The sequence below is a fragment of the Neopsephotus bourkii genome, unplaced genomic scaffold (genome assembly GCF_033783945.1).
Source record: "Neopsephotus bourkii isolate Nb327-2 ecotype Australia unplaced genomic scaffold, CSIRO-AGI_Nbou_v1 NB_234, whole genome shotgun sequence".
Classification (NCBI taxonomy): Eukaryota; Metazoa; Chordata; class Aves; order Psittaciformes; family Psittacidae; genus Neopsephotus; species Neopsephotus bourkii.
The window spans coordinates 17,069,825-17,191,720 of NW_026900744.1; the positions used below are offsets into that span (position 1 = coordinate 17,069,825).

The window sequence follows — 121,896 nt, forward strand, 5'->3', positions numbered from 1 at the left end:
CGATTTATACCGTTTTTCAGCTTCATCTGTGAACAGTTTGGGAAGGGTAAGAAATACCTTCAGGAAATACATGTGAAGGCCAGAACATAGCCAAATAAAGAGAAATAAGATGCTAATCAAACACACAAAAGAAATGGAATATTTATGATGCTTTTAGTCATTCAAGAGCAAGACCAGGGTGACAGCCATAACTGTGCCACTATCTGCCGGAACTGGCATTTCACTACATTTCATACACCATTTTTCTTAGCAATGTAACTTCAAGAAAACTTGTTAGCTCTGTTCTATAACAGGTATGGCTAAACTGAGTAATTGGTCTTTTCTCCTTTGACCTAACACTTCTATTGTCTTTGAAGAGTCTAGAAAGCATAAGATTAATTTTCTAATTACCCTTCCAACATATGAATTTATAAACACTAAAACTGCTATGTTTTTATAAGGATGTGTTCCAGGAATACAAATATTTAATTGCTAGAGAACAACACATTCTTTACTTTTTTCCTTCAAATACTTACAATTTCTTACTAGTAAATCTCTAGCAGTCAACTTCCCGCATAGTGTTGACACTAGAAATACAATATACAGAACTGAGCTTATGGGATATTAAGAAAGAGTAAGATTTATTTAAGCCTTCCCTTTCCCCATTTTGTTTTTTCTATAGTCATAAGAATGCTCTTCAATGTTTACATCAAAATGGGAAGGAGAAAAGCAAGCACCTTTCTAATAATGTAAGCTCTTCATTCATGTGGCCTAGACCATGACTTGGATTACCCCTTTCAAACTCTACCCCTTATCTATCTAGAGACATATCAAAATAAAATTAAATCCATTTTGAAGAAGTCTGAGCTACTTCTGATAAAAGCTGAAGAAGCCCAAGCTACCAAGTAAGTACCTCTGCATTTTTCCTAAGAAGCTATTCAAATACAAACACCTCACCTTCCTACCTCACCCCCCAGCTAAAGCAATTCAAGCCACAACTATTTTACACTGACCAGAAGAACTAACTTCTGCTGAAATGCAATGACTGTAAGGAATGTTACCCCCTTGGAACATCAAGGACACAGTATGTGAGTCTGCCACTGTGGTACACTCAGCACTGAAAGAAAGGAATTGGTCTTCAAGTTAATAATAAGGCACTGACAAAAGTCCTCCTTAAAAATCAAGCACTCGCCCTCTTGTCACATTATAAATAAGAATGATGATTAAAAAAAAAAAAAGGATAACTGCTACAAACAAAAACCCTAACCCTAATTTCATGTCCACTCATACAGAATCTTTCCCAAAACGGATCACCTAACGTGCATGCCACTTTTAGAGAAAACTTAAAAAAAGGACAACACTTAAATAATAACAAAACTTTTGTAACTTTTCCTTGGAGGGCAAATAAGCAATTATCTGATGCAATTTAGTAACAGCCCTGGTGTCTTGATGCTTGCAACAGGCAGCATACTACAGCTGCCCATGGAAAAGACTGGAACTACTAACGCTGGTACGTTAGCATATCAAGGAAAGGACAGAGACTAAAGAAAAATGCCACTGACAGAGCCAGAAGAAACAAGATCCCATGATTTACCTTATCTTGATTTGAACAAGATTTGCAACAGTTAACCAAAGCCACAGTATCAATTGCCTTTTATCAAAACTAATGAAACCTGGTTGTTTTTTTTTTAAATGCTTTCTTTTTCTCCCAATATGTTTTCAAATGCATATGCATAACTTCTGTTAATGCTTTTCTTGGTAAAAGTTCAAGTGCTCTGCAGTTGCATTTTGAGGAGGAAAGTTAATCAGCTGATTCCTCAAAAGAGACACTGATACCTCAGGCAGGAGGCTAAAATATCTGCATAAATAGGGTGCTGCTTGATACACTACCTGCAGAGTTGACAAATAGTCTTTGTCATTAACAGTATCTTCTTTTACCGATCTTTCTTCAGTATGATTTCACAGTAACCTAAAAGAGCTAACAGTAACACAGTTTTAAAGCTGGGTGCTAAAGCTCATTCATTAAGTATTTAGGTGCGCTCATTTAGTATTTGTAACGTCTATAACTTGCACCTAAATACTTAATGAATCATTATAGCCTGAGTTAATACTCCTCTGGCATGAAATGTCTGCAAAATCAAATACTTGTTTGGGATGAGGTATGTTAACTCAAATTATCAGAATTTTTCAAAAAGAGACTTCCTTATCTGCTTTCTAAGAACACTGGAATAGAAGTCAGGTTTGAAAAACCTAGCCAGAAGTAGTATGGATTAAGTTAGAAGGATAAAAGTATTCAACAACCACTGCAATTTCTAACACACTGCACCAGAGTCATGAACCAGACATTCCCTGTTGTTCAGTCTTCCCCAAGACTGTTAGTTCAGCTAACAGCGGTCAGCAATCAACAGATGATTAACATTTACATGCAAAATCTTCCTAAAAAGATCTATACTGAATACTTTTTGCTCATGTGTCTCCAAAACAAAGAAGAGGCATCTTTAGTTTCAAAATCAAAACATTAAGAAATAAAGTGACAAATACTAGCTGAAATATTTCAGCAGTTAACAAAATAATCAATTAGAGCAATACATTAAAAATAAAAGTCAAAGAGAAAGTACCAACTACCTGAAGTAGTCTGGCTGACAGTCTTACCTGAATACCATGAGCTTGTTGCTGTCCTTATTTTCTCAGCACTGATTTTAATTATATTTTTAATCCCTTTTTTAAAAAGGGTGTTACTACATTCTTTACAGTGTATTTGACTGGCCTGAATCTTTCCAAAGCTTAGCTGAGGCAGCTCTTCCTCAGGGAACACTACCACCTCCTGAGCACCATTTATCTCAAAATTTGTAACACTTCACTATTTCCATGTTGCCCTGTAGGACTACTTGGCTAAATACAAGATAAACTATAGGAAAGTACTGAATCACTCATTGTAACAAGTGCCAATAATGTTTTCCATGTTGTCATTATTCACTCCAGTTACTCTGGCTACATATTTTAAGTAACTACTCCTACAATATTCAATATCTCCCACAAAACCGAGCATATCTGAGGGTAGACAAGCACGGAAGGGTAGGAGGGTCAAGAACAGTGGAAGTTGGTAACAGCAACAAATCACTAAATAATGATTTGTGAATCTTCTTGTCATAAAACTCTAACTCAAAACAGCTGGAAAAATAAAAAAATAATTAAAAAAATTAAACAACACATTCTGAACTGGCTCCGTCTTTAGCAAAGCTGTGTGATGTCAGGCTGTGGCTCCCAGCTCCCTCTCACTAACAGAAGAACAGATACAGTTATACAGCAATGAACCTATAATAGCTTATTTAAAAATTCAAAATCCACAGGCTATTTTCCACAATGCTTAAAGAAGTACACACATTGTTAAAGGAACAGTTGTTGAGAAGGACACACGGTAAGTATTTTTAAAAAAACGAAAAAAACCCCCAAATTAAGGTTGTGCAAAGTCTACTACTGTAACAACACTGTCTATGAAGGTGATGTCTTTACTATACACCCAACATGGGTAAGCCTGGGAGATGTGTGAATTACAGAGGGATTCAGCACCCTTCCGAAAATGAATGACTTCAGGATCAGAACAGACTATTCATTCTCCATCAGAACAACAACAATGAATTACAAAGGTACTCAAATTCCCATGGTGCTTGTGGTGGTGTAATTCTGACAGAAGCATCCTTCCTACCAACAGCCAATTCACAAGAACAATTATTGGAAACAAACCAGCCAATTACTTTTTATTCTAGGTCACTAAGTAGCTGAAGTTTGTTGTGGTTTTATTTGTTTTACAATGAGATTTAATTATCCTTTTTTGTCCCACTTCCCCCTCCTCCCCTCTTCCCCCCCAAAAGCAGTAATTTCCATTAAGAGATTAATCTAACTCTGGAAAGAAACCCAAAAAGTTAATTTATAGGCTTCTACTCAAATGCAATAAACAAACTGTACATTTTCAAAATAATAACTACTAGTAGAAACCTTTATTAGATAGTTAGAGAACTCTGCCACAGACTAGTAGGTAGCTTATTTCTTTTTAAAAAGGAGTATTCATGGTGGAATCTGCAGGCATATTTACGGCCACTAAACCACAATGTCAATGGAACAGTTACTACTTTTTCACAGACTTCAGAGTTCTGACATCAGAGTCATATTTTGGACAACATCTCCTTGCTTTACAAAGATTGCATTTTTGAAGATTAAAGAAAGACTAATCATTCAGGAAACTATATCTAGGTGACGTCAAGGAAATCCAAATAAAGCAAGAATCAAAGTCTTAAGCATAAAACACACATAAAGCATAGCTCCCTTTTTACAACCATAATGTTTTTCTCCGAGAGTAATTTCAGTGACCAACAATTATGCCTGTCAAGGGTGGAATTTTCAGTCCCACATCTTTTCTCTCCTTAGGTCACCCTACCTTCTAATATATTATTTGTCTGGAGATCAGAAGAGTTTCTGTATGTAAGGTCTGCTTTAGGTCATGTTATCAGCACCACACAATGTCAACTGTTTTGACCAAGACAGATACTAAAAACCAGTTATTGCCAAATGAGAACATGAAAGCTTGAAATTGTGCCTCTATATTTTTAAAATTGAGATCTTAAGTGATACTATGAAACACCATATGCTAACAGTGGTCCCTAACCGATAATTAACAGATACCCAGAGAAGTAAAATGTCTCAGTGAGCTATACCCAGGTGTTTGGTTCTTTTGTCATTCAACCTTTACACATAGAGGAGTGATAGGTATAGTAACAAATGGGAAGAAAACACTCAGTTCTGACCCCACAGTGCTTCCAGGTTTGTCTCTTCCACACACACACACACCTTGACCACCCAAAACAAGTGAACTACATTTTTAACACAGAATTAGGTAACAATGTACCAAAAAAATTTTGGTGTGTAAGTGCTCAGCCTTTGTGCCACTTGTAGGGAATATGGCCCCCATACAGTACTAAGGTTTGCAAGCTTACTGCTACTTCAGCTTGCAGTGTTTAACATTTCTTATACTTGTAGGTCTGAGAGAAATAACATTGCTCCAGGCTAAATGTGCCTGGGACAAGCTCCCATCGACAACTCCTGACATAAACAGCATATCTAGAACATGTAGTACCTCTTTTACCCGGTTCATACATAGCTTTTGATACAAGTCTTAAATACCAGTTTACTTGTTTTCTTAAGAATGCCTAAAAAGGTGAGTTATTTTCAAAATTAGTATAAAGTTAAAAGAAACTCAAACTAGCTACAATCTATTATCTATTTAACTCAAGCACAGCACCGCCAGAAGTTTCACACACACTATTTGGTGTTTCATGTTGTTCCTCCTTTCACTCTTTAAGGCAGTGGTTTCCACAGGTCAGTTCAGAGAACATAATGAAGCATGGTCCATGGCAATTCTTGTTGTAACTCCATTTTTTAATTCGGGGGACTCTACTCCCCAACCATCAGTGGCTTTGTTCAGGGCTCCAGAGTTCAGAGATCGAGTTGACAGGCTCTGTTCTGGCACAGAATACAGCTGGCACATTTGTCATCAGGACCTCGTTCTCAATTATGAGATGGTTTAAATTGTTCTTTTTTTTGTTTTGAATTAAGCTATTATTCAAAGGTCATCAAGTTGGCAGGAACCTTAAAACAAAAATACAGCAGATTTAGTTTGTGTAGCAGCTAACTACACCGCACCATTTCACAGACTAGTCACGTGTTTAAATGCACATCATTAATGCTTGTACTGTCTTCAAACAATGGGAGGAAGAACACACCTATCATTCAGCAGTGCAAATATACTTAGAGCTGAAGAAAACCAAGGTATAACCAAAATATTCAGCTGCTGTGTGGTTTATAATTTTATATATATTGCCACAGATCTTAATAATTTTGATGACATTTAAGATTTAAGTTGTCAGCAAAACAACCTTAGCATGATAAATCTCAGCACCAAGCAGAAGCTTCTCACTTGAGTCCCACCTACAGAATTCTTGGCACACAGGTCAGTGATTGATGTAGGCCTTCTAGTATTTTTAAGACTAATTTTTAAAAAAAAACAAGGCATAAACACTTGCCTGGGCTTTTCCCATAGGAAACCTGAATGCCTGCTGTAGACATCACCCCCTTTCATGAAGATTAAAGCTAGTTTGCATTACATTAGTTTACATCCCTATCTTCTTCCCATGAGGAATTTGCCTGACAGCAACATCTCTTGTTTACTCAGGTTATTAAAGAGCCACCAAATTCCAGATGACTTTCAATAAATACCCAGTTTGGTCACATTTGAGGCATGAGTTTCTTATTTTGCATGTATTTTTCTTGAGTACCTCCCGTATGAAGACAGGCTGAGAAAGTTGGGGCTGTTCAGCCTGGAGAAGAGAAGGCTGCGTGGAGACCTCATAGCAGCCTTCCAGTATCTGAAGGGGGCCTATAGGGATGCTGGGGAGGGAATCTTCATCAGGGACTGTAGTGATAGGACAAGGGGGAATGGGTTTAAAATTAAACAGCGGAAGTTCAGGTTGGATATAAGGAAGAAGTTCTTTACTCTGAGGGTGGTGAGGCACTGGAACAGGTTTCCCAAAGAAGTGGTGAATGCTCCATCAAGGCCAGGCTGGACAGAGCCTTTGGCAACACGGTCTAGTGTGAGGCATCCCTGTTCATGGCAGGGGGCTGGAACTAAATGATCTTAAGATCCTTTCCAATCCTAACCATTCTATGATTCACCAATTACCTGTAGAACCAAGAATGATCAACTGGGCTAAAGTTACATCATTAAAATTAAAAATAGTATCTATTAAAATAGTTCCCAATATTGTTCAAAACTGGGTAGGTTTCTATACTCTATCAAAAGCACACTTAACCATCTAAACTTTCTTCGGCAGTCATACTGTTAACAAGCAAACAAGATCTTTCATTGTAAATAGTACCATAAGGCATCTCTCTAGGGAAAGCACTGCTCAGGAGTCAAATCACAATCAAGAGAAAAATCTTTTACAGGATTTCCAACCCCCTTCCCCTGTTTGGTAAACCAGCCTTTACACCCTAATGTCTGTGGAGCACTGCTTCTTCTATGGGAGCAACTATGCTGCAGGAACCCATATAGTACAACTACACACAACATGCCAGGAAACAGAAAATATGCAATGAATTATGGTAGCACGGTTCTTGCCTTTCAGTGGAATTGTGTTTTTTTTTTTTGTTGTGTTTTTTTTTGTTTGTTTGTTTGGTTTTTTTTCCCTGTAACTAATCCTCCCCTGCTTTTTTTCTTTTAAAATCTCCTTCACTTACCTTCACTTTGCTGTCATATTTTCCACAGGAAGCTCCATGAAGACCCTTAAGCCTGCTGTGTTTGCACAAGCTAAGGGCTGAATGCTTTAAACAAGTTTGCATTAAATAGTATTGTTAAGCCTTACTGAATAAAAGCTGTCCTCAGAGGGCAGTTTTCAGGCTTGCCTGGAAGTCACCGCTTGCTTCCAAATTCTTTGCCACTATTCCCACATTCCCCAGCCAGGAACACAGGAAAACAGAGGAACTTCCTCTCCTTCACACTGTCTCTTATACTTTTGAATGCTAAGGTTTACTGTTTTTTACAAAACTGCACAATAGCCTTTTTAAAATAGGCAATGACAAAGATATTGCTGCTCAGACAGGTATTTTTGAGCATTCCTTCCATTCCCCCACTTGCTTTAAAGTAGCCTCAAGATAGCCCCAAATCTTTCTTCATTACCACAGAAACTCTTGAGGACTTGTTTGCAAAAGGACAAACAGGAAAGCTAAGGCAAATCAACAGGCATGTGAAATTGATGTACATGCTGCTCAGAGTAGATTGCTCTTCACACAATGCTATCAGTTACGGTTTCATCATCTTGAAGACTTATTTGTTCTGAGGTCTTCATAGCTCATATTCTTTTTCAACACCTTGCTCTCACCTGTTGTCTGTTGCTTTGGCAAGCAGCACTCAGGTGTTTAAACCAGAGCATTGCATTCATTCTGTTTCCAGCTTGAAATTTGTACGAATTTCCTAAATGAAAAAGGTACAGAAAAAAGCTGATAAAGAAACAAACAATGCTATATATTTAAAATCCTACCCCTATTCAAATACCTATGAACTAAAACATTATGTAAAGACTTCATAGCAGAAGGGTCACATAAGTTCACACTTTGTCTGGCACAGGTGCAACTTAATTGTTTGGCCTAGTGTGAAAGAAGTTTCAGCTCACCTGCCTTCTTTTCCAACATTATAAATTTCAACTATCATCAGTGAGAATGAGGAAAGAACAAAACATTCTCAGAGCCCTACAACAAAAATGTTTTTATTCAATACCATTATTGCAATTTGCTAATAAAATGATTTCATAATTTTTTAAGAAGTGCAAGATAGGACTGAAATACACTCTACAAAGTTGGACTTGAAAATATTTGAAGACTCTTCCTAAAATGTCAATACATTTCAGACTATTATTTTCAATGTCTGGTGTTACATAGTGCTTGCTTAGGCTCAGAAAGACTACATATGACAAAAACATTTCATGTTGTTATTACTGAGCTTAAGCGGACCAGTATTCATAATTTACACCACATATCAGTAGTACTAGAATAAATGCTTGGAAAAAATACACTAATTCTTGAAGTAGACAAGGCAGTCAACAACATTAAGCAAATTATTTTCTTTCTGCATAGCTTTAAGGGCCATGGTCAAGGTCTGTAGTGCCAGGACAAGGGGTAACGGGTTCAAACTTTAAAAGGGGAGATTTAGGTTAGATATAAGGAAGTTCTTTACTGTGAGAGTGGTGAGGCACTGGAATGGGTTGCCCAGGAAAGTTGTGAATGCTCCATCTGGCAGTGTTCAAGACCAGGTTAGACAGGGCCTTGAGAAATCTGGTCTGGTGGAAGGTGTCCCTGCCAACGGGAGGGGATTGGAACTGGATGATCTTAAGGTCTTTCCCAATCCAAACCATTCTATGAGTCACTGGTTAAACTGAAACTAGGATGCTACATTGGAGTAATGGAAATCAAGGCTTCTCTGCAAAACTGTCAATATCTCCTAGGAGTTTTCCTCCTGGTAAGAGCAGTACATTTAATCAGATGGTTTGGGTTTTATTTTTCATTTGGAGAGGTGAGGGGACTGGTCAAGTACCTAGCGTTAGCTAAATATTGAATTTCTTGCTTTCATTGTTACTTACATTTTCACATATGTGAAAATGCCTCTGAGTGGTCTAAACATAGCTTAAAAGAATGCAGATGAATACCTGCAGCAGAAGCGCAACTGGAGTTATTAGTTTGGAGAGTTCTTAGAACTCAATGTAGACTCTAAGGAGTCTCCACAGACAATTGTTCCCATAGCATTCTAAAGGCACACATGACATGTTTCAGAGCAGCCGAATAGATGCAAAATAACATCTTTTCAATTTCTTTTAGCTGCTTATGAATGCCTCAGAAAAGCAAATGTTTATTCTGAGGATCCCTGCACTCTTGGTGCTAGCATTGCTTACCCTTCTCAGAATCAGTCAATAAGAAGAGATCTGGATGCTCAGGGTCATCTGCCATCATCACCATCCAGCCCACCACTGACACATTCTTACTTGGTGTGGATTTGAACTGCAAATACAAGCAGAGACCAACTGAAGTAAAACAAGAAGCTTTGAGCCAGACAGACCACACTACACAGAACAAGCACACGAAAGGGCAGTTCTTCTCAGTGCAACTCTTTCAAGACACAAAATAACTTCAAAGGAAGCACAGCACTTCATAAAATTAAGAATGTTATGAATTTGATATGGAATTGGTGAAAACAGAGCTTAGTACAATTAATAATATTCAAAACAAATGAAAAGCAGTAACAAAATCCCCCGAAATGTAGCAACAGACATCTAAACTGTACTGTATGAAAACAATAGCATTCTTGACGTTATTGTACGTGTGTAGTACACTGTAGTGCAAAAAAAGGGCATTAACAAATCAAAGCTAATCCCTCTGCTGTTAACAAACAGCAGAATTAAACTTGTCTGTGCCATAATTATTCAAAGTTAACATGCGTTAAGTATTTTAATAGACTGTAATTAGACGAGTCCTGTGAACAAGATAACACAACTGTGCAATTAAATATTATGACCTGATGAATGAAATGGATCAAATGGGGGTGTAGATTCAGTAAACAAGTGCACAGAATACAATGTGCTCATTTATCAACAAGATGTTCAAAATGCCGGGTTTTTCCTGTTCTAAGTGCTACTCACACACTTACAACTTAGGCCTCTTGCAAGTACAATACCTGTCTCTGCTACACTGGCCTCTCTTAGTCCCACTCTCCTTTTCACTCACCTGGTCAGTATTATTTTCCAGTTGTCAGGCTTCTCTCAGTTACAGGCTCCTTGCCCATTAAATCCAGCCCATTTCCAAACCACACGGTTCCTTCTCCCTGGTCTCCTTGTTTATCTATTAGTAGACCCACACAAATCACCTCTCAGCACTTGCTCAGCTGCTCCCATTCACTCCCCAATCCCTCATTCATTCAGTTTCTCCCAACTCTCTGGCTGCCAGATCTGATCTCTTCTTCTTACATTCACGGATCTATCATATTTTTCATCAGTCCTAGCACTCTTACCCTCTGCAGTGCTTTACCTCACTTCTCTGCCTAGGAGGTCCAACTCTGCTATAGGTCCTCATCAGATGTGTCTTCCTCCTGTCTTGTGAAATCTCTATTCTAACCTCTTTCTTAGTACAGTAATTTTGACATCTCTTTAATTACATTATTAGAAATGATAAAGCTAAAACAATCACAGGAACCTTTAAAGTCATTAAAATAAATGTATACTTGTAGAATACTTTAATTCTCCATATTAACACCACATAGCAGATTTACAACATTAAATATAAAATGTCTTGTTTCATTTTAGAGATATTGCTTTACTATTACAAATCTAGAACAGAAAAAAACCCATTACTGCTAATAAGCTTGAGAGCACAACAAGTAATGTGAGAGTTTATATGAATATTCTCTATGCAGGAATATAATCACTTTATAAGTAAAATTCCACTGTGAGTCTAATGTCAGTTATTCTAATCTATGCCACAGATTAACTGGAGACCTTGAATATCCAGATGAGTTTATGAATGGGGCTTGTGCAACAAGCTACATTAGAACTTTAAATGAACAAATATTAGAACCAACATCTGAAACAAAAAATATTTTAAGCAATTTAAGAGTCCAGTGTCTCTATGATATAAACATCTGAATGCATCATCTCTGTACTGCCCTCTTTTTGTTGCTATAATTACACCCGGAGGAACCATTCCATCACAAGTTCCTACCAGCCAAGTTCAGCTGACCTTTATCTAATGTTAGTGGAAATATAAAAGCTTGGAAACTTTGAAGGGATGCTTGTACAGATAGCTTAAGCATGACAGTGATGATGACTGTTCTTAGGAAAGACCTGCCTGACAAACTTCAAAATGGATGCCTTTTTTTTGCTATAACAAAGGCTAAAACTGTGGGAAAAGACTAATCCTCATAAAACACACAGAACTATATATATTAAAGTTAAGTAACTCTACTGCCTTTGGAAGGTAGACAGATTTGTTAACACCTCATAAGAAAAGTAAATTGTAAAGCTCTATCAGACAATATCACATCTTTCCAAATGGAAAGTAAAATTCCTTTGAAAATTCCAGTCAGTGACAAAAAACATTAAGGAATTTTACCTGAAAGACGGAATAAAGACAGGGAAAGGGAATAATAATAATAATAATAATAAAAATGATACAGCTTATGAGTTATTAAAGGACTTGCCATGGACCCACTGAAGATACTGCCTCGAAAAATAAAGATGGCACAGCTTACAGTTACAAGGGATCTGCAAAATGCAAACTTCCAAGTAGTCCTACAAAGCGTTAATAGATCATTTTCCCAGAGGTTGAAATTTGATTCATAAGTGGTTTTAACAGGCTACAGATCAACAATGTGCCTCTTAAACTGCACTCCTTTCTAGAATTTCATGAAAACATTTGCACTTTCCTATGTTAGCTATATATCATAACAGTAGGCATACAATATATAAAAGTGCCAAGCAATCAAAATTGCTAGAGCTTGCTTGTTTTTGCACTTTATTCAAAACAATTAGCTAATCACGGTACTTCTCCAAAAAGTAAAAAGCTCCACACAAGGAAAAGTGTTTCCCGCCAGCATCAATCCATCGTCACTTAAAACACATGTCAGTTTTCCATCCCTGTGCAAGGCTGAATTTGCATGCCATGTTTACATAGTCCCCCAAGGCAGTTCATTCCCTACTGACGCGCAGAGCCTTGCTAACAGCAAGTCTGCTTTGTTAACATGAAGGGAATGAAAGCTTCATTGTAATTTAATGTTCCTCGTTCCTCTTCACTTCTTTTTTTTTATATAGGTCACTGGAATGACCTCTTATAATACACATATAAAACTACACAGCTCTACTGCTAGGCTTCACATAATTCATTTCTTGTTGTTGTTCTGAGCTCAAAGGCTTTTATACATCTTTGAATCAAAACCTCTGAATTAATCTGTGAACAGACTTTTCACTCCAACCTTTTGGCACCTACAGATCCCTTCTCTTCTCCTGCTGAGATTTTACAGCTTTCTAATATTTAAATCCTTTCCTTGGTGGCTGAACATACTTCCTAGGATGACAGCATTCTTTATCAGGGTATTTCAGTGAAAGTGCCTAAACAACAACTACCAAGTCATCTAGAGTGCCAATAAATGGGTCTAATTCTGAATGCAGTGGAAGGCTTGGAATGAACAAGGGTTCATGCCCAAGCATGAAGCCTCAAAAAACCTCTGTTACTTTTCCAAGTACTTACAAACATGGAAAAATCTCTCATGCATGCTATGCTGTCACAGAAACTAGTGAGATTCTTCCAGCTCAATTGCTATAAACAGATGGATTTTTTTATGGGCATATTCACATTTTCCAGGGTGAATTCTTTATGTGAGACTAATTCTAAGTTGGCTATTTTTTACTATTGTCCTTTTCTGAAGGTGCACAAGTGATACAGTTCTATCACAGAAGCTCATTTGTGGCTACCGTTTCAGCATATGAGAGAAAACCTTAAGCATTTGAGACACGCTCCTGCCCCGGTTCTGCTGTACCACATCTCTGAGCTCTCAAGTTCACATGCTCATTACAGACAATTTTACAGTACTGTAGTAAAAACCGAAACCTCTTCAAGACTTAAAATGCAAAGCTCATTATAGTCAGTAGTATTTCTCAGTAGACACAGCACAGGAAAGCTTGTCACATCCAGGTATCTACAGCACCCTCTTCCTCTTGACTAGATTCACATCTAGAACACACACTATACTGGATGCACTCCTTTGTCTTCGATCATAGTCATGAGAAGAGCTGACTTGCCCATGTCTATAAGGGAGGGAAGGGAGGGGATTTCTTGCATTTTCTTGCTGGATTACACTGAGATTTTTATGAAGTAATTTTCCAAAGAGGTTGGCTATTATAAGCTTGGAAGAGCTTTTAGTGTCAGTGCATTCCAAGTTCTCAGTCTCAGCTGCTTTAAGCAATAGCAGCAGCAGAAGAGTCAAAAGCATGCCTGTAATCAAGACACATTCACCATGAGAGTTCTAAGCCAGGAAACTTTATACAGCAGACTGACTTCTTTGTTGCCAGCGTTCCTTTCCATGTCACAGAGGCCTTGAGAAAGGAAGCTGAAAAGACAGATGTTTTACACGGCTCCAGAAGATGCTTGGGATATTTTACCTGAGTAAATCTCAAATGTATCAATCTGAAAAAACAAACATGATTCAAAGTAGACAGCATCATCCTTTTTATCCATTTAACCTGGACAGTAACAAAACAAAGAGATCTAGCCTCAAATACATATATATTTTTTCTTTGCAGAATGTACCTCTTGGGAATACCAGTGGATCTGTACAGTGACCATATACCCATGCACTAGCTAGCTATGGATGGTTGATCCCCTACAGTTTATTCCCTCTTGATCAACTTTTTGAAAATGCAACCAAATGTGAATTGAAGCAGGACATTTGACGAGCCATCTTCACAGACTGCAGAACAAAAGCTGAGGTGCTGGGCTATAACTCTGTAGTGGAATGTATGGAAAAACAAGCCATCAATACCTAGGCTAAAATAAAAACACGCATAGACTACCTGAACAAAGTTACTGCCACCTATTACTAGGCTGTCTATTAAACTGGAGCCTCTCTCCCTAATCCACCAACCTCAGTCTCTCACAGCAGTTACCAGGTTATTTTCCACCTTAACTTCAGCCTAAAGATCATACTCTGTGTTATAATAATCTTTGGAGCAGAAGTACGTGTGCATGCACTGTAAACTATTTATTTCAATGAAAGACAATCCAAACTGTAGCTAAGAGGTATTACATTATTTTAACCGTGACTGTACTTCAGAAAACACACAGAAGATCCGAGCTTCATAACATCCTTTGAAAACACAAACAGAACAAAATATGTTTGCTGCCCTAAAAAGCTAAAAGCAAGTCTTCAGCTTTGTACAGACAATGCCCAGGTTGCACTGGATAGTTCAGTACAGTCTCACAGAGCCCACATCTGCTGTAGCCATGGTTGCTTTTTAATCCTGCTCCTCCATCTCCCTTTCCTGGGAAATGCATTGCTCAAACTCAGCTCTGTATTTGTAAGCCATAAGGCTGGCACACTTCTAACTCTGCCAGCATTATGGACTTGAATGTCTCCTAGCCTCTATCTGCAAACTTCATTGGTCTGGCACATTCTTGGACAAACAAACATTAGAACGCAAGGATGAGAGACAGATTACAGCTTCCTAGGGACTAGTCTCTATTCACTAGTAGTTTGGTTGTAAGTATCACCACGCATCAGTGACTTGGGGAATATTAAAAGTTAGTTCCATCAGTTCAGAAAATAATTTTTGAAAGAGCGTTCTAAATGGGTATGACTGCATTTCACAACAAAAGCTTCTGTTTCAAGACAAAGGCTTTTGCAGTCAGAGACTCAAGAGGATCAGATACCAGTCTTGAATGCTTACATTTATTACTTTTTCACTTCATTCACTTTTCCTAAAGGAATGGCAGGACCATTTAAATTAATAAAATGTTATTGTGAAGGAAACATGTATGCAAACAGACCACAAAAATTCAATATACTTAATTTCCAAACAATAAAATTACCAGCTATGCAATTTTTCCAAGTTCTCTAAACCCATATGTTACTTAGATAGTTCTAAAACATTTATGCACAATACTGAAAAAGCTTATGATTTAATAGGTACAACTATGATAAAGTCTGCCATCATACAGTACTTTGACAGGCAGTAAAACAGAGAGACTTACAAGTACATATTCTATTCTTAAAAGAAAACAAAACACAATTTTGGCATAAAGCCTAAAGGCATCACATCATAACAGGACCATGAATTCTGACATTACAAAAAAAAAAACCAATTTCTCAACATTTCCAGAAAAAACAAGCAACCAACTGCCAGAGAGATAATGCCAGCACAAGTTCCCTCTTGGTTCTTTCTTCTTTATTTGCTTTAATACTTTGTATTTCTGCTCACGATAGTTTACAAGTCTGCTCTTTCCAACTACCTTTACTTCTAATGAGACAGACTCCTTCCATAAAGTTTTCACTGATAACAGAGACAAATACACCCAAACACATACAGTTCTCTAAAGACACCCAGGAGACAGGATGCTTGGCTAACAGGCCTCTGGTCTGTGCTAGTATTGTCTTAATTTGGAAGACAAATTGAGTAGGATCAGTTTTGATCTCACCTAAGACATCAAAGCCAGTAGGAGTGGGACTACTGAAGAGGATGATGGCAAAGAAACTATGTAAATATTTCTAAAAGTAATTAGCTATTAAACTTCTTTGAGTATCAGGATACTGTTTCCTAATGAGCTACTTTCAATAAAAGTGGAAAATACTCTAGGGTTTTTGTAGATTAAGACAACATTACACACAAGCTTTCCACACAGAAAATTCAAATACCAAGGAATATACTAGCCAGAAATCTTAGGTTTCAGATCTCTACCCTCTCACCATAAAAATGTTAAGACAAAAAAAACAGTATTTTGTAGAGAAAAAAAAAAAAAGAGAAAAAAAAGGCCACTTACAAGGATTCTAGAAGCACATCTCAGTTTATAAAATTACACAGGCTTTATGCAAAACATTTTTCAGTGAGCACTGCCATAAATTAATCTGAAACATTGGCCAAGGCAACTGTAAGCAGTGGTTCCGATTAATGAATAAACTTGGAAAAAAGATAAAAGCATCTCAGATTTTACAAACTTTCTTAATAGAATCTCTGGTGGTATCCCCTTTCATTGTAATTAACCAGCAAAACAAGGAACTATGCACATTGTAACATCCCTGGAACATCTACAGAAAATCTTTTTACTATTTCCCCATATAAGCAAAGTCTTATTAGCTTCTTTCAAATAAAGCTGCAGCAAATAAACAGAAAGCCAGCATCATATGATATGCTAGCTTTCTGCTTAACATGAAGTGTTCTGTACTCTGTTGTAGTTAATAGATTACAGGATTACACAGAAAAAAAAAAGCAGTCTAATTTTACCACAGATATGAAATAAGTACATGCTTAATGTCACATGTAGTGACTTCTCAGTCTTTCCACATCGATGTTTGTTTGGATTTCAAGTAGCAACAAACTGTGGCAAGACTCAGAGATAATCAAGATATGACTTCTATCTTAGAAAAGCAGACAGACCCAATGATATAGTTCCTTCCCTTATAGAACAACAAATTCAAAGAGACACATGGCATATGCAAAGCAGATGTTCTTGGTGTAGCAGATAAACCAAGCATGATATTTCCATTACGGCATATCCATAGGAGGTGACTGATTGGAAGACAAGACAGTACAGACTAGAAATCATGCAAGTCCCAAACTACTTTCAGTGTTTACATCAGGAAATAACATTTTAATTTTGGCAGATGATACTGGAATATATCTGGTTTACATACATGTTTTCTCTCTGTAGCCTTCAGAGATTTTGCAGCGTAGTAGAAGAGCTGGGTTCCACACAGTGCTACCCAATATTTTGTCCAAGATGCTACCTAGAGAGAAAAGAGTAAAAACCAAAAGTCCACTAGATTAGTGAAATATTTCATAATATTGAGCTGTAAAATATCAGGCATCATCATGCAAGAACTTGGCAGCACTAACTGCCCAGCCAAACTGTCAGCCATGTTTCCAAAGCTGCTGTTTCTAGTTATTTGTGTAGGCCTCTGAATGCATTAAGAATCTAGAAAGCAGAAAGAATGTGTTTTTCTCACTAATCTGAAAAGATTTCTGCATCTCACTCTATAGTTTCTGCAACCCTTATTGAACGTATTATTGAATTACAGCACATCTGTCCCTTTTTCATTTTGTATACTGTCATAAGGCACCTCCCATTGTCATGAATATGTATTTTTACTTATAATTCATAATCAAGCATTTGTAATGGAAATGCTAAAAGTTATTGTATATTGATAAATTGTTAGGATCCACCTATCATTCAGGAAGACAAAACATGCTCCTCTCTTTTAAAGTTACCAGTAATTTTACAAAATTTTATGTAGCATTACACTTCTACTCCCTTGATTATGGCTATAGCCTTATAAAATGAATAATCCACCACAGAAGCCCAAACCTTCATTAGCAAGGCAGAGATGATCTCAGACACTGGAACTAGTTGCACACTGGCCATTTTACTGTATTTATAACTGGGCAAATAAATAAGGTGTGAAAATGAAATAAAAAAATCTTACTGTAGGTTTTTTGCCTTCTTTCAACAAAGTCTTCCTCCTGAGAACACCCTGAATAGTAACTGCTCCTGGATACAAATGAACAGCCAAATCTTCAGATTCTAGGGAGCTGAAAGGAGCATGTGAAGATTTGTGTGAAAAAGCATTCTTCCTTAAGTAGTTTTCCAATCTTTACCACAAACTAATGCAAGTACCTGTGTTTTAATTTAGAAATGACAACTACTTATTGGACTTCATTGTGGAAAAAGACTTTTGCTGTTACAATGAACTGATGTTGTGGAATTTACACTAACAAGCAAAAGTGATCAAAAAAATTAATTAGTGAAGCTGGTAATCCTGAATTAAAAAAAGGAAAACTGAAGACAACTGAAATAGAAGAACAATTAAATTTAAAAAGCAAACCTTTAAAGTACATTCACACAGTTGCCATATGTGTTAAAACCTCTCCTTCAGCCCTTGCAAGAAAGATTGAGTATTTTTTTGTTAGAAACACTGGAATCATCAGCACATTGAAACCAAAGAGTAGCTCAAACATGCACAATCTTTAAAATATCTGAAAGCAAGAAGAGTGGGCAGGAGCAGTAATAAAGAGTAGAAACCCAAACCACAGCTTTAAGGTGTTTTAACGCATCTGGTGCTCTACTGAACATATACCCTGCAGAGGATCTAAGAGCAATAGGCCAAAACAAATGCCAGGTACAGCACTCTGAAAATAAAACTCAGCTTTATTAAAATTATGAAGCTGACTGACTTACAAAACATTTTCAGTCAAAAGAAAAAAAATTACAACATGAAATGTCAGTCAGAGTATAGAACTAAACTGCTAAACCCACCAGCTTTCTAGAAAAGCCAAGAAATTGAGTAGTGCCTGAAATTCATTTTGAAGTAAGCCAGGATTTGCTGTTTCATCGATCGTGATATTCATGAACATTCACAGTAAACTGGAAGTTTAGCAAACATTTTCACTGCAGTACCTACTGAGGAGGATGATATGGAGATGTTTTTGGACATTGATATATATGCACATGAGTTTAATTCATTGAGAGACAATGCTGGCTTCTTAACATGAAAAATGCTTCATAGGTAATGGCTATCTCTTTCCCAGCTAAAGTGCCACACAGCTGGAGACAGAATTTGTATTTTAACTAACCAGAATGATTAGTTATATTATTTTATCAGCTTGCAATTAATGCAGTATATAACAAATCTCTGATTTCAGGGAAGAGGGGAAAAGAAATTCAATACAGAACTGCCAGCAAAGAAAACATCTTGAATGCCATCTGTTAGCCCAGGAATCAGCTTTGTTGTCCATGTCAGAACTACCGACACTGCTATGCAGTGGCATGCAGCGGCATGCAGATAGAAAGCTACCTCTGGTAAAACATCTTTAAGCCTCCATATAAAGATCCAATGGTTCATAATTTGGATCTGCAGACTGGAATGAACAAAAGCCCATATGGTGATATAGATTAAGTCACAGAAGAGAAAAGTTTCAAGTCTGAAGAAGGTCTCTACCTTTATTTTGACATGTAAGTTAGAAACATAACACCAAAAAACACCCACTTAATTATTAAAACCAAACCAAATCATCAACACCAGAGGGAAAGTTTGACACCTCTGTGTGCAGTGGAGATTGTACCTGCTGGCCTTCATGCGGCCTCGATAGCCATTTCGTGACACTCTTGTCCCCGGACCGAGAGAATGGTACAACCTCTTCCTGTTGGATTCCATTATAAATTGTACGTATTACATATACTTTCATTCACACAAACAGCACGACTGCTAAAACAGCATAGTATTTTTGTGTGTGCACATCACAAAGCCACATCATCCATTTAAGAAACAGGATAATTTTATTTAGAAAAATGCATGCAGATGTAGATACTATGTTGTTTTTTTATTTCATCAGATGTTCTCTTTGTCAGAACTCATAATATTGAACTGTTTTACTGGCAGAGAGAATTTTGAAAGCAAAGTGTGTATCTAGTTTGTAGAGATTAACTCCATATAAAGTAACCATTCTGACTTCGGATGTTGCTACAAAAAAAAAAAGTTTCAACTTCTATTAGTATGCACAGACACAAGATGTTGGGCTGAAAGGAATCAAAAGCACTGCTAAAATATGCCTGTTTAAAATACTGTTGTATTAAGTAACACTGAAATAAGCTAAGCAACATTTCAATTCTCCAATTCATACAAGCTTTAAACTTTACCTATGAGATTCACATTTTCATCCTTATCCTGATCTATACTGTTATCCCTAGCCAAGAATTGTGCTCTAGACCTGCATTTTGAATTCCACTTCACTTTACTGAACCCTATTATTCGGGATCAGACCCCTTTGACAACTGAGTTTAATTTAACAGAAGCACAAGCACTTTGTCCTGACCTATTTATTCTGTTTTTCCAGTTGTTTGTATTATGCTGGAAGATTTAAAATCAGCTCTAAATCTGCAGAAGCAGGCATGTGAAGTACAAGTTAAGGCAATTATGTACAAGCCTAAGAGATTTTTTCGGGCAAAATCTCCTACATAGTATAGATCTAACAATCTGTCACCTGTAAGAGGGGTTTTGCATTAGTTGGAAATAGGGCAGTATTTCTCAGAATGGGAAACTTAAACAAGTAGAATTTTCATGTTTCAGTCTGAACTCAGAATAGCATACAACAGGCCAAATAGGCTTAAAGAAGGGATACAGTAAAGGTCAGCAGCATTAAACAAGAATGAGGGGTATTTCTGTTTGGTTTTGTCACTTTTTATTTTATTTTTTTTAAAACCAGCTCAAACTATTGCCTTTGTTGCAGGAAGAATTATCTAGAAGATACTAATGAATTATGATCTTCAAATCTAGGCCAGAATTTGCCATCATTTGTTTTTCAACATAACTATACCTCCAAATTTATCAGTACTTTTAAGAATACATTCAAGATGTAGACAAATAAAGCAGTAATTCAGTTGAAGGAAAAAAGGTAATATGAGCTGTATATTTGTGTGTGGATATATATTTCTTACCTTTAAGGGTTGAGTTTTTTCGTGTGTTTTTTGTTTGGTTTGTTTTGTTTTGTTTGCATAACAAGAAGGCTATCACTCTTGCATTCAGGCTATTTCAGGGAAATCTATTCAGGGACACACAGGATGACAACCAATGAAACTGAAGTGCCGCTTAGTATACTGCCCTTAACACAATATAACTGTCAAGACTTGGAATTAAAAGTCCTTTAAGTAACTTTGATTAGCTTAAAGGGACACCCCAATGCTGAAAACTCTTCAAGTTTCAAACAGAGTTTCTGTTGCACTGAAAGAATCAGTGACCCTGCTTCTCACCCCTTCTGCACTTCTCAGTTACAAACAAGAACAGGGCCAGAAAAACTAAAAAATATTTGTTAAAATTCCTTCTGTTACATGGGGAATTTGTGTGTGGAGTATCTTATTTCTTCCCCTTAAGTCTTCCTACCCAAAGATCCTGTTCCTAAATCACTGGGAAATATTGAATTCCCACTGACACCACAAAGGAAGTAACCATTAGTAATACTGGACATATCCCAATTTTGACAGTAGCTGTTCATTCCAGATAACGAATCCTTTTCCCTCACTTAGACTCTTTTACAACAATGGAAATCCACTGTATAGATCAAGACTAGAAACCCTCTTGAGTTAACTTGAATTTTAACATTTGCATGTCAGTGTATTACCTATGAAATTCCAAAATGTGCTTCATCAAGGAACAGATACAAGGTTCCTTTGTCTAGGAATTTCACACATGATGTTTTCAATGTCTGTGAGGAACCCAAACCCTCTCCCTGGAAGCAGGCAAGAAAACTCACCTTGAAAAACATACAACTTCAAACTCAGTTCTCAAATCTCTCAGAAGAAAGTACTGAAGGTTAAGTGGATTTGGAGGAGTCTTCTGACATAATTGTCTGATATAGAGCAAACCTTTTAACTAGGGAGAGTCTGGGCCAGCCAGTTCTCATTAGGACAGGGATGAAAACCTCTGCTTTGTTTCAGAAATCCACTCAAAAATTCTGGAGCTGAAGCCTAAGGCTTACTGAGATTTATAAGTTTCTTATGCTACTGAGGTAAAAGCACGTCAGTTCACCATTTTGTCTAAGGTTTTTCCACGTAACTTCTTGGCTTTGAGAAATGACTGAACTTGATTAATTTCATAAGGCAGCAGGGAAGTAAAAAGCAAGAAAACCTTCTGCATGCTACAGGTTGCATCACAGAAGACAGAAATTTTCTTTCTGATCCAATTTTCTTTCTATGCCCATATGGAACGTTTGTATTGCTTACCTAATGGAATCATAAGGGCATTCTTCATGTATGTAATCATATTTATGTCATGAAATATCAAAGAGTGCACCTTTGGCACAGGGAGATTTCAAAGATTTTTTCCAAAAAGTAACACAGAACTTCAACTGCTTCAATGAACTCAAGCAGAACAGCTTTGTGGTAACAGTTCCCAACCATAAAGAGAAAGTTCTTTGACAAAAATTTCTACAAAATATGTCATCAAAGCACAGTAGAAAAAATTCATCCATGGCAACTCTGAAGCTGATGGATTACCTGAAATTGAATTATACAGGGAAACTACACACTGTATTGTGCATCTTAACTCAGGTATGGGAAGATGAAATTTCCAACTGTTACTATATAAAACTACAGCTGTTAGTCTTTTTCCACTTTCTCAAATTCAGCATGGGAAAGGATTGAAGCAGTCAGTGTCACCTGAGCATTTGCAGGTATTGGATAAGGAGCAAAATGTTAATTCTAGACCACAAAACCAGACATTAGCAAGGGTCATTTTTGTGTTTTCCCATGTAACACAAGGGTAAGTAACAATGAAGTGAAGAGCAGGTGACAGACAGAAAACAGGTGACAGCGTCAATGGCAAGAACGAAAGGACAAAGAACAGATGAAGTAATTTGGGGAAAGTGAAAATGAAAAACAGATAGCTCATATGAATAACACACAAGATACACAAATATATAAAACCAGAAAAATCATTTGGGGGTTAACGGTACTCTGGTTGAGCTTTTTAGAAGAATGTGTGCAATGAGTAAGCACCCAATTAGACAAAAATCCCTATTAACAACTAGTGAGCAAAAGGTACATGTCTACTGCTTTACCAGATCCAGTGACGTTACTACAGTTACTAATATTCTTACATACAGAAAATATCTAGATCACTAAAATAAAACATCATTTTCAGGACTGAGTGAAAGACTGTAAGTAAGGCCTAACTACAGAATGCAGGGTTTGAGTGGCAGTTTTTCTTACCTTTCAAAAGCAGGCCAGGAGGTCTCTTCACTGAGTTCAGAACCATCACTACTACCTTGAAAAAGAGAAGAATGAATGATAGTTTATTTCAACATCTACAATCCATCTATTTCACTTCTGTCTGTTTCTACTCATTTTATTTAAGATCAAATGTATAAAAAACACTTCACCAAAATAGTTCAATGAAAATATTTTGTGATTTGCTTCAGGAATTTCACATAAACTGAGGCAGAGATTTGAAGGGACAGATGCACGTTAGGAAGTTGAAGAAAAGGAGTGCTAATAAATGGGAAAGGCACTTTCAAAATTTAAAGAACATCCTAAATGCACATTTGCCTGATTAATACAAAAAGCATTGAAAAAGAGAGGTCACGTATTTTAATAATTCTTTAGGAAGACAAACATTGTCATGACAGAAGTGCAAATTCACAGTAATGCAAACTCACTGCTGACTCTTCAATACATTAGAAGGCTTTCCTGTTTTAGAAGCCCTGAACAATTTTTTTAAAGCTATCTCCCACTTACTCTAGCAGATCACAACAGTATTTTTTTCCTTCTGTGCTTCACAAAGTAATTCAATGTTTCTGCAAGTATTTTTTATTTTAAAAAAGTAGATAAAACCCACAAAATCCAAGTATCTGACGTAGCCACTCATGGCAGGCCCATAAATAACATGCTAACTTTACAAGTATAGTAAATTCTAACAGCCTGAAAATTAGTATTTAAATACAGACACAAGGCAGTTATCTGTAAGTGTTCTTACTCCACAGACTGTCTAAATTTATCAGCAGCCATTCTAGCTCAACAAGGCAGGCGAGTAAAAACTGACTATAAAAATAATCACAAGTTCTGTTCAGCACAGTTTACATCTGACCAGCAACATGGTCTCTTCAAACAATTAACATCATTTGGGGATGAAAAGACAGAATCATATGTGAGAGAATCCAGGCACAACTTTAAGCAGGTATTTTGGATAAGACCTCTGAGCTGACTGTTTCTGAGGAAGACTGTTTGAAAGAGTATCTTCTAATCTGTGATACTTTCAAGAGGTTGAATGACAATTAGGAAGGTAAGTTTCAAGTATGATGATTTCTTAAGAAAGAGAATCCGGCACCCTGATCTGTTGTAAAGACACAAATGAGTTTCTTGAGCCATCTGAACACCAAGGAGTAGAAATAAGAGAATGGCGTGATCAGGAAGTGAGAAACCGATGCTACTATCTCGTGCACTTGCATCATACTAAGGCACAGACTGCATTATTCTAAGCAAATGTAGTACTCCAGTACAGCATGGCCTTGACTGTTTCTAAGAAGGCCTGATCCACACCTGCTGAAATGGAGAGTTTGTTTCTACACTGTCTTAGTTGTTTCTGTACTATACTTGCCTACTGTCATAGTTTAACCCCAGCTGGCAACTACACACCACACAGCTGCTTGCTTACTTCCCCAAACAAGAGTAAAGGAAAAGACTCCTGGGTAGAGATAAAGACAGTTTAATAGGTAAAGCAAAAGCCATGTGTTCAAGTGAAACAAGGAATTCATCTACTGCTTCCCTTCAGCTGGCAGGTGTTCAGCCATCCCCAGGAAAGCAGGTTACATCACATACAACGGTTAGCTGGGAATGCTATCACTCTGAACATGCCCCGATTTCTCTTTCTTCCCCCAGCTTTATACTGAGCATAGCATCATATGGTGTGAGATACCCCTTGGGTCAGCCAGGGTCAGCTGTCCCACTGTGTCCCCTCCCACCTCCTTGTGCACCCCCAGCCAACTCACTAGGTGGGGCTGTGTGAGAAGCAGAAAAGGCCTTGACTCTATGTAAGCACTACTCAGCAATGCTAAACCCACGCTGCTCTCAGCACAGATCCAAAACATAATCCCATACTAGCTACTACTAAGAAAATTAGCTCTATCCCAGGGAAAACCAGCACAGCTACTCATGTATTTTGTAATAATTCTGGCTCAAAGAGACCTTGAGAGGTCATCTGATCCAACATTCTGGTGCAAACCAACCTATATATTGATCATATCACTGAGGGCCTCATCTAGTGATGTTCTTCAGGGAGGGAGAGTCTACAGTTTCTCTGAGTAACCTGTTACTGAGTTTCACAACCTGGCTGTAAAAAAGGTTTTCCTTACAGGTAATGAAATTTTCCTTGTTGATACTTGGAGCAGTCAATACTGCAAAATGATGCGGTAATTCCCATTTCCCTAGTCATCCACCTGACGCTGAAGTTATTAGGGACACTCAGAATCTTATTTCCTTAACACTGCATAGGCTTAGTTTTATATTAACAGGGATACAACGCTGTACAAAGTACTCTAAATGGGAAGATTTAAAAGCCTGTGTTCCTTTCTAAAACTGCAAAACAATCTAGAGCAAAAGAGCCGACACCATTTTTCAGAAAGTGATAATCCTTGTTAGAATATCAGTATACTTATAAAAGTTAAACATAAAAAAAAAGTTTCATTTCAAAAAGTTTAATATATACAGAATTTGCCAATTACACTTTAAAAAACAATGTTAATTTGGAAAAAAGTGGGCCAAACAACAGTTGTTGATTTAATATTTGTTGATGCTTAAACAGGTTTTAAAAAATTGTAATGCAGACGTAGAAAATGTTAAATTTTACAGTTTGACTAGTCCTCTAACATCTATATAGACCACCTTTAGCAGGAGATTTTAGATGCTAAAAAACTCTAGAGGATTTTTTTCCACAACAAAAGTTCTCATACTAAAAAAATCCCTTTCCCCAAAAGAATATACATTGCATCCCTCCCTTCAAAACCAAACAGAGGTGAAAAGAGCTGTTTTTAACTTAGTAAAAGTTAGATGTCTAGCCAAATTCTGTTTAAACATTAAGTGCACTATTAGACTATCATTTCATCTGGAAATATTTCATTCATTTAGTGCTTTTAAAATATATCACCTTCTTAAATTCTTCTCAAGTATGTACTCAATATTTGAGTTCTTCCAACAACCTCAAGTTGGTCTTCAGGTTAAACTTTCTAACAAATCCTTTGTAGCCTAAGTCCCTTGTATTAAAAAATGTCCTACACAAATGTTGGCTTTATGCAAGAAGCCATGTGACAAACCATTACCTTGCTAGTTTTCTCTATTGCTAATAAAATTTTAGATTTCTTGTTCAGGATTTTAAAAAGTGTATCAGTGTGGTGCTTATTACTTAACATGAAGGCTTTTTCCTACCTTAGGAATAACAAAAATGATGATATCTGAGAAGTTTCAGGATTGTTTACACAGAGCCCTTGGACCGCAGCTGAACACAGACATGAATTTTCTGTTTGCACTGTAGATGCATATAAATGTATCTATGCTACAGCCACAAAAACAGCGTGCTACTAGGTTCCTAGTTATGTGATAGGGAATGCCTGTATCATTGCATACCCCTGGTCATGGTATCCATGGAAAGTCTGAGGATGCTGAACATTTAACACAGGCTTCCTTTATCCAGAAGTTAGTCCCCAAAGTTAAACAGGTGTTAATATAAATAAACCAACCCAAAGAATTTAAAAATTATTCAGACTAAAAATTCTTTCCCTCTTCTCAAATCTGTAACTGACACTCGCTTGCCTACAGTTACACAGTGTTTCCAAACCACTAGTAACAATAACTGGTGACTGACCTGGTAAAGCTTGACATTTAAATGTGTAATCACAAAAAAGTGGCCAAGAGATCTGAACATGAATTGCTGTAGCACAATATAGCCAAGCTAACATCATAGAGATGGACTCCATGACCTAAAAGTTATGTTCTGCCTTGTTGAGTCTATGACCATACCAAAAATCCTCATTATATTCTATTAGTTACCTACCATTTAGCTATTGTACAGTAAAGTTTAAACAGCTCAACTTGGGCTTGCTAGTTAACTAAGAATAGTGTGAAGACCTGCAAACGACCCAAGCAAGATAATGTTAGAGAATCAACACAAACTTTTAATACCATCACTGATAATGAGTTTCATTGTGAAAAACAAACAAGAGCAAATAACCAAATGGATAAAGATGGGGCAGAAACAGAGCACATGCCTTGGACCAAACAACACTAATAAGGATTGGGGAAGCAACAGGGTGCTAGAATTGTATATCCCTCTTCTTCTCTCAAACCCAAGCACTTACATGTGCAGTTTTAACCTAAAGTATTATCCAGTTTTTATATTTACCCTATCATTAATAGGGCAGTAGTACACAATAATAAAGCAGGGTATCTGCATTTATGCCAAGAGGCAGATACCTATATACTCATTTAAATGAATGTAAAAACTTCAAACATTTCTTATGCCTGAAACCCTACCCAAACTTTGATCTTCTGACTCAGACTGCTGGTGAATCAGTCCTACACACCTGAACAGTACACTACAGGGTAAGGAATCAAACAAACATTGGCTGTGTAGAGCTCTTCCTTACTGTATAGGCTGCCAAAAACCTGAAAGTAAATGCAAATAGTGTATACCTACACCTATACTTTGTTTATTTAAAGAGAAATATAATCCCTTGTAGAATTCAAGTGCTTCAAGATGGTGAGTTAATAGAGGAATTCATTAGAATGCTGATATTCTTGTACACATTTTATGCCAGCTTAAGTTTGAAAATGTTTGGACAAAGGTACTTTCTTACATTAACTCACACCAATTTAAAATACCTTTCTTTGACTCTGCAGCATTAATTTCTTTGCATTAGAATAAAGACTGAAGTTATTCTTAAGTGGCTGGAACACACAAATGAAAGCAAATGTTCAAGAGCCTTAGTTTCTCCAGTTTTTAATCCATATCACTGTAGATTAGGAAAAATAAGTGGTAGACAAGAAACAGTTTGAATAAGAAAACACTCCAAAGTCAGAACACCCTTTAAAAAAGCCCAACACCTTCTAAACAAAATTTCTTTGCAACCCATACATTAGGTGCTGTAAGAGGAGAAAAGTCACACAGAAGCAACATATGAAAAGAGGGGTCTATTTTACATTGCCCCTTTATCTCTACAGCTTTATTTGGACGAGTAGCCATTGTAAACAAATTCATGTTCAGAAAAGAAATTCAGTAACACGGCTAAGCCACAGTGTTAGAAATGGTGGAAATACAAAATTTCCGAGAACAATAATTGACCTGAACATTGCTGCAAATATACTTCAGAGTACACTTAAACAAGAACACTTAAAAAGTGTAAGAAAAACCAGGGGGCATTACAAAACCATGTATTCTGACGAAAAACATGAATAAAAGAAAGTTTCAAACTATTTCTGAGTGGAACCACAATCTTAATTTATCCTACTTTTAGGCGAGAAGGTGACTGCAGACTAATACATCCAGGAGAATGCATGTGTAGGTGATTCCCTCAATCCAGCCAAGAGCAATGCTAAGACCTGAGAAAGGCAAGCTCGCTTTTTTGAAAGAGTGTATATAGTGACCTCACCAACATGAAGGGATCATAAAACAGAGCTATCTTGTAGGCTTAAGACTTACTGATAGCAAGTAGGGGGGAGTCTCCATGAATTTTCATTGCAAAGTAAAAGCATCCATCCCAATTTACTAAAAGCATTCTGAATTGTCAGCACAAAACCAGATATATTTTCAGCAGTATTCATCTGTATGTATTTTCATGTGTTATCTGTCAAAAGCCTCTTCTGAGACAAAAAGAGCGGGCATTTAAGATCCAAGTCATATAACCTCTTTTTAGCCACCCACCTAAGAATGAGATGAATCATATCTTTGAAGATATCAAAATCTCTATGTGATTATAGAGAGCTCAATTACAGCTGTCTAAATTATGGAAGTTAAAACTTAGAAGAGACTATTTCCTCCTATTACATTCCTGAATTAAAGAGAACATTTCCCATCTGATATTGTATATACAACTGGTCAAGTGTTTCTTCCCTCTAATTAGGATAGCTTTGGCACTGCTGGAAGATTTCTCACTTGTGCTTAGATAACAAGCACCTATGTTATAAAGTAAAATGGCAACAGAATCAGGTGTACATCTTCCTCGCTCTAGCATAATAAATGACCATCTGTTGAACACTTTCTCATTGTTTTAGGAACAAGAACTGTTTTGACCCAAGCACAAAAAATTAATATAACAGAGACAATATATTTATTTTGAGTTCTATGTTTTTGCAGAATGTGTTGGATGCACACAATCAGGCTCCAGACCCTGAAATTAAGAAAATAATCTGGTACAGATCTCTGATCATGGCTGCTGTGTTACAGATAGGCCTGTTTTCAGGAAATCCCATACCTGGCTTTCGGCACCGCTGCTGCTGTAGGAATCAATCGTAAAAAAACCCCACACTTAGCATACACTTCACATCTGAAAAATTAATTACACAGGTGTAAAAAATCTGCATGCTATGCACCATTCCCAGAATGGATCACCAGTCTTTCCCAGAATAAAATCAAGATTGTCCATCATCACTTGAATTTAAGAGTCACAGAACAAAACTTCATCCAGCCATGAATCTCAAACCTAAGCTCTGACTGATCTCTATCACAGACTGAAAGCTTGTATCACAGGAATAACTGAAGAAATCCAAGTGGAAGAGTCCTGATGTATCTAAAGAATTTGGTGTGTTCACCAGTGGAAAAGAAACGATAATTAATCTTCATAACATGCCTATAAATTGTTTTACTGAACTGTCTTTAAGGTCACATTCAAGGTGCTGTGCTGACATATCAGAAACACTGTCTGGGTTTTGAAAAGGGACCATTTATCCAAAATGTTAAGTCCCATGTAGGCTCATATCTAAGAAAAGGTAGTCCTGTTTCTAGAGCAACAGCTTTAAATTTACATTTATGGGCAAGGTGAGGAATAACACTCTTTTCAGTACACACATTCAGAAGAAGTTTTCTTGACTGTCTTTTGAAGCTGTGCTGTAGAATACTGTAAACCTCCTCTCTGATGCAGTGACTGTACTATTTCCAAGTACTGATTAAATAGACTACTTCAAACATGGTGGAGGAGCTTAGCAGCTTCAGTCAACTTCCTTAAATCCTGCTGAAGCAGCGGTACAGTATGCCAGACAACTTACACTTCCATGAATTCATCAGCAGTATATACTACAAGCCTCCAGAATTTACTCTCTTTCTCCATATGTATTTCTAGCACCTCAGCTAATCTTCTGTGTCACTGAAATTTTCATCATCAAGAAGCAGCAAAAATAACTATGATGATAAACTGTCAAAAGAGTGATAAAACTGAAGTATCTAAGTATGCGGAGGCTGGAGGTGGACGAGAATGAAAGTTCAAGTTCTAACCACAAATGCTGATCTTACACAAAATACATCAGGTAGCTGCTTCACAGATGATTTATAAAAGTCTTCTCTCTGAAAGACTTCCAACCACCAAAAGTGACTACATCAAGTCTACAGGGTCATGCCTGAGCAAGAGAAGAGACTTGAAAAAATCAGAGATGAGACAAAGTAGGAAAATACCGTATTGTCCAAAATGTCTAGATGACAACTGGTTCTTAATTGTACTTCACAAAAAAACTGCTTGTGAGCTCTGCAAACCTTCCCTGCTAGGCTCTAATGGAGGTAAACAATTTACCCTGGAAACAAAGGATCAACTGGAGACCAGTTGCTTAGATTTTTAGACAGAAAACCTCAGTAAAAAACTGCACTGAGAAAAGGACTTTGCTGCACCTCCATAAGGGTGACAAAAGTTTGGTTCTCCTGTACTGTGTAACCTCTGAGAATGCAAGCTGTCAGTACGCCAACAAGAACTACCGTATCTGCTGGTTGATTCTGAAACGGCAAACTTTGCCATAACAGAAAGCCTGTATAAAGCAGAGACTGGCACCGCACATTTAATAGTGAAAGCTGCCTGATGTGAACAGACACTCTGACCCTATCAAACTAATAATTTTGAGAAAAAGGGCTCTGATAGCTCCATTTCTCAACCCTGGCAGAATTAGGTGGCTCTGAGAAGCACTTGCCCTGCTCTCTGTCCACTTTGAGGATCTGTGCAGAACAGGAAAAAAGAGCAACTGCCATCACATAAGAAACCCAGGAAGCAGAATTTCTCAAAATAATAATATTCTAAATATTTGAAAATAACATACCAAAATGAAGTAGATTCTAACATTTTTAAGTATTTGAAAGTTACACTGCTATCTACTCCTGATAAAAGTCAGGAGTATTTAGAAATCATGCTCTTGAAGATTGTTAGCATTTTACAATTCTCACTGTCAATTAGGTATGGCATCTTAAATAGAAGTTATACCACGAGACATTTTTAACTTGCATTGACTGGGGGAGGGGGAAGGAGGAAAGACAGACACAAAGAGAGAATAGGTGACCTGCACTTCCCTCCACCTACATCAAGGAAGAGGAGTATCAGAAATTGTATCATTAAGGAGGATACAAAAACAAATATGAGAAAAAAATCTGCTTCTTTGTAATTTGTCAGTTCATGCGGTATAAATTGTGTTGCCTTTCAGCTACATTTCTCAAATTTGTTCTATAACAGAACTGGTATTCTATAATAGTACTTCTCTTGTACAATCACCAACTACTTATGCTAAAGCTTTTTAAAAGACTATGTACTGCGCAGGTATGTTTACAGGTCCTACCTATTGAAATTCCACTAGAAAGCGTGGAGCTTTCTGCCTGTCCTCGGGATGGGACATGAGGCTCCATGACACTGTCATCCAGTAGATGCCTTGGTCCTGCGTTGGGGAATGTTGCGCTTTTAAATTCAGCTGTATTCATTTTGTGTATGAAACTAGAAATGAAAAGGAATAAAACTGTTACAGCGTTATCTTTGATACATTTCACAAGTTGTTGTTTTAAGATCCTGAAGGGTTCCATGCAGTGTGTTCCAAATACCAATCTAAATCATCACTGAAGTCATAGATAAATGTGCATAAATTACATTATCTATAGGAATTGCTAAGCTTAAAATTGCACAGTGCTCTTGGAGATAAGAGAAAGTCAGGAGTACTTTAAAAATTACTTTCAACATCCTAAGATATTGTTGTCCTTATATAATACACACATAATTGGAATTTAGAAATGCATTCTAGCTCATTAAAGGTAAACTTACACAGTACAGTGTATGTTAAGACATAAATTACTAAATAGCTACAACCTTGTATTTTGTAAAGAGGATGAGTGAATTAATGATTTAATGATCAAGGTATCAATTAGATGTATACCTATATAGAAAAAAACCCTGAAGTTATTGCTGTACAAAGTTATATTAAGTATACAAGAGAGGTCTCACCTTAAAAATACTATTAAAGCAATTATTTCAGTTTGAATTTGAAAGAATTATACTGGAATTGAGTTGCTATAAGTGACAGTTTTAGCATTCATAAAAAGCCTATTTTGGCTAACTCATTGGCTATTCTTATCATCATAACAGCTGCACAGTCTTATTTTGACGAATTCTCTTTGGCTGGGATACTGCCATTATAGTTCTGAGCTTGCTCTCTTGCTGAAAATTGGTCTTTAAGTGAAGTATTGTGTACAAATCATGCTACTTTTTAGAAGTGCTGCTTTTGTATTGATGTGCTAAATCACAAAACTTAGGGTTTTCAGGTTAAATGAAATGCTGACTTGTATCCCAAACTATGACATTTCCTGTGTCCATGCGGTATCAGGTTCCTGGGTGAGGGGGGTGTTGGTGGTATCAAAGCTCCTTCAGCTGCAACATTTTTCCGTCTACTTTGTGGAGACACACCAGCTTCAGAGCCTGGGAACAAAAGAAGACATTACTCCGAAGTAACTTGAGAACTGCTGTCAGGTTTACTTCTCAGAACATTGTGGAACAGAAAAACTTCCTAAACTCAATTGGTAAGAGCCTGTAATAACACTTATTGGCATATTGATAATTAAAAGCCCTGTACTTCACATTTTTTGCACAGGATTAAAAATAAACACACTTATTTCAAATAGACCATCTAGGTACAAGTATTTTGTAAGTCCTAAAGGTTGCTGCTTTAGCTATGCTGACATTAAACAGGTCCCACTGATTCTATGTTTTGAAACTCCTGCCTTCAACCACTTTCAGTATTGATAAAAAATAATGTACATTTTTGGAAGCATATTATACCATGAGAGGTTTAGATGAAGGCCTTTCTGTCTAGATACAATGAAGAATGGCTATTAAACAGCTCTTTGCTCCAAATGACACTAACAAGTTAGTGCCACAATATATACAAGAATCTAAAAAACTGACTCAGTTCCTTGAAAGAATTTCTTGACGCATCACTTTTAGGCTTTTTATTACAAATATAGAGTGTTTATACGTCACACTTCTTTATTAGCCTCAGGCAAATACTTTCCACATTCGTAACTCAAATAATGCATTCGACAACCTCAAGTCTTCTCACGTTTATTAAGTATTTACCTACTAAATCTTCTCTGGAAGCAGCAGAGTGTGGGGTGCTGGTCCCTGGTTCTATCTTTAATGAAAGTCTGCATTAAAGAAGCATTAAAAATTACTTTATCAGGAAATAAAAGCAAATAAAAGTAAGTTTTTGAGAAATTAGGGGTTTTAATTTACAATTGAAAGCTGCCTTTCTGTAATTGCAAGAAACATTATAAAGTTAATACAAACTTTGCATGGCTATCTTTAACAAACACTATTTCCAAATACTCTTTATTTTGGTAGAAAACAAAACAAAACAAAACAAAACAAAACAGACATGCAAGGGCATAATGTAGTAAATATTTTTATTACTTTGGTTCATATAGACTAGGACAGGCTTGTAATATTATGCTGAATGAGGACTGGACTCAAGAACAAAATGTTGGCTACAGCACAGCCCTTGCAACATCTTCTGCATCAAGGAGCCTGGCACAACCAGCCAAAGCAGCCAAACAGCCACCAGTTGCCACCTTCACCCTCTGTGTACAAAAGCCCTATCTGAGCTGTTAAAAAGGCATGGCAAAGTCACACTGTGGGAAGAGCAGGGGAAGAGGCCATTGCATTGGTGCCAGCCTCCAAGGGAAACCCAGACACACAAGCTAGGACCCACATAGCCCTGCAACCTCTAGCTGACACATGAAAATCAGTGATTATACCACTACTCCAGCATAAGAGCTGGAAAGAATACAGAGTATACAACTGCTCCACACACCTGACCGCAGTATTTATTTAGTTAATAGGAAAAAATCAAATACAAAGTGCAGTAAGTGCTCTAGAGTGCTCGGCCAAGCCTTTTGTCTTTACTGGTCTAAAAGCCAAAATTTTTTTTTTTGCATTTTGGAAAATCCATTAACTTGACTGCATCCATAATTCAGGCTTTTTCTTAAAAGGGCACTTTTAATGCCATTTCCAACAGCACCACAAAGAGGACAGAGTCCAGGAGCAGGGAACTCCCAGAAGATCAAGTATATCTTGTCCACACAGTTCACACAACTAGAAACTTTGAAATTAGTGAGTTGGGAAAACCACCTACTTAATTTTGGGGAGAAAAAGTTTGAAATCAGACAGCTCCTCTCCCTCCCCAGAATCAGGGTACAGAACATTTTAGCAAAAAGGTAAAGCTGGATGCTTGCATATGTACATGCAGAGAAAAATTTACAAACCTTAGAAGGGAAGCTAAGCGTCTGAACCCTTGTTAACTTTCTTTGATAGAAACTAAAAGGTCCCCATTTGCTGCCTTTTTATAAATTCAAGGTAGGGCTATTAAATGGTAAAGCATATCTGTTCCTCTAGTGTGCGTAGCCCTCCCACCATTTAAACGTAGCTACACAAGCAACCAATTCAACACAAGTGAGGTGACAAACTTCCCAGGCAGGCAGGATGGGAATGGGTGGGGAACCTCCTCAAGCAGATCAGCCAATGAACAAAAACTTTCTTCATATGCAACAGATTTTTTAGGTTTTTTCCTATCCTCAGGGCTTGTTCCTGTCTCTTGCCAGAAATTTACATCTCCCAGTTTTGCTGGATGCCAAATCACTTAATGCAGTAATAATTTTCTAATTAAGGAAGTAGAAACCTCTTTTTTGGGTGGTATGCTGGAAGGAATGGGGTGGGGACACAGATGGACAGTAATTCGCCTCTCAAAAATCAAGCACTTACATTTTACTAACACTGTATAACCCAATCAAGGAGAAAAAACATAAAATGGAAGTGAAATACGTATGAAAGTGAAAGCCTTAAGTCACCCTCAGTAACAACTTGGGACTGGAACACACAGATGACTTATGATGAGAAATGACCCAAGCTATCTCCAACCATGAGATCCATCTTACTGACTTAAAAGTGTTACATGTGAGCTGGAAGTATGCAGTCTTCCTTAGTGAACACTGAAAGAGATCTGCAGATCAAATCAACAGAGCAAACATATCTGAAAGCCAGGGCTTGATACAGCCAGGCATAGAAAAGGAAGGAGATAAGACATCCAGCATGCTGAAAACTGTCTTGAGCACAGGACCCTGCTGTAACCTCCCTACTTGCAACTGGTGTATCTGAGACACATAATCCCCTGGTACAAGTGCAATCTTAAAAAAATTACAGCCTTTGTGTTATAAAAGTTACTTTATGATGAGCTACAGTCAGTTACAGCATTTCATACTTACTTGTAATTGTCATCTTCTACAAACTTTTGTAGTTCTTCTATGTACTGAACTGAGTTCAAGTATTTTTGGACATGAGGCAACAGAGGAATATCTGGAGAACATACGACATTCATTATCACTGTTCCATTCATTGGTAAGCACATTTTCCAGAAACTCTTTAAACAGAATCAGATCTCTTGCCTTTTTATGCGAGATGGAGATACAAACTACAGTCCCCACTGATGTTGCAATTCTCATGCATTGAGCTGACATCCATAAAGCCAGGTACGTACCTCCCTTGAGCTGCTCTACTTAAGATAGCATGTGTAAGGGAAAAGTGAGAGCGTGCCTTTGGCCAAACTAAAGGCCCAAACCTGGAACCCGAAGGGTTGTATCTGAGGACTCTTTCACGGACCGCATTACCATTATACTGAGCTTTTAGTGAATCCACAGTCCTGTGCTAATTCACATTCCACCATCACAAATACAGGCTTACTAAAAAACAATTGTGACAAGACCACCTTTGAAGGAAAAATACATTATCTGATCTATGAACAGAACTATAAATGTCCAAAAACAAGCTGAACATATTTTATTATCTCCAGTAAAAGTACTACTCCAAAAGCAATCCTACTATTTTTAGAATTCAGTCATAAAATCATGAAACACAGGGATACAAGTTACTGACGTACTTGCAGAACTACTGTCAAGAACAACATATTCCACATTTTCATCAGAAAATACGTACTGCAAGAATGTGTGTGATGTAACAGAAGGGTAATTTTATTCTGTTCCCTTACACTGATGCTCTGTTGTAACCAGCAATACCAGAACAAACTTAAGACTTTTGGGCTGAGAGAGTGAGGGAGAGCATTAATGGCATTCAAATCAGTTGGGCCTTACTTACACTGAATTACAGAAAACAAATATTAAAGCTTTTGAAGTTGTTCTCTTTAATACTGCGATATTTACACACTAACTTACCATATTCACACGACTGCTGTAAGTCTGAGATAATTCGAAGAATGTTGTTCATTAAATTTGTTCTTTGTTCGCTTTCCAGAATGCTCCCTGTTGATGGGTAGGCAGAGTCAATATATGTCAAGTCTGACAGGTAAATACCTGAATAAGAACAAAAAGCTTTAGTGTCTCACATTTAGCAGAAAAAAGCATCACAAGCAATATTTTGAAGAACTGTTGCTTTCACTGATGAATGCTCATGCAGGTTGACAACAGCACTGCTTCAGAACAGTGTTCGTTATTTACCTGAAAAATCATTTTGAGAAGATCTCCAACAGCCTTCAGACCTCAAACAGTAATAATGCTTCGACCTACAGGAAAGTGCATCACCTTGTCACCCATGTCTGGGATTGAATGTGCATTCTCCCCAGTCACTCAGTCCTTAGTTTTTTCAGACTTGTCTCAGCTGTATTTGCAAATACTGAGGGTGTAAAGGACAGCTAGGTTTCTGTATGCAAGCTTTCATTCTCTGCATGAATAATCACAGTGGGAGGCAGAGAGGATCCTTTCTTCCTGCATCACACTCGGCATGTACTAGCTGACTTTGTCTCTAGCAGTGTAATTATTTCTAAATCTAACAGTAATTGCAAGGCCATGATCAACTAACTATTCATGAAACAGATCTGCTATATAACCAAATAATTATTACTTTGCCAATGAAGCATACTAAACACACAATGCTAAAATACGTCATCAGAATTGCTAAAGATTTTAGGAACTCTACTATTTCATTCCTCCAATTCAATTAATAACAGCAGGAAAATTCATATTATTGATAATCCTTCAAGATGAATAGAAACTTAAACTCAACTTGCAGCAACATGCGAAAAATTAACTAGGCAAAAAGAGCACTCATCGAGATGCAGTGCAAAATCCTGCAGCTCTAAAGATCCAACAGCCTTATAGATAAGCCTCTTCAAGTCTTCTATCTGCTTTCTTCCCTACCACCACTGTAACCATACTACTCTTTCAATGCTTTGATCATGTCAAAAGGAAACTCCTCCTTACATACTAATGCTGTAGTCAAATTGTTTATTTCAAATCCAAATGCAACTCAATTTCTTGAAATTCACCAAAAGACCAATCGTTTTTGTCTCAGCTAAATGAAGCATATCCTGACTAACTGCTATTAAAAGGAATTGCTCTTCATCCCCTGCATCTTCTACAAGGTATTAAAAAAATAATTAAAAAAACCCAACAACAAAGCAATCTTTAAGATTTTTAAGAAACTTATTTCAATAACAGGGAATTTCTAAAATTATATTCTGCTTCACCTCTCAGCCTTGTATAACCAAAGTCGTAACAAGAAATTTAGCTTTACAGGTGGAAGGCTATTAATACAACCTCACAAGAACTGCAGTTGTGTTTGTATAGCACCTAACCAGTACAGTTCTCAAATGTGAGCTGGGAAACTCTGGGCATCACTCCAAAATCAACACATACACACGCGTGTGCACACACACAGAAACAAATTAAAATACTTGTGGTTGAAAGGTGACATACAAAAAAGTGAACAAAAACGTATTACACATGATCTGATATGGAACTGCATTTCTCATTTTTCTGTTCTCCTAGAATCAGTTTACTTAAAAAAACAGAAAGAATAATCAGAAACATCAGATAGTCACACTCAATTGCTACACTACCTAGACTGCTTAAGCTGTTCCAAACTTAATTTTCATGTCCAAACAGACCTTAAAAAACCCCAACCTGCTCAAGTTTTCCACAGAAAGTAAATCATACCTACTAATTGTAATTAAGGAAATTCACTGTGAGGAGGCACCTGCAATATTACGCAGGATTATAAGCCAATGTATTTGTAGGGTTATCTTTCTGAATAACTTGCTCAATTAAGCACTGATTTTTGTTCTTTTAGCTACACCAAGAACTCTTCTGTATAAAGCTGTTTTCTGTATTTATTTTATGCATTTCTGTGAAGTCCAAAGTAATTTTGAAAGCATATTAGGATAATTCTCTTCCAAATGTAATTTTTACATCCTTTGTAAAGAAAGCAAAAATATCAGTCAAACCAAACAAAAAGACACTTAAGTGCTGGCTGACTATTGACAGAACTCAGTATTCCTCACAGAGCCTAATCTCTGTGGCTTTTGCTACTTCTAACACCAGTCAGATGTTATCAAATATTCCGATACCTACCCAAAATCATCACACACAGTTTTAACATTTTCCACATGTATGGAGACTTCATGCATTTAACAACTGGAACTGTTTCTTATTAAGTGAACATCAAGAATTGAATGCGACATTCTGTTGAACATTCTTCTACACTATAAATGGTTCATTTTTCCTGTTGTATCCAGCCAGGCTGCCCCTTTTATTCCCAGCAACACAAATAGAGTTTCATCAACCTGAAAGAATCTTTCTTCTAAATGAAGCCCAGTACTGTAATAACTTGAAAGGCATCTTTAGGCAGTGTAGTAAAAATGTTTGATTTGTAATTGCCTGCTGAACTCTAGCACAGTCTGTTGCCATATGGTACCCTCCCTTCTACCGGCAAACAATCTTTCCTTGTTCAGAGCTTCTCAGCCTCCCTACCCCCTCCTCTTCTGGAGGGTATGGATAGGAAATCCGAAGGAGGAGTTTCTCCTGCTCTCAGTGTGTTGGCGGTGACATCATATGTGGGCTGAACATCTAAGTTGAGTGTGTGCTTGTTTAAAAAAAACACTGTCCAGAAGTGATGTATATGGAATCTGGGTCAGCTGTAGCTGGTTAGTGCACTCCTGCATGTGAGAGTAAAACACTGCCGTTTCAAAAGTCATTTCTTTCTCTCATCTGGAATAACACATACTGGAACATTACTTTTTCCTTTCTTTTTCTTTTTTTTTTATTTTCTTTTTAATGATTAGTTAGCTTGGTTACTGTATGGAGAAACTCAATTCCTCAGTACAGCTTGGAACTAACAGAGGAAGACAAAAGCAGTTTTCAACTCCAACTGCAAATTAACAATCCACAGCATCGGGTAATATAGGAAGAAAAAGCAACTTGGCCTCTGGATTTTCCATCTACCACAGAAGCAAAACAGCTGGAAGCCTTTTTTTCTTGGTAAGTTTTAAAGTTATTCTTACTTGCAAGTTTAATTTTGAGCTGTTTGTGAATTCTACCTCCGTCTCCTTCAACATACAACTATGTGAAGAAACAAATCTCTCTCGGCCTGAGAAAAGTCTGACAACTAAAATACAAAACCCACTTTCGTGGCATTTGGTAGATTTTGGAAACTTGGAAAGAATTAAAAAGGACTCTGCATGACAGCAGAGACTAAATCACTCCAGTTGTAAGAATGAACAAATTGCAGTTGTTTAGCTGAACCCTTCCACAGATTTTGATATGTAATGTTACAGAAAATGAATACTACCATATTCTTTTGCTAAGCATGTAATCTGAGTATTGTGAACATATTAATGTGAAATTCTAATCCTACCAGAAAGTAAAGCCAAAAATCCTATCGATTTCAGGGAATCTGGATTTCACCCAACACCAGAGCACAGACCTAGCATTACTAGAACTAGAAAATGGATACCTCAATAAAACCACTGTAAAAAGTCTCAAGTAAATCAATGCACATCTGTAAGTAGCAATCGTTGCATATCATTTCCACTAAATTTTTATTTATGATAGTTCTGAGCAACAGAAGTAGTCTGAATTGTACAACCAATCGAGAAAGTAGTCATATGTTGATTCAGAATATAATCAAGTTTGTAGCAGAAACAATCATGCAGCTGAAAATCAAAAATCATTGCCTGCAACAGGCATAGGCACTAATCTCCCCCTTTAACATTTTGTGGAACTATGGTGAAGTTAATTATACCTCACTTGAACAGCAGTTTGTTTCTAAATAAAGATTCATTTCTTAAACATGAAATGCAACATAAAAGGCAACACTGTATTATGTGGAAAACAGAGGGTTTTGTTACAGTTCTTTAGGGTGTGGGGGGAGAAAAGGGAAAGGATGCAGTGGCTCCAACAAGGGTTAAAACAAAAATATTGTTTACAGACAGAAGACAAAAGTACAGACAAAAAAACCCCCCCAGAACTGCTAATACTTAATCTCCTACTTTTTGCCTTTATTCATGCTGACTTGGAAATTAAAACATGGTAAATAAGGGTTAATAGAACAATAGAAAAGAATTAAAGTTACAAATTTGTATTAACTCTCAGAAATGTCTGATATATTAAGCGAGAATGAAGGGGTGGTACTAAAAGAAGAGACAAAGTGTTACAGAAAGCAGACTTAATTAAGATTTAGTAGCTAAGTCTGAAACAGTCTTGACAAACAAGAAAGATGTATCTTTGCCAAGTTCTTGAGCACTTTTTCTTAGTATCTGTTTGTGCTTCTTTACACATTAAAAAGAACAATCTAAACAACAACAACAACAAAATCCCATTTGAAGCCTACACAGTATGCCTTGGACACCAGCCTCTACTCATTCATGATTAGCCAAGCTTTTGATTTATGCTGCTCAGAACAATTCCCAAGTCTTTCACAAATGAAAACAGCTGAGTCAATTTTAAAGCAATAAACTGTGTGCAAAGTTCTAACTCTCCTTCCCTGTCTTCTGTCTTTAGAGTTTGAATTTTGAAATGCTTATCTAAAAACAAGTAACACAATACTAATATTATGCTGTTGCCATAAGAATGACCTGAAGTATGATGCAAAAATATGCCATTTTTTAAGCCAAGTTTTACAGGAATTTACTTCAAAGAATGGAACTTCTGAACTTTTAAACTTTTGCCAGTAACTACATTGCTTTATCAGGTCTTAATTATTCTTTTAGTGGGCTTATTTGTTTTTCGTAACATGCCAAAATAGTCTGGGTCCTTAAAATTTATATACCAATGAATTAAGTAAAAAATTCCTATAATAAACATCACTAGATGCTTAATGTCCTCAGTATGATTTACAGAGATATCTGAAGCCCCTAAATAACACATTTCTGGATGCAAAATGCAACACTGCATTGTACCTGCCTGTTAAAATGGTGCAAATACATACAATGGTTGCAAACAAATATAAAGGAGCCCTCAAATAAAAATACCTTCACCAAAAAGCTGGGAATGCTATGGTATTTTTCTGTGTTTTCAGAAGATCTAGCATGGCAAGATTCACAAATCTTTTCTACAAAGAATTCTAAGCACACCTAATTTTAAAATGTGACATATTTTTAATGGCTACTTCAAAAGCCCATGAAGATGTTCAGATTCCCTTTCCTAGAAGGCATCAGATTCTTGTAATCTCAAAGAAGCAGAATTCTGTGACTCAATATATTATGTATCTAACAAAACCCAAGAACATACTATTCCTGGATCCCAGTCAATGCAATAGAAGTAACCCTGTTATTTCAGCAAAGGTAGAGTGACTTGCTAGAAAAAAACTTGATTATGCAGGGAAAAGTAACTTACTGAAGTACATGCTATATCAAAAATCCATGTGAATGTTTCTCCTACAATAAGAGTGTTTTCCCCACATCAGTGTTACTTCTAACGTTAAGGACCCAGTTTTAAGATAAGCCCATAAAAATCTCCACTTACTCTGTAGAGAGATAGGGAAACACAGACGGTTCTATTGATTTTTAGCTGCTTAGACACACTTAACAGAAAATGAAGTACACCCAACATCAATAACAGAGTTTTCAGATTAACTGGAATCATGTTCAGAGGGTCTTTCTCAGTATTAGTCTACTTTCTTAAAAAAAAACCTGCTTCTCCTTCTGCTTTGCATGTTCATAAATGGAGGTTTATAATAGAGGGCACTGTTGGTATTTATCATTTGACTACATTCTTTGAGTAAATGTCCTGAATAAAGATATGTAACTATATACAAAGATATGCTTTCCAGACAAAGGGATTCCCATTTACTTGCAGCACTTCCACAACAACCTATACTGCCCCATCTTTGTCAGCTCTGAAAGAACAGATTCTAATACGTGTTGTGGGTCTCTAAATTCTACATTTTCCTGAATGCGAGTCACAGTATACAATAAAGAACAAATAGTCTGCTGTGTAGAAAATACAAAACTTTCAAATATTTAATAGCTTCCACGCTTCCTCATCCCTGCAACCAAAATAATTAAGTGATACAATACGCTTGGGAGTAACACAGCCCATGTTATAGCAGTTTTTGGTGAAAGATAAAACTAGAAGTTATGAGTTTATTTTGCTATTTTAAATTGGAATTTTGTTCCTTTAAATACTTTCAGAAGTAATAAAGACTAATTTTAGAAACAAGGTTGGGTTGGGTTCCCCCTCCCCTTTTTTTGTTTGTTTTGGGTTTATTTTTTTGTTTTGTGTTTTCATGGGGATCAGTCTGGAAGTAGAAAGAAATCAGAAGAAAAGGAATGGTATTAAAATGTAAAATGGTATTGAAGCCCTATCTACAGCTCTGAATATTTTTGACAAGATGCTTCAGTTTGCATAGCTATGACTAGTTGCACATTTCCTCCTGCACAAGCAATAAAATATCAGCATGCCAGAACAGACATAATGCAACTTCCACAAAAATCTGTGACCTAAAACTGGGTAACAGAAACAAGAGAATCAAGTGCAGTGACACTCTATTCTAATTTTAAACCCATGACAGTTCATAAAGAGTTAAATAATTATTTTAAAGCTATAGTATCTATAATCACAATCTCCCTTGCTTATTTTCCCAGGTCTGCATTCAGGCATCTCAGCAGCCCCACTCACCAGAAGCAGCTCTAGATTTGCAGGAAGGGTTTGAGACTGTGGTTCTGTCTAAACTAATCCTTGAGTCTCAATCACCTTAGCTTGTTACAGTTACAACACTACCTAAACATATAAACCTGGCCATATGTGACATAATGCACTGGATTAAAACACCTTGTGCTATTCCCTAACTCAAATATTTGTCACTTTTAGGTCTCACGTATTAGGCTATCATTCTGTAATATTTTGGATAAACAGTTTATATTTTTTTAAGCTGCTTGCCCAGAACAGGAAATTTTTTGAACAGTATTTTCATTTCCTTCTAAGCTGATTAAACTCCAGGTAAATATCTCCCTCAGAACCTATTCATGTATAACAAGTTAGGCAGTAAGCTGCTCAAACATACCAAACAACATCATAAGATGTTTAATTCTTTTAACATCAGAATTTCCACGGTAGCATACATGTTCCCTTTCCAGGTAGACACTCAGAAGGAACTCATCCCTGCTTATCTGAATGTCTCAGTTTAAAACATTTATTTCAAAGATCTACAGCATTTTCTTATGCAGCTATTGTGTCTGGTTATGCTATGTTGAGCCTTCTTATTAATTTTATGGCACATATATAGATACAGAACTTCCAACTTTAATATGTAAGTGTAAAAGTTCAAAAATCAACACATAAAATATTAAAAAAAATCCAGAAAGCAGACTGCAGCAGAATACATGGCCAGAAAGTGGGCAGCACTGCAAAATGTTTCATTTAGTTTTAATGTATTTCAAGGGAAAAATGTGCTGCTGTGGGAAAACTCCAGCAATTCATTATTTAAGTAACTGTGTAGGGTCCTTAAAAACTATCAAAAACTACAGTGTTATTCACCTTTTTGGACTATGAAGTAACTGATATGTACTGTGAAAATAGTAAAATACTAGACTTGTATTATGGCTTCAAACTTAACCATATGCCATGACATCACTTTCCTGCATCTGCAAACACTGAACATAAGAATACTGAAAAATAATTTAGGTGAAGAAATGCCAACTTCAGATAGTAAGTTCAGCTCATCCTTATCAAGTTAGAAACCACACAGACCTGTTTTCCATGTATTTACCACGATTCATGTTGAAATTTAACCTAATGAACTTCCTACTACTTTGAACATAGTTCAAGTGATTTGTATTTTAAAATATATGAAATTACAAAAGAAAAATATACAGTTCTGAAGAAAAGTGATACTTTCTCCTACTTAAAAAAAACCCACCAAAAGAAACCCAAAACCCAAAAAACCCCAAAACCAAACAAGCCAGGACTTCCACTTTCAGTGAAGAACTTGTAACAGAGCTTTTAACCAAGCCCTGTTTCTGGGAGGAAAAAAAAAAAAATAAAAAAATTACTAGTAGACACCAAAGTACTTACTACATGCTAACAATAAAACAAAACCACACAGAAGTGACTGTAGAAATACAAACTCTGTCAACATTCTTATGTATCCTCTCCACTTATATAGGGTGGGAAATGATTTTCAGTATGTGTTTAAAAGCAAGTGTTGTCTTAACCTCCCAGAAGCAGGGTTTGAGATACAACAGCCAAAAAGCTATCTTTTAGGCAACATTTGATCAAGATCACTAGATATAATTCCTGACTGCATGCACAGTACGGTTTGCAGTTTGTAACCACTGCCCTTAGTGAAGCCAAAAATAAAGGTTGAGAAGACATCATTAGAAGCAGTAACATTAAAGCCAGTAAGTGGGAGAAGTGACCTGACATAAAAGTCACCGTATCGTTTATAAATGTGAACGTAAAGGAAGCGTTACAGGTCTGCTTCTCTTTCAAGGTGACTATTTCAGAATTGCCAAATGCACTTGAACTTGGCAGTAACAACATGAAAATTAACTTTCTCTGGTTTTACTTTTTTTCTTTTTGTAACTATACAAAGGCCACTGTACAAGGTCTCCTAGGCCTGCTAACAGTAGTCTGGAAAGGAAAGCGAGATCAGTGGCTGAGATAAGAACAGAAATCTGCTTGACAAAGCAAATAAAACATGCAAAATGAGGGTCTCTGTTCTTTTGGTTGGCTGGATGGTTTCTGTTTGGTGTTTTTTGGATTTTTATTTTTTTCCTCGTTAGGTACTTTGGTCATCATATCAAATATTTAGCAAGTAAAGCTAAAAAACAGGTCAAATCGTTCTTGAATCTTTATCACTGCATTTTAATTTTTTACACGAAGTTAAAAGAAATATGTTATTTTCTTAAAAAACACTTTGGTATCATATTTATAGTGATAACAGACCTGATACTTCAATGTTATTTGGATAAAAATACTCTCACAGATACAAGAACAGTGTGACAACAATTTTAAATGTTCACCTCAAAAGGCAACTAACTAGGAACACATGCAGAGCAAACAGTGTTATAGGCTTTCCCTACAAATTTGAAGTTACTTAAATATGTAATTTTGCACCATTTAAAGACAATTATTGTACACTAACCTCCTGCCTAACATTAATGTCCAAAAGTAGTGCTAGATATGTGTGTATTTTTCAAGACTACTAAGTCCATGTATAAATTTGAAAAATGTGTGTGTGTGTATGAATAGGTATGTAGATAGTATTTAACAAATTATACATCTATATATACATATAAAGTTAAAAGAGGACCAGAAAGGCTTATATAAATTCCCATATTTATATATTTTTGAAAATACTATCACTGTCTTTCTACTTCCCTTTCATGAAGATATTCTGAGAGCACTTCATATGTTCTATAACCTTGTGCATTTAATTACAGTCAAATTTATAATGAAAGCGTAATACTGACTATAAGCAGAACATTGTTTCTGAAAATTTATCCATTGCAACAACTTCTCTACTAAATCCAGTTCCAAAATTTTAGGGTTTGCTGCTCAAAACAGAGAGCTGTTCTTTGAAGCTAATCTAATGGACTCTTAACTCCCAAGTAACAGATTGCAAAGACCTGTCTATATACATGTAAGCATGGCAAACCCATCAGTTTAGGCAGCTTAAGCAGTACAGGAACCTTAGTTATTTACTCATTTTGGTTTTTATCTGTTCAATAGTCTCTTCTGACAGTCATCATACTTGCTTTAAAATGAAGATACTTAAATGGACTTTGGGTGTACTACTGTTCCTGCTGTTGTCTATTGGGCGCTGTACAGAACAATCTACACCAAATAAAACATCTCAGCGGAGGCACCCTCGTTCAGCAGACAATGGAGAGGAAGGGAAGAAATGTGGTTACACATTCTTGGTTCCAGAACAAAAAATCACAGGGCCAATTTGTGTGAATACTAATGGACCAGGTACTGGTAACAGAAAAGATGAAGTCACAAGAATGGACATAGAGAACTTGAAGGATGTGCTGTCCAAGCAAAAGCGGGAGATTGACATTTTGCAATTGGTAGTGGATGTGGATGGAAACATTGTGAATGAAGTAAAATTATTGAGGAAGGAAAGTCGTAACATGAACTCTCGAGTCACCCAACTCTATATGCAACTCTTGCATGAGATTATTCGAAAACGTGATAACTCACTTGAGCTTTCCCAACTGGAAAACAAAGTTCTTAATGTTACAACAGAAATGTTGAAGATGGCAACAAAATACAAAGAGCTTGAAGTAAAATATGCAGCATTGACTGATCTTGTAAATAATCAGTCTGTGACCATCTCCCTGCTAGAAGAGCAGTGCTTGAGAATCTTCTCGCGACAGGACACCCACGGGTCTCCACCTCTTGTTCAAGTTGTGCCACAACACATTCCTAACAGCCAGCCATACACTCCCATTCTTCTGGGAGGTAATGAGATACAGCGAGACCCAGGTTACCCTAGAGACAGAGATGTAAGACCACCACCTGATCCAGCTACTTCTCCTACAAAGAGTCCTTTCAGAGTCCCACCACTGGCTTTAATAAATGAGGGTGAGTTACCTATCACTATTTACGCAACCTAAGATTTCTCTATTTCAGAGGCAAACTGTCCTGGCTATAGAAATGGAATGCAGAATTTAAAAAGTATCTGATACAGCTAGCTCTTGGTTCCTGATTCTGATTTTCTCCCCCTGCCTCAAGGAAAGCTTTAGTTTGACAAACAGTCAACTTGTTAAGATATAGCTGTGTAAGATGAATTTGTTGAAATAGTTGATATTCACAAATTCAATCTGAGGAATTTATATCTCTGAGTCACAAAATACTGGAGTTTCCATCTTCAGCTGGGTTTGAGTTATGGGAATTAAAATTCTATATTAGCATATACTTTCATACTTTCTAGTATTTAGCCCTGTTTCTTTGAAGATGCCTATTAGCTACATGATAAAGTAACTGGCAATGGTGAATAAGATAAAGTACCTCATCTAAAATAAAAGAAGTAATTTTAGAGTAGTTGTCCTTTATACTTACACATATACGTTTGCTGGAAGTTAATCTTGCTACAAGGATTTTACTCCTCCTATTCTGAGCTGTTTAAAATTAACATCTAATTCCACCAACACAACTGTGTAATAGGTCTCTTAGATAAGTCTGAAAGGATACCTGCACTCAACTTTGAAAATTTAAATAACTACATTGCCAGTAATTTGATGTCAGTAGAGGATGGCAAGTTAAAATAATACCATAAATATTATGAAAATACATTCAGGAGACTGTGTCCCATCTTCATGGGTCATTCTTCAGGTTAAAAAAGGAAACAAAACTAGTGATGGAATTTAACTACCTCTGAGCTACCCTTAAATCTATAAGGATTCTTACTCTATTAAAATCTTGACAAAATTTAAATAAAAAAAAATTAAGGATTCGGAATACATTTTTCTCAGACATCAAGTGCTTGCTTTTGGCTTCTGTTAGCTTGAACAGCAAAAGGGTTTGGGGGGGTGTGTGTATGCGTGTTGGGTTTGGGTTATCTTCTTTTGCTTTCAAATTGCCTTTAGTCACAGCTGGAGGTTCAGTTTCGTTCCTAAAATTATTACAAATGTTTACTTGGGACTGTTCTACAGCATTACAAAAAACTAGCTGCTGATGCAAAGAACAACTATTTTTATTCAGAGTCTACAGAAAATTCCAGCACAAACCCAAGTAACATGCCAGATATCACGAGAATTTAAATTGTGTATCATGACACGAAGGAAACAGCTAATATAAAGGCATTATGTTAATGTCTGGTCAAACAGCAAAACTGTAATCCTTAAAAACCCAGCAACTTCCTGTTTCCCATAAAACCATGCTTCAAGGTTTTGTATAAATGCATCTTTTTCTCCCTCAATATATATCTGCTGTACATACAAAATGAAGCAACATCACTATTTTCCTCCAAGTTGTCTACCATGGTTTTCATTATCCCCTTTACCTGCAAAGGTTCAGAGTTTGAAACAGTTTTTGTAAGAGAACATAAAGAAATCTTAGGCAATTTCTTTTAACATTATTCAACTTCCTTTATTTAATACTAGATTCCCAAGTTTGAAGTTTAAGTGTTTCTTCTCTGGGGAAATGAGGGTTCAGAACTGCTACAGATGATACAGCATCAGTCATCAAAACCAAAACTTCTAACTTGCAACACAAAGCCCAGTTATTATCTTTGATTTTTTAAATTAAAGTAAGCACATTAAATGGTGCACAGAACCAAAACTGTCTATGTCACAGAAAAATTAATTTTCCAATTAAAAGATGGTGACTATTTATAATGTATAAAGATGTCAAATATGACCAATGAAAACCAAACAGCCCTATTTAGAAATAGATCTGTCAGGCTTGGTTATGACAGGATAAACAACTGGCTCTAGAAACTGAGGAAGAATAATGTTCCTGTGAATTATAGTTTTCACAATTCTTAGTCCATTGAACAATAGCCAGCGTCCCCAAATTTTACTGCCACTACATTGCAAAAAGTAGCTTTAAGTAGACAAATTACTTGAAAGTTACACACAGCCCTCTGTTGCTAATACCTCTCTGTTAACAATGTGTTGTGGGGTTTTTTTGAATATGGGCCCCATTTTATTTTGGAATTTTCCTCTATTATTGCCCAAGAAATTCTCTGTACGAAGCTTTAAATAAGAAAAGCTTCTGTATCATCTGCTCAAGGTAATGTCTGGCATCTTAATTTTATTAAGCTTCCAACTTAAAAAGTATTTCATCACTTTCCTTCTCTATGACATCTAATTTACAATAGAATATGATCTGTACTAAATCATAAGTCAAAACCACAATTTTAAAAATATAATATTTAACAGATCTTCTCAGAGAATCTCCAATTTCTCTCTCAGCAACTTAAGAGTTTACACAGACTGTTACAAAAGACTAGATATGCATGAGATACTTATTCCTTTCATAAGTAACAATATTTTAAACAGAAAAATTATGTTTTTTTTCATTAGCCAGAGCGTCCACTCATACCATCATTGTGGAGAATGTTACACTGCTTCACAAATCTCACTATTTGCACTGAACAAGAAATGTATCAGTTCTTACACCATGAACTTAAAAAGAATCACATATGGAAAAATTGCTTATAACAGTACTTCTAGAACCACCTCCCTGTTCATTTATACAGCATTCAAATTTACTTCACATATTTCAAAGAAAGAGAGTGAGAACCAACTTAGCCAAAGAAATTATCTATACACTGGACAAGCTTTTCAATGCACACAATCTACATGGAAATTTTAATTGTGAGCAAGAGAAAAATCCCTCATATACTGAAGCTACAGTATTTCTTTCCTAAGCTGCTACTGCATGCTCTGCAAGAACGACAAAAACATTGATAAATACTGACAGTACAGTATATGTAAAAAGCAGTACTTAGGATGGCTTAATGCCTGCAGTGCTCCTGGTTAGCACTGTCTCAGCCAGAATCTCTTAGTAGTCGCCTTCATTAGATACACAAGTTTTTTTACACTCCAATATGAAGTACTTTCTGGAGTTCTGCTAATTAAACAGTTATCCAAATGGCAACTTTCATGATTTTCAATCTCAATTTGCAGCAAAGACCACCTTAACTCAACCTCTACTTTGCATTAAAGAATAAGTTCAGTAACTGTCTTCTATGTTTCTTTGCACATTAGCTTTGTCTCTGACTGATGAGTTCTCTAACTTCCAAGTAGATCTGAGAAAACCTCCTAAAATGAGAGGAAAGCTCTAGGTAATTTAAGTTCAGATTTACTGAGCACGAGTTTTCAAAGCACTTAGGGCGCTGACCACTAACTAGCCATCAGAACATACACTGCTTTTCATTAGTAAATAAACAGTCTCTAAATCAACTAAAGTAATGATACATGAACATAAATCCTTTTCTGAAAAGTAGAAAATAAAAATACTACCAAAAATTGAAAGACAAACTGGGCAAAATTTCCAGGAATATGTAAGCTGTGAGCTTCTTGCAAAATAACCAGATGCTCTTCTGTAAGTAGTATTTGTAAAACCACTACATGGCCTAAAATAGAGCTTTCAAGCAGTACTGTTAATAGCAATAGCATTTTTGTAGAATCACAGCCCCGAAAAAAAGGACATGAGCCCTTTTAGCTGCTCAAAAGTCCTTCTCCATTGCTTGCGTATTTGCTTGATTGATATTGCCATACACATATCACACCAGGATGACACATGAAACTTTTAAAAGATTCTTATCCCCAGTTAACAGGCTGATCCTATAACTGGGTAAGCACATAAAGGCAAAAAATTTATACAGCATAAGAATACCCTTACACCAAAGTCCACATCTGTAGACTTTGGCAGTAAATACTTCTTACAGCAGCTCTCAAACTATGGACTGGGAGGGTGCATGTGTGTCGTTCATGTTTTGGGTTTATTTAAAACTTCCACTGGTTTCAAATGGATACACTAATATTCATGTACATTTATTCAAATGAGAGCACAATGAAGTACATTGAGATTTACCATTTACAAAAGGTAAAGACAGAAGAAAAGTGAAGGAGAAAATAGTGAAAATCATAACGCACTTCTTAAATATCAAAGTCAGTGTATAGATCACACTAGAATACCATAGATGAAGTTAAAAAATACATGTTGGTAACTAAAGTAATTATCTGTTTAGCAAAATCAAGTTTTTGTTTAAATATATACGGAATATTGACATGTTTATTTACATATATACCATTTACCTAAGACAGTAACTTTTTACACTGTTTTCCATGGTAGTTTTACCTTAATTACTGACTTTCCATTACCATTACAAAATATGCTTGAACTATGTCCACTGCATAGCCAAGCTTGAATGCTTAAAGTATTTCTTTCAAAAAGGTCCTTTCAAAGACTGCCAACAAGCCAAGGAAGCTGGGCATTCCAACAGCGGGATTTATATGATCAAACCTGAAAATAGCAATGAGCCAATGCAACTATGGTGTGAGAACAGCCTGGACCCTGGAGGATGGGCAGTTATACAGAAGAGGACAGATGGATCTGTCAACTTCTTCAGGAACTGGGACAGTTACAAGGTAACTTCTGGAATGCAGAAAATCAGCTACTTCATTTCACTGACATTATCTATTGCAGACAAGATGATGCAAACTTTTCAAACGCAATTCTTCACTACAAACTGTTGCACTGAATGATAAACACTGAGGAACTGCAAACAGCTGCTTAAGTTAGACAGTAAAATTAATTTTATCAACAAAGGTAACTAAAAAGAGTGGTCATCCCTCAGAGGCAAACATGTTTCAGTGGGAATGACCCTTTCCACTCAATGCACTACTGAACTCTGTATAAACTGACTGTCTTAAATAGCCTGCATTTGTAACGCACAACCCAACTGGAAAGACGTTATTCTAGACAGTGACCAGGAAGTAGTTTACTACAAAGACCTAACTAAACACATTATTTTTGTCAACACACTGAGACCTACAGCAAGTACTTTAAAAGCTTAATTGTCTCCATTACGAATAAGCAGTCCTAGCCAGTGGAATTACTCATTTAAGCACATTAACAGATTTGCAGGATCAGGTCCTCAACTTCAAAAAGTTCCTATTAAAGCATTAATGGAAATAATTTTTACCTGTAAAATTAGGTTAGAAATCTGAAGATGCAGGGCTAGTGAAGGGGAATACATTCTTATTTGTTACTGGGATATTATGCTCCAGCAAGCCTAATGCCTAGGATGACAAACACATGCTGCTTTAGAGTAGTTACATTCATAGAATAGTTAGGGTTGGAAAGGATCTTAAGATCCTCTAGTTCCAACACCCCTGCCATGGGAAGGGACACCTCTCACTAAACCATGCCACCCAAGGCTCTGTCCAACCTGGCCTAGAACACATGCTAGACAGGAAATCTAGAAGTCTGGTTGGATTTGAAACCTACTTGGGTTTGGTTGGTATGAAACCTACTGATTTCATACATACAAGATAGTTTTTCCATATGATGTTGCGCACACTATGCTTTGTAGTGGATCTGCAATTGCCATGTGCATTTTGTCTGAAGAGAGAACTGAGCCACCTTTAACTCAACTGGTAATCTTAAAACAGTATAATATATACAAAGGAACTGACAAAAAATTACAATGAGGATTTTCACTTTTTGCATTCTTGGAATGTAATGATTCAAATGTTAATCATTTAGCAGCAGTTATTCAGTCTGCTTCTCAGAAAAGTAGGTGGTTGCATTTTGGGTTGTTTTGGGTTTTTTTAATGTTATGAAGCAGTTACAGAGTGCCTTATAAATTAACAATGAATATTTTCAACAAAATGCAAAGAAAATGTAAATGTGTAAATTGTGATAACTGCTCAAGCTTGGGCAAATTTGCCATGAGATTTCTCATTAAATTGCAGTGGCCAAAGATTCACCTAATTTCAAGTATCTGAAGGTGCACCTCTGTGACTGGCTTTAAACTAAAGCCTGCAACACTGACAACAGACAACAAATATGTCTCTCATGCCCACATTTCTGATTCTTTTCTGACCTCTGTGTGGTTGCGCAGCTACAATGCTGGCCCAAGGGAAGTACTGCAAACGTGGCCATGAGCCAGGCCAAAAGCACTGCTACCATTTTTGGCAGCAGCATGCTGCTGGATCAGCTCAAGCCACTTGTGAAACTGCAGCTTGAGTTAGGAGCCTAGATTGTTTATCTGCTAGAGAGAGACTTCTTCAGAAAGTGATTCAAAGCAGGAAATCAACTGTAGGTCCTACATAATCAATGGCCTGAGAGTAAGGGTAGGAAGACCTCACAGACTAGGACGCATAACAGACTGCTGTGGTGGATAATGTACCTACTTTAGCTGCAACATACGCTAATAACACTTGCTTACTCAGGGACAAGAAACAGCAGATATGAAATATCACTTCACAGCTACTGTACTAGTAGTTTATGATTTGAAAAGAAAGACATCTTTATATTTCCAAATCTATTAAAGATCACAGACAAACTGTGTGATTAAATATACAGTAAAAAAACCTATCAGTAATTGCATTAAAAAGGCAACAGAAAGTCATTTACATTGAACATTGAAACTACTGGTATCGTAGTATCTTTTCCAACCTGGAAATATACCCCCTTATATTTTGTTATTCATGTATTCTTACAGATCCTCTTAGCTTTATCAAGAAGTTTTTGTTGTTTCAGCTTCCCTATTCTATCACCCTTTACCTTAAAAAAAGAAATCTTAAAGATTTTAAGATCTTAAAGACCTTAAAAATCTTAAAAAGAAACAAAAATAGTTTTGCCACCCTTTACTGATTCTGGCAGTACCTTAGGCAGCTAGTAGTCCAACTGAATAAATGGCCAAGTGCAGCAAAATAAAGCATTTAAATGCATAGGTTGAGCAGACATTCAGAAGCTTAAAAGGCTTTCAGTACGCTAGTTCCACTGATTTGGAATACTCCTGGTGATGAGTGTTTGGCAAACAAGAAAACCCAAACCAACACCACTTCTGATTTTCTTTTGCACAGAAAGGATTTGGAAACATTGATGGAGAGTACTGGCTGGGACTAGAAAATATTTACATGCTTACCAATCAGGATAATTACAGACTACTGATTGAATTAGAGGACTGGAGCAACAAGAAGGTTTATGCAGAATACAGTAGTTTCCGCCTGGAACCTGAAAGTGAATTCTACAGGCTACGCCTAGGCACGTATCAAGGAAACGCAGGCGATTCCATGATATGGCATAACGGAAAGCAATTTACAACACTGGACAGAGACAGGGATATGTATTCAGGTAAGGAAACTGGTACATATGTAAAAAGAGAATACAAGAGATTGCATTTGTGATACCACCTTTAAAAAACGAATTACAAAAAAAGTATGTAAATTCTGATAAAACAACTTTACTGAAAGATGCTTCAAACCGATTATGATAGAAATTGCATTGACAGGGCCCCTGCAAGCCTCTGAGCCATTCAAAAATTCAATTTCTATCACCCCCATTACAAGCACACTTGAGCCAGCTTTCTATCTAGCTCAGCGACACATCACTTGCATGTGACTTTGCGGTCTGAATATTTGTCCAAGTGATCTCTGAGAGTAGGGCTGTGGGCACATAATGGAATTATTTTATCACCACAAACTAAAGCCTCTGAGCAGCACAAAAGGAGCTGCAATTGTGCACTGGCTTAGTTATGTACCAATACTTGAGAAATGGGCAGATCACTTTGTTTTATTCTCTCTGAAGGACAGGTTTTTGTTCATTTCCAGCCTTCCTCTTAAAACCCTAGCAGTAAAAGAAAGGTTGGGGAGTGTAGTACTTCAAGCTGCCCCCCCCCCCCTTTTTTTTTCCAGCTGTCAATAACCATAAAGCTGGACAAATCTTGCAAACTCTTAAACAAGCCTGTAACAGTAAATACACAAGTTACAAGCAACTCTTTGTGGAACTGTGGCCCTGCGTGTTGCTTGGGACTGTATCAACTCACATTGCTTCCACTGAAGTATTTCTAAACAGTACATATTCCAAGTTCCTTGAATGTTAGCTCATGGATAAGCACTGTTGGTAGTCTTGAGTTGATCTCCTTAGTTTTCAGCTGACACATTAAAGAAGATGTCAATAATCCTCTCTGCAGGCAATGGCTGGTGTTATAACAGAATTTATAGTCTAGGTAGAAGCAGCACTTGCTATGACCACAACAGGTTATAAAGTACTTCAAAGTTCCCTCTAAGAATAAGCCAGAATGCGAAAGCATTCGCTAATCTCCATTTCTCCTCTTTAAAGTTCACCCATCTCTTTTTGTCCCACAGGCAACTGTGCTCATTTTCACAAAGGCGGCTGGTGGTACAATGCGTGTGCTCACTCCAACCTTAATGGGGTGTGGTACAGAGGAGGTCACTACAGGAGCAAGTATCAGGATGGAGTATTTTGGGCTGAGTACCGGGGAGGTTCCTACTCCTTGAAAGCAGTTCAAATGATGATCAGACCTATAGACTGATGAAGAATATCCCACAGTGCTCAAGTGATCACATATAAACTTCTCAGTGCTTGAGTTCCAGAAAAATAAAATATTACTTTTTAATCATTATTTTGCACAATACGCTCCTGCAAAACGCAGGTCTACAGTTTTCCTGTCTTTTTTTTTCCCTGTTGTGTTCCCCTCTCCTATTTTAGAAAGCTTTTCTACTGTGACAGATGGTGTTTTTTTCAAACACACATTCACAAAAGCAGATGTTTGTGCTTGCAAAGCATATTTATCTTTGTTCAAGTCCAGCATACTTTATGTAAACAGTCATTAAAGCTGGTTAGAAAACATCCAGATATATGACAAGATATAAGCTTTTTCACTTAAAAAGCTTATGCTTTTTTCAGGTTAACTCAACCTTTAAATGTAAATATGTGAAATGACATTGTCTTGCTTTAATGTGAAAATTGATTAGTTATTTAACAATTTATTTAAAAATGTTGGTATTACTTTCAATGAAAATCTGACTTCATATTACTGGTCTAAGATTTTAGATTTACTCCAAGAAGCTACATAAAAATTGAAAATAGTCTAGGTTTGGCAGCAGAGGGATTTTTGCAATAAATAATCATTTCAATATGAAGTGGTGAACTAAATATTAAACATAAGATTTCTTAGTCATGTAGAGAATTCCTTAGGATCTGCATAGCCTACCTTCTGTAAAATACTTAGGCAAATTGTTCCTAACATAAGAAAAATTAATTGTATATAATTACTGATCAGCTTAAGACAACTAAATTGCTTGGTACTTTTTTATACTTTCAACCTCAATATTCAAAGAACTTAATTAAACAAAAATATTTCTTGATACTTTGAACTTAAATAGCAAAATCAAAAGTCCTGATATTAAAATCATGACTTGACACTTGGGAGACCCCTCCCCTGCTCCAATTCAGAGCAACCGATATCTGAACAAGTGTTCACACATACTAATTAAAAGAAGGACCAAGTCACTGAACATTAGCAGTTTCCCTCCAATACAGCTTTCTACTGACATAATAAAACAAAGGTTAGAAATCAGCTCCAAGTGTATTCTTCCTGACACCCAAACTTGGGCTGCTCTTATGACACACACATTTCCCTTCCTCTATATGTATATAAAACTTTTGATACTCTGTGTATTAAATTTTCTACCTTCTATATATTAAATTTCCACTGGAATTAATATGTAATTAAAGAAATTGATTAGAAAATGCTTTCCAACCTTTTTCCAACAAAAGGTCATATCATGCTGCATCAAAACAAGATACTTCCAAAACCAGAAACAAAATGTTTGCTTCAGGTACGAGTCTCCAAAACTAAAGCTTTCTTTCTAGTATACAAAATGCAATAATTGTACTTAGCTGCACAGCTTACCTAATTTAATTTGATATTACACAAACCTAAATATGCTGTTCTGAACTGTAACCAATGTATTTGTTTGACACCTTGCATGTGCCTTCAGGATTTTAAAGAGCTTTGCCCCTATTTAATATAAGAAACCCTAATAGCTGAAAGAATAATATTGTTGTGATGGTAAATTAGTTGATATCAATAGCAATGCAAAATCTCATTTGTAATTCAGAGGAGAGAAAATAGCATTCTGCTTTCAAAACACATTCCCTGGAGTAGATAAAGCTTCATTGATAATATAGGGCTGCAAGGGTTGCAGTTAAATCTTTGGTCAGCAACCAAAGCCAACAACTCTCACCAATATTTAATTGGGGCTGCAGGGGTGGTTGGGTAGGTGGGGCATTAGTCCCAGTATATTCCATTCGCAAATACCAAGAATTTTATTTGACATAAATGATGATAATTATGAAATTGCTCTTCATATAAGGAATATTTGTTTGTTACAAATATACAGACCTGATTGAGTGTTCTATACAAATGCATTTTAACTGCAAACGCTTAAAATTCAGACTATTTATAATCTGTTCTTTTTTTTTTTCCTATGGTAGCTAGACAGAAAAATAGTTCAGGTAAATTTAAAAGCTGCAAATGCCCTCCAAAACATTCCTTTAATGAACACTTCTGACAGCTTTAGTTCATTCAACCAACAGATTTCCCCTCCTTGGAAGAGATCTTATTTTACCACAAGGATCTCTTGCCTGCTACAAAAACAGTGGTTGTTTATTCAGCACAGTCAGTGAAAGGTGTAATTTGCAGAAACCCAAAAGTAAAATTAGCTTGCACTCAGCCTTTAAATTAAATCTTATATATTAGACATGTAAAAAGTTGAGTCTTCCCCAATTTAAAGCTGTAGGATGACGTTTGCTAAACATTATTACAAAATAAATCCAGAAAGCTCAGACTGTACACATGCTGTGCTATTGAAAGAGAAGACTTAATTGTATGTTGCTGATTTAAGATTACAAGAAGGGAAAGCATAGCATTTCTTTTTCAGGTTGGTTCATACTCTGTACAATAATTTACTACTTTAAAATGCTTATAACTCTATCAGTTCTTAGCTTTCAGGCTGAATTTCCTAAGCAGGGCAAATGACTTTAAAAGTTAAATGTTTTCACTCACGCTCTTTTTAAAGGCATATTTTGTAGCATCAAGCTTACTGCACTGGAAACTCGGCAGCAGTCTGTCTGGGAAGGATATAACTTTCACCATTCTTGTACTGTCAGTCCAAATTTAACCAAACAGACCTTGAAAAAGTTTAACCTCTACTAAATCTGAAACACAGTTTTCACATGTATTTCCAAAGTCTGTTGCAAACATTACCACTGAAGTAGCTGAATATTCACCAAATGAATACTTCAGTAACCTGTTTTCAGCTTTTCTGTTTCTGGATATAACTCCTGAAAAACAGCTATAAGAACATATTTCACAAGGTAGTACTGCTTAGTTAAATAAAAATCTTACTTCTCAAGAAGTGGCTTAATTGTTTCATTGTGCAATCTCAAATAATCAGAACTCCATGATAACACTCCCTAAGAATGGGTTTTTATTCTAAGGCAAAATACAGAATTTGTTTGGCTACTTTAGTTGGCCCAGTGACGCAACATTGACAACATACCCCACACTGTGTAAATGAGGACCAAATGCTGAGCATTTTTATTGGTGTTGCACAGCTCTTAATCCTTGCACACTGACAATGTGCTGCTCTCACTTGCGTTTCTAGAACTCTGAAAGCACACCACACCTGTTGCTGCAACAAACTGAAAACTGTTTTTATTTCTCCCCCTAGTTAAATGTGGAAGGACATCTTTACCTTGACCACAGTGAGTGAGCTGTGGTAATAAGAAAACAATTTATACTTCTGCATCTCTATTCTCATTGCAAAGACTACACACAAAAAAATCCACCACCTTATTTAAGTTTTATCTTAGAATGTTAAGACGGTCGTGAAAAAACTCCACACCCACATTTGATATTTGTCTGCGTAAGGGTAAACCTAGTAACCTCTAAATGGTTAAAGCATTCATCCTTGAAACTGCAGCCGAATTTCTCTTATATGCTCATTTTCCCCATGACCTTCCAAACACGGCTCGTCACAATAAATGCTGATACTTCTCCAGAGGGGATCTGCAATGGCAAATACAACTGTGTGGCAGGCTTAATTCGCTGCAGTCTTCTAGAAAGCATTTTAGGGGAGCACAACTTCAGGATCTCTACATCTACACTGAAGAAAGCCCTATCCACACCCCCCTTTTTTTACCCCTGAGAGGAAATGGACCTTATGATTAATCCCCCTGCCTGGCATACACCACAGTCACAATCTTGAACTGCAGACTTTAGGTAGATTTTTCTATGCCTTTTAAACTAGGAATAGCACTATGATTTTACACCAGCAACAGTAGAAAAAGATCCTTTCAGAAATTATAACCTGGTAACCTTAAAATAGTAATACAAGCAAATTAAGTTACTTCTGTTCCATATGACTCTTGCATTAGTAAAAATTCCTTGGGAAGGAACTTTTAGGAATAATACTCCCGCAGATGTACTGAGGTCTTACTAGAGAGTAAAGCTTGAAATCAAATGAGAATAATAGGACTCAACAGCCAATCCTCCAAGATAGATCCAGATTTATCACGACTGTAGTTACAAGGCAATTTTGCTCTTTTTCCAGTTATTTAAACATTACAAGATTAATTTCAGTGGGAGTGCACCAGTAGGCATGCTATACCCTTGGAGTTTTAAAAAAGGCTGGAAGATATTCTTCATACCATCAGTAAGAACTGATATAATTTTAAACCAGGTCACAACACATTCTTTAACCACAGCAGGTTACAGCAAAAAGCATTTCTTTTTAAGTAAAAAAGAAATATACATTTCACTTTAACAAGCTATCAAGCGTCAAAGCCTAATCTAATACAAAAGCTAGGCAAGAAGTTTCTAATATATTGAGGAAAATGTCTGTAACAAAACAAAACTTAAAACATGGTTTTCCAACATTTAACTTTGTTTTTTTAATACACATTTGCACACAGTAATGCAGGATTTTTAAAGTAACAGACAAATACACCAAAGCATAAAGATTTCTCTGTACAACAGCAAGTACCAGAAGACCATAATGGCAAGGGTCAGAGTACCATGAGATTTCAAAAAATCTGACAGCAGATTGGCTTGGAACTTTTCTAATCATCAAGAAAACAATTTGAGTCTGGCTTCAAATTTCAAAAACCATGGCACATAGGTAAAAAACATCTGGAAAGCTAGAAACTGCATTCCAGAACCATATACAGTGCATATATATGTGTATACATGATGAGAAAGCTACAAAAGTACATGTTTAATCACATCACATGCTTGACTTTTGCCCCTTTAATTTGGGTCTGATTTTAATAGCTACGTTAACAAACAGGGTAGCTATATGATTGTATACCACACCAGCAATTTTCAAACCTGACCTTCAGACAAAATATGCTCATGATGCTTCTACCATTCTAGGCACAAATAATTACCAATATCTGAATATCTGAAATTACAGGAAATGAACAGCTGTTAAGATCATGTTGAAACTGATGGATGTTTCTGGAAGGGATGTAACAGGGAAGTAAAAACTGAAGACAGTATGAGGAATTCTATAGGACTGTCACTAAAATTATTATTGGTTCTCCATAGAAATGGCTTTTTTCTTTTTAAGTATAAAGCATGCAAAATTGAACCAATTTCACAAAACTTGAATATATGCATTTTAGAGGCATAATTCTAGATTCTGACATCAGTGATGGTACTGTCATTCATATCAAGCTATGAAGTTATTGAAATAGTACTGTGATGGACACACAGCCCACAGCATAAAGATGACTGTCGAGTTAATATGCTTGAAGAAGTTAATAGCCCAGCTAAGTAAAGGAAGTATCAAACTTCAGGAACCAGTTGATTACAGCTTACTACGCCTTAGTGACCACAAAAAGGTCAGCCTGAATTAAGGTGTAAGAGCAACTTACACCTGAAAAAATACCAACTAATTTTTTCCTCAAAAAGTAAAAAATTGGGTAAAAATTTCCTTGATTTTATCAACATCTTATGACACCAAAGAAAAGCTACACTAAAAAAAAAAAAGACAAAAAAGGCACACTGACCACTTTAACCAAACTGAGACATTAAGTAAAACTAGATTATCTTGGCAACAAACACAATACATATTAAATACATTTATCTAGCTTTCAGATACAGAGGAATATTATTTACTCATAATTATTCTGTAAAGCTGAGTCAGTCATAACAACCCAGTTTCTCTTGTCACCTTAGCATAATTAAATGCAGCAATTTTATCATGCTCCAAACCAAGATCTATATATATTTATCTCAGAGGTTGGTGTTTTATTACCTTCTCATAAATTAAAAGCCATCTTTACTATAACAGTCAAGTATTTATCACTAAGAGTGCTAGCAGGCAAAACAATTTAAGTACTTCTCCAGAAGTCTGTCAGTGTATCTATAAAGCATACGGGAAACTAATTTCCCAGGAAACTGATACTGTATGTAAAACCTGAAGTGTTTGTGAGGTTTAAAAGGTGTTTTCTTTCTGAAACTCGTGAAGTTAGCTCTTGTCAATTACAGAGCATCCATAATCAACTAGTGGTTATAGGTTCTTTATCGAAGTGTTCAAATAGTTTCATGAATGCTTAAAAGATGGTGTTTAGTTTGTGTAATTACCGGAGAAGTATGTTTGTCATTTTGTCATTAGTGTTTCCCACTAGCAATGCTTCAACTTACCTAAATAGGGAATACAAGGAGTCATCTTCAAGCTGCTGATATAGTCTCTAAGCCTTTTGTAATTATCTTCTTTACTCATAACATATTCCAACTTTTCAAAGGTGGCTTTATCCTTCCGACTCAATAACTGGGGAAAAAAAAAAAACCAAACAAACCAAAACACAACACAAAAAGCAAAACCAGATGAGCTTAAGTTTGATCATTACGATTTCTCTTCTACCCTTATAAACATGTATTCCCATCTCTACTCCCCCACTGTCGTATTTAAAAACCAAACCCATAACAACTGCTGTAAAATTACAGCATTTACTTCTTAACAATGAGTACTTGGAGAGTTTACAAAGTAAAGTTGCTACTTGGCTGTTAAATTTAAACTATCTTTTGGGGAAAAAAAAAAACAAAAACCAAACCAACACACAAACAGGTAAAACTTTGGTGTCCTGGAGGATCCTTCTGAAATAATACAAGTTCTCAAAAGACTATTAACTTACACAGAGCTAATAAAGCCTTTTCGGCTCCTCATGCCATTCCTCAGCTGGGGTAAACCACAACATAAGTTAACATTTCTTTGTCAGAAAGACTAAGATTTTATTCTAATTCTGCTTCAAAAGAAAAAAAAAAAAACAAAACCCAAACCAAAACCCCAAATTCCAAATTTTTTCATACTCCTGTTTTGAGAGCTCTCTCAACAAATAATTTTCCAAATAACAGAACAATAGCATTAATATCTGATAAATATCATTTAACAAAAATTTTAAAAACAATGCATGCAGATGTACATATCCGTGTACTTGAAGGTCTGGAAAAAGAAATTGCGAAAACTTATTTTTAAAACCTCTAGCAGAAGTACTGCTGCAAAATCACCTGAAAGGCTTCATTTCAATTCATAGTCAAGATTTAAAGAAGGGTGTAAGATGTTCCTGCTGAATATTCTGGCAGAAGTCTCAGTGTTCTAGTCCCAGTCACAATTTTTCCCGCATATGATATCCAATAGTGCAAAACTTACGAGGGTCTGATCATCAAATTATTTACACATATTCCCTTTTCTCTTTCAGTTAAAGAACATATGTGACCATGCTAGAAGTATTTCTTCTGCAAATTCACTAGGGAATTATTTTTACTTACATTTCCTACCTCATCTTCATGAGGATAGCTAACACACTAAATGCTACTTTCAGAAGAAAGTCACTTCTAAAAAAAGTGAACTGTTTCCCTGAGACATGCTGATCTCTGACATTCCAGCATAATTTACATCCTTTGCTTTGGTTCCAATATTCAGATGAACAGCATCCCCTGTTCATTATAACTGCAGATCTCTGCCAATTCCAGTACAAGGAAACAGTAGACAGGCATGAATTGTTTCCAGCCACTGGAACACAACATTTATCTTTTGAAGTTTATCTCCTCAAAGATGGTTCCAGTTTAATCAGCCTAGATTAGCTTCCGTTTAATAATACTCTAAAACATTCTGCCGCCATTTGGTGTCTGGAACACTTTTGTATTTTGCAGACTGGAAGGTAAGACAAGAATAACAGATACAGTAATGGTCTAAATTCAGGCTTGCATGAAATTAATTTTATTTTCCTTAAAACATGATGATTTGCACAATCTTGTTCAAGTCTGATACATCATTTCAGGGTCTTTGAATAATTTCAAGCAAGCTGACCCTGTATGACTTTCCTGTGTGCTCTTCAAGCAATTCACATCATGCCTCCACTTTCTGCATTAATATAGAAAAGTACAGAGAAACTGCAAATATTTAAAGGGTTTCTATCAGGGCAAGTAATGACCCAGCTATTATTTCTTTGGTTTTGAAGCTGATTCTTTTTCTAAATAATTTTTCTTCTTCTGTATTTTAGACTCAAAGGATGCAAAGAACAGTAGAGATATACATATGCAGAAACAATAAAAGCTAAAGCTAATAGTTTACAGCAGTAGGGAAGGGTTTGGAGCCTTTCAGACTGTTCTTTGCTTTCTCATTATAGAGTGCCAGCACTGAAGACAACCTTCTGAAATGCAGGAACAGTGATGAGATTTCAGGGTACTGGCGGAGGGGGTGGGATTCGCACACCTAACTTCAGATACTCACTTTCATTGCCCAAGCCTTAGCTAGTCATTCAGACTTCCTTTACATTAAATGAAGTAGAATAGAAAATTCTATGAAATTTCTTGGAAAGATTTGTGATTCTTTTCAAGTTTTGATCAGGGCAAATCACACATTAGAAGCATTTACTATTCTCCAGAGTTAGGAGGGTGTGCTGACAATGAGTGAGACAACTTTCAGACATACCATCAGAATACAAGACTTTTACTTTTTTTTGGAACACTGGATTACCACGCCAATATTTAATGGTTCTATTGCTCCTTTCAGCTCTGGATTCCAACCATGCAAAATGAGTTTTAGGGTTTTTTTTCTAAGGAAGCTATTTTCCCAACTTCAAGTTGATTGTGGGCAGCTACAAACTAACTATCTCCGAAAGGGAGAAAAAAAATCCTTCCATACTGAAGGTTTCAGAAGGTTATTGTATAACTTACTCAAATGACTTGGTGATGACCCAAATAATGGCTTGGTTTGCCTTTTCGTATCTTTTCTTGGCTTTAATATACAGAAAGCCAAAGACTTAGAATTACATCAAGAATTTATAAACTAAATTTCCAAGCGAAAAACAACTGAATCAGTTTGCAATACACATTGCTAGGAACTATCCTGCAACTTGAATTTCCAAAGGCTTATGTAAGATGACAGAAAAGCAGAGACTTGCTTGGTATTATGAGAAACTAAACACCTGCGGAAATGCAGGAGAAGTTACGTGGCATTTCAGAGGTTGGAAGAGGAGCAAACTTTTAAAAATGATACTCCGATAGTACGTACCACCTTCATGAGAACAAACTAGGAATTCTAATTGACCAATCAGGAAAAGAAATTGGGGGCTCCCAATTCTGAATGGCGTAATCATGGTAGTTGCTAATATGGTTATGTTAATATATTCTTATAGTTGACTTTTTTTCACAAAAGAAAAACTCAAATCAATTTGGTATCACAGTTATGTAAAACTGTTGAGGCATTAATTCATCAACATGACAAAACCAGACCAGAAGCTCTCATTAAGATCATTCTGAAACATTTAAGTTCATTTAGATCTCTTTAGAGACATTTTTGGTATTTCGAAACAATATCTGACTTGACTGTGTATTTACAAAATGTGCTCAGAATTCTAGACGGGTAACCTCAAGAGGAGTAAGTTATATTCAATTTTAGTAACATTTATCAACTGAACAATACTATCATTCAGTTTTCAGACAAATAAATACTTTTTGTAACATGCGAGGATATGTTGACACGTCTTCACTGCAAGTTTTTAGAATCACAGGATCATAGAATAGTTAAGAGTTGGAAAGGATCTTAAGATCATGAAGTTCCAACCCCCTGCCATGGGCAGGGACACCACACACTAAACCATGTCACCCAAGGCTTCGTCCAACCTGGTCTTGAACACTGCCAGGGTGGAGCATACACAACTTCCCTGGGCAACCTATTCCAGTGCCTCACCACCCTAACAGGAAAGAACTTCCTCCTTATAGCCAATCTAAACTTCCCCTGTTTAAGTTTTAACCCATTACCCCTTGTCCTACCACTACAGTCCCTAATGAAGAGTCCCTCCCCAGCATCCCTATAGGCCCCCCTTCAGATACTGGAAGGCTGCTATGAGGTCTCCATGCAGCCTTCTCTTCTCCAGGCTGAACAGCCCCAACTTTCTCAGTCTGTCTTCATACATGAGGTGCTCCAGTCCCCTGATCATCCTTGAGGCCCTCCTCTGGACTTGTTCCAACAGTTCCATGTCCTTTTTATGTTGAGGACACCAGAACTGCACACAGTACTCCAAGAGAGGCCTCATGAGAGCAGAGGGGCAGGATCACCTCCTTCGACCTGCTGGTCACGCTCCTTTTGATGCAGCCCAGGATACGGTTGGCTTTCTGGGCTGCAAGCGCACACTGCAGCCGGCTCATGTTCATTTTCTCATAGACCAACACCCCCAAGTCTTTCTCCGTAGGGCTGCTCTGAATCTCTTCTCTGCCCAGCCTGTAGCTATGCCTGGGATTGCTCCGACCCAGGTGTAGGACCTTGCACTTGTCATGGTTAAACTTCATAAGGTTGGCATCAGCCCACCTCACAAGTCTGTCAAGGTCCCTCTGGATGGCATTCCTTCCCTCCAGTGTATCCATTTTAGCTCTTTTTAATGATCTATTTTATATGGATCTCTCGCATAGCAGTATCTCAGTCACCTGATTATTTCTATCACCATTGACAATGTCACAGTTCATCTGTTTATACAGCTGGATGACTACACAATTTGTGGCTGAATCAAGCATAGTGTTCTCTCATATCTGAGGTATCTATGAGCAAAAGTAATTTCCAATACTCTTCTGATCAAAGATACAGCTACACAAAAATATTAATTCCAGTTCAAAAACCAGATCTCACATAAAAGTGTTTCCAAAGAATAACAATCATTCATAATGTACAAAAGTAGACCTACAAATATACCGTGTAATGCGGTTGCTGTAACTATGAAAACACTTCTGAAAACTGAGGAAAATTGCTAGATTTAGTTATCAGTCAGAGAAACTACAAATCTCTTTATGGAAACTGAATCAAGAGTTCCTGGACATCTGCTCTCCATAGCAAAAAAAATTCCAACAGTATAAACCCCTAAATGATTAAAGTATGACCCACCTTGGCATTCATAATTTTCCAGCAACTAAATACAAAATAGCTTCTGGCCAAATTAGAAGCCTCTGCATTTAGCAGAATCTGCAGGGAGCTATTTTTCAAAGGAAAATATTCCTATGCCAGAATGGAAAAAAAAAAAGCAACAGGAAACTGCAGACTTAAGACGCAGTAGAAAAATTATGTAAGAGGCACTAGAAAAATGATTATATTAAAGTATCTGTAATAAGTATTGCATCCTTGAAAGTAAGCCACAGAACATTGTATTTTTGTAAGACCAAATTAAAACCCCTCCATTATCCTGCTGCTCACTTACCGCCCATGTTTTAGTCAGCCTGAAGATTGGAGCACTCTGTAGGCCTGACACAACTGCCATAAGAGCATGCAGATTATTCAGCTCATACAGTTTCTGAGGATAAAACCACATACAATAACAATAAGCAACATTCCAAGGGCTTTCAACAATGAATAGAGAATAAATAACCTAAAAATGAGGAAACCTTGCATGTTCTGAAATGAAGTTACAGTGAACTGCTATGCACCCATACCACTTTCACAGCACCTCCTAATTTTTCCTTACTGCATCTATACAGGTTTGGATTAGACTATATTAGCTGCTTCATAATCCATTAAGAACACTTAAAAATATATAAATAAATAAATCCTATACAGGTATCCATCCTGGGACATAAGCCAGAAATGCCAGAATTTTTCTGACCTTCAAACCCAACAAATTCCTTTCATAGCATTCAACAGTATTTTAAAGGTTAACATGCCAAAAGGATAACCCAGTTGTGAATGACAATCATGGCAGTACTTAATGCTGTAAATGCATTTGGCACTGCAGGTTTATGTAGCCACCAATGCTGCACCAAAGAGGCCAAGAAAATATTGTTGCAGGTTGAAATCAAGCAGGTAAGTTTCAAAAGTCATGTACTTTGAGTATTTCTGACACTGAAGTACAATTTTTAGGACATGACAACTAAAGCTAACTAGTAGAATGGAGCAATGAAAGCAAAATTGAACATGGAAAACATCACTGTAAAAGAATTTTCTTAAAAAACGTCTACAAACCCAGCACATAAGTGCATTTTCTTATATATCTGGAATTTCACTCCCCTCTTGTTCTTTCCCTCTGTCTCCAAACCCATCAATCTGCCTTGGCCAATTACCTACTGGTACTACCATCATGAAAGCTTAAAAATGGTCTGGAAGAAAATACTGTTTCTCAAGATTTTCTGCAGTTTCAATTATTCAAATCGCTACAAGCGTACCCAGAGATATGAACTACATTCAGGCATTTTTGGTGAAGCACACACACACAAACTGAGGTATTACCCCAAATAAAAAAGACTTTGATAAAGAAATGTATACTCAGTCACAATATGGAAAATCTCCTTTAGCCTGTTTGAAAAATTCACCAAGGTACATTAAGATTCCAGCTAGAAATGACACAATAATATAAGGAACCCTTGCTATTCAAGAAATGAAAGTCTTTTTTTTACCTTCTTGAAACTCATCTTACACAATTTTTATTGATTAGAACACCTTTCATGAGGTAACAGGACAAAAAAGCTAGACTACATGCTGACTATCAGCACTGAAACAAAAGTCATAACTAATCAGGATATTGGGAACTTCAGAGGAATGCAACTATTAAAGCTAATTACTTCATGCATAAAGCAATACAGTGTGAGATACCATTAAAGAACTGCTAGCTACACTACAAATAGCTGTCAGTACTGTGGAGTAAATTTACAGCTCCAAAGAAAAGATAATTAGTGTGACCTCTGGCACCAACCTGCTTTGATACTAGCTTTGGTGTAAACAGAAAATCCTTCAAACGGCACTATCTTCACTAACTGGCAATAACTTCATGTTCGCAGCCATATGCAACCAAAGCCAAAATAACATACAGTAAATAAATTAACAGATATTGAAACCCACCTGATACACAGTTTCTTGCTTTTTGTAATTGTGATTTTTAGAACTTGCAGGCAAGCAAAGCTCAACCAGCTAATTGTTAGAGCACATAACTGTATCAAAACCAGCAACATTTCAGCAGACACTGCTGTCTGCAGTCCACCGATAAGGCATATGCAGGGTGCTATGCGCATAGCAGAGCCTACAACATCCAGCACTAGCAAGACCCATTCAAACAGTAACCAAACCTGACCCAACCTGGCTTCCAAAATTGGTTCTGAACTATAACAATACAAGTGAACCTCCCCCCTTCTAAGGAAGGACACGGATCATGAGGCAAAATTTTGTATGTTTGTATTTCAAACAAAAACCAAGAACTGATTTTTAAAAATACATTAGATGAAAATACATTAACTCACCAGATATCAAAAGATATTTGAGAGATCCTTAACAGTTTATGACCACAGCATTAGCAAAGCCTGTGGAATCTTACAGAATTAGCCTGCTTTGCCAAAATTTTATCATCAAATGCCATAGAGGTAAAATACTACATTATTAAAACTGTGCATACAAAGACAAAGAATGCACTTACAAAATAAATATCAAGGTAATTACAAAAATTTTACGTTTCTTTTTGCAGGTAACCTGTGGTGGTCATGGAAGTTGGCTGTAGTAACAGTCAACCACCATCTGACAGCAAAAACTTGAGGAACATCCCTCTCTTCACACTACAATGAAGTTTAAATCTGTTTGAAGGGCCAGGCCTTGGGTTCATCTATTCATAAGCCAAGATCTGCTGACCCTTTTCTTATGAATGCCAGTCCTAAAGGATATCACAGGATGAAAGCTCTAAAATGTTTTCAGAGATCAGGTATACCAGGTATATTTTTGAAACAGTAAGCTGATACTATTCATGACAATTTGAATAAGACATAAAAGACATTTATAGAATCATAGAATAGTTAGGGTTGGAAAGGACCTTAAGATCATCGAGTTTCAACCCCCCTGCCATGGACAGGGACACTTTGCTCTAAACCATATTACCCAAGGCCTCATCCAACCTGGCCTTGAACACTGCCAGGGATGAAGCATTCACAACCTCCCTGGGCAACCCATTCCAGTGCCTCACCACCCTAACAGGAAAGAATTTCCTCCTTATAATCTTACACTTCCCCTGTGTAAGTTTTAACCCATTACCCCTTGTCCTACCACTACAGTCCCTAATGAAGAGTCCATCCCCAGCATCCCTATAGGCCCCCTTCAGATACTGGAAGGCTGCTATGAGGTCTCCACGCAGCCTTCTCTTCTCCAGGCTGAACAGCCCCAACTTTCTCAGCCTATCTTCATATGGGAGGTACTCCAGTCCCCTGATCATTCTCGTGGCCCTCCTCTGGACTTGTTCCAACAGATCCATATCCTTTTTATGTTGAGGACAGCAGAACTGCACACAATACTCCAAGTGAGGTCTCACGAGAGCAGAATAAAGGGGCAGGATCCGCTCCTTCGACCTGCTGGATTATGTTCCTTTTGATGCAGCCCAGGATACGGTTGGCTTTCTGGGCTGCAAGCGCACACTGCAGCCGGCTCATGTGCATTTTCTCATCGACCAGAGCCCCCAAGTCCTTCTCTGCAGGGCTGCTCTGAATCTCTTCTCTGCCCAACCTGTAGCTGTGTCTGGGACTGGTGCTGTTTGAACTGATTTTACAGTTTGAACAGATTTACACAGCTTTTTGGTTCAATCACCATTAGAAAACACAGCCAGCAAATTGTATTACCTAATAAGCAATATTTGAAACAAGACATCTTAACTTTTCAACAGTTAAGCTATTTGTTGGGTTTTTGTTGTAAACAAAGGCTTCTATTTCAGGCTTGGGTCTGTCACTATTTCTGAAAACTTTGTTAAATGCAGAAACCAAACAGCTATTCATGTCAGCAGATACAACCACAGCTAAATCAGGTATCAGATAAATATTTACCCACATGTATTTTTGAACTGACCACCTTAAGTATAAGAACTATCACAGTGAATCCCACAGCCACCCCTCAACGCAAATTCTTACCTTTGCAGTTTTAATATAGTGGCTCAAAACCTCAGCTCTTATTTTTAAAGTCTGTGCATGTAGAATCTCTCTTACAACCCAGAAGCTTACCTAAAAAGAAGAAAATTTACCTTTTTAAAATACAGAGCTTTGACACTCTCTTAATGTATTATTCAGGAAATAAAAATATTAAAAGTATCTCAGCACTTAACTTCTACCTATAATGCTGAATTCATACTAGAAGATACAAATCATTATACTATAAAAACCTAAGCAGTATAACCCAGATATTAATAAAAAACTTTCTTCAAAGTGTTTTGCTATGCCATTCTACTCATTCTTACTCAAGGCAACTTCTAGCACTACATGGTCAAACATTTGCTTAACTCAAATTCATAAATCCAACTTACATTTAGAATTCATTGAATTGAATTCTAAATGTATTGAATCTTGTTACTCTCTTCACCTTCCCTATTTCACAACTGGTAGCCACTCAATCCAGGATTTTGTTAGATAGTGCCTGCCTTTCTCCCTAAGTGCGTGAGTGGCTAGAACTTGTCTTTGTAAAATCTGTCACATCAGTCACCTGCATACAAAAAACATTTGGATCTATCTTTTTAATGAGGAAAACCCTTGTCATTAGCAAATCTAAAAAAAAAAGCAAACCCCAAAACAAACAAAAACCACAAAAAAACCCCCATACAATCTATGCAAACAGGCTACGTTTGAGGATGAGATCTCACAGACACAGGGCAAATGGTGAAACTCTCAAACTTCAAACAAAGTTCTCCCAAGAAAATAAAAGAAAAAATTCTGTTAGGAGAGCACAAAAATGAAGAAAATGAAGTTCCATCCTTTGGCTTTCCTTTTTACAACTTCAAAGCTGCACTATCCAACTCTCAGATAAGCTGAATACCTTCAAGTACAGTTCCCTAAATACTTTCAAATTCTGAACATCTCTTAAAAAAAAAAAAACAAAACAAACCAGTATCACCCAAATAAAACTGAAATAAGGTAGAAAGCTTCTGGTATAACCTAGAGTTTATAGCTTGTACTCTTATTGCTGGCTAAGCCAATTACATGCTATCAAACAGCATGCCACCATACTAGTTTTTAAGTTTTATAAGACTAACTTTGCTGTTGCACAAAAATCACTGGTACATTCAGTATGGTATAAAGGATACTTGCTGTGTTTCGCAGTTAAATGAATGACTCAAAACTAGAGAAGCACAGAATAGCTAGGGTTGGAAAGGACCTTAAGATCATCTAGTTACAACACCCCTGCCATGGGCAGGGACACCACACACTAAACCATGTCATCCAAGGCTCTGTCCAACCTGGCCTTGAACAGCACCAGGGATGGAGCATTCACAGCTTCCCTGGGCAACACATTCCAGTGCCTCACCTCCCCTGTAGTAAAAAACTTCCTCCTTATATCCAATCTAAACCTCCCCTGTGTAAGTCTTTAACCCATTACCCCTTGTCCTATCACTGCTGTCCCCAGCATCCCTATAGGCCCCCTTCAGATACTGGAAGGCTGCTATGAGGTCTCCACGCAGCCTTCTCTTCTCCAGGCTGAACAGCCCCAACTTTCTCAGCCTATCTTCATATGGGAGGTGCTCCAGTCCCCTGATCATCCTCGTGGCCCTCCTCTGGACTTATTCCAACAGTTCCATGTCCTTTTTATGTTGAGGACACCAGAACTGCACACAGTACTCCATGTGAGGTCTCATGAAAGCAGAATAGAGGGGCAGGATCACCTCCTCCGACCTGCTGGTCACGCTCCTTTTGATGCAGCCCAGGATACGGTTGGCTTTCTGGGCTGCAAGCACACACTGCAGCCAGCTCATGTTCATTTTCTCATCGACCAACACCCCCAAGTCCTTCTCCACAGGGCTGCTCTGAATCTCTTCTCTGCCCAACCTGTAGCTGTGCCTGGGATTGCTCCGACCCAGGTGCAGGACCTTGCACTTGGCTTGGCTGAACTTCATGAGGTTGGCATCAGCGCACCTCACAAGCATGCCAAGTTCCCTCTGGATGGCATTCCTTCCCTCCAGCGTATCAACCGAACTAAACATCTTGGTGTCATTAGCAAACTTGCTGAGGGCACACTCATTGAAGGTACAGTGATGTGATAAGAACTGGCAGGTCAAAACACAACAGCTCTTTGGAACTGTTGTTCCAAAAAAATGGAACTTGCAAAACAAACAAACAAAAACAAAACAAAGAAACAAAAATATGAAAAAACACAACAAAACAAAAACAACAACAAAAAAAAATCAAAAACCAAAACAAACATGAAAATCCCACAAACATCTTGCATAACAATTGCTTTCCTTTGGTCTGTTTGTCTGAGGCTGTATTAGACAGGAAAAAATTAACCACAGAGCTCAGTTTTCTTCCTTTCTCTTTTTTTCCTTTTTAAATACACAAGTATACGTAAGTACTGAATACATAAATACTTAAGTATGACAGTACTTCCAAACACTGTCAAAAAGGTTAAACCTCAGTCTGATATTCTGCTGTAGTTACACAGCTTGATAAAACCAACTTTCCCCTTGAGTGATGAATGAGTTTCTAAAGAGATTCTTTCCCTTTGAAGATCAAGGGAATTTAAATTTTTAACAGAGAACTCTGTATCATAAAGAATCAGGTAGAGAAACCCATGTACTGCTGTGCCTTAAAATCACAGATCTCTGGTCCCAAGTTAGCAGTGTCGATGTAATAGGAGACTTGCTCAAAATACAGACCAATGCTCAATCATTTTCGTAAGGATGAAAAAACAAACAATATATTACATTGGCCTTGACTTCTATGAAAGTTTATTAGTACTGCAATGACGTAAGTTCCGTGCAGTGCAAGTACTCTTGGAAACCAGGCTTCCTGAGTAAACATCTCAAACTCAGCCTCAATACTTTCAAGCTCTTTGCAGGAAAGACAAACCAGAACAAAATGCAAAACTTTCTTCGAAGCTTAGAGCTATCCAGTCCCTTCAGTGTCAAAGAAAGCAGGAGATAAAGGAATTAAAAGCACTTTATAATTTCCACTCCAACCACCTCTACTCTTTTTTGATGAGTTTTTACTGGCATTGACATTGTTTTTTGGCTGGTCTTGTCTATTCATTTGTACCTTTAGACAGCACCATAATCTAATGATTCCAAATACTGAAAAATTAGCAATGTAAATAAATCCTTTTGTTTCAACAGGCCACTTTTTTATTTTATCCAGGTTAGTTCTTTAAATACATACACTTGTCCCATACATATTTTGTAGTTATTTTGCTTCAAGTCCTCTATTGCTGCATTTAAATGTTATTATTTCTCACATTGTCCTAACAATATATATAAGTTAAATGGCTCACAGCCTTTGGCCATCAATGCCTTGATACCAGTTCAAGACAGCATTTAACCCTTGACAGATTTGTGTATTTATACTCTGACCTCTTAATGTCAACCTAGAAAAACATGCTTAACTTGTGAACATAGCTTTTCTTAAATCAGAGCTTAACCTTTTTAAATTATCCCATATTTGCCTTATCTGACATACTAATTTTATTATACTGGTGCCTTTAAGCTCATAGTTAGTTGCTGGTTCCAAAAGTAATTGTGCTTTCTGTGATAATTAATAAATAGGCAAATTCAAGATATTCCTTATTAGTTTCTGGATCATTCCTACAAGTATCTATTAAAAACAATCTGATATGCTATATAAAAAGCATGTAACGTAAACCAAGCAGTAATGACTTTGTATCCCTACAGCTAAGTTAAAATCCCCGTCTGTTCTGTTTCTAAAGGAAGCACACTGACCTCTTCCCTACCCCATTTTTTAATTTGGTAACCCCAGTGAAATTTCACTATCACACTTCACTGCAACTCAGAAACGCTACAATATTCAAGACAAGCTTCTCCTACATGAGGCCTGCATTTGGTTAAAATAGCCCAAACAAACAAAAAACCCAACAACCAACAAAAAAAACCCCCAAACACCAACATAAATCAACCACAGTTACACAGTTCGTAAAACATAAAATTTGCCATTTTCAAGTGATAACTTTTGCTTTAATTTTTTCCAAAGTATTGAATCTAGTTGACAAGTTTCTCTAATATTTTAAACTCTGTGGCAAAACAGTTCCACTCCCATTTAAATAGAAACCTCAAGAAAGAGAATTTCATTACAGCTAATCTTACAACCAGGAGGCAATTACCTTTACATAAACTATGAAATGTTTTCATATCAATTCCTAAAAGCAATCTCAAAAAAAAAAAAACAACCAAAAAAACCCACATTTTTTGTTAATCTGGCATTTATGATAAACACTTATTTTCAAAAGGTAGAGAACGATGGCTTAGGAACTAGGCAAACTTGCCAATTTTGCACTAACAGATTTGCCAGCAACAGTAGAACACAAATATATAACTACCTTTCAGCAGAAAGCTGAAAAAGACAGAAATCAGAGTTTCAAAACAATAATGCAAAGAAACTATGTATTTAAAAAGAATACTTAATAGTATACGTGTAGATCTATGGAGTACCACATAGCAATGTATTCTTCATGAATAAGAGAGTCCTGGCATGGAATGATTCAATTTCTTTTTCTTCCCTGAACTCTGTTTTTACAGGCACCACATATAATTATCACATAACTAATGCTGGAAATACACCACTTCATTCTCAGTGGACTGCAATCAACTGCACATAATCATTACTGTTTCCAAAATGCTATCAGTCAATCAATTTGCTGTGAAGCAGCTGTTAGTGATTTAATATTCTCTTTATTTACAAAGCGAGAGCTGTTCATGGTTTCCTTTTAGTAAGTTGGTGGAAAAAGGAAAGAGACAGATGCATACTGCATAATTTAAACCCAGGAAAATTTCAAAGGTTAAAAGAAGTTTGATGTCAACTTGTTTGAAAGTCAAAAGTTGCAATGATTTTCCTGATAACTTATTTTAGGTCTAAGCATTAGAGACACCCAAGTGAGTGGGGCAGGTGCCCAACAGGGTGAGCAAGCATTGGCAGTGAGAACTGAATGTTGAGAAGACAAACCAGACAAGGAAGTTGAAAACTGCTTACTCTACCATGCTTTCTTATTCCCAGCTGCTGCTGTCTATCCCATAGGAATTCAAGGGTTTCACTACTCCCTGTATCATGGTGAATATAAGTATGACATTGCAATTGGAATGAATGAGTCCTCTGCAATGAAACCATTGATGGTCAGTTTGCAGACAGCCGATTGCGTATTCCCATGGTGAGTTCTCTATATATAACAAATGAGAAGTGACGTCCTTGATAAAGTAAACTGCCTAACATGGCACTTACTACAAAGGCAATGCCTAATATTTAGCAAAACAAAATGTTCCTTTGAAAAGATGACTCACATAAGACAGCAAATGTTGGAATCGCTGGCATATCAGTGAAATTAATGTAAAAAGCACTGGTGTTCTTACACTAGTCTCAGGCTGGATATATATATAGTCCAATAAAGGAGCAATTTCAAAAGGAAAGTTTCAAGAAAATTCCTAGATTCCCTTATAGATGGTATGGTCACAATAACTTTGTGGTGTAACATTTTCTCTTCAGTCAAGAGGAGAATCAGGTGAGTATCCATGCCGAAACAAGCGTTTCAGTCATTACAAGGTTAAGAAACATACTAAGTGTTGTTGATGAGAAGTAATAGGATTTGGTCATATCCTGAATGTGAGCAATACTGAAAAATGAGAAAGTACACAACAGATAATCAAAAAACAAAACAAAACAAAACAAAAACAACAAAAAAAACCCAAACCCAACAAACCAAAAAAACACAACCCTGAAAAAGTTAAGAGGACTCATCTAAGTTTTAGACTATTAACGAAGCTGTCTGTAGATGTGAGACCAGGTACAGAAGATACATCTAGAACAGAACTTAGGGGTTTGAGACATTATCAAACATTTACAAGAGGAGAAGTGAGGGTAATAATAGCATTAATTCATCTGAAATACAAAATATGGCATTACATTGAGAAAGGAAAAAAAAAGCATCACAGTTTTGAGACTTGGTTGGCTAACTACAGAGTTGAAGTCCTACAGCTTTAACTGTGAAGAAAGCTAAAATTCTGATTATAAAAGTTGATTTTACACCAGGAAAGCTAAAACTCTGATTTTAAAAGTTAATTTTACACCAGGAAATTTTTAAGTAAGAAAGCTGTACATCTCAAATATACTACCTGAAAAAATACGCCAGAGTTAATCACAAGTTCTGTACAGTAAAATACTTTGGAATTTTTGAAGTTTTCCCAGAATCAACTTAAAAAGGTAACAATGCTGACAAATGTCTTAGATGTTTTAGTCTCTAGAAATGTATGTTGAGCAAAAGACACTCAAATAACACAGAAAGAAATTACATCTAATTACTACCCCAGAAATCTTGTTTAGGAAGGGCGTATGGGGGGGGAAGGGGGGGTAGGTGTGTGTACAGAAACCACGACACTTTGTTACATCAATAACTGCTATTTAAAAAACAGCAATCTCTTCAGTACTGTTTCTGTCTATCTTGAAGGAACTCCTTCTAGCAAATACTTCTGAGTTTTCAAGTAACCAGCTGTGACCAGCAATAAAAATGATATGCCAGAACACTTAATCCCCCAGACTTTTTAAACTTGTACATGTAATGACACTGGAAAAAAAGTAACTCACATGATTGAATCTTCTGGTGAAAGCAACAGCATTTGGTGCAGAACTGTATTTCTCTTTTTTATTCCAGCCACAGCTTGCCAGCTCCTGGGAGAATGAAGATGAAATTATTATTTCTTGTTTAAATTAGCGCATAACACATGTTCAGAACCAAGATCATAGAGAGAGACAAATCTTAAAAGTTTCCAAATAACTTAACAGAGCACGATACACTGAAATAAAATAGTTACACTACTGGTTTCTTCTATAAATCAAGATTCCACAACTGTAATTTCTGAATTACTTTGAATTATTATATTTTATAAATTAATCTTCTGTTGAATTAAGAACCTGTTTTGTTTTGTTTTATTCAGGGCTTATTAGAAACCAGTGAAGTAATTCAGGATCCATTTTGCTCCCATAGAAAGTCCTGCTTTAAAAGTGTGAATCTGAGCTAGGGAAAACAGCATCTTCTTTTCAATTGTTTTCTGAAGATATTTAAAGTCTACTGAAAAGATACACCTTGTTAACTCAAAATAAAACACGTCCCATTATTTTAAGTTGGCATGGTGCATTAAAAAAATACCGAAATTGTAATCTTTCGCAGCTACAATAAAAGAAATGCTATTTCCAGTTTTCCTTTCCAAAAGTAGCCAATTTAATTTAAAGCTGAACACTCAGCACTTAAGCAAATAATTTAGTGGAGTAAAACAGAGCAAAAGGACCCGCTTAAAAAAAACCTCACACAGTTACATACAAACTTACAATGCCTCCTAACTTGTCTGTAAATCTTTGTCAGCACTTAGGCAACTATATCTTCCTTTCTATTTGCTACCACTTAGTTTCAATAAAGCAATTTTGATTAAAATAATAAACTAAATGTATCAAAATGAGCTCTATTAACATACAAAAGCATACAGAATAAATGCATATATATACAGCATGAAACGTATTCCAGTGCTACCAAGAAAAAATAATCACTACAGAGACAGCTAAATTATTAAAGTGTCATAATAGCAAAGTGCAGCTTCTCATTTTTATTTATTAATGCTTTCTTTCCACATCTTCCACTCTGATGTGCCCTTAGTTTTATCACCACGCTGAAAACTACTTACTACTTACTGAAACCCGTATCACACTGTACGTCCAGCTACCACATAAAGTGGGTAAGATGACTTAGCAGGTAACCAAAAATTGTCCCATTTAAGACAGTCATAGTTTTAAAAGAATTTGTTATCTGGATATTCTAAGCTATAAAGTTGTGGTGGGGAGGTGGGAGGGATTTGTTGGTTTGTTTGTTTGCTGGGCTTTTTTTTTGTTTGTTTCTAATCAGGAACTTAACATCTTTTCAACTAACACCCCAAAACTACTAAATAGTCTCATGACACTTAAGAGACACCTTGAATTCTTCCACTTGTTGAATCTGTGGCATGCTGGTATTTGTTAGAGAAGACTGAGGTGCTCCTTTCCACAGCACTAAGAAGCATGCAGAAAATCCAGCTTTGTATTTTCCTTCAAATTTCATTAGAAAGTTCTGTCAGCAAAACCTGTCCTGGAAAATGTCAGCATGTTTGGCATAGGAATGCACATGCCCAACTCCTTATATTGCATTTTAATGACTATGCACAACTATGCAGGCCTGAACTGCTCCTGTTGCAAAGGAGAGCGGACTATTGGAGAAGGAACCATTCAAGAGACTCCTGTTCGCATTCTCTATTCCTCAGGATCTCCCAGTGCAGCAGTTACAAACAAATTTCTGCACTTGGGAGAATACAAGGTGATTCATCCTTCCTGGCATCTGATGATCACATTTCCTTAACAGCAGTAAAAAAAAACCCCAAAACCAAAGAAACCCAAACAGTTGTCATCCCAACTTCAGAGGAAAGCATGGCAATTTCTTATTAATTCAGGGCATCTTGTGTACTATTCGAACTCGCATCACCAAGTTAAAAAATAAATTATTATTTTGAGCACAAGTGACCCATTGCCCTGGCACTGTGTATCTTAAGGGCTTACATGGTCCAGCCATTAAAAGCAGACCTAGCACTGAGGTTTGGGGCACTGATGTGATTTGCAGCAGAAGAGGTGATTAAGTAGAAAACATTACCAAGAATCTTTAGACAGTACATAACAATATTAATGTTGAAGTCATATATTAAAAAGTAGAGGTCTAATATCAGTGGGACACAGATGCAGATCTGACTCTTAAGACTGTAAACAGTATATATATATATATATATTTATCATTGTTATTTCAAAGTGGAGGTCTCCCTATTTTGACAGAAGACTCAAACAACTGAAGATTCTGCTCCAGAAAAATCCTCTTGAGATTTGCCCTGTCTGAATGGAAAGAGAAACCAGTGACTAGCAGAGAATAAATGTTTTGGTAAGTAAGACTGAAAACTAAACAATGAGGCATAGGCAGAAATAGCTCCTGGAACACATTCCTAGCAGATCCTATGACCATTTCTGTATTCCTGGGCCTGAGGCTGGCTATAAGATTGTACATAAAGTTGTACATTAACATCCGTGTCTTGGGTTGAAATATGTTTTCATGTGGTCTCACAAAAAGGTAAAGGCTTTTTTATGCATTATTGTCCATATCACATATTGTTTAAAACCCTTAAATTCTAGTTCAGTCAAAAATACAGAATACACCAGGGTTGACTGTAATCAGAAACCATTCTTACAGTACTATCAGAATGTTCAATTTCTTCACTAAAGACTGTGCTGCCTATTCCATTACTCCAATGCAGGCATGTTTCTTGGATCTTCCTCCTAAATTTCACTTTTTCCACTACAAGTTGCAAACCCAAAGTATTCACAAGAATAATTTCCTCAGTCTGCCAGTGAACTCAAGCACAGGAGCTATATCATTACCACTACCAATTTTTTGTTTTGTATAATTTATCTAAAATGAGGTGGAAGACTGAAAGGTTTAAGATCAAGAACACAAAAGCTGGACTTTCTTCGTAACTCATTTTGATCTTGATTCCTTCGAGTCTACAGAATTTTATTTTCCTTAACAAAATACTACAGTAACAAATTATAATCTGTACTGCATGGCAGAAAGACTGTACTTCTCATTAAAGTCTTTATATATGGGTCAAAGTGAAAGCTTCAAAAATAGGGGAAATAAAAAGCAAGGATTAATAGTGGAACCATTATACAACTTCAGAACAAGTAGAGATGAATATTCAATATGAAACTTTTTTTTTTCCACTGCCTAGCTTAGTAAAGCAAAGGGGATAAAGAAGTCAAAGACAATAACCCAGTGGAGATCTTCAATGTGACAGGCTACATGTGGGTAAATAATTCTGGAGGATATATTAAAGTATGTGCAACAGGTAATCAGATTTTCCAAGAACAGTAAGCTAATGTGTTCTAGAAGGGGACATCTGGCAGTTAGTTAATGTTAACATAGCTATCAGCAGCACAGCTGAGCAACTCTATGACTACCTTTGTGCTTTGTAGCTACTGATCGCTAGAAAGTCACAAACACTACAAGAAGTCCCAGCACACTACTTTCACTTATTCTGGAGCCCACTAATTATTAGTTAACAAAGAAATAGTAATACCTTCTGCTTTCTAATCTCAGAAATAACTTGCAGGCATTTCAAAATGATGAAGAAAGGTTGCTTCCAATACCAGTTGGATTGACACAGTCTGCTTAGGGCTCAGGCAAAAGATCATGTCAATCATGTCACTACATACTAAGCCATGGTAAATGTTCAAGTCCATGCTTTTGGCTCATCAAAAATGTAAAGCAATTCACTGTACCTTAATCCTCAGTTATGTGGGCTAAACTAAGCTCTCTTTCCATTTCTTCCTAAGAGCATGAAACAGGAAGTTGTAGTGGGTGATATGCAGGAACTCAAGCACACACGCGAACCTACCGTATTTGCAGGAAATTTTAATACAGGCAGAGAGAATTATATTTATTTGCTACAGAGAGAGTCAAAAGACCATAGAAGTATGCAAGTGCCTGCTATGAGTAATGTTCACTGATTTTGATGCTAAAAAAAAATAAATTACTATGTATTGGGCAAATAGTGTTATTCAGCTCTTGGTTTTGGTAAAATAACCAAGATGATGTTCTGACGTCACTTTAAAAACAAAAAAAAAACAAACAACAAAAAACCCACATCAAACAAAACAAAACACAAACTCACAATCCTTAAAGATTTTACCACAATGAAGATGATGCAACACAATAATTGATACAGTCAAGAAAAATGACGACAGGTAAAGAATACTGCTCATACACCCTAAAGATGGTAAAAATCCACTCCAGTTATCTTAGAAATCAAGCAACTTGGAACAAAACTTTCAGAACCGTTATTTGGGAAAATAAATGGAAACACATTAAAGGCTAAAAATATTCATTCATGCACCATGCTATAGAGTTGGGAAGCAGATGGAGATTCACAGCCTATATAACAGTTTTGTCAGTGAATTACTACAATCTGCAATAGACACCCAGATTTTAAATTTTTTGATTTAAAACTTGGGAAAGATATTGCTCATCCTTTCCCACCATACATGCAAACAAATTCAACACTTGAGTGCACGTCAAGATATGTGTGAAGATCTACAAGCTGAATCAAGATATGGACATAGCACACAGTCTGGTATAGGTACTTCAAAGAAACTCAGAAATCTGTTAACACTTCATTATCTGCCATTAAGACACCTTCAGGCAAACAACATGTTCCATGCCTGTTTCCTCCTTCTGCAAAACAGGAGAAAACAGTTTTAATTGTGTCTATCTTATTCTGACCTGAGAATTAATTGTATGCCCCTTTTTCATAGGGGATTAACACAATTTAGAGGCACACAAAGATACAAGACAACAGACCCCTGTGCCTGTGAAGGAGCACTGACAGACTTGCATAATACTTGCAAGGAAGTGAAAGAGCACTTGATAATACTTGCATACTGTCAGCGCCTTCAACTCCTTTCTGCAAACACTTGAGAAGTGTCAAAACAGCTACCCTTTCACATATGCATATTTTTCAGTGAAGGCATCACATGAATTCCTCTGATACAATACGTACGGATTTGCTAAAAGGAGCTGCTTTCTAGATATCTACTCTCTCACAGTTTCTTTCTGTTAAGTTTCACTTACTTAGCTTTTCCCTTTTAGGGTTTACAATAATGAGTTAGAACAGCTAATAAATTTAAATGTACTTTCTTGTCATTATCTTCTCATCTCCCACAGACTTTCTGTAGGTCTGTTCACACGACAGTATCTGAGATACAAGAGGTAGCATTAAAAGAGCAGCAAATGATGAGGTATGGAATACTGGATCACTACCACTATATCTAACTTGATTCCTTCTGGTTGTTACACAGCCGACTGCTCATCCTGTGCAGTGCCAGAAGCAGACTGCAAACAGTAACCTACCATCAAGCTCAAGCAGTGGAATTTTTTTAGGTAAAGTCCTACCTAGCTAAATTGGTGTTTTGATTTGTTGATATTCAGTACTTTGAAGCTCAGTGTTACTAGAGATTAAACACTCTGTAAAAGCACCCAGAGTTTATTCAACATCAGCACTGGGGAGGGGGCAGAATCCTGCACAGCAGGAATGCTTAACATTAGAAAAAACAATACACAGACAAATGCATGAGGAAAATATTTATAAGAATCAAATAAGAGAGTAAATAAGAGATCAAGTGGGGGGGCCTTTCTGAAAGGTTTAGAAAAAAAACAAACAAAAAACCCCATATAAATCCACATGGATCGGGAAATAGCTTGCTGAAATCACGACAGCTAAATTATGACATTTTCAAGTACAGACCAAAAGAAAGACTTCAAAAAAAATTGTGGGTACACAAATGATGAAATAAATTATCACAGCCAAGAGATTCAGCAGGTTCCTCTACTTCAAGCAAAATATAAGAGTCACATGACAAAGCTTGCTACCAATAAAATAGCTCATGATAGTCTAAAGGTGACTAATGATCTGAAAAACTTCCACACTACTGGTAAAGTGGATAGTAAAGTGAAAAATAGCTTTCAAAAGTGCAAAACAATGCCCACCAGAAAATGCTTATTGTACAGAAATAAGGATATGCAAATTCATCACTTATTACAGACACTGAAGACTCTGAAAACATCAGTTCAAGTTAGGTTGCAATCAGAAAGGAATATAGCATTATATAAAAACAAAACAGAGAACAAAAATTATCAATAAATTATCCCAATATATATCCACAGGTCAAACCCATCTTGAACACAAGGTGCCATTACAGTCTTTTTAGGTTTTCCAAAAAAGATATAAACCAGTTAGAGAAAACAGAGGACAGGATTACATATGGCACAAGGTATAAGGAGCTGAAACCTAAAACATTATCAGAATAGTCAGATCAAGATGTTTATTCGTTCAGAAACATTAAAAAAAACAGATACTTCACCTCTAGCACTAGCTGAGCATATTTAAATACCAACACTTCATTCCCCAAACTAACAGTTCCAGATATTTGTGTGTTATAAAACCACCTGCTTCAGAGCTATATGAAATGGGAAAAAAATAAGATTTGACATATTTCAACTTTGCAATTCCAGAATTTATATACTGGCACAACTTTTTTACATCTAAATTAATAAAAAACAAACAAACAAAACAAAAAAAAACCACCAAACAAACCAAACAACCAAACAACTAAACAACTAAACAATGAACTACTTACCTCTGGCTGAATTGCTTTAAATACAGGAACATCCATTAGAGTTATCTGACCCTGAAACAAAACAAAATAAATCATAAGCTAAAAATTAACTTCACATTCAATTACATTGTTGCGCTGCATGAAAGCTGCGTTTGTTCTGTTTCCTTTATTATTTGACTTTTATGTTGTAGCTAATTTCAGAGGTTTCAGCTCTACCACAGAGCTGTCCTAAAAAAAAACAGTGTGCCAAACGTTATGTTTAATAAACAAATTATGGCAAATTATTCTCAGGAGAATAATCCTGTAGTTACATATGCAAGTCAGAGCTTGATCTCAGAAACACTACTTAAGAAGCCATCCAAGAATACAAGGAACTACCTTCAGTTGCTCAAGGGCAGTTTCTCTTCAAACTGAGCCTCACTCTAGATGTTACACAATTCTGTTGAAACATCCCTAAAATTTTTCAGTCAATACCTGAACCCTATTTTGAACAACTAAGCTAAGAAATTGTTCAGTTGCACAGCAAGAGTTAAAATCAAATTTAGCCATCTCACTTTGAGCAAGTCAGAACCAATAAGTACATTTTCATCCCAGGATGTTTGTTTAGCTTTAGAAAGGGCAAAGAGGAACGTGCAGAGTCAAAAACCAGGTTTTACATTTTGAAACATAATCACAGATCCTCATTTTAAGCATATAACTTAAGACTGCCGCCTACCTATGAACGTGAAAGAAAGAGAGCATCTCTTTCACAAAGTATGCAAGTAGTCCAGAAATACGGTTGCACCAGGGGACGCTTAGACTGGGTATCAGGAAAGAAATTCTTCACTGAAAAGGTTTTCAAGCACTGAACAGGCTGCCCAGGGAAGTGACAAAGACATCCCTGGAGGCATTTAAAAAACATGTAGGTGTGGCACTTAGGGACATGGTTTAGTGGTGGAATTGGCAGCACCAGGCTAATGGTAGGACTCAATTAACTTAGCGGTCTTTTCCAACCTAAAAAAAATTTCTATAATTTGATAATTTTAATAAAGACATTAGATTTTTCTAGTCTTGGGCAATACTGAGATTGAATCAGACCTATTTAACTGAATCCACATACTCAACTACAAACAAGAAAACAGAGGCACACAAATAAGCATGTCTCAACATCTTTGTTGCAGTAAGTCCTGTACAAACTTTTATATAAACAAACATTTTTTGTTCTGTAACCAACACTCACATGTAGTATTAGACATATAATTTGTACCTATCATTCATTAATATCTATAAACTACTTAAATGCTAGCTTAAAAAAATCAATCCCCAAAACTACCATTTTTAAATGTGGTTTAACAATCAATGGATCAACTGTACCATGTCTTGACAGCACAAATTATACTTTATCTTAAAAGTTTAAATGGAATGAAGCATATCAAACATGCCCCCTCCAAGTCTATTTTAAACAGCAGCAATTAATAAGAATGGAAATTCAGAATATAGTGGGCCAAAATACTCTTTGCCTTCAACATAGCTTCGCTCTTCCCTTGCACCCACAGCAACTACAATGAAAACACATGATAAACTTCAGGCAAAAACAAAAGATGCCTTTGAAACTGAAAGCAATCTTGCTACCTGGAACCATTCTATTCTTTTGATGCCTAAAGTGACTTACTCTTGAACGAATAAAAATTGTTTGTTTTCCTAAAATTAAAGACTCTTTCAGCATTATTCTTTCAGACCATCAAAGTCAGAAACACAGATACTGTCACACAAAGTCGTCTTTCAAAAGGGATTGCGTTATCTTACCACAAGAAGTACTGACAGCAACAAGTCATTCCTGGCAACAGAAGTAGGCAATTTGTGAAAGTGCACCCAAACATAAACTATTCCAACAGTGGTTAATAAGACTCTGCTTTTGAAGGACTCTGAACGTGTGTGCAGACAACGCCACTAATTTTTTTGTGCTATTTCCTACCTTTTCCTAGCAAGTTATCTGGGAAAGGACTAGGACCCTTGGCCAGTGACAGTTACACTGCACCCGAGTATGCAAATATGGCTTCATCCTGACAATTTAACAGCACGCCCTCTTGTTTGATATATCTATGTATAAAGCCCTTTCGAGGAAAGAAATAGGCAAGGCAAATGGGCAAAGGAAAGATATCTGACCAACAGGAGGAACAAAGCAGGGGAAATCTGGCTAACTAATTTCTGGAGTTAAAATGGACTCAAAGCTAATAGTCAAGATGCGTTCAGAAAACACATCCTAAAAGAAAATTAGACCCAAGTTTATATAATAAACTGTTAAGCAACATTTAGAAATTTATACGATCAACTGAGAATAACTAAGAAAAAGGCTTCCCTATGAGGGCAGCACTTACCTAAATACTGCACAGAAAGTCTGTACCACTGTGTAAAACAAACTTGCCTGATACCTGGAAGCATGTGTTATTTCTAAACTTCCCAATCGCTAGAAAAGAGCAAATCTGTCCCAGTTCTGTAAATCATCTAACCACATACCTATGTCTCTGCAGATGCAAGCACCAAGGAATTATACTTTCCTACATGCAGAGAACACCAAGAGACAGACAGAAGGAAAGCATGGATTCATTTCCTCTCACCTAGCCCAATCCTGTCCATAGAGCAGCCAGAGTTAACTCTTCCTCCTCATTTTCAAGGTGAAGAACCCAGTCCTGAAACCAGTTCTAAAACTCATTCTCTAGTCTCTCATTTGTCTGCTTAAGCATCTCAAGCTTCCTGAGAAATGTATTATTTTGGATAATTATGTGGCTAATTGAATGTATTGCCATGCTTCTCAATAAAGAAAATTAATGACAAAATTGGTTTGGGCAAGGTGGGAAAGACGAAACCGACAGAATGGGCACTGTTAAAATTTGTATATAGGGTATATTAAAACATGTTTACAACAGAGCCAGACATTTCAATGGTTATTAACATTTAACCGCAAATCCTCCTCTCTAGAACAAGACTAAAACAATAGTACAACAAAAAATGAGCCAGGAAACCAATTCATTGTTCATATAAAAGAGAATGCTTAAAAGTAAGTGTTGTCTTTCCTCCCAGCCTTCTGGAATTTGTACTCATAATCAACCTGAACTGCCTTATCTAAATTACTTCCTTCATGAGTGATTCCTAAACAAATATACCTTAAGACTGTATCACTACTCAATAATTATGAAACAAAGACTGTCGTTATAAATTCACACATTAAAATAAATGCATACATTTAAATGACAATATTAAATGGGTATATTAACATTGAGAGAAACAAAAAAAAGGCCAAAGCTTAAGACTAAAGCTTTGAATTGCTATTAAGTACATTACAATATTAAAAAAGCATGTCTGAGATTAAAAAAAAACCCTCAGTTTTAACAGAGAAACTTATTTCTTCTACTATCACACTGGTATTAGACTGATTTGTTTGGGTTTTTTCCTTGATTATACAGCTTGCTGCTTTCACCAAAATCTTCAGTAACATTGTATTGCATTACCCTTTGAAACATACATTCTTCAGGTTCCTTTCTTGGAGAAATTGCTGTTTCCATTGAAAGCGTCAAGGTCTTAACAATCGTTCAAACTTCAAAAGAGGCCAGCAACTAATAGCTGAATGCCTAAGCTGATGGATAGGAAGCATTTCAGTTTGCAGATATGACAGTGTACCGGACGTAAGAGTTTAAAAATACCTTTGACAAAACAGAATTTTTTAAACATTAGCTTATTCATATTTAGAAGTCTAACTCTTAACTGAATTTTTACGCTTTTACAGACGCTTGCTCACTACTAAGTCAAAAATAAAGCAAACTGAAAGGCTGGCATTCTAATTAACAGCACATGTAATGACAAAATTTCAAAAATACAGTATTTATACTATGCTCAACTCTAACAGTAACAAAAACCTTCTATCTTGAAGTTGGTCTATCTTGACCAACTCAGGGGAAATTTAAACCCCAATAAACAAAGGCACTAGTTTGGTTTCTGCAATGAAGGAGATACAATGTACTAACTTTTCTCATTCCAGCTCCTTAACCCAGCCAATACATATTCCTGGATAGCTCCCTCTTCTAAATGCGGTTTAATGTTTTAATATTCAAACCAAAAATTCTAAGTCTTCATACCTATTTGTTACATGAGACAAGCCAAGCACAACCTCTCCAGTTTTTGAGTTGTCAGCTGCACAGATTTAAAAAATAAATAAATATAGAATTACATGTGCAATATAAAACTGTGAACTTCATATTACTTACTGTTCAAATAAGCATTCTGATTACACAAAGATCACAGAACTTGATATTTTTTGCGTTTCCAGATGTGGTATGTCTATCAAGTTCATTTATACATTAATGTACTTCTTCATTGCTCAGGCAATGAAAACACTGAATGGAAGTTTGCGTTTATGCCTGCCCTAGATCCTAGATAACAGTTCTAGGATTTGATTAGGAGAGCCATGTTTTTAACGTACAGCTAATACATTTCCCAATTCTCAACCACTTGAAGAACCCTACAAGAGAAAACCATCTTAACAACAGTGAATGGTAACACACTGGAATGGCAGTTGGAAGATAATTCTCTCCCCTCTTTTTCCCCACAGAGCCCTGGGAACTTCTGCATGTAACAGACTTCGCCTGGGGACAGTCTGCAACAGTCAAGTTTAAAAATACTTTACTTCTCCTAGGTGCTGAGATGCTGGACTTGTTAACAATTAAGTATTTCAAAGTAATAAAATTATTCCCACAGAGCTTCAGATGTATATAAAGAGATTCACCTCTCTCTCAGGGAGATGTGTCAAGCCACAAATTTTACATTCAGATAATCAAGAGCTACATTTCAGTATGCTGCTTCTTTGAAGGAAACGGAGAAGCTCAATGAAATGAAATTTTAAGATACTCTCCAACTCCTTCTCTTTTGTGTGAATACATATGGATTACCCTCCTTTCATAAAACCCTGTAATTTAAGAACTTCTAGTTGCAGTTAACACCACCACACTGAGCTCCTCTCCATGCTACTATACAGAATGGTTTGAGTTGGAAAGGACCCCAAGATCATGCAGTTCCAAACCCCTGCCGTGGGCAGGGGCACCCCCCACCAGACCAGGCCACTCTAAGCCCCATCCAACCTGGACATGAGTGCTGCCAGGGAAGGAGCATTCACAACCCCTTTTTGGCCTGGGCTATAAACCCACCTTTCTGGTCCCTACACTTTCTAAAGCATAAACTTGCTATCAGGCTATTTGTTGTACTACAAGTTTTCCTGCCATGTACCTACTGTAAGGACAGTGCACTTCCCAAGGAGCTCCTGGACAGAGACCCTCAGTGTGAAAAGAAAAACTAACTTTCTGTCTGAGATGGGAAGAAAAAATAAATAAATAAATAATCAAATATCTACACTTTGGTTACTGAAGAATACTGCCATAATACGAGTTTCCTTGAAGCCATGTTGGTTCAAGCAGCACTTCATAAATTGTTCCTTAATCTGAATTTTTAGAAGGAATTATATTTAAGCCTTCCAACTTGGCTTAGCACTGTCTCTCCAGGCTGCCAGAATACTTTTTCTCACTGAAAAAAATAGCTAACCCTCTGTTAAGCACTGCATCAGTAGGAGAATAATTCTGCTGTCCAAAATGAATGCTGGGGGATTAAAGTTCCTGCGTTGAAACTCTACTTGTCTTCTCAAAGTCAACTCCAAAACTTTTACCATTAATAGTTACTCCGCATGCAATAATAAAGTTGCTTCTTCTTGCTCTCATTGGGAACATACTTACTCTTTCATATTCTTCTGTAAAATAAAGCTAACGGGAACACATACAAGAAAAAAAATCTTTTCATCAAAAGCTCCCAGGACGCAGTACTTCACTTTATTCAAACTGCTCTCAGATACAGCAGACAAACTTGTCTCAAACTCCCTAATCCACTGACAACCAGACTCGGGAAAGGCCAAAACCAACATTACTGCCAGGAACCGCATAGCACAACTCACACCAGTAGCTGTGCAGGAACTCGCTGAAGGGGCTCTGAATCTGCCAGAGTCCCACATATGACAAAGTTCTCTTCGAAGGAACCTTGGGCCAGTTGAAGCTATTTTGTTCTGTTTGAAGGGGCAAAAAATTAATTTATTGAAGCCCATACACCTCAAAATGTATTTCTCTACTTCTATTACACAAACAATGTGGTTTCAGAACTCTTGGGACCTGCTTCCTTTACAAAACACACCCTCATGCTCTTTCTTCAGATATAGATAACTTAGTACTTAACTGTCATAAGAACATCTTTGTTCCTTGTTTCATATAAGCATTTTTTAAATAAACTTTCTTTATATATTATTTCCAAAATAAGCAATATTCTTGTTCCCAACATCCATCTGACACAGCTTAACTGGAATTAAAAAGAGAGAAATACACGTACATCTTAGTGTAAGCTTACTTCATAGCACTTTCAGAAATTAGGGTGAAGAATAAAGAATCCTTCTTAGATAACTAGATGGAAAAAAAAGCAACGGATTTATACAGCTGCGCTTCCCTTAATTCTACCTCAAATATTTACACCACCGTGGCTAAGTTGAAGCATAAAATGGAAAAGTGAGTCAAAAAGTAATAAACAGTCAAATAATTAAACAGTAGCAGTCTAAGGAATAAGAATTTACTGTAAAGCAAAAAATAAATATTTCTTCAACCTGAGGTTCGCCAGCATCTTAATTTGGAGCTCATGTCCCCAAGCATTTTCCTTTTTACTTTCACTCACACCAGGTCCCGCTTTCTACTGCCACTGCACCATTAACATATCCCTCCCCCACAAATTGTGCCCTGTACACTCGAAACCACACTTCTCCCTTCAGCGAAAATGAACAGCATTCACTGCAACTGTGTCCACCCTGTACACACACAACGACTCCCATCAGCAGGGCCAGACACCAGTGGGTAATCCTGGCACCAACTTGTTTTGTGGCTTTTAGCCGTTTAATAAAGAAGTGAACAGTGATCAGCATAAAAGCAGGTATTTAGAACAGAGACAGTCTCCTTATTAGTTACATCTAGAAAGCTGTCTCTGCAGAAAACAAATGTGTCCTACTTCAGTACTCACTGAATGGGATTCTTTTTTCAACAAAATTCATGAAACACCCCCTGGAAACTGGTTTTGTAAGCTGCATGGGGATAACACACACTATAAATTTGCAACAGTGGCAGCTACGCCTGAAGATCTCACCTGTTTCTAAAGTGGCCTTCAACTTTACAAAGAACTTAAACCACTGGGTTGGTTACAACGGTATAACTGGTCTATTACACATACGTGACAATAATGATTCCTGTTACTGATCAAATCAGACTCCTTGCAGGGCTGGTGTACTTCTGCTAAAAAGTTACACGACTGAACAAAAGATCACTACATGAAACAGCACACCAACTGTGTATTCAGGGTAGTGTTAGATGACTGCCAAAGGGAAGAATATGGAAATAAAATAAAAAAATATTTACAGTTGGGCTTCTCTTTGGCTTGGAAAACAGCTTCTTGAAAATAGAAGATTATAAGCAATAGCTTTTATAGTCCAGTTTGTCTCTTACCCACTAATTGACTAAACAGATCACGTTTTGAAGTAACAATGATGTCTAACAGAGTGGGAACTGAAAATACACCTGTCCCTCTCGTATCAGTACTGAAACCATTAGCATGAATCTTATTTCCAGAACCTCTCAAACTTAATTATCTTTCAGATTTTTGCTCTTCTTTCTTCAGCATAATGGAGATTGTCCCATCTGTACAGTGTGACCCATTTTGATCAAAATGCAACATACAGAAGGTATGGGATGAGACTTCTCAATGCTGATGATGACTTTATCAGTAACTCGTCTTTATGCTACCTATGCACTGGAATTTTTTCATTCAAGCCAAGATTTCTCAACCATTAGACAACTAACTAGCTCTGATGCAACACCCTGCTTTTACTGCCACATTTTGCTGGCTTTATCACATTATCTTTTCTCACCGTGTAAATGATATTTACACAGCCCACGTATTATTTTCTCAGTTTAACACTTTAAATGAAAATATTTTTTTAAAACAGTATTCATTCAGCCCTCACTAAGTCACAGATCTCAGTAGCCTGCACTGCACACTGCATCTGTTTTTAGAAGACCCATCATTAAACTAGAAGTTTCCTCATACTTTGAAAAAGCAATTGGTAGCATATATTATAACATAAATGTTACTAACACAGTTTTGCATTATTATTACTGCTGATAGCCTCAAGAGGTTGGCTATACTGCATCACTCTGGTAGTCTCATACTATGGGGGGGGGCACAAAATTACAAAATGGACTATATAAACCTCTAGAATCAGTTTTAAGTAATTTTAAGTTTGATGGCTTTGTAACAGTAGCAATGGAAAATTACTGAGGTGCATGATACATAGAGGAAAAAAAATAGGGTACAGCTAGAGAACATGCTGAGAACTCCTGTACAAGATAAATCATTATAGTTGACATAGTTTTAAGAAAAACAGTCTAGAAGAACAGGACACAGGGATAAGGAGTATGTGGGAATGGCAGGTGTCCAGGATGGGCTACAGTTAAAACAAATGATAAGTAGGAGGACAGGAGGATGATTATGTCTCTGGTGCTAAGGAACCAATTAAGCTGGAATAAGTATCTACTGCGCGTGCTTCAAAGGCTGCCAGAAGCAATGAAGATTGTTGGAAGAAGTAAACGACCCTCAGAGACCACCACCAGAATTCTGTACGCATGCTGGGAACTCTCTGGAAAATGATGTAATCCTTATGTAGCCTCATGAATATGTATGTGTGCCCAGGTACTATATAAGGACGGCTTGTGTAGCAGTACAGGGACACACGTTAGGAGGAGCTATCCCCCGTGTCTCCCGGCACCGCAATAAAGAATACCTGCTTGTCAACTTCAAAACCCTGTTGGCAAGTTTGTTCCTGGAGTTTTCTCCAAATCAATACCAAGACTGAAATCCAGATGAAGATTTTGCACTTCTCTGTTACAGCAGGACTAAAACCAGGAAGAATAAGAAAAAGGCCAATAAAATGAAAATAAAGGTAATGGTGAAAGGTACTTTTCCTCCAAGGTGCCATAATTTTTGGTTAATTTACTTATTTCTACAACATTCAGTAAGAATCATCAGAAAAAGACAAAGCAAGCAAGCTCTACTGAAAAAGCAGATAAACTTGCCTGGGGAAACAAATATTAACAAAGACATGCAGCTGTGTACAGAAACATATGAAGAAGTTGAATTAATTATTACCTTGCCAAAGGGCTGAACGCTGACTAACGGCAATCTTGTTCAATTGTCCAGAATTCTATCTATAGGACATTTCAGATCTATTTACAGCAACTGAAACCTGATATGAAGATCTAGATAGTTTAAAAGGGAAAAGACTGAGAGTAAAGATGTTTTCTTTTGAGGAACTGAGAAAACAGTGATATTATACCAGATAGTATAAATAAAAAATACAAAACACAGGTTTGTAATTGTAATGGGAAATGCTTCATTAAAAGATTCCTGTTTGTGAATGGAACTCTACCCAGTTTTCATAATATGAAAACAGAAGGAACACTGGATTTTAAGAAATACTTTTATCTAATCAAGATTTACTAAATAGGTAACATTTAGAACACCCATGAAAGTAAATGGTTCCTGTTCGAGAGATGAAGGATTAGACAGTAGAGGACAGTAGAGCAAAACAATCATAAAATGGGATACAAGACAAAACATTTGTATTTTCTGCTCTCCAAGTGGGTAACAGCAGCTCCACAGAGACTAAGTGATCTACTCTGCTGCTCAGCAGCATCCACCACTGGCTACGTAGCAGAGCCATTCAAAAAGAACTTATTCTGGCCTGAATGCATAATTCCACTTGCATTCATGCCCCTAGCCCCAAATTCCCAAAGTACTTAGATTTCCTTTATGTAAAGAACTCTTAAGATAAACTGAATTAATAGCCAGCACCAAAAACATCTTCTGAAAAGTAGGTGATTCATTACCCAACTGTTCCTGACAACAGAGCAAGGAAGAGGTCTGAACCACATGACTTAAACCTGAGTCAGGAATAAATCATATTAAGAAGAATCTAATGTGTAAGTACCACTTCATAATCCAGATGCTTTAAATTTTCAGTATACTCATTAAAATCAATTTAGCCCTTAGTAATTAACTATAACAGCTATTAACAATTAAAAAATAGAATATAATGAGAGTATTTTGTATTGATATTGATAATCTCCCCAGGACAAGTCATCAGGAACCTCTTCACTTGAATCTTAAATGCAATAGGAGCAACAGTTTGTTAGCAATCTTTCTAAGTAACATACTTGCATCATTTAGAGAGATCATGTGTCACCTTAACCTCTACAAGTAGGATTAAAATTAGAAATAAAAAAGTTACACAATGTTTCAGTAAACATTATTCTCGTTGCTCTTGGTCCTGCAGGATACCCAACTCATTATCCTGCACCTGTGCACCCAAAAGAAGAAAACTCCCTAGACGTAAGAATTGCCAGAATTAAAAAATAAGACACCTCCAGAAAAAACAAGTACAGGTTAAATATTATTCCTGCAACTGAAATATTCATGTCAGAATTAAGCTGCATCGTACAGATTTAAGAATCCTTGGTCTACACTACAGGTAAGATTGTGGGATGGGAAAACAAAACAAAACAAAAAAAACAACCCCACAATAAAACAAACAAAAAAACTCACAGACATCATAGCCCAAAAACCATGATTTAACACTAAACAGAATATAGATAATGAAGAACTATAGCGCAGGATCCAGTTTTGAAACCCATGGACAACAGAAGTCAGGCAAAAACCAGAAACAGAGAATTAAGAGGAAAAGCTGCCAAGAAGATTCACACACAAGGTAACAAAAATTACTTTAATTGCTTACCGCATATTCTTCTGGTGTAACCTTTAGAACATCAAATACCACTGCATCAAAGCTCTTCTTCAGCTCAGCTGATCCTTTGTCACTCAAGGATTCTGAGCTGCTGCTCTTCTGCAGAAACAAATAAAACCACTGATGACATTTTGCTTCTCTTCGTTTTTACATACCCAAAAGCAAAATTTCTGCTTAAACATCGCTGTTCACAGAAGTTTTCTACTGGGCAAATAATCAACTAAAAGTCAGTCACAGGATACACTTTCTGCTGACCAAGACCGCTAAATCAGAGACTCTCAACCAGACTTCAATGAATTTCAAAGGTGGTCCTCAAAATAAAACAGTTATTTCTCAATGCATATTTAAATTCCAATTTCACTGATAGGAAAGTTAATAGCAGTAATAATACAGTCACACTGAACTGCAAACAGAAAAAATACCACTATGGTGAGGAAAAAGACAAAGCCCGTCCAAAAGGAACAGTTAACAGCAAAGAACATTATCAATCTCTTCTGATTCTCTTAAGCATTAAAACTTAAAAAAATTACATGTGTGTTCCTGTTGAAGGCACTCAGTATAGACTATTTCAGCTTTGAAGTTGTTTGGGTTTTTTTTAATGCTAGTAATTAACATTTGCAAAAAATACCACATCCTAGAATATTGTTTTATGACTCTTCATCTACAATATAATGATTTTGCTTCCCTGCAGAATACAAATACAGTTCAAAAAGTTTAGGTTAGATATAAGGAAGAAGTTCTTTACTGTGAGGGTGATGAAGTGATAAACCCCCCATCCCTAGCAGTGGTCAAGGCCAGGCTAGATGGAGTCTTGAGTGACACGGTTTAGTGTGTGGTGTCTCTGCCCACAGCAGGGGGATTGGAACTAGATGATCCTAAGCTCCTTTCCAACTCTAGCTATTCTATGATTTGATTCTATAAAAAAAAAATTAACCCTTTGTATGAAATTAGCACACTTCATATGTTTCATGTATTATTTTCATAAAAGTAATCGCTTCCTCTAGTATACAGATGCAAACCTAGATTGTGTTTGGTCATTACAGGAAAGAAGGGCATGGAAATTGAGATGTCACATCCAGATGTATGCTTCACAACTGAACCTCAGGTATATTTATTTCAGAAATAAGTAGTATATGACATGCAATCACTTTGCTGCCCCACGCTCTAGTTGGAAAGGCTATGCATGTATGTTTCTTGCTTCTTAGTTTCTTCTCACTTTCAGAAACCTGGTATAAAGCAATCTCTCAACTACAAAATAAGAACTAAGATGACACATGGACAAAACCATCATGAAAGACCGCAGTTACTACAGTCAATGCCTGTATCAAATTTAACACTTCCTCAGCAAACAGTATGCTTGCCTGGAGTACTATATGGCACCGGCATGCTTCAGCAATAGCACAACCTTGATGTAAACACTAACACAGCTCCACAACAGTTTTGCTAATACATTGTTTGGAGAGATTCAAGAGAAAGAAAACTTGTATCAATGCACAGAACTTAACCTCACCATTGCTGGGAGCTCCAGCTCAGCTGTGGCAAAAAACACTCAGCATGTATCAAGACCTGCCTAGTCTTAAGCTGGTCACTAATGGATCCTTAAGTACTCTATCCTAGCCACCATCACAGGCGCATGCCTCCTAGAAAGCTGAAAACATTAAGAGTTCAGCCCACCTAATGAAGGCACTTTCTGACAGTTTGTGTATGCTAATACTGGAAGTTTTCCAGACCATGGCTGTAGGCCATATCCACAACGTGTGTATGAATGACCACTCCACCAAATAACTTCTGGCGGAAGTCAAATTTCAGCACTGTTACAGTGCACTTTCAGTAACACCTACACCATGTCGACTGATGCCAAGGCAGAAGGGAAGGTACCGCATGGTCACTGATGCTGGTAAATAGTTCTGCTGTGGTGGTGTCTTCTCCTGAAAATCTAACAAGACAGTATTTTAGGGCTACACCACATATGTTTTGACTTTGGCTTCACACTCACAGAAATAAGGACATTTGAACTCCTTCAGACTTCAGCCAGATGAAATAAACTCCTGTCCATTTTTAAGCATGTTTGTTAAAAGCACTCATATTTAGTAATCATATCCAGTTTCAGTTAGGTTATTCTAATAGTACCATCTCCCTGAAAAACTGACTTTGAAAACACCAAAAATGCCACACCAGACAGGCATTTTCGGTAACCAACATGCTTAGAGAAACATTTCAGTTACAAGTTCTCCCTCCTCACAGTTACTCAAGGTGGGGAAAAAAATCCACTTTCAGAAAGCAGATTCGTGTTACTTGGCCAAAATAGATTTTACTCAATTTTATCAGACATCATGTAAACCCTCAAGGCTATCTTGTTGAAGAGAGAGCTTTTTTCCAAGAAAATTTCAGTTGCATGCCAAGAAATGGTCAACCAATGATTCATAACACAATGCTAAGTACAAGAATCAGTATTAAAAAAAAACCCTAATGGTCTTGAAGATTGATGACAGTTTTCTTGTTCAGATCTTGACAATAATTGTGAAACTGTGCTGGAGATTATTTCATTTCTTTTGATAACACAACACTCCAGTTTTCCTTTTGCCTTGTTTGTGGTACTTTCCATATTCCCTATTCACATGCAAGTGTGTAGCACACATGCAGCTCTGCTATCAAAACATGTGTATAAATACATAAATTAAGTAAACATCTCCGGTCAGGTCCAAGAACCCATTCAAGGAAGCAACTGTTTTCATGACTTCATGACTGTAAACATTACCAACTCTATAGCCGTCTTGAATATTTTGTCCTTTAAACAAAAGGGTGGGGTTTGTTTGGGTTTTTTTTTTTTAATCCTTCTCTTACAAAAACAAAGCCAAAACTGAAATCCACTAGGGTAAAAACATTTCACGCTGTGACAAAAAGCAATGCAAATAATATGCATCAGCAGTAAAGTAACTGTCTCCCCCAAACAGAAAGCTTAACTCAGCATTGTACAACAGTACAAGCCAAAGCTTAAATTCAATCACACTAAAGCAGTCAGACAAACAAGGCATTTGGAAAGATCACTCTGTATACATCAAAGGCAGATTTTTGGTTCCCTCCATCCCACTACTACTAAGCATGAAAGAAAACAAACAAAAAAACACAAAACTACCACAAAACAACAACAAAAAAACCACCACAAAACAAAACAAAAAACACACAGACATACACCAAAACCAACCAACCAACAACAACAAAAAAAAATCTTTAACAGAGGATTTCCAAGAGTTTTGGAGATCAAAACAAAACCAACCAGGTCTTGCAAACCATCAAACATTTCTAAGAATTTAGGAATCAGTCACAACTCTCAACATGTTCTTACACAATCCTAACAAAAAAGAATTCAAACCATTCTGGTACTAACTTCTCCCAGCCCTTTGTTTTCCTTAACAAGTAGATCACAAATGGAAAACTGTGTAACTTCAAAATAAGGCAGCCACACAGGAGACCGATTTCCATTGCTTCTGCCTTGTACAGGGCAGAAACTTTAGTGGGCAGGTGGGAGCCCATACCAAGGTCTGAATGTAGCCCAAGAGACAAAGGCAACATCCTTATTCCAGTTACACTGTATCAGACTGCCCGGACATACACAAATACGTGCCAAAGAAGGGAACGTTTCCCACATGCCTTGCTAGCTTATTGCACTAAGAGCCTCTAGTATTGTTAAAACTTGAAAAGGAAAGCTGCTTTGCCTAGATGTGATGGAAGAGAACATAAAAAAGGCAGCTTTGGCTGTGGCAAGGCTGTAAATGATAGCTCATGCTTTATTTTGGTCTACAAAGGTCAGACCTAAGTCATTCACATCTAAACTGGGGCATATGAAACCAGCACACAAAACAAAGAGTCTATTGCACCAGATTTGTTAAAAGAAAATCCTACACTTTGGTGCATTAAAAAAAAAAAAAAATTAAGTACTTATGGTCTTAGGTATCCAATAACTAAGTTTTGTAATCCTTACCTCTGAAGCGGTAGCTGCAATATTAACACTGCTTGACTGTCCGTTCATTAGGTCCATCCTGCCCACACCATTAATCTTCAGCCCTACATTTACAGCATCAGGATCATCTCCAAGGCAACTGAGTAAGCATTCCTACAAAGAGCAAAAAGCAATCAGAAACCATTTTATTCATGTGTTTTAAACAAGATTCAGTATATAAAAATCTGTAGCAAAAAAGAACTTCCAAAATGAATAAACCACTTTGAGATCCAAACTTTGCATTCAAACATATATTCTGAAATTACCTGCTTTAAGATGACACAAACAACTGCAGGTTGCACTGCTATCCATTAGTTACTGGAAGTATAGACTTTCATACTCTTTTTCCTACTACTTTCAATATGTAAATGTATGCATTAACTCTAACTTAAAGTTAGGCCTGCAAAATCAGTTCACATATGATTCTTCTCCTTTGATTACCAACTTTAAAAAGTAAACTCCAGCTGTAACCTATTAGATAACGTTCATAAAAAGTATCCAATAATTTCCAATCCTGTATATCTATTCACCAGCTTTAAGTTAAAATTTCCTCATTAAAAGCAATTTAAGATACAAGTGGAATTTACACTTTTCCCCACAAATTACTCAAATTGTTTAATAAAAGCAAACAAACCAACCCTATACAAAAGAAAACTCCACACACTAACTTTTAATGTATCCTGGCAAGAATACTATTGCTTTTCATTTCTGCAGAGAAAACGCCACAAAGAAATAGCAAACTTTGGCATCCACTACAAAATCAGGAAGAGTACCCAATACTTAGGTGTTAATGAGAGTAAAAAATGGTTTGGGCTTACATTTCATGAGACGTTAGTGCCCTCTAGTGTGAAAACGATTATAAATCAGTTTTCACAGGTCTGTAAAAAGTGAGACTGTTTCTGAAGTTATTATTAACGAAAATCACTTTAGGTCTGTAGTTTAACTCAGAACTATTAACACAGTCGCAAATAAATGGAGAAAGTAACAGGTAACAAATATCACATGACAAAACAGTATTACAACAACTCATACTTAAGCCCTCTACGTAACGAAATAAAGTATTGCAAAAAGCTCTATCTCCAAGTGATCTAAAACAGGCATGTCAGATAAACAAGCCTGGAAAGTGAGAAACTGCAAAACTGAAAAAATTAAATAGCCTCAAAAGAAGCAGTAACTTTAAAGTGTCATCACAGGAATGAATACAGAAAGGAGAGCAACTGAAAGCAAACCACATTGCAAAGTTCAGTCAAACACTACAGGTTCTAGATATTTTGGGGTAATAAGAGTCCCCATCTGAACTATGTTGAGCTGTACTTCTGCAGTTTAGAACAGCCATCCCACAGTCTACCCTTTCTGGTTTGTTTTTTTAAACACGATGTAACTGTCTCATTCACAGGACAAAAGGTGCTACATGTGTTTAAAATAGTATACTTGTCCCATTTTAATCACCATCTCTGCAGAAAAAAAAAAGCTACCCTTTAAAAATTTGTATTTAACCACTGGAATCATAAGGAAATTCGACACTTTGCATAATTTCATCATACTATCTTGCTCATAATTCTACCATACTAGGCCAATCTTTAGTTTAAGATTATATATTTCATGCGTGTGTCACATTTACTTCAGTTATTCCCCCTCCCCATACTAATGGGGTGTAGGAAAGAAGAGAATTAAGGAAGAAATGTTTCTGACCAAGGAAAAGTGAAAACTGAAGTCTGGAGGGGTTTTTGCTGAGGGATTTAGATGCTGCTATTTAAAAGAAGTTATGCACATCACAGAAGCCATTTCCTAATATGCTACCTCAAGCCATACCCCCTTGGTCCCTTAACACAACAGTTCCAGTCTGCTACCCGTTTCGTAAGCTATTACAAGCTTTGTTTGCACCTGCCCACCCATTCTGAGTGACAGACAGGCAGTGTGGTGTCTGAACATAGCATGTGCTCCATCACCCAACAGCTGGCTAAATGGGATCAGCCTAGCAACTGTGTGATAGACTTTCCATCTCAGAGAACTGTTCCTGGAGATACAGTGGTGGCACACACTGATTCAGGTTTTCCTTTTCTACCCAGTTACTGACTGTGATCTCTGTCCCTTAGTCAAGCATGGCTGAAACTGGTCAACATGCAGAGAAGAGACTCCTATGAGGCACATAAAATAGGGATCTTTTTTATTTTTTATGTGTTTTAAAAAACATGTAAAGTTTTTCCAAGAAAGTCACTTGGAAAAGCCTACATGCAAAGGAAACTGATATTACAGAATAGAACATCTGCCAGTCAGGCTGTATCATAACAAAGCTGTCCATGCAATCTTAATTTGGCACCCACTGGTACATTACAACAGTATGTTTGAATACATTTATACTTTTTCCCACTTCATGGAGATACAGTAAGGTGCAGAATTAATACTGAACTGCTATAAGCCAGTTCCAGAATTTGCAACATTTAAAACGTACTTTTCAATGCCGCATTAGACATGAGAATATCACAACTCCCATAACAATAAAAAATCACAGCAACAATTTTGGCCAGTGTATCATTTAAAACAAATACTGAAAAAACCCCACAACTCTAACACTGGAATAAATAAAAATTTTCTTGCTATACTACCATTCTGCTCAACACCAAAAATAAGCAGTAAACAGCAATATCAGAAAGTGATCAACAGCAGAGATGTTCAGAGCAACATATCGGGATATACAAAATGAATACTGCAGTGAGTCAGTTTTCATTGCATACCCTGTATATCCAATTACAAAAACTGAATTACATGGGGTAATTTTAACTTCCAGTCTGTTTCTCCTCTTCAATTTAATAAATGTCTTTGTGCTCAGAAATGCATTCAAGTGGAATTGAAAGTGCTTTATATAACACATAAAATACTTAGCATGCATTTATGCCAACCTGAAGCCTAGACACGCTATGTGGTATCTTCCTACCTCTCCATGCCATGAGTGCTGTACAGTAAAAAAAAAAAAAAAAAACAACTAAAAATACTGAAAAAGATTCACTATACCCAAAGAATTAAAATGTCTGGACTAACACTGTGGTTTAACCCCAGCCAGCAACTTAAGCACCACACAGCTGCTCACTTACTCCCCCTGGATAGGAGAGGGGGAAAGAGGCTAAAAGTGAAAAAACGGGGTGAAATAAAGACAATTTAATATGGAAAGCAAAAGCCATGTGTGCAAGCAAAGCAAAATAAGGAATTCATTCACTACTTCCCTTCAGAAGGCAAGTCTTCAGCCATCCCCAGGACAGCAGGGCTCTATCACATGAAAAGGTTCTTTGGGAAGATAAATCCCATCACTCCAAATGTCCCCTCCTTCCTCCCCCAGCTTTACATGCTGAACACGACATCATACAGTATGGGATATCCCTTTGATCAGCTGGGGTCAGCTATCCTGGCTGTGTTCCCTCCCAACAACTTGTGCACCCCTGGCTAACCTCATTGGTGGGGCAGTGTGAGAAACAGAAAAGGCCTTGAGTCTGTGTGAGAGTTGATCAACAGTAACTAAAACATTGCTGTGTTCAACACTGTTTCTAGCACAAAACCAAAAACATTGCCCCATACTATTATGAAGAAAATTAACTTTACCCCAGCCAAACCAGCACAACCAAGCAGGGCTGGCTATCTTAAATGAGCCTGAGTTTTTCCTGCAAATTCATTCAAGGTTTTGATGACTTGATGATCATCCCATTGTAGTGACTGACCTATAAACCCCAAAATGGAAGGCAGCTCTGTGAAGATGAGCTTCATGGTCACATAGCTGATGCTCAGAGAACAATGCAGGGTGTGACTGAGCACAGCTGTTGCAAAGAAGCTGACCATATCTCAGCACAAAGAGGACAAGAGGGTGGCTTTTGTTTTAGATTAACAGCTATGTCAGTTGAGTGGATCAACTGACTATATTAGTTGAGTGAATCAACTAGTGGTGTAAACGTTTCTCCCAGAGCTCATTAAAAAACCTGAATGTCTCCTTGAGTTACCTAGACCACATTGGGGGGGGGCCCCCCCAAGAGTGAAAAAGTGGTTCAGCCCAACTGAGTGCAAAACCCAAGTAATTAATAAACAAATGTCAAAGAGAGCAACAGGCTTAAGCTAGCTTCAATACATGTATTCCTTCCTGGTGACTGAGGTTGCCCAACATTGTGACAGCGAGCATATTCTAGAGACCAATAATGGGGGATCAGATTTTGGCATTGTGAACTTTATATTGCAATTGATTTTGCCTAGTTTAACCTGCGTTTATATTATGATTTAGTATCTTTTGTAACACTCTGCTGAATTAGAAATCCTTTGTAACATCAACTATCTTCAAATAATAAATTTAATATTAAACATTACACTCTGGTCACAGTGTACTGGACTCTAATAGGTGCCTAACAGGACACCTAAGCCTGACTCCCTTCATGTCTCAGCTTGGGTCAAGCACTATCCCAAATATATACTGTACAAGTACTAAAAGCAAAAACTATAGCTGAAGCTGATACTAGATTCCTTGAAAGAAATAGTGTCATATGGCATCTGCATCAGCGGTGTAACTAATCCAGTAACCACAAGACTCTTTTCTTCATTGCTTTGATTAGTCCTGCTGCAAAGTCAAAGCACTTCTACACCCATACAACTCAACCACTCAGTTATGTCACACAACCACTCTTTCCCTGAACATCTGTTGCACAAGTCACAAGCAGTATCAGCTGTTTAAGCTCCAAGACAGCTGAAATTAGAATCTGCAGGATAACAAATAGAATACAAAATAAAAAATAAAAATAATTAAAAAAAAAAAAGTTTTCTAAAGTTTGACAATGAAGTTAGGGAAAAAAAAAAAGAAAAAAGAAAAAGCAAGCTTCATTTAACTATTGTCCTTAACTTAGATTCTCTTCTCTTGCCCTAGAAGATGCTTTACCTGGACATGCAATTAAGTGAAATTATTATACCTGAAGATACTACTCACAGAGCACTTCCAGTATCATGTGTGCTCACAACGCAAAAAACAAAAATCATATTATTGCTTCTTTTACGCACCTCATTCTCTGACTTGGGGGGGGGGGGGTGGCAGGGGGGTGTGTGTGTGTGACATGGAGGCACAACTAAAGGGAGAGAGAAATAAGATATAAATGAGGTGGAGCCTTAATGTTAAGTCTCCAGCTGTTAAAAGTCCTTCTTGGTACATCATGCTCCAGTACCTAGGGCTCTCCTTTTTTAATCTCAAGAACTGATACAACCTATAGCTTCCATCTCCTCAGATGAACAAAATACCTTCAAAAATCCAGGAGAATATCCTTCTCCAGGGCACAAGCTACCTGTTCACCAAATCCTACTGCAAAAATCAAACAAATACTATTACAAAAATTAATTAAATCCTGTTACAAAAATCAAACTATTAGCCAAGTTTGCTAATCAACTTACAGCAACAAAGAAGTTCCACTCAATATGGAAGACTTTTAGTCACACACAAATATCAAGGAGATCCTTACCGTTCTGACTTCCACCCTTCGAAAGCCAGCTCTACTCTGTCAGCTGACTCGCAGCCAACAGTTAAGTGGTGGATACTGTAGCACAAGGCAACAAATTTTAGCACTAGCACTCGTACACAGCTGCAAGCAGTAGAAGATCCTGGCCCTCACACAATGCAGGCATGAATCAAGCAGAAGGAAAGAATCTTTGCAGGCAACAAATGGAGTAAGCTAAAAATGTGAATATGTGTAAGTGCTATTTAAGTTTAGCCTGGGGTTGTAAGAGGTTTGCATTTTTCTAACAAAAGATCTCTTCATCAGAGCTTGAGTGTTAAAAATGTGGGTTAACCAAGGAAACAACTGAACTACACAAGAACTGATCAGGTTTCTGCTCACAAACTGCTTACAAGTTATCAAGTTCCCAGAGCTACTTTCTTCAGAGATCACCTACAAGCCTTTGTTCCATTTTATAGTTCTTTAGAAAGGACACTGCACAGAAGAATTATTTATTCCTCTGGTTCTGGCTATTATTTTAAAACTGCTGTTGGAACACGTTGAACATCTCAAGTTATGATCCACGGCTTGGTTTTCCTCCCATATACCAAAAGGGTAAAAGCATCAGGGAACCAAACTATTTTAGCACAGAAAGTACAAGTATAATAATAAGGTTTGCCCTCCTCGGTCTACCTCTCCAGAATTCAAGCCTGCTGACAGTTTAGACTGTTTGAGAAACATTTTTTCAAATATCCCAAATAAGTACAGGCATGCTCAGTCAGTAACCAGAGGAGCATCCCTCCTCACCCGAAACACACAAAACAAGAGAAATCATAACCTAGAGACTTTACTGAAAGCTAGGAACTACTGATATTTATTTCCATGAAAAAGAAGTAAAAAAGCAAAAACATAAATAGGTGTTATTTAAACTAGAAGCTCTACTTCTAATCAGGTAGCTCTGTAAGAGGGTAACCTTTCCACAATTATTTTTTCCAAGACCACCTCCACATGGGCATGCAGCTACCAGTTTTGTTAGAAAACCAGAGCAGGTTAATGTCCTGTCAATTACCTGACAGTTTGCACAATATTTTTTTTACAGGTTAAATGTGCAGGCATGGTATCAGCAGAACTATCAAAGGAAGAATACATCTGTGGATAACACTCTGAATAGAGAAGTCGTACTTAAGAGCATGCAGCAGTGGAGCACTGAATGCTGCTAGCACGGACTCCAGAATCCAAATATTCTCTTCAGAGGTACTCAGATCCACAGTTTTGTTTCTGGGTAACGCAAATAACATGATATTTTGCATCAGCAAAAATATCACAGCGAAGTAATATAAACAAAAGTCTCCAGAAACTGCTTTTTTTTCAGTTGTAATTTTTTTACTTTTTGAAAATTTAGTAAATTCTCATGGAATTTTTAGTTAATTCCAACAGAAGACAAACTCAAAGAAAATCAGTATAAAAACCTACAAATGGACCCATATGGGTGGCATATCTTCCCTCAGAACAGAAAGAACACTTCACAGGAAAAAGATTTGGGAAAAATATTTAAATAAAATTTTATGTGCGACTTGCACACTTAGCAGTTGTGAAACAGAGATGACAACTGATGGCATGAGCTTTGTTACTGTCAACAGGCTACAAGAACTCTGCCACCAACAATCACAACTTGAATGACAAAAGCGCATAAAAGAAAAAACAATGATGAAAACAGACTGAGGATCTAGAATGAATATTCTGCATAAACATATGCATCACACATAGATGTAAAGAAAACTTGAATTCCCATGAACTCACTGCATAATCTTCTATAGGCATTAAGTGCTAGAGTTAAAACTCTGAACAGCCAAATCAAAAGATGATCAAACCATCCTAAGATGGCTTTTTAAAAAGTGAGAGATGATGAAGTACCAACTGTGGCTGAGTAACAGCCTCCAAATCCACGGAATTAAAGACTCACTACATCCACCTGCCTCAACTGCACACTTTTTGGTGTGGTAAAACAAAAGAGATTTACATTTAGGAAAAAGGCAAAACTCCTCCCTCCACAGAATGCTTGACTTTCTCATTCAGGAAAATGACTGTTGACAGAACATTCTACTACATTTTTTGCAAAGCCATTAATAGACAATGAGGATCTTTCTTGAAGAAGACACACAATACTTTGTCTGTTTTAAAATTCAGCTTTCAGACAGATGAGTATAGTCTTTATCATTAACACCTCTGATGACAACATTTCAACAGTGTTCTCTACAATTGTTCCTTTTTTAACATCATGCAGGGATATGGAAGTTCACATGGCTGCTATAGAAATGGTGCTAATAGGAAATTAAAAAAAATAATCTAACAGCATATGAATTGTCTGTATTCAGTATGATGAGTTACCTGTAGAACCACAACAGACATCTGGGGAAGAAAGTTGGATTTTTCACTGTGCCACTATCTGCTGCAGTTGTTTAAGAAAGTGTGTCAAGCTCAGAGTATCCAACTTCTACAAGCAAGACACAAGCCAATTATTTATCTAAGCATCCACATCTTTCCCATATTTCTACCTCCGTTCAGGAGAACCTCAGTAAATCAGGAAACTAATGAGAATAGGTAAAGAGCCAAATACCAATAGTTTAATATTAAATATTTTTCTTCACCCAAGGCCAGTCAGTAACTGGTGACCAGCAAAGCATCTAACTAAATAAAACATGATACAGAAATCAAGTAAATCCAAGTTAATTCATACAAATCCAGGACTTTAACAAACCAAATGGATGTTGGGAAATTGTTTCACATGTTCAAGAATGTCCAAATAAATCCAGGGAGAATTTGTCAGGTGGCCCAACCAGATGTCTATGAGCTAGTCAAAGTGCCTCAAATTAGAGGCCAAGCATACATTCACTTCAACTAAAACAATTTGGAGTACATATTTTCATGAATGGGGTAGTGTATTTTTAAGACTGTATCAGATTTTCTTGTTTTCAAAACAGACTTAACAGTACATTACAGGGAAATCTTGTCTCTTTAGATACTCAAAGGAGACAGGAATTTATCTCAAGGCTTGAAATTCTGGTATATCCACTGTACTTCTTGTGCACGAACATCAACAGTTGAATCACCAGAAAAACTAAATGCGATTTCAGGTAAATGGACAGTATAAATGAGAGCCCTGCTGGAGCTATTTCTTAGTCATCTATCTACATTATTGATGAAAGTATCTGCTCTAAGGAAGGAATGACATAATAAATATCTAGAGTTTGTAGAACTTGTATAACTGATGTAAATTACAATGTTTTCCAGAAAGCATCAAAAAGACACTAAGACATGAGACAAGCATTAATTTGAAGAGCACAGCTGGCAAAGCACGAGAACCAACTATGCCAAAACATTTATATACCTCTAATGGTAATAAAGTCAAGCCTCAAATTCCTGTTAAAAAACACAAAAATAAATTCAGGGTAATGTTTAATAATGAAGGATTTTTAAGATTATTCCAGCACTATGAACTCAGCATAGTAAATCCACAAGCAGTATCCTATCCAAATTGTACTTGGATATTTGAGACATTCAGTGGATGACTGGATAATTATTACTTAAACATATCCTTCAGTTTATGAAATGCAGCTGTGTCCATTTCTGTTAAATCAATGGATGCATGCATTAAAAATTTATTTAAGTGCAGATACATGCAAGCTGAAAACTTGGGTCAAAGAACAATGACACAACATAGTTTTAAAGAGATTTGGATGTGAAAGATATTTTGAATGTAAATTTATTGTTTTACAGCAATAAACTATAAACTAACTTCAGTTAGTACACACAGCGGAAATCTCTAATCTTAGCACACTGATTAGAAAATGCTTTGCTTTCCTTTCTAGGATCACCAAAACCACCACAGTGCTAAAACAAGTACAAATCTTGAGGAAATCACAGTTAGAACAAAAGCAAAGATCCTCAGATCCTAAAATACCTACCAGGTAAGCTCTTCCGGAAACTTTGGGTAGGAAAGCTTGCTGGAGTTCTGTCCCCTTCTACAAAAAGAAAACCTTTTGGCCCAAACTAATTAACAGCACTGGCTTACTCTTAAGCAAGAGAGATAAGCCATTCTGGACAAACCAATAAAAGCTAATTCTTTACCATATCTAAATGAAAATACAACACTTCTTTGAGACTCTGTCATGCCCTGTATTGTTGCCTGAAGAGCTTTAAGTCTATATAAAAAAAAATAAATAAAAATTTCAGCCACCCAAATTAATACACAGCTTGGCCAAGACAAGCATTTTTGCCATCAAGCAAGATTCCCCTTGAATAGGTGAAATGAAAAAAAAAGCCATGACTGATACAAAGAACTGAAAGGCACTGAAGAACACTTACAGTACTTGGAGCCATTAGCCTAAGTTACACTTTGGACAAGGATTTGATACTGTTTCGTAACTACTGACATCAAACCATCCTTCTCCTGGAGATGCAAGGATATCCGTCAACAGAATAAAGATAAGCAGACATTGCACACCAAACAGGGAGTAGCCTTGCAACAAAAAAGACCCCGTGAAGAGAAAGATGTGCTGGGAAACAAGCTGAGCTGGGAGAGCTGAACAGGGAGCCCAGTTACCAGCACGACTGTTTGGTTGCCTTGCAGAAGCAGACCACAGCCCATGGGCTGTCTGTTGGAGGAGGACTCTGCTGTGCAGAATTTTGTGCTTTCAAATTCGGGGTGGAGGATAAAAAAATTTGGGCATAAGTTACTTTACCACTGCAATATTGCGGCAAGAAGTGAATTTGATTTCCAGTTCAAAAATTGTGTAAATTTTTAATTCCTGAAGGTATTCTTTGCTGACATACAAGATATATTAAAACAGTTTACATTGCCGTATTTTCAAATGGCTCTAATAATAAACTGTCTGCTGTGCCCCAAGCAACAGTGTGGACTAGATGACCACCAGGTGCCTCCCCCAAAGCATTCTGATTTTCTAGTTTAAGGAAAACACAAAAGGCCTTAATGATCTAATTAGAATAGTGTATAGGTTCAGAGAAAAAGAAGTATATCCAAATATATTGTTCAAGCACAATCAAACCACACAATCTACTTCATTTCTTGCTCTTGACAATATGAATTTTTTGTATATTTTTTAGATTCCAAAGAGCGGATAAACATTATTAAAAAAGCTTGAGGTCTGTTTGAAAAATGAAGTGTACAGGTGATAGAAGGCCATAATCAGGAACAGGAGATAAAAGCTGCAACCTTCCATGCTATGAAACAAGACTCAAGTAAGAAAGTAACAGCATATCAGCTGGGTATCATTAAAGAGCAAAAACTGAGTACATGCAAGCCCTTATCTGTGCCTACTTCTTCTAGCAATCTTGGACGAAAGATTTCACAGTGCTTTGATACTCCAACAATTCATGGTGTCACCACCATGAGAGATTTAACTGATACTGCCTATGACTATTTGGAACTAGAAATAATTTGGTGAAAGAAATTAATACATGGCTATTTTTTCCTACAGTTAAGATACGTACACTTTAACTAAATAAATTCAGATGCTTCAGTGTTGTCTCAAAGCCAAGATCATATATTAGTGAATAATTAACCCACCAAAACAAAAAGAAACAACAGCAAAACCCTAAACCACATCAATTTAGTAATCACTTTTCCCATTCTATATTACCAGGAAGTGAGGTGAAAAGAATAGCTGATAACACCAACACCTTGCCTGTGCTTCGAAAATACTGTAATATTTTACCTGGTTTCATATTCAGCTTGCTAGGTTGGGGAGGTTCATTTTAGTCGTTAATGTTATTTAAACATACAGGAGAATCAGTCACATCACAAATAAGATTACTTACAGCTGAAATACCACTGAAATCACTAGACATAACATGGTTGGTATGTTTTTGGCAAGTGGTAAATACTTTAGAAACAGCTTTATTTAAGAAAAAGCAAAAAAACTTAAAAAGCAAACAAAAACCCCTACAAAACCCACAACAAAACACACAAAACACTTTAAAATATTTTGGCTTTTAAGCATTTAATGAGCTGCACAAATTTGTCTTCTACTACCTCCAAGTCAGTGAAAAACAACCTCAGCAAACACAGCCAACAGCTACTAATTTAAATGCAATATTCATACAGTGACTCACAGATCTTTCCAATCTAAGAATCTAGTTTTTCCTACAAAGAGTGGGGTTTTCCACCTGAGTTGTGTGTGGCTATTAAACATTGTAAACCTGACAAAGCTATCACACAGCAGGCAATGGATTTGCTCTGCCACAGACACTGACACATCATCCAGCTCCTCCACTGAGGAACAGAGCAAATATAACATCAGTATGCTCTGGGACTTAATTGCATGCTTAACCCAGCCCCATCCCCCTAAAGAACACAAATGTTACCCCCAACCTAGGCAAGACCCCTTTTTCTCTTCCAAAATGTGTTTTCCAATTTTGAGGATTGCTACATCAAAGAATGTTGTCCTTCTTTGCCAAAAGACTGTAATTTTCTTCCTGTAAGCAAAGCACTTCTACCAACATTAGGAGAATCATAAATACAAAAAAAAAAAAAGCTGCAAAGAAATACCAAGGAGCCGATCTGATGATAAGACAATAGAAACATGCCCTGTGGTCCAGGGAGGAGAGGAAGAGGGAAGGGGGATGATAACCAATTCCATTAATGACTTGGAATGTAATAGGGAAAGATGACACCAGAGAAAAGAGACCTGCAACAAAAAATTCCATTCCTGAAGCCCATCACTTCTCCCCATCTTCCCTCCCTCACTTCAACAAGTAAAATCAAGAAGATATTCTTGACGCTCAGTACCAGTCCACACATAAATATGACACGTAAAAGTAACACAAAATCCAGCATATCCCAAGACAGCACAGGAAGTCTTTTTTTCCTGTTCACTGGAGAGATGTCACTTCTGTCCATATCCTTTAACTCTGCTACTGCCTAATTCCGTTTTTCACTGAAGACTGAATAAAAAAATTCACATGGAATTTTTTTTTAAGTCATGAAAGAGATACTTTTGGTGTTTTGTTTTTGTTTTGTTTTGTTTTTTTTTAAATAGGTACAGCTGAAATAATCAAAGCCCTCAACTTTTCTACAATATACTTCTGTTTACAAATAAATAGAGGATTTAACAAAAGTTTTGTGGGCAGAACACCTTAGCAAGCCATCTTTCATGTTAGCTACTTGCATTACTTATTAAACAAGCTTCCCTTTTTTAACAGTATCACTTAACATCGGAAAACTAGATTTCTATGTCTATCAAACTTAGCATAACAAATACAACACACCCCTGAATAATTTGCCCAACAGATTTCACTAAGCTATCCTTTAAAAAAAGCTTTTTGGCCTCAGCAATACCCTTTCAATTAATCTCTTTCATGTCTTATAACTAAGTTATAAAACTTGGATTAAGAATTATTCCTCAACAAAAATATTTCAACCTCAAATCATTAGCACATATACCTCTGTTACTCTAAGTATAAACTTGTTAAGAATTCATTCCCATTTTGCATATGTTCACTTTGGACTTACAGCAAGCACAGGCTGCAACTGTACAACTCTGCGTTTGCACCTGTGAGTGTTTTCTCCCATAAGCTAATCAAATTGAACAGTGAAGGCACTCAAATTTCACAGGACAAAACCAAAACCATGAGATTTTCTGTAAGTTTCTAGATGCCCTAGCATTCTGTTACCTTAAATACTTTAACACTTTCCATTGTATATACAAAAAAAAAAATATATGGGATCATGTAACACCAGATATGAAGATACTCCTTTTCCCTCTCCTCGTGATACAGCATTCGTTACCAAAGAGAGAAGAAACTAAAGTAAGTCTGACTGCTGATCTCTAACAGACCATTTTCAGACAACCCTCTTTAACAAACCAAAGTCCCTGAATGCTAGCTTACACACAGACTTGTATGAATACTTTTTTTAAGAAAGTTAAAACTGTTTTCTGAAACATGAACTAGATCCTAGCAAAGAAGACCTTCCACCCCTAGACAGTTTCAGACAGGAGTCAAGATTGACTTTGCAGAAGTATCAAACACAAGTCACAGCATGAATTACAGTTTGAGTTGTCATCACACAGACCCTATCCACATTAAAAAAAAAAAAAGTCAGCAAGTTAATTAAGTGCAAGGGCAAGCCATTACATGCAGACATTGAGGAAGCACTATCTGCAAGCAGGTCCTAAAGCACACTATCTGTTTAGGAACAGCTGTTGTTCTTCAAAGGTAAATAAAACTGTACCTCAAAGCTAGTTCTTCCACTTCTTTAATATCACTTTAATATGCCTTCAATTTTATAAACCATTGTACATCTGGCTGCCACATCATGCGAAAACAGTATCAAGCTTGCCTTTTTGTTTGATCTCCTGACTACAATTTTATTAACATTTTTTTCCTCTTCGAATTCTCTTAGAAGTATTCTGGGTGGACACTTCGAACACTTAAACAGGTATTACCTGTAGAGCTGAACAACTTTCACACACAAAATAATTTTTTTTTGTAGACTAGCAGAGCTAAAAGGTATTAAAAAATAACTGAATGACAGTTTCACAATGAGATTAAGATTTGGTACTACTACCTTTGGCACATTTGTAATGAAGACTTTGTCCAATGTAACACAATATGAACTTGTTCAAAGTACCATTATAAATTATCTATTACCATGACTGCATTAGAAAGAAAGTTTTTGTTCACTAGTAAGGGTAAAAGCACCGTTAACAAGGCACATAACTAAGAATACCAAAATCTATTATGAAAGACTTAACTGGCAAAATAAGTTCAAAATCAATCCAAAATAGGCCCAGACCAGGGGGGTGGAGGAGGAGGAACAAAAAAACAACAGCAAAACCACCACAACAAAGAAGGATTAAAAGAAATTATGCATAACCAGTAGGGTACTCAACCAGAAAACAAGGAGTGGCTAGCCAAGCACTTTTCAAACACAAAGTAGCAAAAACATTTCTGCTATGAAGGGACATTAGAAACCAGCTTCATTAGAAACTGCACACCCGATACTATCCATGTACAGCATATTAAAAAGTAATACAAGCCTTATACTTAGGTAATGCTTATTCTTATCCTATATTAAGGCAGACCTACAAGGCCCAGGTTTTACCTGTCCTAACAAACATCTTAAATTTCAGGCTGCTTACTCTTCACCACGTTCACCACCATTGCTTCTCAGAACCATGGTTCTCAGGTTGAGTCTAGCTGAGAAGAAATCTTGCTAAGTCTCCAGTAATTTTGCACTCTGAGCTCCAGAAGATATTTGAAGATCATCCCAACTGCAAAGAAGGACTGAAATCAATAGATTCTATTCTTCTTACACATCACTCCTTTCCAAAATGCATGTTGGCATATTTCCATAACAGTTTGATCAATAAGAATATAAAAATTATTTAAAGGCTCTTAACAGACAAGCCTGAGAACTAACGCCCAAACACACTGGTTAGTCTAAAAGTACGTGACTATTATGCTAAAAATAGATGAGATAGCTGCCACTACCCAGGTATACTTACCAGTAAAGCACATGGGAAAACTGGCTGGTACTCAAAGACAAGACTGTTGGCAAAGTGGTCTGGACTTGCTAGCAATAGCACAGTTCATGTGCCCTTTAGCCACACAGAGAAAGTTAAGTATGTGACAGAGCAGGGGAGGAAATACAATGTATACAAATCATTCACTTAACCAAGTGCTTTATCAATACACCTCATTATCTTAGAGTTACTAATTAGTGACAGCACAAAACAGTGATGCATTAATAGCGGAGTAACCCAAATCCTTTTTTTTTTTTTTTTTAATTGATTTAGCACTTCAAACAATTTATGTGCATTTCAAAAACCAAGATGTACACCTAAGGAACTAGGTGATCCCAGCAGCATTCTGACACCTCACACGAGTCAATGTTATATCATATTGCAAATGCTTCTGGAATCCCCCAAACACTTTACAGGCTTCTGGATTACTTTATGCTTGATCATAAAAAAGGCTGTATTATCAAGTTCTCAGTAGCACCAACATTATTCCCAAATCAGCCTACTGTAAGAGATGCAGTGACTGTTAATTTTAACTTTATGCTAAAGTTTTCGGAAATGTCACAAGGATCCTATCATGCCTCAAATATTTCTGCATGAAATCTGAAACTCAGGAGTTTTTCCCACAAGCTCCCAGATTTGCATACCCAGCTAGACATTCAGGATAGAGGTGAGCTTGGGCTCTAATACCAGAAATCAGCACTCAAAAAAAAAAAAAAAAATCACACAAAGGGACAAATTCAGTTAATTTATTTCAGTTGCTTTACGGGAACTCTGATTATATACTTGCTAGTCATCTCTGCTTTTTTAATTGCCTTTTTTTTTTTTTTTTCATTCTTTTTCTCTGCCATGACATCAGAACCAGATTTTGTGTGGCTGAAGAATAAACAGTTTGGGGAAACTATCAAACTGAAAAACAAGGCAAGAGGGGAAAATACCCTAGCTGGGTAAGTTCCCTCATGCAGTTACATTTACTAGTATTTCTGCCATAGCAGTGAGAGAAGTGAGCCATCAATAAATAAGCTGCCCCACTGCATGCAGGGTCACTACCTAACTAAATTACAAACCAATTTAAGTCAGTTAGAACTGTGTAGGACCCCAACATTATCAAGTAACAGAACTTAAGAACAATCAGAAGATTAAACAAAAAACTTAGAATAAAACAAGTGGACTAGAAACACAACCTGTTAAAAGAGTTTATAAATTCAAATTCTAAGTGAAACTAAAAAAATCACAAGTCAACCTGTGCTTCCATGCCTCTTCTGATGCAGATTTGGGCATGGAGCTTACAAAGAAAAGCTTAGTAAATTGGGACTTTCACCTTTTCAATGAAGGCTTCTGCCTACCTACACATTAATCTAAAAAGGCAGAAAATGTGCTTTTTACTAGTCCTGTTTCTTCACTTATTGGTTCAACTCCAGTCAGTCTGTGAGATTACACCACTTACTCTGAATCTAAATGAAAATATAATACTGTAGTTTAGACAATTATCCCAAACCCTGGGCACCCGAATAACATGATAAAAGCAATTCAATTTATAGAGCATTCAGATCACTTTCTCAGGATCTCTGCCAGTTTTATCTAGCCACCATTATCTAAGAAATACATCTTCAACTTAAAAAAGATCAAATCTTTTTTAAAGATCAACTTCAAAAGCATGATCAATCTGAACCAATCTCAATGAGGAGAGTCAAATCCATAGTTTCAAAGCTGTCCCTTAACGAATAATGAGGGATGCACAAATCAAACAGCTTTTAATGTCACACTACTACAACAATGGCTAAAGAGTTGATAGCCAGTCCTGAGTCACTTCAGGCATAATAGATTGCTGCCAATACCACAGGTCTGTAAGAGAAAAAGATTTAACACATATATATCCTGAAGTACCAGTGCCCAACTCCTACTGAGACGGCGCCAAAGACAGCAAAACCTTCTGCATCACATTTTGTCTCCAAATCTCTTTGGAGTTACACATATAAAACTTCGCTACAGTCCCCCATTACACATTTCTTCTCTTCTACTTTGAGCACTTCAGCCCTCAGACAGCCAACAGACATACAGTACAAGCAGTATAAATGAAAAGATGCATGAGCTCCAAGAAATCACTAAATTGGGCTGACAACTTTTTAGCAGAGGACCCCATATCAAGCATAATAATAAGCCTCCTCCTCTGGCATTTCTAGTTATTCTTGGGTATGCTGTTCTTTCTTCCTTAACTGACTCAGGTTCTCCCCAAGTTACACTTCATTACTTGTACTAGGAACTGCTACAACAATCTAAAATCAATAGGAGGAGGGGAGGAGACTACTTCAGATTCTAGGCAGCTCTGATCAGGTTAGGAGGTCTCAATCTTTCAGTCAAAGATTTAAAAACAAAAGAATAAAAACAAAAAATAAAAACCCAAACCATCCCTGATTTTACTGCTTCAATATGATTGCTAAGAACAATAACTAATAAACCCAAAGTCACCAGAGGGCACTAACACTTCTAGCTAATGGCAGATGCACTCCTCCAATTAGGAAGGCTGATAATTACATCCACATCATCATGTATATTTTATCTGGATTGAACTTCAGCCAGCTTGTTCTAATCCATGTTCAAATCTCAACTACATGCTGATGTGGCACTGTGCTACATAACTGTTGTGGTCACACCTTCAACATACTGGGGAGACTTAAAGTTAGACAGGAGAAAATAGGGCAGGCATATGCCTCTCCCAGTTCACTTGCAAGCTAAAGCTTACATTGCCTATGAAATGAATCCATATGCATACATATAAATGAAATTCTGAAACAGCCATGGAGAACAGGTCACAAGCCTGACACCTCAAAGAAACACAACTATTCTTACGAGTTTGCATAAGGGTGAATCCTACCACAGGGAACTACAAGCAAATCTGCCTTAGCGAGGGAAAAGGGAAGGGCTTCCATTTAATCATCGAGCAGAAACAAATCATTGCTCAGATTTGGCATGATATCAACTGTTACATGTTTAATCTGAACAAAAAGAGGCCGCTCTTTACCACTGAGAAATAAGCAGGCTGTTAAATCACAAATATAATGCATATGAGGCGCTCACAAGCATGTTTATTGATATTCTGACTAAGCAGCTGCTGAGCTTCTCTGTGTCACGCAGAAAAGCGCACTGCAGCAAAGCCAGAGATCTTCTGGGGCAGGAAACTTTGACTTGTTGATGCACTTGACACTGTCACAAAGAGCCAGAAAAAACAGTCTGACTGGTGCGCCCTAAGGAAATAAAGGCAAGGCTTCTGGGACCTACAAGTTACACAGCTCCTTTTTTCCTCCAGCATTACTGCCCCACAGTTCCACCTAAATGGCTGTTCTTGTCAGGAACATAAGATAACACAGGCAGAGGAAGGAAAAGTGAATCCTACCCTTACTCACGGAAAGGCACACAACAAGCATGGAAACTCATTTCTCTGCACTTAAGTTACAGCCATGTAAAAAACTACACCAACAATAAAGCTGGTATAGTAAGGATTCCAAGAGCATTGTCAAGGCATGTCCAAGGGTGACTGAAGGAAGACACCATTTGTGCCACATGACAGCCTACAACCGACCTGGAAGCCTCTAAGGAGGTTTGAGAAGAGCAGCTGCGAGTGTACTAGAGTGGCACACCTCAGAACAGCAAGCCCAAAAGAGCAAATACTAATCTTTCATGGTTGTCACAAACATTGTATTTTAAAATCCTCTTTGCTAGCCCATCAGAATTCCCAGTACTTTATTTTGCTATGCACTAAGATTCAGTGAACGGGTCAGTTTCTCTAAACCAACTCTCTTATAACTGGAACGCAGACAGGAAAGTCTCCCTCTTCCTCAGCCAACAAGCAGGTTCAACGACCATCACTTATACCATGTTAACTTTTCAAAGTCACAGCAAAAAGCTCCAATGTTCAGTATATGCCATGCTGCTGAACACATCCTCCCCTCTTGTGACTCCAGGCCACCCTCTCCTTTTTCATCCTACCTCCTCCGCTTCACGTGCCTCCACCCGACCGCGTAAGGCTGCTGCCACCAGTTTAGCCTAGAGACTGGACTGCCACTGCAGCAAGCAAGAGCTGCAAGCTCTCTGACACCTCACAACTGCCTTGCTCTAGCTCTTACTTCAGATATCCCTTTTCTGCTTGGCAGAATACTGGGTTGTACCAGCTTGCCCACAAGAAGGCTTGCAATGCCATTTTCCCTGGAGTCCTATGGGGCCTTTAAGGAGTAAAGAGTAAATGACTAAGAGTTGCAGTCACACATCCACACATTCTAGAGGACTAAGTATACAGAGCATCTACTTAAAAACACCCAACTGTAACATCAAGACTCTCTTGCTTCAGCAGTATTTCAAGGTAATAAGTTCATAGAGAGACAAAACATGAAGCCCACAAAGCTTCTCTTCAAGCAATAAATATTATGCATGCATGAATATTAAAAGATTATTTCTACTGCAGCAGTTCCAGGTATTTAAATGTAAAGGGTATTAACAATAATGTTTTCTCATTATTTTGAAAATGCATTTTTAACTATCTTTGCTAACGAAGGCTATAAACAACGCTCAGATCAGAAATATACCATGCCTTTGATGCCTCATCCTTTAATAAAATACAACAAATTACACACCCCACCCCTAAAGGAAGTTTTCAACTCAGCTTTATTGAATGAAAGGAGGAGCCCACATGACTCAGCTCCAAGCAAACATGAAGGAAAAGATCAAGCCCTAATCTCGAATAAGGTAAAAAAACAAAAAAAAACCAAAAAAAAAACCAAACCCACAAAACCAAAAAAACCCAAAACAGAAGAAGAAACTGTTTAGGTGGAAGTGTGTCTTTATAAATTCAAATCTTTTAATATTCAAAGACATGTCAAGGAGAACATTAGCACATTAAGACTTCATTAGCCTCCTGAAGTCTTGAAGATGTTTATTATGAATACAGACAATTTTAAAAATCACAGTTTACAAGAGTAACTGAAATTAGAGTTAGCTCTGTACCTTCATTCTTGTTCGCTGTTGCTGAGCAGCATCAAGATTAAGAATATATCTAAAGATTGGGATTTTTAATCTTCACAGTCATCAGCAAGATACAAGTGTGAAAGGGAAGGGATCTCTCAAAAATATCTGTACGAAGGCAGGTTTCAGAGGAAGAAAAACAGCTGACAGTAAAGCACTCAGCCTCATGAAGAGGGTTTTATTTTGTTGTTGGGTTGTGCGGCGGTTGTTTTTCTTTCTCCATTAGACTACAGAATCAAACATTTCTTGTCAAAATCCAGTAAAATAAATTACAAGGTAGAGTATTTCACAAGGGGGCTAACAGACTCCAAGTGACTGCTGAACATCTTCCACGTATATTTGCAAGCAACTCCTCATCCCCCATCTCAGCCATGCCACACGAGCATTCCAGTGCAGAATACATCTCCAACCTTGTTGGGAGGAATACTGAATTTCCAAGTAGCAGCAGTGCTTCCCTACAGATATCACCAGAGGGCACCCTTTCAATTAAAGTGACCCAGCTTTAGCAAACTTCCGAGAAAGACTGGTCAACCCACAAGCAGGGACCCGCAGAGGCAGCACGAAAACAGTAACAGTTTTGCTTCTGCAAGAGATCATAGAATCAACTAAGCTGGAAAAGACCTCCGATATCATTATGTCCAACCATTACCCCAGGACTGCCAAGTTCATCACTAAACCATGTCACTAAGGGCCTCAAAGATTTCCCTTAGGGAAAAAAAAAACCAACCCACAAACAGCAAAACCATCAAACATAAATGCAATTTAATTATTTATCCCAGAAACTTGAATTATTTTTCAAAGTAACTTGAGACACTGCTCATAAAGGTCTCAGGCAAGTATCAACTTCTGTATTATTACACTGTAGTACTTGACGGCACCAATTGACTCAAGCAGTTTTGGCACCCAAATGTACAGAAGTAGGGCCCAAGCCAGCACAGCTCATGTAGAGGTGCCTGTGGAAGTCCTCTGGTAATATTATCAGAGATACTAAACCTTACAATAATACATGAAAAAAAAAACCAACCAACAAACATCTACATTGTCAAAAGAAGTCTCTGGGAAACAATGCATTTTTCCACATATGATGTTGTTTAAGAGGGTCAAAAATTAAGCCATTTGCATAAAGGTAATACAAAAGTATCAGCAAGGCGAGCAGTTTTCAACCTCTGGTTCATATGTTATTTCTAATGGTCTGCTGAGACTCAATAAAGATAAAAAAAAAAAAAAAAAGCTGGTGAGTTGAAGTTCCTTCAACAGAATGTGCACAAAAAAGTGCACATTAAAAAAAAAGTGCACAACCACTAAAAACACAGTAAGTCTGCATATCAAAAACGTTACAAACCACTGTTTGACACCACAAGAAAGTTAAGCCCATTTCACTTACAAACAAAACATCAACACAATACTACTAAAAACAAGTCAGCTGCAGAGGTAGGCAGTGATAAGAAAATAATCATTGTGCATCCCATTACATGTTCCGGTCAAGAAACTAAAAAACTGTAGGCCTACAAAACATGTGATTGCCTTATCCTATTTGATAAGAAATAGCACCCCATCTCTTCTATCTATGATTACAAAACCCCATGGTTTAGCATAGGAACAGAAGGGGAAGGAGAAGGGGAGGACAGGAGTAACACCTGTATCCAAAGACACCTTTTGTCAGTACAAAGATCTCTCAAATAGATAAACATACCTGCAGAATTTCACCAAGCCAGTAACTACTATTAAACACATGGGGGCAAGTGACTTCAAACTATTGCCTATCATCACCACTTATCCTGGTTTAAATTTATCTAATTGCTTTTCCAGTACCTGCTGACAGGAAAGAAATACACCAAGCACTCCTGATGTCAAATAAATAGCACCTATTTGTCCACCCTCTAAAGCAGATCTCTGTCTACAGGAAGGCAATGCTTCCTGGCACTCTGAACTTACCCATTTTATATAAAAGAAACACTGTGGTGTGGACACCATGAGTACCCCCCCCTCAACCCCACCCATGTGCTCTGACCCAGCCCGGGATGACCCAGCCCAGGGTCTTGCTGCCCTGCATTGCTTATCACGTTTACTCGGCCTCACTTAATGGGAAGGTGTCCCAGCCCCCCGGGAAGGCTAACTGGATAGCACTATCTCTCAGCTGCACCCACCCTCCTCCGCCCTGGCGTCTCCCAGGGCCCCTCTCAGGTTCCACCGTAGCACAGCCCGGTGACCCAAGGGGGAACACGGCTCTACCCCTTCACACACACCCCACACATCCTTCGCCGGTGCGCGGCTACCGCCCCATACCCCGAGGCCTCTCTAGAGCGGAGGGCGCAGCTTCCCCCCACCCAGCTCTCTGGCCCCTCACGCAGGTAGCGTCGAGGGGAGAGGATAAATGGCTGGAGGCGCGCTCCAGGCTCGCCCCACAGCCACGCACCGCTCCATCCTGCAGCACGGCCGTAGGGCCCGGGCAACGCCGTCACGCGACACACACCCCAAACACGCTGCCGGGGGAGAGGGCGCTGTCGAGCCGCCGGCCCGGTCCGCGGGGTCAGCGCCCCGTTCCCCACCGCCCCCCGTGTGAGGCGGCGGGCGACAGGTGGACAGCAGACCGCGCGGCTCAGCGAGCAGCCGGCCGGCGGAGGGGTGGCGGGTGGGGGCCGGGACCCTCCCCGGATCTGGGAGGGAACCGTGCGCCTCCAATCCCCGGTCGGCATCCCTTCAGAGCCCGGCGTGCTTGCCGGGGCTAAACCTCCTTTTCTCTCCTCCCCCGAAGAGCCGGACAATAAGTCCCACCGCAGCTCCCCGCGGAGGTGGGTGCCGGCCGCGCGGCTCCCCCTCCTCTTCCTCCTCCCCGCGACAGCCCTGCTCACCTGCTAGAGGAGGAAGGATGAGCGGGGCCGGGTGAGAATGGGGAAGCCGTTCCGGCTGCTGGAGGGGCTGCGCTCCGCCCGCGGGCCTCACCGGTGCGGGGGCTGGCAGCGCCACCACACGCACGCACGCTCTCCCTCACACACACATACACACACACACACACTCGGGGAGGGGGGTCGGGGGCGCCCGGCGCTGACCGCGCATGCGCGCCGAGCCCCCTTGGCCCGCCTCCTCCCGTGTGGCGGAGCGCCAGCGTCGGGCGCGGACTGCGCAAGCGCCACCCCGAACAGAGAGCAGGGGCCCAACGGCCGCC

The 121,896-nt window shown here is 37.3% G+C and overlaps 2 protein-coding genes across 6 annotated transcripts; one reads left to right on the forward strand and one right to left on the reverse strand.

The window, feature by feature from the left end:
* Positions 1 to 3,289: 3,289 nt before the first annotated feature.
* Positions 3,290 to 121,683, reverse strand: RALGPS2 (Ral GEF with PH domain and SH3 binding motif 2). 5 transcript variants are annotated; one of them, XM_061345664.1, is made up of 20 exons: positions 121,583 to 121,683; positions 98,705 to 98,836; positions 94,714 to 94,821; positions 83,841 to 83,891; positions 77,172 to 77,255; positions 70,521 to 70,610; positions 66,854 to 66,946; positions 61,809 to 61,935; positions 36,542 to 36,679; positions 35,579 to 35,669; positions 33,399 to 33,466; positions 32,606 to 32,741; positions 31,618 to 31,769; positions 23,038 to 23,092; positions 19,398 to 19,475; positions 17,762 to 17,867; positions 16,973 to 17,065; positions 9,474 to 9,579; positions 7,911 to 8,002; positions 3,290 to 5,622 (listed from the first exon to the last, which is right to left on the reverse strand). In XM_061345664.1, exons 2-20 carry the CDS (start codon positions 98,759 to 98,761, stop codon positions 5,593 to 5,595), a joined length of 1,755 nt encoding a protein of 584 aa, XP_061201648.1. In that variant the 5' UTR covers positions 98,762 to 98,836; positions 121,583 to 121,683; the 3' UTR covers positions 3,290 to 5,592. The 5 variants fall into 5 exon arrangements, with proteins under 5 accessions (XP_061201648.1, XP_061201646.1, XP_061201650.1 ...); XM_061345662.1 differs by lacking the exon at positions 121,583 to 121,683 and adding an exon at positions 120,878 to 121,079; XM_061345666.1 differs by lacking the exon at positions 121,583 to 121,683 and adding an exon at positions 113,700 to 113,758.
* Positions 38,905 to 55,715, forward strand: ANGPTL1 (angiopoietin like 1). Its single transcript, XM_061345669.1, has 5 exons — positions 38,905 to 39,640; positions 46,334 to 47,191; positions 51,515 to 51,708; positions 54,154 to 54,424; positions 55,438 to 55,715. The coding sequence occupies exons 2-5, from the start codon at positions 46,366 to 46,368 to the stop codon at positions 55,623 to 55,625; spliced, it is 1,479 nt and encodes a 492-aa protein (XP_061201653.1). The 5' UTR covers positions 38,905 to 39,640; positions 46,334 to 46,365; the 3' UTR covers positions 55,626 to 55,715.
* Positions 121,684 to 121,896: the final 213 nt, after the last annotated feature.

Excerpts from the sequence above, each read along its gene's own strand:
- ANGPTL1 (XM_061345669.1), top strand. The coding sequence starts at position 46,366 with ATGAAGATACTTAAATGGACTTTGGGTGTACTACTGTTCCTGCTGTTG. Across the intron at positions 47,192-51,514 it reads ACTGGCTTTAATAAATGAGG|GTCCTTTCAAAGACTGCCAA; the intron begins GTGAGTTACCTA and ends TCTTTCAAAAAG. Across the intron at positions 51,709-54,153 it reads GGAACTGGGACAGTTACAAG|AAAGGATTTGGAAACATTGA; the intron begins GTAACTTCTGGA and ends TCTTTTGCACAG.
- RALGPS2 (XM_061345664.1), bottom strand. The coding sequence starts at position 98,761 with ATGGACCTAATGAACGGACAGTCAAGCAGTGTTAATATTGCAGCTACC. Across the intron at positions 33,467-35,578 it reads GTAGAAGATGACAATTACAA|ACTTTCATTAAAGATAGAAC; the intron begins GTAAGTATGAAA and ends TCTTTAATGCAG. Across the intron at positions 23,093-31,617 it reads TTCTAGTGGAATTTCAATAG|GTAGTAGTGATGGTTCTGAA; the intron begins GTAGGACCTGTA and ends CTCTTTTTCAAG.